This window comes from Diabrotica undecimpunctata, chromosome 5 (genome assembly GCF_040954645.1).
Source record: "Diabrotica undecimpunctata isolate CICGRU chromosome 5, icDiaUnde3, whole genome shotgun sequence".
In the NCBI taxonomy this organism is placed as follows: Eukaryota; Metazoa; Arthropoda; class Insecta; order Coleoptera; family Chrysomelidae; genus Diabrotica; species Diabrotica undecimpunctata.
In genome coordinates this window covers 88,989,520-89,133,698 of record NC_092807.1, presented here as the reverse complement: position 1 = coordinate 89,133,698, position 144,179 = coordinate 88,989,520, and the positions used below count along the sequence as shown (strand labels likewise).

The 144,179-nt window shown below is 34.6% G+C and overlaps 3 protein-coding genes across 5 annotated transcripts; 1 reads left to right on the top strand and 2 right to left on the bottom strand.

Moving 5' to 3' along the window:
- Window positions 1-45,975: 45,975 nt before the first annotated feature.
- LOC140441451 (synaptic vesicle 2-related protein) lies at window positions 45,976-107,227 on the bottom strand. 2 transcript variants are annotated; one of them, XM_072532186.1, is made up of 11 exons: window positions 107,001-107,227; window positions 106,163-106,322; window positions 104,903-104,999; window positions 92,264-92,388; window positions 91,320-91,383; window positions 91,139-91,264; window positions 71,776-71,990; window positions 68,981-69,168; window positions 64,254-64,365; window positions 54,344-54,518; window positions 45,976-54,273 (listed from the first exon to the last, which is right to left on the bottom strand). In XM_072532186.1, exons 1-11 carry the CDS (start codon window positions 107,134-107,136, stop codon window positions 54,115-54,117), a joined length of 1,557 nt encoding a protein of 518 aa, XP_072388287.1. In that variant the 5' UTR covers window positions 107,137-107,227; the 3' UTR covers window positions 45,976-54,114. The 2 variants fall into 2 exon arrangements, with proteins under 2 accessions (XP_072388287.1, XP_072388288.1); XM_072532187.1 differs by lacking the exons at window positions 92,264-92,388; window positions 104,903-104,999.
- On the bottom strand, window positions 48,407-48,877 carry LOC140442354 (uncharacterized). Its single transcript, XM_072533429.1, has one exon. The coding sequence runs from the start codon at window positions 48,875-48,877 to the stop codon at window positions 48,407-48,409; it is 471 nt and encodes a 156-aa protein (XP_072389530.1).
- A 64-nt stretch (window positions 107,228-107,291) lies between the features above and the next one.
- Window positions 107,292-130,670, top strand: LOC140441446 (uncharacterized). Of its 2 annotated transcripts, none has more exons than XM_072532177.1 (11): window positions 107,292-107,787; window positions 107,848-107,941; window positions 113,365-113,562; window positions 115,726-115,874; window positions 118,361-118,639; window positions 121,533-121,725; window positions 123,263-123,404; window positions 123,523-123,850; window positions 123,905-124,095; window positions 124,439-124,620; window positions 130,189-130,670. In XM_072532177.1, the coding sequence occupies exons 1-11, from the start codon at window positions 107,704-107,706 to the stop codon at window positions 130,425-130,427; spliced, it is 2,079 nt and encodes a 692-aa protein (XP_072388278.1). In that variant the 5' UTR covers window positions 107,292-107,703; the 3' UTR covers window positions 130,428-130,670. The 2 variants fall into 2 exon arrangements, with proteins under 2 accessions (XP_072388278.1, XP_072388279.1); XM_072532178.1 differs by lacking the exon at window positions 130,189-130,670 and adding an exon at window positions 126,579-126,664.
- Window positions 130,671-144,179: the final 13,509 nt, after the last annotated feature.

Below are 144,179 nucleotides of genomic sequence, written 5' to 3'. Positions count from 1 at the left end.
TAGACGCATGTTGAGAATTTTTTGGATAGACAAAGTTCCCAACGAAAAAGTTTAAGGCAGAATGGGTAAACAGGATAAAACGTCGCAAGCTGGAATACCTTGAACAACGGTAAGACCTACTTCGGAATATACTTAAAGGCAAGAAACATGGAAAAAAGATCCAGGAAGAAGAATATCTTGGCTTCATAACCTACAAAAATTATTTAACTTGACCACTACTGGACTTTTTAGAACGTCAAAATAGTAATGTTAGTGTCCAACATCTGTAACAGATAGGCACCATGAGAAGAAGTAATATATATATAGGTACATTTCGCAAACATTGAACCCCTTTTTGATGTTCTGTATTCTGTTCTTTTATCTTTTAAAAATGGTACCAAACCTTATTTAGGCTACATTCGAGATGGGAGATTCGGTCTGCTTGTGTCAGAATCACCTTCTTTATCTACAACTTCATTCTTTTAATAAATTTTTTCAATTCTTGAATGAAATTATCACTCTTCCCCACTACCAACAATTTTTTTTATTTAAAAGTTGATTGCGAATAGAAATTAAGGAACCGCTGCACCTCAGCCTTTGTTTCCCGGGGCTCCCATTCTTCATTTTCCCAAATTTTCCCCCTTTCGAACTCTTCAGCCTCACCCCCTTTCATTTTCCATAACAATTTGGCGCCGAGCGCAAAATATACGTCGGGTATTATCGTGGATTTTCGTATTTTCATTTTATTTTCCATACAGGCGATGCTGTTTTTGAAAGGGTGTACAACAACTGCACGTAAGAGTTGGAAAATGTCGCAAGCATTTCCGTTTTGTTCAAAAATTACCATCAAAAAGGTATTAATATACAAAATTTATTTTGATTAATACAAAAGCGAACAAAGAAAGTACAAAATATAATAATAAAAAAAGAAATAAAATAAAACAACAACAATTTTGGTATAACACACAATATAAGAAATGATAGGGACGTTGTGAAAATAACGTATATAATAGTTTGGGCACAATAAATAAAAAGAAAAGCTCAATGAAGTAAAAGAACTATGGGACATCATTAGAAGTATGCCTAAAATAGTAAATGAGTACAAACTATATATACACACATATATATATATATATATATATATATATATATATATATATATATATATATATATATATATATATTATATATATTATATATTATATATTATATATTATATATTATATATTATATATTATATATTATATATTATATATTATATATATTATATTATATACATATATATATATATATATATATATATATATATATATATATATATATATATATATATATATATATATATATATATACGAACATGCATTCTACGTAGCCCATATAACCGTTGCAGGCCGGGACGAGAATGATCTGTCCTTCTAGAAGCGACAAGAACTGTCGACCGCTGGAGAGTTCGACCCGACAAGCAACGAATTAGAGGTGGACTACGCCAGAATATTCTAATACATAATAACTTTTATATATAAGCATACCTTCTATGAGTTAAGTTTAGTTGATAAGATATTTTCGTGCTGTAAACTTATAAATAAATATATTTATATAAATTCGAACCGCTCGTTTTATTTAAAAACAGTACAGTTGGTGTCCGGTGTGGGGATAATTGATTTATTTAAAAAATAAATTCAGCAGTGACTTTTGAAAAAGATATTTGAACTTTTGAAAAGTATTGTTCGTCGGGAACATCCGCGTAGTTTGGTAGTGATCTTTGTACGAAAGAACATTTAAAAAGTACGTGTGTGCCTGACCAAAGATGCTGCTAGTAGAATTTCAGTAAAACAGTTTCAGCAGAAGAAGCAGTTTTAACGAAAATAAATTTGAAAACGTCTAACAAATGATTGAAGAATCTTCTAGAAAAAATGATGATAAATTCGGGAACGTTTCCAAAAGATTGGATGAAACGTCTCAAATTATTAAAGAAGTAGGTAGACAAAACGGCGAGAAACTTGAAAATGTTTCTCAAATGATGGAAGAAACTTGTAGAAAGAACAATGAGAAATTTGAAGAAGTTTCTAAAACATCCGATAAAGTAGAAGAGAAGATCAAACAGTTAGAGAGCATGATAACTAATACAAAATTGCTACCACCAGTTAATACAGTAGCCTTAGATCCGGTAGTGAAAGAAGAATCACCGAGAGACGAAACGACACATCATATGAGATTAAAATTGCCACCATTTGATGAAAAGTCCTCTTGGTCCATATACCTTAGACAATTTGAAGCTATTGCGACAGCCAATCATTGGACAGAACAAGAAAAGGATGTTTCCTTGAGACTGCTGCTTTACGAGGTGATGCTGCGGATATACTAAGATCGATTTCTAAGGGTGAAGAAAAATATTACCAGACCTTGTTCACTCGACTAGACAAACGTTACGGAGATGCCCATCAACAACAAGGTGCAAGGCGCAACTAAGAAATAGAATTCAACGAGCAAGTGAAAATTTGCAAGATGTTGCTCGTATAGTGCGGTTGGCTTATCCGGAGGTACCAGACAACATTTTAGAAGAAATTGCTGTAGATACCTTCGTCAATGGGTTAAAAGAAAGTGAATTACAGAAAGCTTTACGACTAGCAAGACCGAAAGTTCTGGATGAAGAGCTCGCTATTGCCTTGGAACATAAAACAGCTAGTCAAAATTCACGGAGCCATCGAGTAAGAACCATTGAAGAAGGCGACGAACCAAACAATGAACGTCTGGAAGAAATGGTACGAAAAGTAGTTCGTAACACGATGCCGAAGAGACGCGATTCCAGATGTTGGAATTGTGGTAACGTAGGTCACAATCGCCGTAATTGCAAGAAAATGATACAAAAGTAGGAAAACTAGAACGAGTCGACACCAAGGGGCAACTGCCGACCTCGAGAAACAAAGCCCACATAGCAACTGTGAACATTACGTCCTCCGTTGGAATTCATAGCTTGTACATCGAGGGTCGTATCAATAATAAATGTAGATCGTTTTTGGTAGATACAGGTGCCACAAGAACTATTGCACGTCCAGAATTAGTACAAGGCCATCTTAAATTATCGCCTGCAACAGTAAAGCTTAGAACAGCAACTGGTGAGATAATTAATACATATGGCGAGGCTAATATGTCAGTATCCATTGGCCAGACCACAGTGAAACATAGAGTATTAATTGCAGAGATTTCCGACGAGTTCATATTGGGGATGGATTTACTAAGGAAAGTTGGGGCTATGTTGAATATCAAAGATGGGGTTCTCGAGATCAGTGGTGAAGAGTTGTCGTTTCATGAAGACCAAGAAGATGTTATCAGCTTAATAACTACTTGTGACGTTACAATACCCGGTAATAGTGAGAAAATTTTGATGACTAGACCTGATGGTTACTGTCGAGAGGGAAGTTTAAGGATGGTCGAAGAAGTAAACAATGCCGGGTTCCTAACGGTAAAAGCTTTGGTAAGAATTCGAGATGTCATTCCTGTAAGAGTTATGAATTTGAAGGAAACTGCTATTAAGTTAGGTAAAAGAACTTTGATTGGACAGTGTGTTCCCGTGGCTTCGATTTGTTCTATGAATACTAATGAGAAACCATCGAAATCTAAGTATCCAAAGGAGCTTGTTGAGATGGTGATTAAAACGTGCCAAGATCTTGATGATGAACGAACTAAAAAAATGAAGTCTATGCTAATAGAATTTCCAGATGTTTTTGCCATTGATAAGAAGGATAAGGGCAAAACAAGCATAGTAAAGCATAAAATTAATACCGGAGACGCTCAGCCAATCAGACAACAATCTAGACGACTTCCATTTGCGAAAAGAGATAAAGCCGAAGACATCATCAAATATATGAACAAACAAGGGGTAATTGAACCATCAAACAGTACATGGACATCACCAGTAGTGCTAATAAAGAAGAAAGATGGTTCAACGCGTTTTTGTATTGACTACCGACAGCTCAATGCGGTAACTAAAAAAGATAGTTATCCTTTGCCCAGAATAGACGATACTTTGGATACTCTTTCTGGTTTACGTTGGTTCTCCACACTCGATCTAAAAAGTGAATATTGGCAAGTAGACATGGAGCCAGCTGATCGGAAAAAAACTGCATTCTCGATAGGATCAGGGCTTTAGCAGTTCACAGTTATGCCCTTTAGTTTATGTAATGCAACTGCTACATTTGAAAGATTAATGGAGACAGTTTTAAGAGGTCTAACATGGAAAACATGCCTGGTTTATTTTGATGACGTAATTGTGGTTGGAAGATCCTTCGATGAACATGCCAATAATCTGACAGAAGTCTTTCAACGATTGCGGGCAGCGAATTTGAAGTTAAGTCCGAAGAAATGTCACTTGTTTCGACGAGAAGTGAAGTACTTGGGACATATTGTAGCAAGTAATGGTGTAACAGCTGATCCTAAAAAACTTGCAGCAATTAAGGATTGGCCAGTACCAAAGTACCAAGAGATAAACACGAAATTAGAAGTTTCCTTGGTCTATGTACATATTACCGATGTTTTGTCAAAGGATTTGCCAACATCTCCAAGCCATTAACAAAGTTGACAGAAGAAGGCAAAGAATATACATGGAGCGAAGAGTGTCAAAGAGCTTTCGGACACTTACAAATGGCTCTGGTCAGTGCATCGATTTTAAGCTACGCTAGACAGGTAGGAAAATTTGTGTTGGACACCGATGCCACCAACAGTGCAATAGGAGCTGTTCTCTCCCAAACCCAAGATGGACAGGAGAAAGTCATCGCTTACTTTAGCAAAGTCTTGTCGAAACCAGAAAGAAACTATTGCGTTACCAGGAGAGAATTGCTAGGCGTAGTGAAGGCTTGCGAGCATTTCCATAAATACTTGTATGGCACAAAGTTTCTTCTTTGTACGGATCACACCGCTCTAAAATGGCTTTTACACTTTCCTAATCCAGAGGGCCAGATGGTAAGATGGTTAGAACGATTACAAGAATATGATTACGAGATCGAACACAGGGCTGGAAGAGTTCATTTAAATGCTGATGCCCTCTCGAGACGGCCGTGCAGTGCAAATTGTATTTACTGTCTTAAATTAGAAGAACGACTTTACCCCGTAAGACGAACCACCGTCATTAATAATCAATAGCAGCCTCAACAGCTACAAGACGCTCAAGCAGATGATAAAAAGAGTATTGGATATGTATAAAAAGAGTATTGGATTGGATGCGTCGAAGTGAAAGAGCTTCTTGGCAAGACATTAGTGCATGTAGTCCAGAAGTCAAGGGTTACTGGAGCCAATGGAATTGCTTAGTGCTAAAAGATGATCTTCTGTATAGAACCTTTGAGAACGATGATGGTACAGAATCTAAGATTCAGTTGATTGTACCTAAAAGTAAAGTGTCAGAAGTATTGCGTCAGTTGCATGACGGTGCATCAGGTCGACACTTTGGTATCACGAATACTCTGCAATAGGTTCGAGAACGGTTCTATTGGGTGAACTGTAAAGATGATGTAAGAAGATTGTGCCGGAAGTGTGAACTGTGTGCTACCAGTAATGGTCCAGTTGGTAAAAAAAGTGCATCCGTGACACAGTACAATGTTGGTAGTCCTATGGAACGAGTAGCAATCGACATTGCAGGTCCACTTCCAGAGACAAATGATGGAAATAAATATATCCTGGTAGCCATGGATTATTGTACGAAATGGACTGAGGCCTATGCGATACCAAATCAAGAAGCTGCTACCGTTGCAGAGGTACTTGTTAAAGAATTCTTTAGCCGATTTGGTGTTCCCTTGGAGATCCACTCCGACCGAGGGCGAAACTTCAAGTCAACCCTTTTCCAAAACGTTTGTAAATTGATTGGTGTGAATAAAACCAGAACGACACCCTTGCATCCTCAATCAGATGGAATGGTCCAAAGTTGTATCAGAACATCAAAAAGATTGGGACCAGCACATTCATTTATTCGTAATGGCCTACCGCTCGGCCGTGAATGAAACTACAGGCCAGACTCAAACCTGCCTGATGTTAGGTCGTAAAGTTCGTTTGCCCTGCGACCTAGAGTTTAGCTGCAGACCTTCCGAAGAACATGTTGCAAGCGAAGATTATGTCGACCGCCTGAAGTTAAGAATGAATAACATTCATGAACTTGCCCAACGTTAGCTAGTGACAGAATGAAAGATCAATATGATTCTCGATGCAAGAATGAAAGCTATGAAGTAGGTGATCTTGTTTGGCTTTATAGTCCACAACGTGTCGAGGCTTGTCTCGTAAACTGCAAAGACAATGGGAAGATCCGTATGAAATTAAAAAGAGAATAAATGACGTAATATACCGAATTAAGAAGTTGCCGAAAGGTAAACCAAAAGTAGTTCACATAAATCGTCTTGCACCATATGCTGGCTCAAATGAAACAGAAAAAGCACGAACCCTTCAACATGAGATCAAAGATGACCGGCGACCAAGCTTTAATGAATTTATGTCGAATTACGCAGAGAGAAAGAGTGCTAGATTCGGCGTGACGACAGAAGTTCAGCAGGATCTTTTTAGTGTTCCGCATAACGTCTCTCTAGCCCACTATGTTGCCCAAGATCTTGGGATAACTAAAGAAATCTCATCTGTATTCTATAAGAAGTTCGGTCGTTTGGACGAGTTAAAAAAACCAGCAACCTAAAGTTGGAAGAGTACTGATGTTAGAAGATGGTCCTCGATCTTTGCTGTATATGGTGACCAGGAAGTCGTATACAGACAGGGCAAGCTACGAGAATATATGGCGTGCTCTAACTAATTTGAAAAAATTTGTGTGAAATTATGTCATCAAGAATTTGTGCTTACCCAAGATAGGCCATGCACTAGAAAATCTGGATTGGAAGATTATCAGAAGCATGCTTGAAGTGATCTTCCGAGAAACCGGCGTTGAGCCAGAATTGCGAACAGAAATATGATGTGTTCATAAATCCTATTTTGGATTCTGTATTTCCTTCGTCTGTTATAGCTTCTGCTACAGATCTGTCTATTGCAATTTTCGCTAATCTAATCAGTTTTATTGGTATATTCATGTTTTTTATTTCGAATTAGAGTTGGTGTCTATTTACAGAGTCAAAGACTTGCCTGAAGTCTATAAATTGTAGGTTTTAATTTATATCATGTTCGTAGCACATCACTGTAAGTAGGTGAATGGCGTGTATGATTCATTTTCCTTTTCTGAAGCCTTGTTGGTACTGCCCTAGTCCCTAGTGTAATTTTGGTAAATTTATCTATTTTGTTTTTCAAGATACTTGTTAATATTTTGTATGTGGTGTTCAGTAGCATGATTCTTCTATAGTTACTGTTACCACTTGTTTTCCACTCCATAGGCCAATTTTCCGAGTTCCATATATTTTTTCTTAGTATATGAGTCTGGTGCAATAGTTCTTCTCCCAATTTTTTTATTAATTCATTGTTGATTTCATCCGGTTCTGTCGATTTTTCCTGATTTTAACCTTTTCACTGTTTCAATAAGTATGTGGAAGATTAGCGAATATATATATATATATATATATATATATATATATATATATATATATATATATATTACATATTACAGGGTGATTGATTAGTATGAGGAAGCTCAGTAGATCTGTTATAGTAAAATTTACAAAAAAAAGTTATTGACAAAAATTGTAGGCATCTTTAAACTCCACATTTTAAAATTAGTTACAATCTCACAGGGTGTTCCATAAGATAGTGGCAGACCAAACTTGTTTTTTTAAATAGAACACCTTGTATTTTATTTTAAATTTGAAATCTGCTTCACTTCCACATCACAACAATGTAAAGTTTTATTATGTTATACCGGGTATTTAAAAAGTTATAACCAATATTACCTGAAAATCGTATCAAGTTTAACTCCCCGTATAATTAAAAAGGAGTATAGGAACATTGATCTATTGCAACCATAGTTTTTTAATAATTGTTAAAAATTATAAAACATATTCGTTTTCATAATAATCGTTAAATCAAATACAGGGTAATTCAAAATGCAAGTACATTATTTTCTTGGTAATTTTAAATAGAACACCCTATATTTTATATCACTATCGAAAATTACTAATATCGTACTTCAAATTTTATAAAGTACTCCCTATACCTAAAGTTATCAGTTTTCTAGATATTTTTATTTTTCCATCAAAGTATTTATTTGGTAGATATTTTAACGTTTACCAATAATTATTGTGAGTTCGCCATGATTGATTTGTCAGAAACTTATAGTTTGAAATTATTGTTTATTAATTCAGTATTGGGGTACATCGTAAATTAGCAACAATTATTATTTAGTAATTCAGTAATTAATTCAATTTAAATTAGCAATAATGAATTTTACTACTGATGAAATCGTAGATATGATCTAGATATTGGGGGAATGCAATAAAAATCCATTACTAACAGCTAACATTTATCAAGAACGGCTTCCAGATAGGCGGCAACCTAGACAAGATACATTGGAAAAATTGAAAGATCGATTTAACCGCACTGGTTCAGTGAATTATGAAAAACATGAACGAACAAAAACTAGTGTACCAGAGGTAAACGAAATGAGTGTGTTGATGGCAGTTACAGAAAACCCACACACAAGTATAAGGAGCATTTCCAATGAACAAGACCTTAGTTATACTACTCTGTTCAAAACATTCTATCTAAAAACAAGATGCATCCTTATCATATTCAAAAGCACCAAGAATTAAATAATGATGATTTTCAGAAATGAATAATATGAATATGAATGGGCCTTAGAAAAAATTAATGAGCAGAGAGATTTTTTTGATTGTGTCCTATTTGGTGATAAAGCTACATTCTATCTAAACGGTTCTGTTAATAGGCATAACTTTCACTACTATTCAACAAGTAATCCATACCACATAGTAACACATAGTCAAACAAGATGGTCTCTAAATGTGTGGAGAGGTATCGTCGGTAACCATGTAGTAGAACCATATTTTTTTGAAGATAACTTAAATGATGAGATTTATTTAGATTTTATCGTAAATCAGTTACCGATATTATTAGAAGATATTCCACTTAATATACGTGAACAAATGTGGTTTCTACATGACGGTGCTCTTGCGCACCCCAACGAATTAGTACATGGTGAACTTAATGATCAATTTGGTGAAAGATGGATCGGAAGGGACGGACCGGTAAGGTGGCCCCCACAGTCACCAGAATTCAATAAAATGAACTCATTTTTTTTGGGGTTACGTTAAGAACGAAGTATATAAAATACCTCCAACAACAAGGGATGATATGAAAAATAGAATCCGAATTGCATTTCAAAATATTTCTTTACAAATGCTTAGTAATGTAAGCAATACTTTTAATGACCGCTATCAAGTATCTTATATACTAAAACGCCCTTTTCTTGTCCACCACTTTACTCAAAAACCATATTAGATAATTAAAATATTTTTTCGGAATATTATTAGTATTACGTATGAGATTGTCAAGACCGGAAGTTAAAATTTACTTTAAGTTTTAGACCCCACAATGTATATATGGATCGAAATGTCTCGTCGAGACGAATCTAAATATGTACTTCCGGTTGCGATCCGACACCGGAAGTGACCCGAAACGCGCATAAAACGTCAAGATAGAGCAAATCTGACACCGGATTCGTGATCAGCATGCAAAATTAACTGCTAAATGATATCCATGTCGACATTTGATGAACTAAAAATTGCATTCCGGTTTTGAGATCGACTTCCATAATCACTTTTTTTTTACTTGCATTATTATTGATGAATGTTATATTGATGAATGTTGCTTATATTGTTTGTATTGATCTCTTAATTTTTCTCGCAAAATAAAAATTTCATTTAAAAAACTCGATGTCGAGTTGGTCCGCTAGTGTATAGATGTTTTGGGAGGTAATTTTGAACACTTTACTTAAGTAAGATAAGTTAAAATTTCTGTTGCTTTTTATTTTTCTATGTGTTGTTATTATTTTTTTAATTTTTCGTTGGTTATTTTTTATAAATTTTATTTGAAATAAATTGTTTTTTTTCTGTGTCACTATTTCGTTACTGAATTAATAAACAATAATGTCAAACTGTCAGTTTCTGACAAATCAATCATGGCCAACTCACAATAATTATTGGTAAACATTAAAATATCTATCAAATTAATACTTTGATGGAAAAATAAAAATGTCTAGAAATCTGATAACTTTAGGTATAGAGAGTACTTTATAAAATTTGAAGTACGATATTAGTAATTTTCGATAGTGATTATTCTATTTAAAATTACCAAGAAAATAATGTACTTGCATTTTGACTTACCCTGTATTTGATTTAACGAAGATGCATGCGTGCATTTCTTAATAATTTTATTGATAAATATTATAAATAGTATTGTGCAAGTGCTCCTCCCTTTCTTAAGCCTACATTTATTGTAAACTTATCTGATGTATTATTACAAATTACGGCATTGTTGTTCTCATTGTATATTTTTTGTACCATTCTTAGTAACTCGTTGTCCATTTTCTCTTAATATTTTAAATAGTTTCTTCCTTGGTACTTTATCGAAGGCTTTTTCTGTGTCAAGAAATGCTACGTATATTTTCTTTTTCTCTTGCAGAGCTTTTTGTGTTATCTATTTTAAAGTAAATATATGATCCTTTATACTCTTACCACATCTAAATCCACTTTGTGCTCCGTTTAATGTGTGTTCTGTCATTAGTCTTAATCGTTTGTTTCTTATTTTTTCTAAAAGTTTCATACATTTACATAGCACGTCAATCATCTGTAGCTATTACATTCTCTCCTATCTCCTTTTTTGTACATGGGTAATATTAGTGATAGTTTCCAATTTTCCGGTATATCTTCATTTTCCATATTTTATTCATTATTTTTAGTAATATTTGTTCTACATTTTTCAAATGTTCTTTTATAACTTCTATTGTTTTTCTATCCACTCCAGGAGCTTTTCCATATTTCAACGTTTTCATTGTTTCTTCTAGTTCTTCCTCGTGTATTGAGTTTTCTGTGTTATCTTCCAATATATTATTTTGTTCTTCATTAATATCGTTTACGTTTATACTCGTTAGCAGTTCTTCAAAGTGTTGTTTTATGTTTTTTTGTGTGATTATCGTCTTCAGCATTCTGTAAAATAGCTTTTGGTTACTTTTGCCAAATCTGTTTCCATTTTATCTTCGATTTTTTCCCAATCATCTCTCTTTGCTGCTGTTAGTAATATTTTTATCTTTTTTCTTTCATTTTTATTGTAATTCTCGTTTGTTTTATTTTTCGGGTATTCTTTTCATGCATTTTTCTTCACTTTTACTTGTTTTTTACTTCTTCGGACCACCCGTTGTCTGTCTTTTTTACTTGCTCCACATACTCACGTAGATACATTCAGTAGTAGATCCTTGTAGTTGTTCCATAGGTTGTTTATATCATTATTGTCTTGTTTCTTTTATTGTTATTCAAGTTAGTATTATACTGTAGGTTTTTCGTTTACTTTTTTCTCAAAATTTTTGTGCCATTTCTTTGTTTCTTAGCTTATATGTTTTTATTGTCTCTTTTTTAATTGATTTTTCCTTTTCTGTACTTCTCGTATCTTGGGTATTACCATGTATTGGTCGCTGCCTATTTCGGTCCTCTGTGTAGGTACTTTTGTATCCATTATGTTTCTTCTATCATTGCTTTCAAGTTTGTAGTATATATAGTCAATTATGGATTTTTTAATTCGATTTTTGACTTCTCTGGTATAGATGTGGATTTATTTGTGCTTAAAAATGTATTAATGATAATTAAATTAATATTTGAAATGTCATCATAGATTCTTATTTTTTTTCCTAATTTGTTTTAATTTTTACAGTCTACTTACGAAAAAATATTTTTTTTTTCGTATCAGAATGTATTTCTTTTTGATAACCCTTAATTGTAATAAAAAATAAATCCCACTCGGGAATTAGGGGAACGTATAAAAGTTCCCCAGCATTCCTAATGTTTCTACTCCGTCGTACTATTAAAACAAAATTCTCGAGTGCAGTTATCCAACTCCGGTTTTTTTGTTAGAGCTTCTTTTAGAATTCGATATACCTCCGAAAAAACTCCGTCAGTAAATACCATTGATCCAAATATAGCTTTTAAAACACTCTTTCTAAGGCTTATATTCGCTTACAGCGATATTCACTCTCTGTCACGTAGATGGATAGGATTTCCCACACGCCAATGGAACAGTTGCGAGACAAGAACGGCAGCGTAGCAGCACAAAGAGACCACGCTATTTGAAGGGTAATATTTGAGCGAGAGAGAAACAGGTACCCGTATGCGGGGCGAAGCGGAGTACTGGTTGGAAATCGTGTGCGAGGTAGATTTTGGGTCGAGGCGGAGGATTCTACTCTGGTGGGAAAACAGTGGCGTACTATAAGCTTCTGTTAACGAGAAGAGTAAACAAAAGAGAGAATATAATAGAAAAATACATTTGACATTTGAGAGGGTATGGTTACCCGGGTAAGGCTAATACGGGTTGATAAGATAAACTAAATAATACTTTTACCAAAACAATAACGTATTCATAGAAAATATACAGATAATTAAGTGTTTTAGCAAGAAATAGACGGTATGTATATACGAATAGTGGCATCAAGGCTAGAATAGAAGTTGGATTTTTACCCGCAAAAAAGTCAAATGCGATTAGGTACAAATTTTTAGATAGATAGATGATCATTCTCGATGACCATGACAATGAACACTACTCGAAATGTTAATAAAATATAACATGCCCTCACCCTATTTTTAGTGGATAACGTCTTTGACAATAGATAACTAGACAGTATATTGGAAACCCTAAATATGAAACCCTAAACCGGACATAGAATATTGATGGACTAAACTCATATATTTTCTTCCGTTTTTAATTCCACGGTTTAGTAATTGATTGCCTGTTTGACTGCATTTTAATTTTATAGTATTTGTATATAATATATTGCTTTTGATTGCTCTGATCGGGTATATTGGGTATTATCTTTTTTCCATAATTTCAAATAGTTTGTAGCTGTCCATTCTGTCGAACGCTTTTTCAAAATCTACAAATGCAGTATACAATATGCATTGAATATGTCTCTGCAATATTGTTTATTTTAAGGCCTAGCAGCCTTTAAAGATGGAGCTTTCGATCGCCAGGCCTGTGACAGGTTTTTAAATGCAAAATAGATTTCACCTATTCATCGTCAGCTAATGAAGGAAAGTGCATACTTGTTCAAAATGTTCGTAAATGGTGTAGAGAATTCAGTGCAGGCAGAATGGAAATTTACGATAAAGATCGGAGCCGAAGGCTTTCAGTTAGACGAAATTGTCCAAAAAGTTGAACGAATATTTCTTGAAGATCAGTAGTATACCATTAACGATCCTGCTTTACGTATTCCTGAGACTTCCTACGCTACTATTTATGTTCAGTGGAATGAGGCTTCTCCATGAAAACGCTCATATCTCACATCAAACTGAACAACTGCTAAGAGATTTTTGCTAGACTGTTGTGCCCCACCCCCTCCCCTAGAGTCCGGACCTAGCACCAAGTGATTATCCCTCATTATCAAAACTAAAGGAACATGCTTCAATACCGATGATGAAGTCAATGAAGAGGTTACTCGATTCCTCAATGGATTGGCGGTAGAATTCTATAAAATGGGGATAGAAAATTTATAGCATCGTCTGCAAAATTGTTTGGAGAGAAAGGAGGTTTTTTAAGTTTTAAAATGATGTCTAACAATAAGGACAAAAATAAAGCTGTCTATTTTTAAAATTCATGGGAACGTTATTTTACGAATGACCCTCGCAGCAGTAGATTTCAATGTGCCAAAAAGCATCTTAACTGGAATTTTGATGATGAAGGCCTTGACTGAAGATGAAGAGAACACTATGCACAGAGCAACATTCGACTCATGACTTTATTCAATGGAGGATCTGTAATGATTTGGGGAGGAATATCTCTTACAGTGCAAACAGACCTTGTTGCTTTACGAAGAGGTTTCTTAATAAGTAAGAGGTACAGGGTGTCCACAAACTCTCCTCACAAACGAAGATCAAAAATTCCTCAGATAATTTTAAGGCAATTCAACCTAATTCACCAGGTGCGAAAATGTTTCCAAAGGGAGCTAGAGCTCTTTGAAGATGGCGCTTTGCTATTATTTTTTTTAAATACCTTTAGAACTATTTAGAAAAACGAAAACTGGTACGATTTTTATCCTCCGGTGTTGAATCGATTCCATGAATTGCGAATTTCTAGTAGCGGTCATGGACGTCCATTATGGGTAGGTCAACGGTTATTTTAACGCATAACTATTTTTCTTTAACTTTTAAGCATTCGTGATACTAGATTATTACATTTTCATGAATTATAGTACTAGAAGTTACTCTAACTTTAAGTCGGTAGGTAGGATACACCTTTTTTTAGAAAAATCGATTTGAAAATTTTTCGTTTTTTCGTCATGAAAGTTACATTAACAAGTATCTTAACACAAACGAACAAGTATCAAAGATAGATAGGTACAAAATATGTGCTCGATGTGATGTCTATTAGTAGTTATGCATAAATTTACCCTTTTGCTTAGAGAACACCGAATTCCTGCAAAAATTCTAGTTATTTCTAAATTTGTTGCAAGCATCTTGTATTCTTAGCCAGAGTTGTGCACAATTTTGTATCGGAACGGAATAAAAAATGCTTTTATGTATTAAACACAATAATCGAAGGATTCAAATCCGGCAACCTTGCTGGCTAAGCAACTAGACCCTCTCTTCCAATCCAGCGGTCTTCGCAGTTATTATCAAGAAAGTCTTGTATATTCCTTTCTAAAGTGGGCCGGACAGCCGTCATGTAGAAACCATAAGTTTTGCCGAATATTTAAAGGCACATCATCTAACAAATCAGGTAAAACATTTTGCAGGAAATTTAAACGCAGGCAATTCCACAGGTCCAAGTAGATAATTGTCAACTACTCCTATCCGGAGGTTTATACTAAACCTATGCTGATGCTTAAATTCTTGAACAATATGGGGATTATCACCAACGTACGAATAATAATGTGCATTATGTACATTAAAAATTCAATTTTTTGTGAATGTAGCTTCGTCACAAACACAATGTACTGAAAAAATTTTCATTTTAATTTTTTTAGTTTTGTAACCGTCTAGAAAATTCTTCACCAGCAGGAAAATCTCCTTATAGCAGTGCTTGTACCTTTGTAAAATAAAAAGGATATAAATTTTTGTTGTGCAGGATTTGAAATTGTGGGATCGTTTTTGAACGCTAATTTCTGGATTTTCCTCATCTTCCATTAAAATAACATCTTCATGTGCTGCTATTACATCATTATGTCATCCTGTTTCGTTATTTTTTGGGACTACTGAACCTGTTTCTCTTAATCGTTGATGAAGAGCTGTAAATGTTGACTAAGTGGGATGCTCACGATTTTGAAAGTTTTCAGCGTATCTACTTTGTACTGCTCAAGGGTACACCTCGTATTGCCATAAACTAAATGCATATCAGCGTATTCCTCAATACTAAAACCATTTTTGTTGAATTAAAATTATTAAGTTTGAATGCCACACAGTAAAAAACTAAAAGATAAACTTCGCGGAATGACAACAATTTCACAATGAAAAACGTAGGTTATAATTCTGCTGACAGTTCAAAGCCAACTAGTGCCAAAAATATTAATTTAATTTTCATGACGAAAAAACTAAAAATTTTCAAATCGATTGTATTAGAAAAGTAGTACATTTTAGTACTAAAATCTTTGGTACTAAAACGTTTTAGTACTAGAATACCTGAAATTTTAATAATTTAGTATCACGGGTGCTTAAAAAATAAAGACAAAAAAGGTTTGTGCTAAAATAACCGTTCACCTACCCAAAACGAACGTCTTTAGTCGGTACTAGAAATTCGCAATTGATGGAATCGATTCAACTCTGAAGTTTTCCTAAGCATGTAGTTCCTTTTGCTCCTTGCATAGTAAAACATTTTCTTCCAATGCATGATAATGCACGACCGCATGTTGCACGTGTGGTCCGTGATTATTTGGACGAGGTTGGTACAGAAACTATGCACTGACCATCCAGCAGACCTGATCTAAATCTCATAGAGAATTTGTGGGATATTATTGATTGTCAACTTAGGAGCAGAAAACCACTACCTGTCCCTTTTGACGACGAGTAGTTTAAGGTGAGAGAAGTTTGGGACGCATTTAATCAAGACCATATGTATATGACGCTTGATTTAAAGTATGCTTAGATGCTGTGAAGAAGTAATTAGAATTTTTTTGAGAGAGAGAACCTGTTAAACATTATTTAGGATATTTTTATTAGACTTTAGTTGTTTTAAGATCACGGCAAGATCTAAACAACCGGCCAGTATAGAAGACAAATGGAATTGTATTAAAAAAGTTATAGTAACTACCACCAAGTCTCTGATCGCTTCACAAAAGTACAAAAAGAAGAATTGGATGACTGACAAAATATTATCAATAATGGACGACCACAGATCATTTAAAAACAAAGACCGAACCAAAGAACAGTGGCTGCTAGACAAGTGTGCAGAAATGGAGGAATTGGAAGAAAAACATGACCACTTTAACATACATAAACTCGTTAAAGAAGTGACAGGTCATACAAAACCTTGCAGTTTTAACAGTATTGTGAAGGACAATAAATTAATTACTGATCCCAAGGATCTACTTCAACATTGGAGAAACTACACACAGCAACTATACTCAGACAACACTATAAATCCCAAAAAAGCCAAACGCTAATAGTTGCGACCAATTCCGAATGATCAGCTTATTGGACCAGGTCCTAAAACTCTTCTTAAAGATAATTCACACAAGAATATACAACAGATGTGAAAGAGACATTAGCCCCACACAGTTCGGTTTCAGACAAGGATTTGGCACAAGAGAAGCACTTTATAGCTTAACTGTCCTACTTCAGAAATGCAGAGATCAGCAAAAAGATGTCTTCCTATGCTTTATAGATTACCAGCAAGCGTTCGATTGTGTTAATCATTCAGAATTAGTAAGATTGTTCTAGGAACGTTCGATAGATGAGAATGACCTTAAAATCATAAAGAACCTTTATATGAATCAAGTGGCATCTGTGAGAGTAGGACTGGAATCTACATCATATTTCTCAATCGAAAAAGGTGTACGACAGGGTTGTGTTCTGTCACCCCTCCTTTTTAATCTTTACTCTGAAACGATTTTCGATAGAGCCTTAAGTGACACTGAAGATGGAATCAAAATCAACGGACAGACTATTAGTAATCTTCGCTATGCTGATGATACAGTCATAATAACTGATAGCCAAGAAGCGCTACAACGACTAGAAGGAGAACGACTGGGCTTGAAGATTAATATAGACAAGACGAAGGTAATGGTGGTTAGCAAAACACGATATATGCAATTAAATATAATAGTAAACAATAAGAACTTTCAAAAGGTCTCCAAGTTCAGATATCTCGGTAGATGGAAAACTGAAGAACTAGATCCAGACATAGAGATAAGTAGCAGGATTGAGCAAGCCAAAACAGAATTTACTAACATGAGAACCTTGCTAAGCAACAGCAGCCTTAACTTAACGCTTCGATATCGCTTTGTAAAATGTTACATTTACTCCATACTGCTATATGGTGTAGAAACCTGGACCATAAAGGCCAATGTGATGAACCGATTGGGGGCCTTTGAAATTTGGGTATTTAGAAGACTACTTAAAATTCCCTGGACAGATCACACAACAAATGTCGAAGTATTAAATCGAATGGGCGGAGAACGAGCATTGCTGCCAATAAAAAAAAAAGAAGAAAAACTACTTATCTGGGATATATTTTGAAATTCCAAGTACCAGTTCTTAAAGCTTATTATGGAAGGGAAGACATTACTTCTCCTATCCATTCCAATTTATCCTTTCCTTTGATTGTTATCTTCTATGTATTCTTCACTTGTAGATAGGTACTCTGTTTTCGAGAGGTTAATATCTAGGCCAGCCTTGGTATATTCTTCTTGTAGTTTCTTCATCATGTAGCTGAGGTCGTCTTGACATAATGACGAAATAAAGCAAAGAACATCAATAGAAACAGACGTACTAACATATATAGAACAAAAAAGATTAAAGTGGTATGGACATGTAAGAAGAACTAACGACAGCTGGATAAAGAGAATAACCGAATGGAGCCCCATAGGAAGGAGGAAAAGAGGACGACCCCGAAAATCCTGGAGGAACGAAGTAGACGACGCCATGAGTAAGAGAGGCCTAAACAATGGAGAAGGGGACAACAGAGAGAGATGGAAACGGTTGAGCGAGGGAAGGCAGTGAATACTGTAGAATCCCTGAATATATATATATATATATATATATATATATATATATATATATATATATATATATATATATATATATATATATATATATGGAAGGGAAGATAGAAGGGAAAACGGGGCATCGGAGGAAAGAAATACTCATGGCCTAAAAACATAAGGGATTGGATAAACCTCGATGTCCATGCACTCTTTAGAGCCACACAAGACCGAGAGGAGCCAGACCAGAATTGTCGCCAATATCCACTAATTGGATAGGGCACCATAACAAGAAGTTGTTTTAAATGTCTAAAGGTTATGTAAGTCGTGTTTTCTTTGGTTTAATTTGAGTTAAATATCCATAAAAACTTGTTATGGGGAGCGCAGCAGTTGCATCGCAACCCTAACCGTATGATGTCGGTTGTGGTGTGGATGACTGGAGATTTTACGTTTTTGCATGAGTGTGCACGTTAATGACATATCTGAAATCTGTATGTTCCCGGATTGGTAAGTATGTTATTTCTAGTATAGCGATATACAAAGAATGAATAACAAAATATGTTACAGTAGACGGTACAGCAGACTAGCGCGAAGCTTTATACTATGTTTTCTGTATTTTTAAAATTTAAATAATATTTTTAAAATTCAATGAAGTAATTTTATTTATATTGTAAACAACTTATATTATATTAAAATAAATTAATAAATTATTATGTTTGCTCCTAACGCCACCTGGTAACGTATTAACAAAGCATACGTTGTTTACTTCTGACAGACCTGTTAAATTCAGACGAAATATTAAATTAATAATAAAATAGAATTAAATATCATTTGATAGTAAATTTAAATATTGTATAAACTAATCGTTGCGAATTGAATCTTTTAATTGACAGATATACTTTTAATTTTTTACTTCTCATTTAATCTCTATATTTTGTTGTATTTTTCATGTAGTTTTTAATTTAAAGGTGCTTTGAATAAATTTATGATGACTACAAACGAATTGATCGAGAGTAGTGAATCGATGTAAAAAACCATTATTTTGTGACGTTACCCGTGACGAGGCTATCTTGGGGCGCTATTTCCGTGACGTTCGTCTCAGTATTTTACTATAGAGAAAAAAGTAATAGGTACAACGCCAGTATAGAATCTTCGCTTCAAAAATATATTGGTGCGAGTAGTAAATACTTATAACTACTTACTAATAAAGACAAATCCACTGGCCGTCGGCTATTACGAAGACTTCTTAAAAAGGAGGAGAAGAAATCTACATCGCAAGAAATTCATGTTCCGACGAATTAACAGAGCATAAGTCTAAATATTTACGCAGGAAAGCATGATCCGAAGAATTAACAGATCGTAAGTCTAAATAAAAAAGTCTTCTATGACAAGAAGTTGAAGTGTATGTGTTGAATGGTGATGTTTAGGAGGAGAAAGAGATTGGAACTGATAGACATAGAATTGTATATCATGATCATAGACAGAAATATTTAAATTTCACACTTTTATCCATTTTAAATAAGTAAATTGTTTCGTTAATTCTGTTTTTTTTTTGTTTGTCTGCAACTAAGGAAATCTATTTTTCTGAGATCTTCTATAACACTCATCAAGTGATTCTAGTCTTAATCGTAAGTTTCTTCTTATAAAAATGTGGACCATCTCCAAGAAAGATGAAAACCTCAGATTGCTCATATTTGAAAAAGAATCCTGTTGGTGGCATCTATGAAAACGGTATTTGGACCAGGAAGTACAACTATGAGAAATACCACAAATATAAACAGATATCTGGTGGTAAAGACACGATATCTCCCATCAAAATAGAAAGACTACGATGAGAAGGACATTTTGCAAGATGAACAATTCCTCTAGACGAATCCTTATATCACAACCGGTGGGAAGTAGACGATCAGAACTTAGATGGAAATATGGTGTAGATGAAGATGTTCGAAAAATATATGCGAACTTACAACAGTAGTCAATGGATAGTGCTGACTAACGAAATTAGGAAGGACGATGCTTTACTATAGGGCTATATTATTATTGATTATGTTGATGAGCTATAGTTATTTTCAGCCACTTCCAGTTCAAGTCCAAATTTGACCAACACAGCAGAGAATTAATTACTAAGTTTACTAGACAAGTAGGACTAAGTTTTTTAGTTAGTTGGAACAGTTAGAATAAAAAAAAGAAGCAATGCATTTTATGACAAGTAAAAGTTTTAAACGAATAGGCGAATAAATTTTTAATTTATTTCATATTATTGTTCGGTACTCCACTGATCAAAAAAGGGGGACAGAAAGATAAAAGTTTGCGTGGAAGAATACAAAAAGCGTAGACGAAGAAGGCTGCACTGTTGTGCGGTGACGAGAGAGATAGAGTGACAGCTGGTTGTAAGCTACAGTGGAAAAAGGTCGACGAGGTAGCGTGGGAGAAGAGAAACTCGGTTCTCTATTCTGTTAGTTGTTCCTTCGAATATAATACTTGAGAGATTTTGTTATATTGCAACGTTACTTGCTTGTGTAAGCGATTGGAGAGGCGCCCATATATCGTTGTCACTGGTGGCTAATTTAGAACAGTATTCCTCATGAATTATTGAAAAATGGTTAATATTTTTTTGCATTATGATTGTTTAATCGTGCAAAAATAATTTGTAATTGCACATTCATATTCATATTCATGGATACAATAAAAGGGGAAGCTTGAATAATTTTTGATTACCTGTAATTAGTACAGACGTAATGGTAGATTTTTTTAGGATGTATTCAACATATTACATTCAACTACATTTCAGCTTGTGTCCCTTTCTTGAGTTATAATAAGATAAATTCCCTTTACCGATATCTGTTGCCGTCTAGATAGTCACGATTAAATTAAGTATTTTATTTTTAGTGGCATTGCGAAGCATTTCATAACTGTGGATTTCTGTCCATTGGCGAATGGACAGAATGGCAATTACGCAGCCATGACATCTTTTTACGTCCAAGACCTCTCTTATCCTCTATCTTTCCTTCTACTACTATTTGCTGAAAAGTGTATCGTTCTCGTAATATGTGTCCCAAATATGCAGTCCTCTTACTTTTTACATAATCAAAACGTTCCCTATCGTGGAAGCCCGCTCTTTTTAATACTTCCTCATTTCTGACTCTTTCCTGACCTTCCATGATATTCTAAGCACAGGCTTTACATTTCAAAAACTTCAAGTTTGTTAATGGGTCTGGCCTTTAACGGTCATGCTTCCATTCCGTACAAGAGAATAGCCCAAACGTAACATTTTAGCATCTTGTATCTCAGGTTGAAATCCAACTGACAATCAGTCAGAAATTTACGAAGTCTCAAAAAAACATTTTTGGTTTGTTCTACTCTGCTCTTTATTTTAATCCCAGAGTCCTAACTCCTTACTACCGTTTAGCAGACAACCAAAGTATTTAAACTGCCTGACTTGGTCGATTTCTTCTCCAGCCACATATATCTTTGCATTTGGGAAATTATTTCTACCTATAATCATTGTTTTTGTCTTCTTGATATTTATTTTGAGTCTCGATCCAACCTTTATTGGAGGCGGTCGCATAAATAAATTTTTAAACAAAAATATTTAGTAACCAGTTTTTGTTCGAAAGTATATCGTTAATTAGTAATTAGTAATATTAATTATCAGTGTTCTATAAAAACGAAAATAAAATAATAATAATAAATAATAACACAAGTAATCTTTCCTTAACGCCGGCAAATAAATTCATAGGCGTCCTATAAACAATTTTCATGATGTATAAAACATTTAATTGTGATACAGGATGAACGACAATGTGCAAACCGTGAAGGACATAGACAATCCGTTCCTGAAGTCAAATAAAGTGGGCAGATCTCCGATGAGAAAATCAACTTCAGAAGAAAATACCACTACCTTGTAAATAAGTACCATGCAACAACCATCGAGAAATACAACGTCGTCTTGCGAATCAACACAAAAAACCAGGTAACTCTTTTGTTTCTAATCATGTTTCTTCTTGTTTTTATCAACCGTCACAACTATATAACATTAATCCACAAGATAGCCATGAAAATCAAGAGCAAGAATGGGAAACTTATGGTTAGGTACCCCAATATACTAAGTGTCAACGCTACGGCCAAACAAAAAAATTCTGCCATCTGCCTGCAAGATGTCAATCACCATACTTTAAATTGTCCATAGGAAACCATCCGTCCAACTGTAAGGGCTGCAGCGCATGCAAACAAATACAAAAAGAAAAATTACCCCAACTTAGGAAGAAATCAGAAGCCCATAGAGCTAGCACCAAGGAAACTAGCAATAAAACAGTAATCCCTGGTATTTCTTACGCTCAAAAATCTTCAGGAAATAGTCAATTGACTGAAATCACAAATCTACAAAGTAATGTCGGCTCAAACCATTTGCCAACCGTGAAAACTTGATGGCAAAAATAATGGAGAGAATGGACACTATGCTTAATCTCCTTACCACTATGATTTCCAAAATGCACTAACGCAACACAGAGAATAGCCGTCTGGAGCTCAAATGACCTAACCCAGCATATCCAAGAAAATCAAGAAATCAAATTTTTTTGATATCAGAAGCTCATCTAATAAACAAAAATTATATTAAAATTCTAAAATACATTGTTCACTATACAAAACATCCGAATGGCAAAGCACACGATGGCATAGCTATCATTATCAAATCAAATATAAAACATCATGAGTTAAATAAGTTCAGTGAAAAGTGCCTACAATCAACTAGCATTGTCATTGAAGACTGGCTAGGCAACCTTACCTTATCTACTGTCTACTGTCCTCCTGGCCAATCCATTAACGAAAACACCTTTAATACCTACTTTATTTCTCTTGGATACAAATTAATAGCAGGAGGAGACTTTAACTGCAAACATCATCACTGGGGCTCTAGGGTAATTACAACAAGGGGTAGACAACTCCTGAAATAAATAATGGGAAACAACCTACAATGTATATTTACAGGAGAACCAACGTATTGGCCTACAGATCCAAATAAAACACCAGATCTCTTAGATTTCTGTGTGATTCAAGGTAAATTTTTTAGCTACTGCGCAATAGAATCATGTTGGGACCTTTCGTCAGACTATTCTCCCATTCTAATTGACCTGGACTACTAAGTCATACTTAGAAGTAAGCCTCCAGTCCTAATCAATAACCAAACAAACTGAAACATTTTCGAAGTGCACTTACAGAACAAATATCAATGAACTTACCACTCAAAACAGAAATACAAATTGCAACGCTGTACGATATCTTACTACTTCCATACAAAAGTCTGGATGGAGTGCTACTCCTGAACAGACAATATAGAAGGAAAGCATAAATTGTTCTCAGTGCAAAAAACTTGATTAAAGAGAAAATAAAATTAAGGAGAAAGTGGCAAAAAACACACGCACCTGAACTGTATAAATTTACTTTATTGACTTTATTTAATATAAAAAATGTTCTACACTTTATGAGTTTATTTACATACATTTATTTATTTAATCTACATAGAAACACTTAAATATTAATTTATTTACACTTATATAATTTATTTAAAACATTCACACCGGTTACAATTTAAATAGCCGCGCGAACAATTTATTAATTGACACTTGTTTTCGACTGTCCTTTTAAATCTCAAATCGTCCGTTTTATACCTGATTGTTTATCTAGAAATTTCCACCGGCTTCTTTAACCTTCGGTCGGGGCAGAACGATATTATTGGATCTTCATCTCGAAAATTCCAATACAGGTATAAGCGACGACCCAGTATGACTCACATTTATTACTCCCCTGTTAAAAGATGGTTCATCCTGGAACCTTGTCGGGAATGGAACTGGAACGGTATGCTGGTACCGGCAACTGGACCCTCTTTTACAACTTCTAGTGGTTCCAGGGACGGTTTTCTCTCCGCACCAATGACTATGAGGATTGCAACAGACTAACACCTGGACTTCGGTGTTTTTAAAGATCTCCTCCACCATACTTCGGATAAACCTCCAATCTAATTGGCGGCACTCCAACTTTGGCATGGCTAACTTTTGCACGTCGGACTCTAGTACGTGCTCTCTCAACTGAAGTAAGGCTTCCCATACATCTCGGTAGGTAGGTTGGTCACGGGCAGTGTCTTTTGTTACCAGGTAAAAGGTAACGTGATGCATCTTGGAGTTTCAAGGCTTTCCCGGGAGCTGGCACTTGGCATTGAAATTGTGCTTCCTTCCGAATTTCCTTCGTAAGACGGATGCCAACCCTGGTGCGTCTGTGATACTGGACGGGATGGTAAGGGCCACTGAGTAGTCATCGGAAAGCGCGAGTAGATCTTGCTTTTCTTCAGTGGTAACACCATGTCTTGCTTTATCGGTACCTCCATAGGTCCCCATGAATTCCTCAAACGGAGTTGTAACGGCTCACATCCAATTCAATCAAATACTACCCCGTAAAAATAATATTGTAACATATGCTACTACCGACTTTTCTGAAGTTGACACTGAACTCTCTCAAATCGACTGGCATTTATTTTTTGCAGACTTTAACGACCCCTCATTAATGTGGACTGTATTTCTCGATAAAGTCCACAATATAACTTCTACAAACACCACCTTCCGTAAGATTTATACAAATAACCTTAAACGAATAACTTAAAAACATCTCTAAAAACTATAAGGCAAAATTTTAAGGCAAATGTTATTGACAGTGATAACATTAAAAAGTCTACAAATACATACTGTAGCGAGATTAAATAAAACGAGCGGTTCAAATTTATATAAAATATATTTATTTATAAGTTTACAGTTCGATAGTATCTTAACAACTAAACTTCACTCCTAGAAGGTATGCTTAAATATTAAAGTCATTATGTACTAGAACATTCTGGAGTAGTCCACCTCTAATTCGTCTATTTGAGGGGTTGATCTCTCTCGCGCTTGATACATCGCCGGAAACTTCTAGTCGCTTTCGAGATGAAACCGTTACACGGGCCACGCCGAATGCAAGTTCGTAACAATACGTTCCTCCATGACGTCTAAAGTTTCTATTCCTCTACTTCAAAAACCCAACCAGACTTTATGCTCTTCTGAGAAAGAATCTTCCGAAACTCTCTCTTTAGCATTTTCACAGGTTTTTACTAAAGAATCGAATGATGGCTATCTACCTGCTATTAACTGTAATAGTGTCGGCGCAGCCTTACAACAAGTTGAATTCACAGTGAATCATGTCAAACAACACTTAATTAAACTTCGCACAGCCGCTTCACCTGGTTTAGATGGTTTAACACCTAAACTGTTAAAAAGGTGCGCAGACACGCTTGCAATACCTTTAACGTTAATTATCCAAACTTCTTTCATCCAGAACTCCTTACCCCCTAGTTGGAAATTAGCTTCCGTCACCCCTATTTTTAAAAAAGGCAACAAACTCGACTCCAACAATTATCGTCCGATTAGCTTGCTGCCAGTAGTTGCCAAAGTTATGGAAGCCATTATTTCCGAGGAGATGACCAAATTCCTTCTCCAGTAACATGTTATTCCAACACAACAACATGGATTTGTCTCTGGTCGCTCTACTCTAACCAATCTCCTTCTTCTTCTTCACGTGCCATCTCCGCGACGGAGGTTGGCAATCATCATGGCTATTCTGATCTTAGATGCTGCTGCTCTGAATAGTTCAATTGATGTGCATCCGTACCATTCCCTCAAGTTACGCAACCATGAGATTCTTCTTCTTCCTACACTTCTCTTGCCCTGGATTTTCCCTTGTATAATCAATTGAAGTAGGTTGTATCTCTCATTACGCATAACATGCCCCAGGTATTGCAGCTTTCGTGTCTTGATGGTTTCCAATACTTCCATTCTTTTGTTGATTCTTCTCATGACTTCGTTGTTTGTTACATGCTCGGTCCATGATATCTCCTATATTGTGTTAACGACTGGACCTCATCCCTTAACAGTTCGCAGCCGGTCGACGTTATCTAGATTTCTCTAAAGCCTTTGAACGTGTACCTAACCGCAGACTTCTACATAAGCTAGAACATTTCGGAGTTCGCGGTACTTTACTTCGTTGGATAGATGATTTCCTGACAGATCGATATTACAAAGTTAGAGTTGGCGAATCTTTCTCACAGGACAGGTTAGTGGAAAGTGGAGTGCCTCAGGGTTCTGTCCTTGGACCTCTGCTTTTTACGGTTTATACCAGCGATGTTCCTTATTACGTCTCAAGTAAAGAGTGATGGACTTGAGCGCGATTACGCTTAGCTTTTTCGGGAACCTTGGTATTTAGTATGTATGTATTTTAAATATTTTAAATCTGTATGCCGAATTTTGCAGAGAGTACCCAGAAATGCAAGTATCTGAACAACGAGTAGCAGATCAATACCGGGTAATTATCAGAAATAATCTCATCCCAGAGACTAGACGCAATACCATCAGAAGCGAAGTCGATCGGGAGATTCATAATCAAGAGGTAGTTGGAACTCAAGCCCTTAATGAAATACAAGAGCCAATTCATGAGGTTGTCATACAAGAACAAGAAACTCAACCTGATATTACACAGCATGACAACGAGTTGCGCTATAGCCTAGTTAACGAAATGGCACGCGCCGTACAAGAGTTTAATAGAACAAACCCACTTAGCAGACCACCGCTACCAAGAGTAAACTCATGTAAGAAACTAGGTGTGCTGTTACAAATTGTGAATACTGAAATCCTGCCCAATTATGTCGTAGAAGCCCATACATTGGAATATATGCACACGCTGATTTACTGTACAGCAACAGCAACTGCTAATGTTATGGGCATTAAGACCAGAACACGACGGGGTACTAATATCGGAGGGACAGATAACAGAGTTGCACCTTGGGAAAAACGGCTGCTAACGAAAATTGAATCATTACGTAGAGACATTGGTCAAATCACGGAATATGTTCGAGGAACAACAAGTAGAAAAGTTATCAGAAGAGCTGAAGAACTAATGCTAACCACCGCAAGACACTCACAATATAATCCAGAAAACAACACAGTACAACAGTGCCTGGTACATTAAAACAAAAGCTTTCCGTTTACTCAGGTCGACTAAGAAGGTATAAAATTAGTAACAAACGAAAATCTGACAATACGCTTTTTGAAAATGCCGAGAAAACGTTCTATCGGAAACTCAATTCTACTTCAGAAAGTGCCAATAAATCTTACCCAAGCCGAGAAGAAATCCATGAGTTTTGGGGAAATCAACTTTCCAATGCTGGATGGATCGAAGATACGGTGCAAAACTGCCAAAACTACGTTACTGCTCCCTACGAACCCTTCACTAGTGAAGAAGTTTCAAATATTATCAAAGAGCTTCATAACTGGAAATCTCCTGGACCAGATGGCGTTCAGAACTTCTGGCTTAAAAAGTTCTAGAGTATTCATGAGAGCTTATCAGCAATAATGAATCACACTATTTCTAATCCGCAGGAAATACCATCTTTCCTAACCCAGGGAACAACTTATTTAATTCCCAAAGATCAAAATAACACCCAAGATCCAACCAAGTATCGCCCAATTACTTGTCTTCCAACTCTGTATAAATTGGTTACATCCTGTGTAGCCCGGCGTATTAACCAACACTGTGCTCTAAACAATATCATAGAGCCTCAACAGAAAGGATGAGCTAAGGGTTCCATGGGCTGCAAAGAACAACTTATCATCGACTCTCATTTCTAACCAAGCATATAGCAAAAAACGGAATCTCTTTACTGCTTTCATCGACTACAAGAAAGCGTTTGATTCAGTGCCACATGTGTGGCTTATAGATATTGTTACGTAAAAATATGAGTCATAGTTTTAACCTGTAAACATGTTTTTATTCACATGTTTATGTTTTAGATTTTACGAGAGGCTTCTATTTACCTGAAGGGACCTTCCAGAAAACGGTCGAACCGATGTGAAAATACCCGTTTGCCTTTACCGTTATAATTTCGCCGCTAGTCGAGAAGGCTGTCGATGGTTCTAGCTTAACGGCACTGGCATATATTAACAGAACATTTTATTTGGAAGGGACAGTTAAATCTGAAGACTCGCGCCCGCGATTTTTATTGTAGCGTTCGTATAAAATAAATTATGTATTATTGAGTAGTTAAATAAATTAATATAAGTTATCGTGCTTTTTAATAAATTAAAATAAGATCCTTTTAATAAAGACATTATAAATTGAATAAAGACAACAGTTAAATAAATATCATTTCAATATATTAAAAATATATAAAGTCGATGATAACATAGTGACCTTTTTAAAACATATAATGTCAGATTGGAAGACAAAAATTCACCTCAAAATACCTGGTGAAAACAACATCGAAACTGAAAATATTGCAATCAACCGGGGCCTATTTCAAGGAGATTCGTTGAGCCCACTGTGGTTTTGTCTAGCGATGAACCCCCTATCCCAGATATTGAACTCAACTGATACAGGTTTTAGCATCAAAAATAACACTACTGTGGTTGCAAAGCTTAATCATCTATTGTATATGGATGATTTAAAACTATTAGCTTCCACTCGAAGCCACCTGGATCAGATGCTAAAAACAGTAGAAAATTTCTCTAATGATATTAGTATGCACTTCGGTCTTGACAAGTGCCGTGTCTTAAATATAATCAAAGAAAAGGTTCAGCCCGGCGGATTCGATATGCAAAACGGCCAGAACATCGAGGCAATGGGTGAAAATGATATATACAAATATCTCGGAGTACAGCAAGCGCGGAAGATCGACCATAAGCAAATGAAAACTGAGATAACTATTGAGTTTATACGAAGGGTAAAACAGCTGCTCTGTTCACACCTGAACAGTAAAAATTTGTTTAAGGCACTAAACACCTACGCATGTTCCGCGCTTAGCTACTCATTTGGTATTGTTAAGTGGACAAAAACGGATATAGAAAATCTTCAGCGAAAAGTACGAACACACCTTACAAAGGCACAAAAACACCATCCTCGAAGTGCAGTAGAAAGAACGACATTACCGCGGTATTTAGGAGGACGAGGACTTATGGATATAAGTGAGCAACTGGAAAAACAAATTACTAATTTAAGAACTTATTTTCAGGTGCAAGCTGAGACATCTACTTTACATCGCGCGATTTGTGCAGTAGATGATACAACACCGATCAAACTGAGGGAACCAGAAATGCCCATAAACCATCTTACTAAGGACGAAAAAATGCGCACCTGGATGGGTAAACCTCTGCACGGACGACATCCCAATGAGGTCAGTCAAGACCATGTCGACAATATAGCGTCGAACTATTGGCTGACATCAGGAAAGATGTTCCCTAAAACAGAAGGTTCACTACTGGCCGTTCAGAATCAGGTTATACCAACCAAAAATTACCTGAAATATATCGTCAAAGATCCTCAGGTCCAAAATGACAAATGCCGATATGGATGTCAAGCTCAGAAAACCATCCAACATCTTACCGGGGGCTGTCATTCATTTGCTGCAACTGAATATAAGGAACGGCACGACTCAGTAGGAAAGATCATTCATCAAGAGATAGCTATCAAACTGGGACTTCTTCAAACAAACCATCTTCTATATTATCAATACGTTCCTGAGAGTATACTTGAGAATGACAACTACAAGCTATACTGGGACCGCACTGTACTCACAGACCAAACAGTGGCACATAATAGACCAGACCTCATACTAGTTAATAAACTAAAGAGACAAACAACATTAATTGATGTGGCGATACCCAACAACAATAATCTTCATGTTAAACAGAACGAAAAAATTGCCAAGTACAGGGATCTGGAAATTCAAATACGAAGACAGTGGAGAATGGAAAGTACCCAGACATTACCTATTATTCTCTCTACTACTGGAGTCATTCCAAAGAACCTCATAGAAAACATAAAAAAGCTAGGTCTGAATGAACATCTCTACAAGACCATGCAGAAAGCTGTACTACTCTCAACGTCCAGATGTGTACGAAAATTTTTGGGAGATACTCCAGCATACCAAGTCACCTAGGGCTCGATAACACGGAAAGAGTCCCACCAGAGCTCAATCGTTTTGATACCGTAGGTATCTGGGATGAGCGAATGTTCCACTTACAGGGAGTGTGAGCCGTATGGTTAAATCTGGATAATAATAATAATTAGCAGACCACCGCTACCAAAAATAAACTCTTGTAAGAAACTAGGTGCGCTGTTACAAATTATGAACACTGAAGTCCTACCCAATTGTATCGTGGAAGCCCATACATTAGAATATTTGCATATGCTGATTTACTGTGCAGCAACAGCAATTGCTAATATTATGGGCATTAAGATCAGAACACGACGGGGAACTAATATCGGAAGGACTGAAAACAGAATTGCACCCTGGGAAAAAAGACTGTTGAGGAAAATTGAATTATTGCGCGGGGATATTGGACAAATTACAAAATACATCCAAGGAGTAAGAAGTCGAAAAATAATTAAAAGAACTGAAGAAATAATTCTGAACACTCCAAGACACTCACAACATGATCCAGAAAACAACACAGCTCAACACTGCCTAAACACATTAAAACAAAAACTCTCCGTTTATTCAGGTCGCCTAAGAAGATACAAAGTTAGTAACAACCGTAAATGCGACAATATACTTTTTGAGAATGCAGAGAATCTATATAAAACTGAATTCCACTGTAGAAAATGTAAGTGAATCCTACCCAAGCCAAGAAGAAATTCATGAGTTTTGGGGAAACCAACTTTCGACGCCAGCTACTCATAACAACAATGCTGGATGGATTGAAGACACGACGAACAACTGTCAACACTACAGGAATATTCCTTACGAGCCTTTCACCACTGAAGAAGTTTCGAACATTATCAAAGAGCTTCATAATTGGAAATCTCCTGGACCAGACGGAGTTCAAAACTTCTGGCTAAAGAATTTTGGGAGCGTTCATGAGCTTTTAACAGTATTGATTAATAATATTATTTCTAATTCACAGGAAATACCATCATTTCTTACTCAGGGAACCACTTATCTAATACCGAAGGATCAAAATAACACCCAAGATCCAGCAAAGTACCGCCCAATTACTTGTCTTCCAACTTTGTACAAATTGGTCACATCCTGTGTGGCCCAGCGTATCTACCAACACTATGCTCTGAACAATATCATAGAGCCTCAACAGAAAGGATGCGCTAAGGGCTCCATGGGCTGCAAAGAACAACTTATCATCGACTCAGTCATTTCTAACCAGGCATACACCAAAAACAGAAACCTTTTTACTGCCTTCATTGACTACAAGAAGGCTTTTGATTCAGTACCGCATGAATGAACGGCATGAACCGCATGAACTCAAGACTATATAATTCTCTAATAGAATACAACACTCCTCTCCCTCTCAGCATTGGTTCCCTGTTATCAAGCCATAATAAGCGCGTTTTAGATGCAATAATAAATTACGTTAAAGAAGCTAAAATCGATATTTAACCTTATAAGCACCTAATATGTACCTATATGTGTATGAATAAAAATGAATCCTATGGCTAATAGACTATGTCTAAGGCCATCTCTTTCCTCTACACACACACACACAAACGTGAGGTCAGACACATCTTGGACTTGGTTTACTTCCACTTCTTCTTCTACGTCGTGGTCACCTTCGAAAGACGCTAGCCGGTTATGGTGTACTATCATCGGCATTCCCCTCGGAATCTTGCTTATTCGGTAGATGACACCGTTGATCTTCTCCATAGTGAGGTATGGACCTTCCCAAAACTGCTGCAACTTGGAAGAACAACCTTTTCGCTTCTTGGGATTATAGAACCAGATTTTGTCATTCTTCTAAAGCACGCCTTTTCGGCTTGCGTATCATACCGATTCTTCATTCGGTCGCTAGCGGTCTGAAGATGGGAACGGACCAACTCGTGTACATCGTCCATTCTTCTTCGTAATTCGATCACATCATCTTCACCTGCTACATCTTCTCCAGGTCGACACCCAAACTCCAGATCAAAAAGTAGTCGCATCTCGCGTCCGAATAGGACTCTGGCTGGTGTCTGGCCTATTGATTCGTTAACAGCAGATCTGTAGGCCATTATGAAGACGGAAGATATTGGTCCCAGTCTCGCTGAAGATCGGACACCATCTTTGTCAAATACTTGTCAACTGTCTCATTCATCCGTTCTACTATACCATCCGATTGCGGATGATATGCGGTAGTTCTTGTTTTCTTCATGCCTAGTCTATCACATATTCCTTGGAATAGATCGCTTTCGAAATTCCTTCCTTGGTCACTATGGATCTCCAAAGGTACTCCAAATCGGCTGATATATTCTTTAATCAACTTATCTGCAATGTTGGCGACCTTCTGGTCTGGAAGTGCGTAAATCTCGACCCACTTAGTGAAGTAATCCATTACTACCAACATGTACTTGCCTCCATTTTCACTTTCTGGAAATGGCCCAGCAATGTCAAAAGCTATTCTTTCAAACGGGATTCCAACATTATATTGTCTCATAGGAACTCTCCTTTTTCGGTAAGGCACCAGTCTTTTACGTCGTCGGAACTGTTCATCCAATAAAACCGTTCCCGAATTCGCTAAAGGGTTTTCTTTACACCGAAATGCCCTCCTGATGGACTGTCGTGTAACTGACGAAGTACTTCGGCTATTCTGCTCTTTGGGATCACCAACTGTCTTTTCTTTTCTGAACCGTCATCATTTTCCAGTACTCGTTTGAGCAAGCCATCTTCCATGATAAATGAGTCCCACTGGGCCCAATACGTCTTAACTACTGAGCATAGGCTTGATATTTCTTGCCAAGGTGGTCGACGGTTTTCCTCTTTCCATTTTCGAATTTTCTGTACAATGGATCTCTCTCTTGTTCTTCCCTTATCTTAGTAGGCGTCCAGTCGTCGTTGACCATCGTTGTTCTTAGCACTGCTGCTTCCTTGGATTCCGTTTTATTGCAGTGGGAACACTGTGCTGGGCATGGCTTTCTGGAAAGAGAATCAGCGTTTCTGTGGCTAATTCCGGCCCGGTGCTCAATCTTGAAACCGTATTCTTTGAGTCGTTCGATCCATCTGGCTATCTGACCCTCTGGATTCTTAAACTGCATTAACCACTTAAGGGCGGCATGGTCGGTTCGGATTAAAACTTCCTTCCATGGAGGTATTGATAGAAGTGCTCTACTGATTTCACTACTGCTAGAAGTTCTCTTCTCGTGACGCAATAATTCCTCTCAGGTTTTGAAAGAACTTTACTAAAATATCCAAGGACTCTTTCCTGTCCTCCTTGAATCTGAGATAGTACTCTTCCAATTCCCACATTACTTGCATCTGTATCTAAGATGAACTCTCCTTCTGGCAGTGGGTACCCTAAAATTGGTGCTGTGATTAAATACTTTTTCATGGTCTCAAAGGCATTTTGGCAGTTTGTATCCCAAAGGTAATCTCTTACTTCCTCTTTAAGTCGCGTTAATGGCTTAGCGATATCTGCAAACTTCGTAATAAACCTCCGGTATAAGTACATAGTCCAAGAAAACTTCTCACTTGATGTTTGTCAGTTGGTTCTGGCCATTTCTTAATGGAATCGATTTTTCCCTTATCCACGGCGACTCCTTCTTTAGTGACTATATTACTCAAATAATTGACTTTACCTTGAAATAGCTGGCACTTCTTGGGGTTCAACATCAATTGGGCAGCTTTAAGTCGATTAAAAACGTTTTCTAAATTCTTCAGATGATCTTCAAATGTCTCCCAGAAGACGGTTACGTCATCTAGATAAACGAGGCATGTTTGAACGTTGTTCAGCAAACGGTAATCCACATAGAACCTAGTCGTTCCGTCTTTCTTCTTAACCAGGACCACCGGAGAGACCTATAGGCTCGTAGAAGGTTCTATCGCCCCGTCTTTCTTCATTTCCTGAACAATCGTTTCAGCTTTCTCTCTTTTCGCTTGTGGTAATCGTCGAGCTGTTTGACGAATTGGCTTAGCTTTACCAGAATCAATTTTATGCTTAACAACGGTAGTTCTTCCCGTCTTTCCTCCTTTCGGTACGAAAAGATCACGATACCGCCGAAGAAATTCTCTTAATTACCTTTTTTCCATCTGATTTAGAGACTGTCCAGCAACTGCAACCATTTGGTCGAATTGGTCGTTTTAATTATCGGATGTTGTCGTCTGACGGATTATGGATGTCACAGATACACAAGTTCCTACTTTTGTCTCTTTCTTGATGGTCACAGGGTAGTCATTGATATTGATAAGTCTCACAGGTATTTCTTTAGCCGAACTCACCAATTCCTTTCCAATTATGATTTCTCGGCCAACCTCGTCGTCATGGTTCCAAGGCTCCATCATAACAGGTGTCCCTTCGTCCACAATTCCCTATAACCGCGCTATTATGAACGTTTCGCTTCCTGCAGGCACGACTGTATCTTCTTTAACGGCTGCTTGCACAGTGTTGTCATCATGTGGATGAAGAAATACCTCCTCGTTACCAACTTTGGTTTCCTTATTCTTAAAATCCAATTGGAATCCATGCATATTCATTACGTCCATTCCTAATATAACATCCTCTTCGATGTCAGCAACTATAACAGTATGGACGAACTTTTCTGCTCCAATTCCTAATTGTACCTGGCTTTCTCCATGAATGTTGGCATTTTCACCTGTAGCAGTCCGAAGTCGCAACCTCGTTGGTAATAGTTTCTTATGGCTGTTTATAACTGTCGGGCGTATAATGGTTCTGGTCGCTCCGGTATCCACCAACAACGTATGCCTTTTACCATTTATTTCTCCATCTACATATACACTATCTTCACGACATTTCAAAGAAGCTATTAGTATGAGAGGGTCTTTGGAAAAGTTCCGGGTCGAAGCTGCTCCCCTAAGGCCGATCCGTTCTAGTTTTCCTGATGGTGAGTTTCTTGATTTGGGTCGTACCTAGGGTGCTTACATGAACTTTGTACGTGTCCTATTTCGCCACAATTCCAGCATATAATGGTCTTCGTTTACTTGTATGTAATACTTTTTATCATATTAACGAGCTGGTCAAGTTTATCTCCATCTCCTTCGTCTTTTACAGTCCTAACTTTACTGTACCCGCCAGAGGCCTGCGTAGCTGACTCGTATTCGAGGGCGGCGGATAAGACATCAACCAGCGTCTTGTGACGACCTAATCCCAGTGTTCTCTGTATTTCATGATCACGAAGACCATCAATAAATGTTTGAACGGCCAACTTTTCCATCATGTCTTCGGGAGCTGATGGATAAGCATATCGTACTAATCTGGCAATATCTACCTCATATTCTTGAAGAGCCTCATCTCTCTTTTGTCTTCGATTTTTAAGCTGCGACTAATATACATGCTCCAAATGTTCGTGGCCATATCGCATATTTAACCTCTTCTTAAGTTGTTCGAAATCATCCGTCTCCTCTACGGCTATGGTCTGAAGCACATCTAAGGCATCTCCTCGAAGAGCGATAGTCAGGTTTACAGCCTTTTCTTTTTCAGACGATCCATTGGCTCTTGCAGCTGATTCGAACTGTTTCATGTAGTTGTTCCATGACGATTTTCCGTCGAAAGTTGGAACTTTAACATGAACAGAACCTCCACTTCTTTCAAATTTCGGCCGTGTTTCCAACTTACATTTCGTCTTCTTTTGTCTCTACTGTAATTGGATTGTTTCCTCTCTCTGCTGTCCCTGTTTCCTCCATCTCCCTTTCCATCTCTTTCATATTTTCTTCGAAGGCCAACTTATCGGCAGCAACTTGGTTTTTTAACGAAGATATTCTATCGTCGAGGGCAGACATCTCAGAAGTGACTTTAGAGATGTAAGCAGAAACTTTGCTTTCCAGAGAAGAAATCTCGTTAGAAACTTTGTTTTCCAAACAAGCGATGTCGCCAGAAACTTTCGAAATATCGCCAGAAACTTTGTTCTCTAAAGAAGCGATGTCGCCGGAAACTTTCGAAATATCGCCAGAAACTTAGTTCTCTAATGATGCAATGTCACCAAAAATTTTGACCACATCAGAAGAAACTTTCGAAACCTAGAAAGTAGAAGTATCAACGTCTGTTTTGCCTTGCAATTCTTAGAAGGCACAGATTAAAGCGGAATTCTTGAATTTGGTTTCGAAAATTAGTCTACGATTTTATTATCAGATGTCGCTACATTGCGTCTATACGAAGCCATGTTAGAGTTGCTTCCTAAGACAGAAAAGATTTATTTCACGTTCACGTAAGCCGTTCTGATGAGGCCTATTGGGCCGAAATACGTATAAGCGGATGCGCAAGCGCCCTGTACGTGAAATCAAATCTTACCTGTCTTTTCCTTTTTATTTCGATATACTCTGTACGAGTACTAGAAACCAATTCGCTAAGAATTTTGCTTAGTTGAGGAGATATGTTGTGGAATTCAATTTTTAGATTCCCCATGTCCCTCTTAACAACTTTATCAACGTCTGTTTTGCCTTGCAATTCTTAGAAGGCACAGATTAAAGCGGAATCCTTGAATTAGGTTTCGAAAATTAGTCTACGATTTTATACAAACTATTCTTTATGGAAAGTGACGGGAAAATTAAAAGGGCCACAAGACGCCATACCTCCTTTAAAAAATGCCAAAGGTAAATGGACAAGATACAAGAAACAGATACAGAGAAATCCGAGACATTCGCAGAATATCTTTCGAAAGTATTTAGTCCATTCACCAGAGTAGTGCCTGTAGAACAAGAAGAAACACTTCATTCTTTTTCTTGGCGCTCCCCATCAAATCGAACTACCAATATTCCAATTTAATATTAAAGAAGTAAAACATATAATAAAAAATGAGATAAAACCCAATAAAGCGCCGGGATACGATCTCATTACAGGTAAGGTCCTTCAAGAACTAACCCATGATTGCTACAGAATAATCACTATGATCTTCAATGCTATGTTAAGTCTGCACTACTTTCCTTTGCAATGGAAAGTGGCACAGATTATACTCATTCAAAAACCTGATAAAGATCCCAAAGATGTCAACTCATACCGACCAATTAGTCTACTCCCAGTCACTTCTAACGTTTTTGCAAAACTTCTTTTGAGAAAAATCAAACCAATATTGGACAAAAAGGGTTTTATACCTGACCATCAATTCGGATTTCGTAACCAACACGTTACAATAGAATAAGTTCACAGATTACACACATAATAAGCACTAGTCTCAAAAACAAGCTATATTGTACTCCAGCCCTCTCAATGCCTCTCAAGATTTTGACAAGATGTGGCACACAGGACTTCTATACAAGTTAAAGAAAAACCTACCTTACACTTTAAACTTCCTAAATCATACCTTACAGAAAGAAGATATCTAGTAAGGTATAGTGAAGCCTATACAAAACTCTACCCCATCATATCTGGTGTACCTCAGGGTAGTGCGCTCGGACTGATCTTATACCTGATATATACGGCTGACTTACCAACAATCAATAAACTTACGCTTGCAACATTTGCAGATGATACTGCTTTCCTAACATCTCATAGTAATCCAGCAATAGCATCAGAGATATTGCAACTACATCTAAACAAAACTAATGAATAGTTTAAACTCTGGAGAATTAAAGTAAATCACTCAAAATCTACAAATATTACATTTACTCTAAGAAGAGGTATATATCCACGAGTTAACCTCGATGGATATCATTTACTCCAAAAGGATGACGTAAAATATCTAGGCATTCATCTGGACAAACGATTATCATGGACCAAACATATATATGGACTAAAAGACTACAACTAGGAATTTTATACAGAAAACTTTACTGAGTGCTGGGAAAAAACTCACACCTATCAATCGATAACAAGCTGCTGATATACAAAGTAATAATAAAACTTGTTTGGTTATATGGTTTGCAGGTCTGGGGATCAGCTAGCAAATCTAATGTTTTGAAAATACAAAGATTTGAATCTAAAACTCTTAAGAACAATCGCTAATGCCCCTTGGTATATCCAGAGTGACGCCTTCCATAGAGATCTACAGGTACTAACAATCTCTGAAGGGTGCAAAAGAATTTCTGAACAATATCAAAATAGGTTGCGCGTGCATCCTAACACCCTGGCACACAATCCGCTCCACAACCAACAAGTGAAGAGATTGAAGCGATATAATCTCTTGGACATACCAAACCGTTCCTGACAGTGCCTACAGTAGTGGAAGCTACCCTTTCAACATCGCTCAGCCATTGTGATCTGTGCCGCTTTTAATATTCATGTTCGCGTATCTGTATATGTGCGCATCCCACCGGTAAACAAGCTAATATTTGTGTTATGATGCTTTGGTCACTGGACCTTACATCTCTCTGATATTGTAAAGACAAACAATTTTACTTATTGTTTTTATTGTGAAACAGATTGTAAAAAAATTATGTTAAAAAAATTATTAACAAAGCCTCACTTGCAAGAGTAAGATCATTTAAAAGACATTGAAATATCTTCGATATCATCTGCCACTATCGCTGTGTCATCGACATGCCTATGTTGTTAATAAATATGCCGTTTACTTTAATACCCTTATTAGTCTGCCACCGCTTCTACGAATGCTTTTTCTAAGTATAAGTTAAATAACATTGAATAAAGTATAAAACCTTGTTTTACTCCCTTTTTTTTTATTGAGAAATCTTCCGTTTCGTTTGAATTTTGAAGACGTACTATTGTCTTCTGGTTCCATTACAGATTCGCGATAACTCTAGTATCCTTGGGATCTAATTCTAATTCTTAAAGATATTTTATCATTAGTTCGTGTTTTGCGTTCTCGAGTGCGTTCTCATAATCGATGAAACAGAAAAAAATCCTTTCTTTGATCTAAAAAATGTTGTATTAATGTTTGTATACTACAGATCGCCTCTCTCGTGCCGAGTCCATTTTTGAAACCAAATTGATTTCAGCCACTGACCTCTTTACATTTCTTAAATTATCTTGGGTATAGTATTCTCAAGAATACAATCTCAATTTTAAATAGCGCGCGGTTACGTACATATCGCCGGAGGAGCACGAAGTTTGTAGTTTAGTATTTGCAAAGTTTCAGACACGTGGCTGATATAACAGTAAATTTTTGAAATAAAATAAAATTTGGAGTTGCTGATCTAATGCAATTTTTTGGCACGTACTATTTTACTGGTAAATACTGGTATACGTTAAGCTAAGTGTTGCTTTTGTTTTGTATAAAATGACTAAGTATACTTTCTTTGTCAAATACTATACTTTGTTTTAGGTTAAAATGGTTAAAACAAAAGTAACAGAATTAAATTTACTGCCTCTTTATATTTGCGAGAGGAATGGAGATGGGAAAAGAAGCATTTTTAAAAATACTGGAATGCAGAAAAAAACGGCGAATAGCGGAGAAGAAACACAAATCAGAAAACGGGGACAATTAGTGGAAAAAACAAGGAATATGAAAAAGACAAAACTGAGAAAACCCTGGCAATGACAACGGACACGAATAAATTAAATTAGAGAACGAAAAACATAAAACGCATAGGATCATCAAGATAGAAAAAAAATGAGCACAACATTTGGAAAATTGGAGCTTGGAACATAAAGAGCATAAATAGTAAAGAAACAGAACTATGTAGTTTGAGAAGTTTGAGGCTGCGGAGAATATTACTAATAGAAATGAGTGATAAGGAGTGTAGCGCCGTAATAAAACTATTATAGTAGTATATGGACCAAACGAAGATAATAACGCACAAAGCAAAGATACATTTTAGAAAGAATTAACGTTTGCAACAGAATCCGCAAGAGGAGAAATATACATTGCAGGGGATTTCAAAAGTAGGGTAGGAATAAAAGACGAAATATACACAGACGACATATAGGGTCATATGGAGAAATGACTAGAAATAACAATGGAAGAAGCTAGAATTTTGCACTTTAAACAATATATAACCAACACATTTTTTAAACGCAAGGAAATCCACATGTATACTAGAGAAATAAAGAGTCGGAATGAAAAATCCATAATTGACTATATACTACTTGAAAACAATGATAGAAGAATAGTAATGGATACAAAAGTACACCGAGGACCTAAAATAGGCGGTGACCAGTATATGGTAGTAACAAAGATCCCAGAAGAAAAAGACTAGTACAGAAAAGGAAAAACCAATTATAAAAGAGAAATCGCAAAAATATTAAAGAAAAAAGTAAACGAAAAACTTAGAACAATAAAAAAACGGACGACAATAATAATATAAACAACCTATGGAACTACAAGGACCTACAAAAGCAAGTAAAAGTGAAGAAAAATGCACGGAAACAATATCTAAAAGACAAAACAAATGAAAACAATAAATATAAAAATGAAAGAAAAAGGGTAAAAATATTGGCAACATCAGCAAACAGAGACAATTGGGAAAAGTTCGAAGAGAAAATGGGGGAAAACAGCAATAGTAACCAAAGTTATTCTACAGAACTCTGAAGACGATAAGAACACAAAAAACATGAAATATACAGCATTAAAAGTAAAAATGGAGAATTAATAGCAGAAACAAAAGAAACAGTTAAGCCGACAAGTTAAACCAAGACGACATCAACGAAGAGCAAAATATATTGGAAGGTAATACAGATAATACTTGCATGCCAAGTATCATCATCCCCCTTCACAAATTAATTCAGTTATTAATACGCTTGTCTCTAGATCAATACGCCTTTGCGATGATGCAACTAGGTCCGCTGAGCTATTATCATAGACATCAATCTCCCACTCAATCTCAACCCAAAGACTCAGACCCTCATCATACGATACCCTTCCTTACATCAAAGGTATCACTGACAAAATCGACAAAATTCCAAAATCAAGATTAATAAAGACAATATTTAACCCCCAACAAAAACTTTCATCTCTTGTCCGATCAATCAAAGACAAAATTCCAAATGAACAACACGGAGTTTATGAAATTCCTTGTGCAGACTGCCCCTGATTCTAAATAGGCCAAATAAATAATAGAATCCAAGACAGGATTTATGAACATTCCATTTCTGTTCGGAATTCCGACTCAATTTCAGCTCTAGGTCAACACCATCTTCATACAGGTCACAAAATTGATTTTGAAAACTCCAGATCACAAACATAGCCTTCATCCGCTTCTATAAACCAAGAATTATCCGATAAGCCATAGAAATTGAAAAAAGGCCAAATTGTCTCAATAAAAGAGATGATGACATACGGTTACCTTGGACTTGCAGACCTCTCAAAGAAAATACCGCCCGCTCCACCCGTCAATCAAAATCCCACTGTCAGAAATGTTCGCGCCAATCCCCATGCTGGCCCCCACGCCAAGTCACCATCGACGGTATAAATGACCCGTCCTCTATTCCCAGCACCAGTAATGCTTTGATTTGTGATCAGTGTAGTAGTGTCTAGGGGCTCGGGAGACTGATACTTCGGAAGCACTGAAGAAGACATCCAAGAGGATGTCGAAAGCTAGGCGCAATGATAATCGACGCGGTTTAACCCAGAAGACTGGTGAGTTTAATATTAATTCCTGTAATAGTATTAATCTTACCTTTAGGTTTAATTGTACTAACACTGCGGAAATCTTTCGGAACAATATATATATATCATCACTTCTGCAAAATTTGAAACATTTGCATATTATACACATAATAAGATATTATGCGTTCATATTTAAAGCCTGCTAAGTAAATATATAAAATTATTATGAAGCTATTTCCCCTATAGCCATACAATAAAAGAAGTAAGATTAAGAGGATACAAAACATCACACTATCCACAGGATTAATGCAGCAAGGAGAAACAGTGCGGGGAATAATAAAGGAATCGATTAGTCCTTATAAAAAAATATAATTTCAGTCAGTAGAATTCTAAGGTACAGCTATCAATGTAGCAATTAAAAACTAAAAAACTTCTTGTAGCACTATACTGTCCTCATCGACGTATTTTAAAAGAAGAAAACTATATTAAGGCAATTAGGTGATTTCGCAGTGGACAGCAGTTGCTTTTATATCTTTAATTGGAACCTACCTTAGCCAGAGCGGAGTACTTAAACGCATCTTCAATATTATTTGTTTGCTTGATAATATTTTTAATCGTACCTCTGCATATACTAACTAATTTTGCAACCTTTTTCCAAATTTTTTCTAGTGTAAACAAGAACAATAAAATCTCTAAGGACGGATAGAAAGGAAAACGTTCATACCAGTCTAAAACCGCTAAAAGATTGGAACGATTATTATCAACATATATTCACAGAAGATCATCCACAATTTCTTTCTGAAGATAATAACCAGTAGTTTCTGACAATGAAAAATGGATGAGCTTCTGGACCTACAAGTATCCCCGTTGAACTTTTAAAGTATGGACCGGACTCGCCACTGCAGCTACTAGCTTTTGTGTTTAATTGCTTTATGAGGGGCGAAGAACTGCCACCCTGGAAAACAGCCTCGTATCAAATATTCATAAAAAAAGGTGACAGAAGAAAGTACTGCAACTTTAGAGGTTTAAGTCTGCAATGGTTAAATTATATCTAGAAGGAACTTGGACATTGTCAATTGGTCAACGAAAACTTTTGGACACGATTGGAAATCGAAACGTCAAAGTAAATATAATTCTCATTATAATCAATTGTGGTTTAATCCCATATAACATGATATTAAAAACAATGAATTTTTAATATTGTACTTTCATCATCCAAAGTTAACATTGTAATTGTAGCATACTTACCCGTAACCACTTTCTTATTCAAAATTATCGAATACCCTCTCAAGGTACTCAGATTTATTAATTATTTCAAATCAATGAATACCATGGGCACCTTTGGTTACTTATTATTCCATCAGATATTTTTGATCGTCTGAAATGATACCCAAGTTTTTGACTCTCAAGCATCTCCCACCTATCATTCTCTATTACCGATTTCAATGACATCAGTATGTTTATAACACACCCCATCTCATTCCTTCTTGAGCCATCACCGCTTTTAGAACCCCACACCTGACACCATTATAACAAGAGGCTTGGAGATCATGTTGAGTCTTCCGCCTGTACACAAGATAGTCGAAAATAGGCAGACCCTATCATTTGATTTTTCTTCTTCAAGATCAGATCAGATTTGCTTCTGTCAAGATCAAGGCACTCTGATGAGCATCGCCCCATCTCGAAATCCTTCCTAATGGCCGATTGACCTGGAAATCCCTAAAATTGCTACACGCGTGTATATAAATAGGCGATTTTCAGGTCAAGCAGGCCAGTTCTTCACGGGCTCTCCTAGAGTCACCTACACTCTGGTCATCCTCCTGCTGGGGCTTTGCTCCCTTCTTCAACCTCAAGACTCTGTACTGTTTTACTTCAACTACATATTAGTGTTTTATTTGTTATGTAAGAGCTCTTTATCAAGCTTATCTACACCAAACAACTTCAACAGTCCATAGCCAAAATGGACGGCCGAAGTCCTCTGCAGAGCGTACGAGGAAAAAAAGGCGGTCTGTGTGCGGTTTTGCATCCTTCTCCGTAGAGTATGTAAATTAAGTTCTATCCAATAACGGATGTTCTTCAACCAAATGGTCCGTCACTCTATGATTAGTTTTGGGAATTCATATCTCTTGTGTCTATAGATGTGATCTTTCTCAACTTAATTAGTATTAGTCTTTCATATTCCTCTCAAAACTTCGTCATTTATGACGTGATCCACCTAGAATATTCTAACCAAACGTCGGGGTATCCACATATCGAAAGCCGCAAAGCGATTCATTATACCGACTCTCATGGTTCTTATTGCTATGTCTGGGTCGTCTGTTATTCTGCAGAATGATCAATTGCAGTGATTGCTAGTTATCTATGTATGAACAATGTTTCAGAACCATCCGATCTCCTTCTATATCTCTAATATTTCAGTAGGAGCTATTGGTCTTTCTTCATACGATTACTATAGTTGGTATTGGCATATTATTAAGTCAAGCGTGCCGAGTGAAGTCCCTCGCAACTGATATTTTGACTCTACAGCATCTTCCATAGATTATGATACCGTCAGGTATGTCGATAATACACCCCGCCTAAGCGACCAGTAGGAAGAATATAATAGAATACTGACCGGAGTTTGCCATTGTACAGGAGAGTATAGTCCCTTCACTTTACATAGCAGAACGAAATCTAGTCCCATTTGAGCTCTAGATGAACGAGCGTGGTACTATGTTTGAGTCAAGACAGACACTTTGTTCTTACGTATAGATTTTTCAGCTCAAGTTTGTGCTCAAAAGATCATGGTGACAGGGTTCCTTGGATGATAATCACTATAGTCTCAGAAGACTACGATAAAAGCCATGGAAGCACCAAAAATTGACCCTAATTAGTTTTGAGCTTCAAAACTATCGTTGCAGGTCAATTTAATATAGATTTCAGCACATTCGGGGGTGGAGAAGATTGAATATGCTAATACCCTTTATAGATGGTGTTTTTCCACTCTGAGGCCCGAGACATTCATTAGAGTGCCATTGATGCTACAACGTCCTCACGTGGACTAGTTTTGGCCTTTCAGAGGTGATATGTCCTGATATCGTCGCTTATCCAGCTGAATAATGGCAAGGTGATCCCGTTAACACTATTTGTACACCTCTATGTATAGAGATGGCCGCCTAAATTACTCTGCTAGACAGTGGTTGAGAGCTAACAGCAGCTGCGCTCTAGATGGACGAGCGTAATTCTAGGTTTGAGCAAAGGCATACACCAGAGTTTTATATATGTTTTTCAGTCCTCATATCTTAGTTGGTGCTCAAAAGATCATAGAGATAGTCGGTTGAGTTTACCGAAAGTACAAGCTGATTATAGCCGCAAATGTCAAACATGGAACAAAAAATTTCGGTATAGCAGTGTTGGCATGTTTTTATAATGTAGATGCTGTATGCTTTCTTTGTAGATTAATTGCAGTTAATTAGTTTACAATTAATCTCGAAAGAGACAAATATTTACTCGTTATCGCTTCATATAAATTAAAAATTGCAGAATTCATAAAATAGTATAATCAAAGTGTATTTTTTAAAAGCTTTATCTCTTTATATTTGAAGCATACAACATATGCATTATAAAAACATGCCAACACTACCAATCCGAAATATTTTTGACATTTGCGGCTATATTCCGCTTGTACTTTCGGTAAACTCAACCAGATAGTCTTATTTGGCATGATAATTTGCTATTTGCTCAGTCAGACCACGTTAAAATCCCTGGAAGCACCAATAATTGACCCTAATAATTAGTTCTGATCTTTAAGAGGATCCTGTAGTTCCATTTAATGTAGGTGTCAGCACATTCGGGTGTAGAGAAAATTGAATAGGCTGATACCCTTGCTAGATAGTGTTTGTTCACTGTGCCTCCGAAGCCTGAGACACTCGGTGGAGTGCCGGGCTTCGGATCACTCTTCCATACTGGTATATGATAAGGAGGACAGAACGTCTTCATATATTCTAGCTCTGGCCTTTCAGAGGTGATGTTTTAATATCGTTATCTACCTGAATAAATTCAAGGCGACCCCGCTGAGGAAGTTTGTGTTTTTAATTATTAGATTCTAGAATGACAGGGGCTCAGTCCTCCGATGCGCCGTAGACTACTTCTAGTTCGGACGTTAAGGAATGATAATAGACCGGTATATGTGGTCTAAGTATCATCGCGAGTACCGGGTTTATGGATGAATTAAAAACATTTATTATATATTATTATTTATTTTCATACAAAGTCAAAAAAGAGTAAAAAAGCCTTTCTATATATAATAAAAACAATCGTCATCTAAAAATATTATAAAAAATTTTGTGTTCTTTTTTTGTTACGTTAGTATCAAATCTTTATTTTTTATACAAATATAATAAATAATACCATCACCGATTAATCACAAGTGGAACACCAATATGTCAGACTAAGTCTTACAAAATGGTATTGTATTTTCAAAAATACACTCTCATATTGCACTAAAACGTATCTAGTCCAGGTAGAAAGTAATTGTGAATAGAAAAAGGGGTATAATGTCCAGAAATAGGATATGCTCCTTCCGAAACCCTTGGATTTAACAGCATGAGATGTTACTCCTAATGGCATCGCTTTTAATTGAGGTTAAAATGGATTAAAAACACAATAATTACCTCAGACACCTAATATATCGATAAAAAAAACGATAGAACGGTCTTAGTTTAGCCTTTTCAATTCAAATCAGACATGCACAACATATCACATGCCATATGACGGATGCTTTAAGTTTTAACCACCAACAAAAGTCACGAATAGTTTGTGGGAATGGAATGTAAAGACGCAATATGTAGAATATAAGACGCAATATGCAGAAAACTGTAAAAAACAAGTATCATAAGATAGATACATCGCTATGCGACCTGTGAGAAATAGAAAACGCCAAAGAAAAAGCTTAATTGTATTGATTGTGTAATGGTGGTTGCATTGGTAAGAGGTGATTGGTGATTGATCTATATTCTTTAACTATAGAACAAAAAAGTGGAAACCTAAGACAGATGTCATCACGTATACGTCTACATTATTATCTACGAACTGAAGATACTTGTATACGCATAAGATATTATACCGTAATGAGGTTTGCTTTGGGTGACATTTTTCTAGATTTTGTTCCAGTCTATTTTTGATCAAAAATATAACGAACTCTAGGTCAATATTTTCCATGATTAAATTCAAGGAAAAAACCCAGCTACACGGCAATCATATTCCAGAAAACGTACTATACGTCCCATAGCTTCTAGATACCGAAAGTGCCTGTCGTGGCGGGGGAAATGGATGTTCATTAGCCAATTTTTTTTTATCAGACAGTTATCTTGATATTATACGATAAGCAACACTGAGAGTCCGCTAAAAAATCGGCTCGGACGACTTCCAGCAGTCTTACATGAATTAATGGTGTAATGCTGGTTGCATATCTATATGTGTACAGAATAGATAAACCAAAGCGGTGTTACTATCAAGATGAAGACATATTCAATAAAAATCTCTCTGAACTAGATACATTTCTATAGAAAATTTAGGCCGACAATAAATTATATATATAAATAATTATTAATAAATTACAAATATTACAATCATTAAATAAATTAAGTACCTTTGGTTTAAGCATTAATATCGCATAAGTAACAGTTCAACAATTACACGAGAATCGTGTTGAAGGGTACAATATATGTACACAGCTAGTCGGCAGATTTTTTGCACAAACATCGTTCATATTTATACGAATAAGATCAAAATAGTTACGTCAAACGTATGTCAATGTTACAATTACGAAATGCCAACCAATGAAATGTGCATTTAGAGGTTAGAAAATATTTTGGTTACAAAAACATACTTATCTGACGACAGAAACTTAAATATAAATTGAAATAAACAGAAATATAAATTGAATGTACTAAAATTGATTAAAATGAATCTAATACGAAAAAACCTAACACACTGATAGAGGAGAAGGTACAAATATGGGCTACCATTTTGTTTATTGCTGATATCTTGACTATTTTTTGATCGAAAAAGTTCAAATTACATAATTGGCATGTAGAATTGTTTTGCTCTTTTGCGCTGGTCCGTTTTTCTGCCTAGTAAGATATTTTTTTCTGTAATGTCATAAAAACACTCACGGTGTCATTTAAGTAAGAAACGGAAAGGTGATATAAATATGGGCTACTATAAAAAATATTTTTATTTTATAATTTTTTATGTACAATATTCACACACATATTCGTCTCTTTCTGTACCAGAACAATCTATATGTGCCCACAAGTTGCACATAAGGCACTGAATCCATTTTTCACCTCGATAATCTTCACAAAATTTTCCGTCACAGAAAATACATTTTACATCCTTATTTTCCTGATCCGTTATGCCGCTATAAAAATATAATTAATATTATATTTTTATGCCGCCTCTCTGACTTGTTTTTAATTTTTTTCTTAGTCACCTCCCTTGTGGGCTCAGCCGTAATGTGTCGTTTTACTGCTTGTACATTTAATTTCTTTTTGCTGTTTTGCTAGTCTAATTCTTCCTTGTAAGGTGAAGAAGTTATTACCGTTGATTTCGATGATTTTCTACCACGATTTGTAGATTTTTTCCTGATCAACGACACTGGCGATATTTCAAATGGACTTACAAACTTCTGCAAACAGTCTTATTCAATGGATAAATTCCAGTGGCGCGGAATCCATTTACAGCAATATCTCCAGTTTGGCTTTCAAGGTATGCTTTGCCAAAAAGTTCTCCAATATCGTACTGAGAGAGGGAGAGGTTATTATGACGTAACCATTGCCTGATTTCTTCGCTATAGTATGCCTTGAGCGTTCCCATGAAAGTTTTGTCTAGCGGTCGCAGTTTGTGTGTTGAATGTGGAGGTAATGAAATTATAACTATGTTATTCTCCCTTGCCAGATTGATCACATCTAAATTGCGAGTATGGCTATAGTGCCTATCCAATATAAGAAGTACAGAAAACTCTTTAGTTGGTTTAACGGTATCTATGAAGTGTTTAAACCACTGTGTAAATAAATTAGACTGCACCCAACCACTAGGATGAACGGCTAATATCGATCCAGGAGTACCTTTCATTAGTTGCACATTCATATTCTTTCTTGGGAAGATTAACATGGGTGGGATAAAATTCCCTCCAGCACTCATACATGCAATTAAAGTGATCAATGATCCTCTCTCAGCCGAAGTCAGAGATGCGATTTGTCTCTTTCTTTTGCTCCCCACTATTACTGCAATTTTATTTTGCACAATGGTTAGGCCTGTTTCATCTACGTTGTAAACCTGATTACTGAAAAAATTGTATTTATCATATGCTTTTTCCAGATGATCAAAAAATATTTGAAAATCCTCTTTGTTAAAGCTAGCTGCCCGTCCAAAAGACGTTCCAGTTGGTCTCCTTAAAGCCAATGTATTTTTATGACGCGCCAAGAACAAATCTAGCCAACCTCTACCAGCTTTTTTAACTGCATAAAGGGATAAAGTTTCTTAAGTACTGCTTCATCTGGACTCAGTTCAGTCATTTTTGCTAACTGTTGTACTGTCGATCTCGGGACATTATAAGTTTTAGCTGCTTTTAATGTACCCATCATTTTATCTCTCACAGCTTGAATAGCAGATATCATGCTATCTGGATCCCAGAACTTTCGTTGTTTTGGACATACAATACTTTTTCTAGGCATTCTGAAAAGAAAAAACCCTGTAGACTAAACTGATACAAATATGGGCTAGCTCATATTTGTAGCACCACGCTAGCCCATATTGCAACATAACCAAACATATATTCAAATATTAATAATTAAAATGCAACACAAATTAAAAGAAAAAGTCGAAAATATTATGAAAATATCAGCCTTTCGCTTACGATGTGTGATAAAATATTAAATTTATTCTTAGTTTTCACCGAAAAAAAATTGAAATAAAAACATACCTGAAAAATTTCTGAACAGCGTCAACACTAACATGTGATTGTTTCAACGGTCACTGGACCTAGGTCACTGTAAGCTTTATTAGTTATTATTTTAGACTAAAGAGTGTCTAGTCAAGATATTGACATATAGATGGTGGTGTGTATTTCATATTAATTGCGATAGTCCATATTAGTAGGATAGCCCATATTTGTACCTTCTCCTCTATTACCAATTATAACTAAGAAACTAAAACTTTCCAGCAGGTGAATCAATCACAATCTTTCGCATATCGCTGTCTTTATTTGATATTTTCGATTTTATTGGAATAAACGGCGTAATTTCATGATTTTAGGTGCAAATTTTTTTAGGTGAATAATGTCTTAATTGAGCAAAAATCCAACAAAGAGACTGTTTCAAATGTTCGTATAATCGTTGAACGATTTTTTTTAAGTTGAGGCAGTAGTGTTAAGTCTTTTTATTTTATTCACTTTCAAATAATAGTCATATATTCACATATATCGATTTATTTATGATAGTACTGAAAAAATTATGGATATATGTCACATATTGTAGTGAATATAGGCCAAATGATTGGAAATAAATCAAAAATGAGACATAAATGTCGATATTAAAACAGAAAAATAAAGAATATAAAAAAGTAACATGGAAGACAAAAGTAATACTTATAGAAGAATAAAATTAGTATTTTAAGGCAAGCATGTTCAACAAAATATTATAAAAGTTTAATTATTTATATATTTATATTACTTCACACAGCTAAATTGTGAATACCTACTACACATTTTCATCTTGTATACCAATTAGAAGGCTAGACAAATGTGTTCATCTCGATTTCTAGTTACTAAAATTTTTCATCGATGTCTATAAAAATAAAATTAATTTTTTTCGGGTTCTGTATTTTTCTGTGGTATCTTATCTTCCGGCATTCTGCCAAGGTTTAAAATCAAAGAGTTTTGTCACTGTTTTTATTATTTAATAAAAGATGTTATTCTTTCCTATCTAATAAAATTTTTTTAACTTGTCATTGAATGTTTTTTGTACAATACATTTATTTATTTAGTCATGAAAATTTAGCTTAAATTTGACCTATTATCCATTGTTTTTTATTATTCTGCATCTACAAATAAAATTCTCCAAAATTCACGCAATATTCAAAATTTGGCCCCAAAAAACTGTTACAATGTTGACAGCTTGAAAAATAATAATGGTGACAGCTGACATGTCTAGGTATTAAAAAATGTAGTGCTAAAATAACGAACAAACCATCTTCATTGCTAAGCAAAACCACAGAATAATAAACAATCATAATGCCCAATCTGCTTGAAAAAATAAGTACGCGCATCTCGTTTGCGCAGACGGAATCAGCCATGTTTTAGTCAGAACCAGTGCTGTTCAGTGACATTTTATCTTGTGTGCATTGAAAAATTAACCAGGTTTAATTTATTTACGGCAACTATAGACATAATATGCACTATTTTATTCGTATTTTTAGTTGAAGAATAGATTAAATTATTTAAAATGTACTAAATTATTAATCTCTAAAAATTTAAATTACAGTTCTGTCGTAGCTTGTCACAAATTTCTCAATTCGAGTCTATGTTTCCGTTTAAAATATGGCGATCGCGTGCTGACAAACTTCAAAGACGGCATCTGAGAGTGGACATTCTGATTGTTATTTATTCTGTGGCAAAACTATGAAAATGATAAACCTCTGGCAACTGAGTGTGACATTTGACAGTTTCAGGTGTGATAAAACTTAGTGCCACCATAATAAACAAAGCGTTTTCATTGTTGAACAAACCTTTCAAAAAATTGATAAACCTCTGGCAATTGACAGCGTGACATCTGATAGTTTCAGGCATTATAAAATTGAATGCCTTCATAATGAACAAAGTGTTTTCATTATTAAACAAAACTTTGAATTTGATAAACCTCTGCAAACTGACAGCGTAACGTCTGACATCTTGATGCCATCATAATGAACAAAGCGTTTTCATTGTTGAACGACATTTTGAAAATGATATAAACCGCAGGTAGCTAAATTTCGCAATTGGTGAATTAATAATCAATTTCGAAGAGATAAATAAACAAATTTAGGGAGATTAGATCAGTTAGTGATCTCAGATGCTCTCATTTGTTCTTAATATGTTGTTGAATACAAAGCATCATGGTGGTGATGCTGTGAGTCCAGAAATATTAATTTAAAATTTTACACTTTACACGAAAATCGTAAATTGAAAAACGTAAAAAGCGTAAATCGAAAATCACAAAAATCTTAAATCGAAAATCACAAGAATCGTAAATTGAAAACAACAAAATCAAAAAGTTTAAAAAAATCGTAAATCGATTGTAAATCAAACATCACAAAATTTCTAAATGGAAAATCACAAGAATCGTAAATCGAAATTTACGAAAAATTGTAGGAGCCCTAACAAATATAAAATGGGAAAAATGAAAATATATAACAAATTCAGACGTTAAACTATTAATTAAGATATGATCATAATGCTAAATAAGCAATTTTTTTAGTGATATATAATTACAAAACGTAATTAATATTGTTGTATACAACCCACATAACCTATTAATGTCATAAGGATCATCAAAATATGTAAAAGTGAGTGAAAACTAAATAATGGGACAGTATGAAGTAACTGCTAAAAACCACACAAGATAAGACAATTAGGATGCGAAAACAGTGCAGCCGAACACTCCAACATATGTCAAAAAATATTCTACAATGATTGTCTTATGAAATTGAGTGAATCGCTGTATTATTTTAATAAAATTGTGATTAAAAATTATTGCACGCAATAAAAAAATCCCAAAAAAGTGGCAGATGAAATTAATATTCCTAAAACTACCGTTTCGAATATAATTAAGCATCATGAGGAAACGTGAAGTATCTTAGATAAAAAAGGTAAAAGTCCAGATCGTGCGAAACCAGTTTCTGATAGGAACATGAGATTAGTAAACAACATCGTAAATCGAAAAATTCAGTTGAACTAAAAATTGGTATTAACTGATTACAAGCACAGAGAAAATAGTTTAGAATCAATAAAGTCAGTGAATTTTCTACTGGTAGATACACCGCCAACCACTTGAGCTACTAGAGAAGATGAAATGATTATCAATCTCCTTTTTAAATAGTGGTACCTACTGAAATATATTTACTTGAATATGCTTGCCCTAAAGATTTATTTACTATAGCAAGTGTAGAACAAGATATTTGCTGAATATTATTTAAAAGTATGCTCTTCATTTCAACTTATACGGTAAAAATCAAACTAGCAGGTTTTTCATAAAATACAGTCTCTAAAAAGCGAAGAAAACTTTCAGGAGCGATTTAGTAACTCCGCCATATGGTATGTAACTCTGTATGGTAACTCTTTAAATCCCCATCAATTCGAGCCGGCTACAACTCTGAGTCTTGACTTGCTAACGGTTTGCAACGTAGATCCCCCTCATAGTTTTAGTAAGATCTTAATTGAGTTCAGTAATATTGGAGCTTTGTATTTAAGCGAAATAAGGAATATATAAACATTGCAATATCACAAGCTGTGTGTAAGAATGGTTGACAAAGAACTCCTTGAAAGAGTTAGCAAAATTTTCCAGCAGTAGAAAGAGAAATGAGAAGAATTTTGGGATTATATTATCACTGGCGACAAAATGAGGATACACTAAACCACACTCAAGCCAAACCAGTAATCTAGTCAGTGGTGTGCGTCGTTCATATTCATCGAAATTGGTTTCTTGTGGCATTTCTATGTCACCGTTTATATTTAATTGAAATCCAAATGTTAAATATAAATTATATTCAATTAAAATTATGTGAGCCCTTTATTTTAAGTTCTCGTTATCTTCACCATGACTTTCCTAAGCGTGAGACGCGGGCGTAATCAGAACCAGCGCAGCTTAGGTTAATCTGGTTTACAGATGGATCCGGAATTAACGAATGGGCGGGCTCTGATTTAGCCATCTAGTTCAATTAGACGCTATTCGAGGAAAAATAACAATCTAATTTGGAAAAATGACGGCGTATGTGTTTTAAGGTAAATAACGGCTGTGTTGTAAGAGTGTACGCCTATCAGGGTCAACAATAAATTCAGTCGTACCCCCAGAATACAATAAAGGCATTATGTCAAAGGAAATGGAAGAAAGCCAACAACGCTTTTCGCTACATCGACCGAAACCCCAAATTTGGACAGGACACCGTTGAACTAGTTCTCTACAAGCGAGACCTACTACCTAAAACCTTTTTTTCTCATTTTAAGCCATACCTGAGTGGAATTCGTTTTCATTTGTGCCATTATTTTATGAAGAATCCTGGTAATTTATACCAACAAAAAACTTTTTGATAGATAATCTTTTGTACACTTGCTATTTAGTCTTTTTTTAATATCACTGATTATTTGACACGGAACTCGCTTGTTGTTGCACGTTTTCCGTCAATTCCTTGCCTCTAGTTTCGATCGGTAGTAAAAGACAAGCTATAGCTGCCAATATGGCTGCCGTGGAGTATATCGTTGTTGAAAATGAAATTGATGATTTTAACAACACCTGAATATAACACAAAAGGTTTTATATAGTTAATAATTAATAAAGTGAATATTACCAACAATTTCCTTACCTGAGCTACGTACGGTGTAACCATAGCTCCTAATCTAGCCATTGCGCTGCAAGATCCCACACCAACGGCACGTAAAGACGTGGGGTAAACTTCTGGTGTATAGACATATGCCGCTTGAAAAACGCCAGCTATGATGCCTCTTGCGAAAAATAACATTGTCGTGAGAAAAGCTCGCCTAAAATGAATATATTTCATTGAAACAGCTAAGACTGTACGTTTTGTGAATTATAATGTGAATTAACCTACTTTTGACAGTAGGCCAAAGTGAACATTCTATGTGACTGTGTAAATAACAGAAAAATATAATTAGGAGCAGTATTATATATCATGGCTATACACCCCAGGGTGGGGTTAAACCGCGAATGCTTTTTAGATCCTATTTCTTAGTGGATCAGTCTCTTTTGTTTATCTTATCTTCTTGACAATATCTCTCCATTTTTTCCTGTCTCTAGTTCTTCCTCTCCATTCTCTGACTCCTGCCCTTTGGAGGTCTTCTTCAACTTCTTGCAGCCACTTTGATCTCGGTCTTCCCTTTCTCTTTCTTCCTCCTGGATTCCATTCTATCATTGCGTATGTCACTGCCTCATCGCGTGCTCACCAAATGAGACCTAATCATCAAACTCTGCATTGCTTTATTTTAGTTACGATGTCTTCCTAAATCTCTGCATTTGTTCTGCTTCTATATTCATTTTGATCTGTTCTGATTGGTCCTAGTATGGTTCTCATAATCTTTCTTTCTGCAATTCTTAAGTCTTCTTCATCTTTTTTAAACATCGTCATTGTTTCTCCTGCATATAATATTATTGGCCTAATTGTGGTGTTATAAATGCTCATCTTAGTTTTCTTAGTCAGTGTTTTGCTTTTAAGTAATCTTTTGTTTGCAAAATAAGCTTTATTCGCTGCTAATATTTTTTCTTTTATTTCGGATTTCCTTTCTCCGGATTTGCTTATTGTAACTCCTAGGTATTTGAAGTATTCTACTTCTTCAAACTCAGAACTTCCTATTTTGATTATTTTTAAAATTGGTTTTCCCCTAATCTTAATATTTTTGTCTTTTCTTGATTTAATCTTAGCCCCATTACCTCCCCTTTCTCTCTTATTTCTTTTAGCATTTCTTTTATTATTTTTCTGTTCTTTGCAATAATAGCAATATCGTCTGCATATGCAATTATTTGACCACCTTTTGTTCTGAGATTTCCTTTATTTATATTTCGTAGTACATATTCTAATGCTAGATTAAATAGCGTTGTTGATAAGGCATCTCCTTGTTTCATCCCTTTATTTATACTGAATTCCTCTGTCTCTCCTCTTTGTGTCTTTATGCTTATTTTTGTAGTTCTCATTGTCATTTCTATTAATTTTCTGAGTTTATGTGGAATTTTTAATTTTTTAAGTGTTATCATTAATCCGTTCCTTTTAATTGAATCAAATGCCTGTTTGAAGTCTATGAATAACATTTCCAATTCTAATTTATACTCGTTTGCTTTTTCCATTATTTGTTTTATTGTGTGTATTGCATCTAGTGTAGATCTTCCTTCTGTAAATCCACATTGGTACTGTCCTACTGTCTTCTTTGAGATCTTTGATAACCTCTTTTTTATTATTGATGTCAGTATTTTATATGTTTTGGTAACGTTATTTCTCTATAATTTTCACAGATTTGTTGGTCTCCCTTTTTATGTACTGTTATGATCTGCCCTACCTCCCAATCCCCTGGCATTTTCTCTTCTTTCCATATATTTTTCAATAGTGCCAGTATTTTTCCTCTTAGTTCCCTTCCTCCGTGTTTTATTAGTTCCATATTAATTCCATCTTTACCAGGGGCTTTTCCATTTTTGCTTCTCTGTATTACATCCTCCAATTCCTCTAATGTTGGTTCTTTTGAAATTTCGATGTCTACTTCATCTGCTTGTTCTTCGTGCACCGTTTCCTCCTCGTTATGCATTTCTTCTTCTGTTGTTTCCTCCGTCAAGAGCTCTCTGTAGTAATCTCTCCATACTTGCTTGTATTCTTGGTCCTCTATTATCACTGTTCCCTCTCTATTTTTTATTCCGTTTGTTTTGCCCTTGTATTTTTTGTTTTGTTCTTTAATCTTTTTGTAAAAACTTTTCGTATTTATGTTTGTTCTTTCCTGCTCTATTTCCTGCATTTTTTTGTATACCCATCTTCTTTTAATTTGCCTTATCACTTTCTTAGCATTCCTTCTTAGTTTTTCATATTCTTCTCTGTCTTCCTCTTTATATGTTCTTAGCCATTTATTTCTGGCTTGCACTTTTTTTCCTGTTATTTCTCTACATTCTTGGTTATACCATCCGTTTTTTGTTTTAGCCTGACTTTTACCTATCTGCATATTTGCACCTTCTTCTATTGATTTTTTGATCGTCTCCCATTCTGTGTTTATATCTTCTGCTTTATATTTCTCTTTTATTTGAACTGTTACTACCTCTTCATATTTTTTTCTTACTTCTTTATTACTCATTTTATTGACATTCCACTTTTTATGTTGGTTTTTTTGTTTTGTTTCAATTTTAACTTTTTGTCTTATAGTGGCTGTGACCATGTAGTGGTCTGAATCTGCACACGCACCTCTGAACGTTCTTACATCTTTTATTGACGATTGTTTTCGTTTATTAATCATTATGTGATCAATTTGACTATATGTTTTCTGATCTGGTGACCTCCATGTTACCTTATGTATTTTAGGGTGTTCAAATTTTGTTGATCTTATTAACAAATTTGTTCTTGTTGCTAGGTTACATAGTCTTTGCCCATTGTCATTCGTGTTTTCGTGTATTGTATGCTTTCCTGCAATTTGTTGTAACAAGTCCTCTTTTCCAATCTTGGCATTGAGGTCTCCTAGTACAAATATGACATCTTCTTTGGGTATTTTTTCTATCTCCCTATCATAAAAGATTTCCTTCTCGTCTGCATTGCTTGTTTCTGTGGGGGCGTATAAATTCAAGACTGATATATTAAATGGTTTGTTGTTGACTCTAACATAGGCCATCCTTTCGCATATGGGCTTGAAATTTATAATTTTCTCTCTTAGGTGCCTTAGTATCATGAATCCTTTACGCCTTTTTGCCCTTGCTTCTTTCCTCCTGAATACAACATTGTAAAGTCTTGTTTATCAATCTGTCCCTGTCCCTCCCAGCGTAATTCTTGCAGTGCTGCAATATCTATTTTATACTTTTTGAGTTCTTTTCCTATTTCTAACATTTTTCCTGGAGCTAGCATAGTTCTTATGTTCCATGTGCTTATTTTCAACTCTTTATTTTTTTTGTTCTGTTGTCTTCGTCTTTTATTTTTATTTTCTTGTCTATCTTTCTTTATTTCACTTTTGTTGTACCCGAGTTTATCTGCAATCATTTCCTGTTTCTTTGCCTCGTCCGTCAACGAATAAGGGAGCAGTATTAAGTACTTTAAAATTAACCATATTATGGCTACGTTGGGTTGTAACTGTAATACCTATTTGATTTTATCTAAATTGTACAATTTAAAATTTAAATAACGTATTTAGAACAAATTTAGATATTTAGAATTGTAGAATAGATTTAAGTTAACATTGCGATATATAATAAAATATCTTCCTGGCATATTATTGTAATTCAATGCCTGGTCTAATACCATTTGAGACCAAACCGAGATCCACTTCTACAGGGTGTTTAAAAAAAAGTAACACCGTCCCTAGGATACGTAAAAAACTGAAAAATAATTGGGGTTTGCTTAGTAAAACATTTTTGTAACGCCATCTGTTTTCAAGATAAAGGGAATTGGAAGAAAAAAACATGTAATACATTTTTTACGATTTTGTCCAAATACGCATTTTTGCCGAAACAACTGGCAACATTGTATTGTTGCCAGTCATTTCGGCAACATTGTAAAATTTTATACGAATATGTTTTGGAAGCAGATACATCCCATGAATTTGTTTTTATATCTGACTCTCATAGAGGGGGCTACTTACAAGGTTCTTACCAAGTATTATTCAACATAATTTTCTTAAGGGTAGAATTATTAATCAAAATTCAATTAAAGTCAATTAAAGTGACGTTTAATTCTGTCTTGCAATTCTTAAAGTGAATTTACCTCTGTAGCAAATACTTTTTTCTTGACATACGACCAAACTGTGTAGTCCAAATGATTAAAATCACATGAACGAGGAGTTGGGGGAATTGTTTAAAAATAAAGGTACATATCGCCATTTAAATTTCCAGTTAGAATATGATAAGCTATTAATTTGTTGCCTAAAGTTGCTGCCCAACCATTAACTTTGAATGAGTGTTGGTAATGTGATACCCTTTTGACTCGTATATTCTCATCACACCAGTAGTGTGCATTATGGGAGTTAAACATACCTTGTCGCGTAAAGATGGCCTCGTCCATAAAAATAATACATTTTAATAAATTTGGATTGAGGGCTGAGCTTTCTTGCAATGTTTCACAAAAATCCATTCTAACCGGTAGATCGTCTGGCAAGAGCTCTTGGACTAGTCTAAGAATAACAAGGATGTAGCTGTTGCTCTTTAAGTATCCGCCAAGTACTTGAAGAAGATGCAATTGTTTGTCTTGCCATATTCCTTATGCTAACTGTTGGATCTTGATAAGTCAATTTAAAATAATATTTGCTTTATTAATTGTTCTAGGTCTAGCAGAATTTATTTTATTTGGTCTCATATTCCCAGTTTCTTGACAACGCCGTTCAAAGGCTCTAAATGTTTCTTTTACTTGGCAAGTTTTTTTCTAGGAAACTTTTCTGCATAACGCGTAAAAGCTGCACTAGAGTTTCCTAAACATTCGCCTAAGGTTAATAACATGTCGGTGTATTCAACATTTTAGTACATTTTCATTAACAATATCTAATTTTACAAATAACAAGTTTTCAAAAATCTAATTATTGTTGACTTGTCATAACAATCAATAAATGTCAGTTTCCTATGGAAAACTTAGAGAAAATCGAGATATACATAGATAGATAGCATCGGTACACAGTACATAGTACAAACGGTACACAGTATCGAGTTTTACCAAGAGTACCTTTTTCGGTAAAATTGTATAGTATTTGAGTTCACTTGGAATTTTGATTAATAATTCTACCATTAAAAAAGTTATGTTGAAAATCTAGACCGAGCCTCATGGCAACTTCAAAATGCCATAATACAGGCCTATGAATCAAGTTGTCCTCTAAAACACAAGAAAACCACTAGGGATGTTCCCTGGTGGAATAAAGAGTTAACTAAACTTAGAAAAAAGGCCAGACAATTCTTCAATAGGGCAAAATCTACAGGTAGTTGGGACTCCTACAGAAATGCCCTTACTGAGTACAACATAGAACTAAGAAAATCAAAGAGAAACTAGTGGAGAAAAATGTGCTAAGGGATAACAGAATTACCCCCTGCACAACGACTCCAAAAGGTTCTCCCAAAAGATCACACAAATGAAATCGGACTGATCAAAAAGCCGAATGGTGACTATACTGAGAGTCTAACGGAAACTATTAGAGAGCTGTTGAAGGCCCATTTTCTCGACAAATACAACAAGATGAACCACAAAGTATGCAGCTGGCAGAGGCTCCAAGGGGCCTCAACAGATCCAGCAGGCAACTAGCGGAAAAAATCTTTACACAAAATAAAATCGAATGGGCCGTTAAAAGCTTTAAACCTTTTAAATCCCCTAGTAAGGACGGAATATTTCCTGCTTTACTCCAAAAAGGCTTCATGCAAATACAGTCGCAACTACAGCGGCTTTTCATAGCAAGCCTTGTGTTAGGTCACATTCCAAAAACTTGGAGGGACGCAAAGGTGGTATTTATACCAAAGGCGGGGAAACGTCCTACGGACGAAGCGAAGTCTTATCGTCCTATATGCCTGACCTCCTTTCTCCTAAAAACAATGGAGAAACTAGTAGATTACTACATAAGAAGCGAAACATTAGCGAGGAAACCACTTCACAAACATCAGTTTGCCTACCAGACTGGCAAATCCACTATAAATGCTCTGAATTCGCTAGTCGAAAGAATTGAAAAGACAATACTGGCAAAAGAAATAGCCCTTTGCGCTTTTATTGACATAGAGGGAGCATTCGATAATACCTCATTTGAATCCATAAAAAGAGCACTAGTAAAGAGGAGCATTGAAGTCTCACTAATACAATGGATTCAGTCAATGCTAAAAACGAGAATCATCACTGCTGGTATTGGAGGAGAATCTGTGACTGTGACAGCGGTAAAGGAGTGCCCTCAAGGGGGAGTATTATCGCCTCTGCTGTGGTCTTTGGTTGTGGATGACCTTCTCACTAAGTTGCATGACTCTGGTTTTATAACCCAAGGTTACGCAGGTGACCTAGTTGTTACAATTAGGGGCAAGCATGACCAGACTATATCTAGTCTCATGCAAACTGCTCTTAACGAAATTAAAAGTTGGAGCTCGAAAGAGGGCTTAAGTGTCAACCCCAGTAAAACGACTTTGATACCTTTCACAAGGAGACGTAAATACAATTTACAGGCTTCAACTATGAATGGCATCACATTAGACTATTCCAAGGAAGTAAAATATCTGGTGGTAACCCTAGATCAAAAACTCACCTGGAATAGTCATATTGAAAAAATTTTATCCAGAGCTTTGGTGGCAAGTTGGACCTGCCGCAAGACGTTTGGAAAGACTTACAGCCGAAAATGACTCTCTGGTCATATAAAACAATAATTAGGCCCATGGTCACATACGCATCATTCGTATGGTGGCCAAAAACACAACAAACAACAGCTAACGCCAAGCTGCAAAAAGTGCAGCGGCTAGCTTGTCTGGGAATCACAGGGGCAATGTCAACATGTCCCACTGCAGCTCTAGAGGCGATGCTGAACCTTCCTCCCTTGCAGTTCTGCATAAGGAGGGAGGCAGTAACTACCGCCTTAAAACTGCGACAGACACAAATAATGAAACCTGGAGATCTAGTTGGCCACCTGAAAATCTTAGAAGAAATTCCATTGGATTCTAAGGACATGCCGACAAATGCTATGCCAGTCAAATTCGACTTTGAAACACCCTTTGAAGTGGTCATAAAAAACCACCAAATGGGTGAAGAAATTGAACCAAAAGTGGAAGAAGGTTCACTCGTATGGTATACGGATGGATCTAAGATAGATGAAAGGGCAGGAGTGGGAGTTACTGGGCCCAATTTCAGGCTATCTAAATCTCTTGGAAACGCCCTAATTATCTTTCAGGCAGAAATACATGCTATAGACATAAGTGCCCAAGAATGTCTCAACCGAGACACCCGTAGGGCAAAAGTCTTTATTTTATCAGACAGCCAAGCCGCCTTAAAGGCTCTAAAGTCATTTACATGTGAGTCAAAGTTGGTTTGGGACTGTAAACAATCTCTCAAGAAGCTGGCGGAACGCAACAATGTAACTGTGATGTGGGTGCCAGGTCACAAGGGAATTGCAGGAAATGAGGAAGCTGACAGCCTAACAAAAGAAGGAGCTAATACCCCATTCCAGGGTCCGGACCCCTTCTGTGGACTATCGAAAAGCCACATCAGAGAGGAACTCCGTACCTGGGAACTCAATCAACTAAGATCATATTGGTCTAACACACCAGGACAAAGGCAAGCAAAAAGGCTCATAAAAGTGTCGCCTACTGCAACAAACCGCCTTCTCGAAATGAGTAAAAAAGATATCAAAATGGTCACTGGCCTTCTCACTGGTCACTGCCCTCCGAGATATCATTTTAAGAAGATGGGCAAATCAGATAGTGAGAACTGTCGTTTCTGTCACAATGAAAAAGAAACGGCAGAACATATACTATGCAATTGCGTTATGCAAACTGTGCAAATACTGTTCTGCAAACGACTAAAATTCCTAGGAGAGGTCAGTCTGGCGTCCTATGACATAGGAAACAAGTCACCTAGGAAGCTAATCAACTTCATCAGAAGTATTGGCATTCTAGAGTTTAACTAGATTAAGGTATGCACAAAAGATCTCTATAGGTCGAAGTGCGGTGAGGCTGCATGGCCTTAACGACCTCACATAATCTAATCTAATCTATCAAAGAGATCTTCACTCGTTTAGCGTTAAATCTTTTAATATCTAGAATAAGTAATTGTTTAAAAATCAAGGTACATATCGCCATTTAAATTTCCAGTTAGAATATGATGAGCTATTAATTTGTTGGCTAAAGTTGCTGCCCAAACATTAACTTTGAATGAGTATTGGTAATGTGATACCCTTTTGACTCGTATATTCTCATCACACCAGTAGTGTGCATTATGGGAGTTAAACATACCTTGTCGCGTAAAGATGGCCTCGTCCATAAAAAGAATACATTTTAATAAATTTGGATTGAGGGCTGAGCTTTCTTGCAATATTTCACAAAAATCCATTCTAACCGGTAGATCGTCTGGCAAGAGCTCTTGGACTTGTCTGAGAATAATAAGGATGTAGCTGTTGCTCTTTAAGTATCCGCCAAGTACTTGAAGAAGATGTATTTGTTTGTCTTGCCATATTCCTTATGCTAACTGTTGGATCTTGATCAAGTAAATTTAAAATAATATTTGCTTTATTAATTGTTCTAGGTCTAGCAGAATTTATTTTATTTGGTCTCACATTCCCAGTTTCTTGACAACGCCGTTCAAAGGCTATAAATATTTTTTTTTACTTGGCAAGTTTTGTTCTAGGAAACTTTTCTGCATAACGCTTAAAAGCTGCACTAGATTTCCCTAACACTCGCCTAAGGTTAATAACATGTCGGTGTATTCAACATTTTAGTACAATTTGATTAACAATATCTAATTTTACAAATAACAAGGTTTCAACAATCTAATTATTGTTGACTTGTCATAACAATCAATAAATGTCAGTTTCCCATGGAAAACTTTTACCAAGAGTACCTTTTTCATGTAAAATTGTATGGTATTTGAGTTCACTTGGAATTTTGATTAATAATTCTACCATTAAAAAAGTTATGTTGAATAATACTTGATAGGAACCTTGTAACTAAAGCCCTCTATGAGAGACGGATATGAAAACAAGTTCATGGGATGTATCAGCTTCCAAAATATATTCGTAAAAAATATTCAACGCCCTTTATCTTGAAAACGGGTGGCATTACAAAAAATTTTTACTAAGCAAACCCCAATTATTTTTGAGTTTTTTAACTATCTTAGAGACGGTGTCACCTTTTTTTTGTTAACAATCTCTATAACCGTAAGTTTTAAAACATTTAAGTCCGACTTTAAATTACTAGCAATGTTTATTAGACATTTTTAACTCCCCTGAATTGGTCCAATTTATCGTAATATTTTATGCAAATAATTTAATAAAAATACTCTAAATTCATTTCTAAAATTCTTTTTAGGTGTCAGATTTTTTAGAAACGACATTAAAATCAATAGGTTTCAGGTTATGTTGATTGTTTGTTTATGATTTTCCTATGTTCCTTGTCTTGTTTCCTATCCATACAATTGAAGTCAACTATCTGATTACATTATTTCTTGTTTTTGTGCAGTTTTAAAATCGTAACCTGTATGTCATGCACATGTGATAGATGCAATAAATCATACATTTTTAAGAAACCACAGTCTTCCACCGATGTCTTTGGTTTTCCTTGCGATTATTACAAGTTGAAATTGTGTACACATCGGGAAATGAACAGGTACACATCGAATATTTTGGTATCGGTATATATAATCTGACTTTTGGTTCTTACTGTAAATATATTTTAAAAAGCAATTGTACAAGTAAATAAAAACTGTATATAAATAGTGTAAATAAAACGAACCTTGCATTATAAATTACCCTAACATATTATAGTAAGCTGAAAGATAAACTGACCATTTTTGAACATTTCTTTGTGGGAACACTATAAACATATAAACTTCAAATAAGTAAAAATAACAATATTTAAATATTACTCACGTTTCAGTACAGAGCACAAGGAAACAGCAACACACTGCATAGGCCACAAATTGTACAGCCATAGTTTTCTTCCTCCCAAACCGCTCTATAATCGCTATTGTGATGAATATCCCTGAAAATATTAGTACAGTAGTCATAATCGTTTTTATCATGTATAACCCTTTTTTCTAACCGTTGCTCAGATGGTGTTATAAGGCGATATAGAGAATAAATAAAAAATATAAAGACAGTAAAAATGTGCCGCTGTTTTTTTATATTTTATTAAAAAAAAATATGAGAAATACAAAACAACAATAAAATAAAAAAGAGAATGGGAAAAACGAGTACAATAAACTTGATATTTTCTCCTGTGTTTAAGACAAAAAACGGTGCGTGACAATTGGAAAGGACCGGCAGAAGTGACTACTTCTTATAACGCGTTATTACTATATGGGTGTTAATGAAATTTTATGTCTGCTTATTACTGAATTGTTAATATTTTTTTTAATGACACCACTGATTTCTTTAAAGTTAAATTTTTTTTATTTTTTTTTCTGTAAAAATTTTGTTTAACGATTTTAGTAATTTTCAAAATTTGTTAAATATAATATAGAATTTATTCATCATTTACATGTTCATTATTATACTAGTATTTATATTTAATTACTTCATTTCATTACAATGGAAATTAAAAAAAAACAACAACAAAATATTTCCCCCAGGCAGGGAATCGAACTCCAGTCATTCGAGTAAAAAAAAGAAAAAAGTATATAGATGCGAAGATAGCCAGGGTTGTAGTGACATCATCCAAAGGAGTATAGAAGGGTTCAGAATAGAAGTGAACAAGTCCATTTTTTGTCATTAACGAGTTAATAACGCTATAACATGCACCAATTAGTTAACTTTTCTGTGTAATAATAAACCAAATCCTAGTTTTGATTATATCAACTAAACAGTAGCAAATTCTGGTGTTTACTGACAGATTCGTATTTTCTGTCAGAATACTACTGAACCAAGTCCAGGTAGTATTTGTTTACTGTGTACAGGTCTGTGTTGATGTGCTTTAAACCTTTAGTTATAGCTTTTGACAGTTTTTTGTTTGTTGGCTAGTTGTATAATGCGATGAATATTTCATCTGGATCGGGTGAAGTGTGGTCGCTAGGCGAATTTGATACAGGTAAATACAATGTTGTTATAGTTTATTTTAGGATTGCTGCTCAAAGTGTTTGATATTGGTTAAAACGTGTATCACAGCCTGACCTAGTGCAGTAAACATATAATTTCATATATTTTTTAGAGGGTGATACTTCATCTGACTATAACAAGACTGTTCTGTCGGCCAACTTGAAATGGAGGCGTCCGCCTACGAGTTTTCTAACCGAAAACATTTCTCATGATTTGACTCAACCCAGTACATCAAGAGAGAAAGGTATTTAAATCCCTAAACTATTGTTTCAATAAGTTTTTAACTAGGATTAAAACCTAAAAAAGAATATTTTAGTGCTTGATAACAGCGCATGAATAAATTGGTTCTAGTGCAAGATATTTACGAACAAAAAGTTTTGTCTATTTGTTTCTCTTGACTGTCTTATAGAGAGAGTTTGTATGGGAAAATACGTTTTACAATTTAATTTGTTTTAAGGTGGTGGAGCTCCAGATGGCATCGTACCTGTCTCGGATGCTGCTAACAGCAACGTCATTCCTCCCCCTGTCCAGATTGGGAAAATACAGAGATTTTCCGAGGAAGAAAGTACCTGAGGAACTTTTAAAACTGGAAAGTTAACAAAAGAAAGTTGAATCGTAACAGCGGTAAAGAGTACTCATCTCGCAGTAATAAGGTAAGGCCAGCAAAGATATTTCCCTCTGAGTATGACTGTAAATGCCCCAAAAACTGCCTCGAAAAGTTCTCTTCTGAAGATACATTGAAATCATTTTTTAATTCATTTTGGAAACTGGCAAATTACTCAAAACACAACTGTTTTTGCAGGGCTTACTAAGACCTACTTTCTTACCATCTTACAAATAAGTTGGGAAAGATTATACAGATGTTTAAATAAAACAGAAGTTACTGCCGTAATTGACGCAAGAGAAAAAGTAGCGTTGCATAAAATTGACTACCCAGATGTTGTTGAACATATAAAGTCATTTTCCTGCTACCAAAGCTACCATACAAGAAAGGACAATGAGAGCAAAAGATACTAAGTCCAGATTTGAATATTAAAAAATGTATGATTTATACAAAGAGAAATGTTAATGTGAGAACAGAAATCCTGTGACAGAAAAATATTAATACCAAATCTTCAGCCAAAAATTAACTTGCACTTTAAACCTCCTTCAACTTGTTGCGGCAACTATGACAAGTTATTTAAAAAAATCCGTGCTGAAATTGATGAGAAAAAGACAGCCGACTTAAAGATAGAAAGAGAACTGCACTTAAGGCGAGCAGGCAGAACAAGCGCGGGCAGAACTGCCCGTGCAGTTGAGGATGCCGAGGAAGCCTCGCAGGATAATTATGTTTGCACATTTGACCTTCAAAAGACATTGCCTTTTCCCAAACTCAATAGCCTACTATAAAAGAAATCTTTATATCTACAACTTTGGCATTCATTGTTTTAATAACAACACTGCCTATATGCACGTCTGGGATGAGAGTCTGAGAGAAGGGATTCTGAATATCTAGTTTTATGCCTTAGGAAATATTTGTATGAATATGCCAGGACATTCAAATACGTTGTTATGATTTCTGATTCACGAACTGGGTAAAATAGGAATATAAAAACTAGCCTTACTCTACTGAAAATTATTCAAGACCCTCTATTGGACGTGGAAACAATTTATTTAAAATTTATAATAGCAGGCTACTCATTCCTTCCCAATGATACTGAGTTGTTGAATGTTCCTCAGTTCGAAGTTGTAAAACTACAACGAGTTTTTGAGCACAAAATTCCTCGAAGATTCAATCACAACCAGGAAAAAGGACACTAAAGGTAGACAAATCAATTGGCAAGATACGGTGGTTTAGGTTTAAAAAAGGAGCACCTTTCCAAATAAAAATAATTGAATCTTTCAGTGAAATTTCTAGTTTCCGAACCTTGGACATCTCGAAAAAGACAAGTAAAACATAACCTGGAAGACCCGTGGAAGTGCAAACATTGTCGACTGTACAGCAGGATCAGTTTTACCTAACAAAACGACAAATGAATTAAAAAAAGGAGGACATATTGTCTCTGCTACCTTACATACTCCCTATTCATCATGGATACTTCAGAAACCTTCCAGGGAATCAGCCAACTCGTCAAATCCAGGACAACTAAGCGACTGAAGGAAATGATACCGACGGCGATGATTCGTTTTTATGTCAATTAACTTTTTTCTTTCACTTACGAAGTGATATTTTGTTTTAATATTTCTAATATGATCTCTAAGTAGATGTAAAAATACAGTGTATTAACAACACTTGGAGTTGGTTCATTATCTTCCTAAAATTCTTCAGAATACATTTGAAGTCATTTGCATTTTTTGGGGTTATCACTTCAAATTTGACCAATAAAAGCAATGTAAATGTCTAAGGTACTCCACGACCTTCTTAAATTGAATATATACTTTAAAAAATGTTAATGGGTAATTTTGTTATGAAGCTTAAATCTTTTTAGCTCAAATGTAGATAAAATGGACTTGGTTCATTTTTATTCTGAACCCTCTATATAACTGTTTGTATGTGACAATAAAATTGTTGTTTTTACTATTCTCTGTACGATTTCATCATATTGTTTCGCCTTTTAAACCTTCCTTAGATTTCAACAAATATTTCAAAATCAAAATTAGCCAAATCGATCAAGTCGTAAATATAAAAAAGTTATAAAATGACGTTTGTTAAACGTCAAGTGTATTCGCTCCGTGCGTGACTGATGCGACACCTACCGCCTTCATCTGACAGTTTTGGACCTCCCAATTTTAGGTTAAACATATGTTAAATACACACGAAATTGACAATTATTAATAATTAGATTTTTCACTTTATGCACAAAATAAATGTAGTATTTAAAACTTAATTTCTAAAGATTCATCATAATTTATCTTTTCAACTCCAAGCGGAAAAGAAAGGGAAAATTCTAGTACTGGCAAATCAAGTTTTTCATGTGGAAGAGCATATTATTAAAAACAATAATAGTAAAAGTTATGATATAAAAGCTAAAGTCATCAGGCAGGCTGCAGTTAGCTTGAAGCCTTATGAAATATCACTTAAGGTAAATTATTTAAATGTTTCCTATTTCAATTGCATAAAAATGAAATTATATGATATTTACTTTTTCATAATCATATTAATAGCACGAATCCATCGTTTACTTTTGCTATTATTAACACAATTAAATACGCAACATGTATTTGCACCCATTTTTGATAAAAATTATGCGTAAAAAGATAGGTACAATTTTGTCATATTTCGCCGCTACGCACGCTGGCATCGTTTCAAGGTACCCCTACCATGGTTACGCACGGAGCGAAACATATATTGTGTATATTAATGCATACCGAAAAGTTACTGCACGTTTCTCCATATTTCGCGTCACGCTAAATATTATTTCGGGCCCGTGCAAAAACATCATACAGAGCGATAAGAAGTATTCACCAAAAAAAAAAAAGAAAAGTAAAGCCATTTGCCTGTTTGTATTTTATATCGTGGAACCATTTTAATTGTACTAATATGCACTTGTTTACTAGTCAAGATCAATATCTATTTTTCTTACCTGGAAATTCTGCCAAAGTGGTCCACAATAGATCCATATAATCAGTGGTTTGCAGTTCTCTGCATTCTGCAGCGCAAGTATCTACTGACTGAGCCGGCCTTGTTCGAGCAGAACACAAGCTTGCCGACGTTTCGAATAACTCCGTCGTCATCAGAACAAGACCGTAATAACAAAAAGCACAGGCCATCCTAAAAAATTTGTCACATCTTAGTCACAGTTTTCTTTAAGACATTTTCTTAGAGGAAACTGACGAACGAAGTTTAGTCTGCTTGGACAGAGAAACACAGTTTTAAATTAAAATTTTGTCTACCTTTATTACCCATTAAAGGGTTTCTCTAATGAACCATAATCTATAATAAAAATGAATCGCCGAAATGTTTTCGGACATCATTTTAGAACGACTAAACCAAATTAGATAATTATTTTTTTGTTGTGTTTGTTATTAACAGGAAAAGGTTCGTGTAAAAAATAATTTTCAAAAAATTGCATGGAAAGACCCTAAAAACAGTTTTTCTGCCATTTTAAATCGCAATATAACTAATAGATGTCGCCATACTATGACTAACAAAGAAAGATAGGATTAACAAAATAAATATCATTAAAATAAAATAAAATAGAATTAAATAGAGTAAAATGAAACAAAATAAAATAAATACAATTTAAAAATAAAATAAAATAAATAAGAATAAAATAGAATAAAGTAGAATTAAATAGAGTATAATAAAACAAAATAAAATAAATAAATTTTTAAAAATAAAATAAAATAGAATAAAAGTAGATTAAAATAGAATAGTATAGAATAAAATGGAATAAAGTAGAATAAAATAGAGTCAAGTAAAATAAAATAAAATAGAGCAATTAGAACAAAATAGAATAAACTACAATTAAAATAAAAAAAAATAAATTAGTTTAAAATAGAGCAAAAGAAAATAAAACAAAATAAAATGAAATTACATGAAACGAAATGAAACGAAACGAAATGAACTAGAATAAAATAAATTAAAACAAAATGGAATAAATAAGAATAAAGTAGTATAAAATAAAAAAAAAATAGAATAAATGATACATTCTTTGATTTTAAGGTGGTACGAAGTTCGGCAGGCCAGCTAGTTTAAAATAAAAAAAACATCGAACTAAACGATGAACAACACAAATCTAAAATTGATGTGAAAGTCAATTACTATATGAAACGGTAAGAGGTCCATTCGCGGAAGCCCGACCATACAGCTACTTTCAGACCAGCCGTAATAAGCTCCGGAGCGCTCCATTCCACTTACCAACAACTTTAACACCAGGGCAACTAAAAAGAAGATAATTTTCTTTTTCTATATATTCAATGTACACTGCTACATCAACCTTGGTGTTTTTCCTTTACAAAGATATTGGATACCGGCGCTAGCCAAGAAACAGCGTGTCATATAAAGCATGTTACGTTATAGAAAATTAGAAAAAATTTAGATAAAACGTTATAATGGAATAATTTCCTTGACAGACCCATTGGTCAGAGAAGAAGAGGAAGATCCAGTACAAGGTTCCTTGGTAACATTGATGAAGACATGAGAAATATAGTAATACGTGCTTGGCGGAGAAAGGCGATGGATAGGACGACTGGAGAAAAATTCTTGAGGAGGCTAGGACCCACTCAGGGTTGAAAAAGCCAGAATGATAATAGTGAAATATATATAAAAATATATGTTCGAGATTTTGTCCTACACACTTTCAAAGGTACGGTGATAGGGAGGTATATGGACTTTCTTTGACTTACAAGGTCCCCAGACCTTACCCCTAAGGACATATTTTTGTCTTCTTCTTCTGCATGTGCCATCTCCTCTAAGAGAGCAACCATCATGGCAATTTTCACTTTCGATACCGCTGCTCTAAAGAGGTCAGCAGAAGTGCAGTTAAACCTAGCTCTCAAATTGTTTAACCAGGAGATGCGTCTTCTTCCGCGACTCCTTCTACCCTGTATTCTTCCTTGTATTATTAATTGCAGCAAGTTATAACGCTCCCCCTCATGACATGTCCAAGATATTGCAGTTTTCTGACTTTAATTGTATTTAAATCTCTTTATCTTGTCCCATTCTTCTCAACACCTCGACATTCGTGACTCTATCCACCCAACTTATTCTTAATATCCTTCTGTAGGCCCATAACTCGAAGGCTTCTAATCTGTCCGAAACATCTTTCTTTAATGTCCAAGCCTCCAACCAATATAATAATACGGAGAACACGTAGCATCTCAGAAGTCTTATCTTTAAAGAAATTGAAATGTCCCTGCTGCAGAGTACTTTTTTCAGTTTGTTGAAAGAATTTCTTGCCTGTCCTATTCTTGCCTTAATCTCTTCTGTGTACTCATTATTTTCGTTAATTATTGTATCTTTTTGTGGGACTATTTAAAAGTTCTTAAGAGCTTATTTCGAAATGTTGAACATCGAGAGAGAGAGAGAGAGAGAGAGAGAGAGAGAGAAAGAGAGAAATAACGGAAGAATGTAAAGCTATTACATCCTATGTAATTAGAAATTTCATTAATAAACTCAATCGAAGACAATCGCCCGTTTAGAAAAGGACGGTGGATACATACAAGTTGTGTTGTAAATGATATTAGTTTATTAGGTATTATGTATGTATGTTGTAATTGATCTAACATGTCTCTATTCATCTGATGTCGAAATTAAAGTACAAGGGCTTACTTGGGAATCCACATAATATCCATCAGAAACGAATATCAGCTATAAATAATAACGCAATAACGCTAAAATTACTATATCTATAAATATAAAAATGTAGTCACTTACCAAATAAACCACAATAAGAGCGATGTCTTCCTCAAAGAAGGTACCAGTAAATCTTTAAACCTTCCCCTATGCAAAGAAGAGGTGAAGGAATCATCAACGACTAATCTACCCAGCAGCATGGGTTTGCCGTTATCTTTTGCTATCTTTTCCAACGTTTCTAAGGCTTTGTCAGTTTGGCCACTGGCGACGTGATACCTTGCAGATTCTGGTAACCACTAAATATACAAGTCAATATTAAAATGACTGAGAGATATAATGAGATTTATATAAATATAAATTAAATAAATTGTAATATTGATTTTGGTTATGGAATATGGTTCGTCTCAGACCCTTCTTTCAGTCGTGTTGTGTTAGGCATGTCAAGCAAAACAAAGATTTGTTTTAAATTCTTAAAAATATCACAGGCTGAAAAAAGGGAGAATATATGAATATCTAGACATACAATTTTTTTGTATATATATCTGGTACACGTATTATAAAGAAATGTGACATTGAATAAAAGCAGCGAAAAAAACCATACTATATTAGCTATTTATTTTTTCAAAATACGTGAAATATTATCTCCGGTTTCCCTTCTAGATGAAATATTGATTAGATAATGTTTTCTTAACGTTTGATAGCACGCTAAAAGGGTTAAAATGCTAATCAGGTTAAATCATGTGCATAAAACTTCCAATTATTACATTGATGTAACTATATGTTGTACAACATTATGGGACTCTACAAACTATTTGTTAAAAACTACAACGGTATTACCATAACCGATTTTTATATAGGTAAGTATGTAATAATAAATTCGAGACACTTCTGGGCATTTATGCGAGTCCGGTTTCATAGTTAGAGAATATTCAAGACATATCGACCGTCTTCGATAATATCTGGGTGATACCGAAGTTGTAGGTCACTGGTTTCGTGACAATAAATTATAATAAAAACTTAACATAACCCGGAGAGTTTAAAAATTTAATTACTTCTGAAGTAATTCTGTAATTGTACCGACTGAAGATTTCTGTCACATAAATGTGAGATATGAGGAGCAGAAGAGGACACGAGGACAGAGTCGCAAATTTGCTTGTACGATTAGGGAAATCAACAATCAAACAACATTAAACTGATATTAAGGTTGATCTGCACCCTATATTAATTTGTTTCTGATCCTAGAGATGGCTCTACTGCAGCATGCTGCCGTGGTAAATTTTTTAACTTGATTGCAGATTTCTACATGATGATTCTGTAATATTTTCAAACCCTAACATAAATTACAGTTTTCTATCGATATATCCATTGGCTGAGTTGCCAAGTTGTGTAGATAGTAATTTTATCAAATACGCTTTACCATTTAATGCTGATAACTTTATTACTATAGTAGACCAAATAAACGAAGATATCTATTACATCTTTATGTATAATATTTTACTGCTCTGCTGTATTCATACAGTGAATTTATTAACAAACATTTTAATGGTTTTTGTTAAATTTTTTGTGACGTATAATGTAGTTTTACCAAAATAATCAAAGTTACTCCTTTGCAGGAACATACTGTTATTAGAAAAATAAGGTTCCATACACATATATCATTGAAAAATGATTCATGGTATCTAAACACTGTCATCAACAAAGAAATTATGTAGATACTTAGGCGGCGATATCTGTGAATATCGCATTACCATAAATTCATACTTTTCATCATATATTACTTTTTTGTTGATAGTTAAAAATTAAATGATTTGGTATTATTTAATATCTTAGTGGGAATTACATTTAGGTAAATGGTCAATCGTCAAAAATGTTGTTTAAAACATGCGAACATGTCTTCCTTTTGGTCAGTTTATTATTAGTTTCAGGTTTGTTATCTTCCTAATTAGTGCGTCTTGTTCTCTTCTTTGTATGTGTCCAAACCATCTCAGTCTTTGTGCATTAATAAATTTTACTATGTCTTCCCATTCGGTTATATTTCTATTTCTTACTTCATGCTGCATTAGTCTTCTATATTCTCCTTGTTTTGTCTTTATTGGGCCGTGTTTTCTCATAATTTTTCTTAGTTTTTCTTCATCTTTTTTCGTAAGACACATTACTTCCGCTCCGTATGATATCACCGGTCTAATTGCTGCTCTATATATTTTTGTATTTGTTTTTTTTTGTCTGTAGTGGGTGATATTTCCAAAACACCCCGTTCTTCCCCTTCCTTGTATGCGTGGTAGTATGTGTTGGATGTATGATTTGGGGTGGCTCATGCGGTATTTAGTTAGCATTGTTCTATTTGGTCTATTCAGTTCTTCAGTTTTCGTATTCGACCATTTTATAACGCCAAACCAGCAGCTTGACATCTCTTATTGAAACTATTTCTACGATTGTAAAATGTCTGTTTGGCGTTATTAAACTTTGCGACTTGTCCCATAAATTGTTCTGCTCTATTGCTAGTTTTACGCAATATTCTTGTTTACGACATTCATAACATCCATAGACATGATTGATCACATTCAAAAGATAAGCCTTAAGATTTTCAACAGAAGGATTTTCTTTTTTGCATATATGGAGATTAGTTTTCCACAGAACTCTTCAATAAAATTTATACGAGCGCTTGATAATAATTTTTTATTACTAGCAGATTCTTTAGCCATTTTATGAAAATGTTTGGTAATATTTTTTGTTAAATGATTGGCTCATTCAATTTTTCTTATTTTACGGCAATAAGGAACCTTTTCAAAAAATTTTGAGTGGACGCTGGAATCACCATTACCAATGAAGGTTGTATATTGAAGATTGTGGATGCTTTCACTTTTTAAAAAACCTTAAATAAGTATATCAGTATCCATTGCAGGTTATGATCCAGTCCAATTTTTGTAACATATATGAGTAGGTTTTATAGTTTGTTTTCGTTTATTAATATTACATATACCACAATACTTAATGCGAGTTCCTATAGAAATTGGTTTTTTGTATGACCTCCAATAGTGCATGCTATGCCGGATTTTGACGTGTATTTACGTCTATACGAACGGTGACTCCATCCACCATCAACAACCACTGCACATTGACCAATTCCTCCTGGTGTCACGTTTTGTGTTTCTAAAGCTTTCCGGTATTCTTCCTCCCCTGCTGCTTGAATCGTATCAGTTAAACATTGCTGCCACGTGTCTCCCAGTTCTTGCTGGTATTTATTAAATGTGTGAAAACCCATTGGCGGAACATTCAACACTGATAACATTCCTCTACTGAATGATGTCCTTTTCCAATAGCCAAAGTACCCCACGTCGCTAGAAGATTCACATTGTGTGTGTACCCTATTGGTATGAATCGATTTTTCATTCCACATTCAGCACACTTGCAAACGAATTGAAAATTTAAACCCATCGCTACTTCCTTGTCAAATGCCAAGTATCCAGTTTTTTACATGGCATTCATGACTCTCTAAGGATCTCACTTCGGCTATAAAGTGGCTGATATCGACTATTCTTCTTCCAGAAAGATTATTTAGTTTATTATCGTACGCACCCGGTACTCGTACTACTTCAATTTGCAAAACTTCTGCATTGAAATATAATGTTGGGGTTGTCTGACCACTGAATGATGCAACGGGTTCTCTAAAAAATGTGAAGAATATAAAACTAAAACAGTCTCAAAAAGCTTGCTTAACACTGCCGAAATGTTAAATTATTGCAACATCTCAAACAATAGAGCTCACAAGTAAGAATTATTGTTTTATAATAACGGATATCATATTCGACGGATTCGACGAACTATTGCCGCACCTTTTAATATACAATATATACACATATGCACTTTAATATATATATATATATATATATATATATATATATATATATATATTGTTATGATTGTTTATTTTAAGTTCAAACTTAGTTTATTGAGCCAATAAAAAAGAATTATAACTTATTTGTTATCAAAAGTAAAATAATCCTTATATTACCTGTGTTCGATGGATTCAAAAGATTTTCTAGTTGTCTTTTATCGGGATAGAGAAAAAAAGGATAAGAATACAAATATATTATATTACAAAGATTTACGTTTCTTTATTTTATATGAACGAATAAAACAATTATTAAATTCTGTCGTTATCTTATCAATCAGCATACAAGAAAATAAATCAAATTATTATGATAATAAGATTATAAAGCTACATACATTTATATTACGTGAAAAACCAATTTTACTTAAAATTTTCTTTACTTGAAAAAAAGAAACCACAAAACTTTAAACTTTTGATTAGCCTAACAAAAACTCAGTTCTTAAATTTGAATGCTAATGACCATGATGTTGAAACGATCCTTCACAGATATAAAATTCAATTGTACAAACACTTACAGCTTATTTTCTTCTTGAGTTGTATGTTGGAAAATACCCAGAAAAGTCCAGTCTCCTCAACGATGTGATCTCTCCTCTTTGGCACCTCGGCTCTTTCTTAACGTCTCTGCAAACCTCCTGCAGACTACACAAAAAACACCTGATTCACTTCTCCAAACTCAGCTATTTATTTATGACACCAGGACCTCCTTTTGTCAACTTGATGCCGTAAGAATACTTTCACATATACTTTATAAAATGCCCACGGTAGATACAAGGACCTCCTTTAATCTACTTGTTATCTCCTTCTTCAAACTATTCACTTCTTTTCGTTACGCCGGTATCCAAACTCACGAACCACACCCTATCTTGAGACAAACGACTGTTTCCTTTCGATGACCAAAATATGACTAACTTCTCCTCTCTCATGATCGACTCACAAATTCCCATTTAAAAAAGACCGTCCAATCAAAAGCTCAAATTGTGTTTACCATGATTTTGGAAAAGCCTAATTTCGGTTTCAGAGAAAAACTAAATAGCTTACTTTAAAATTGGTTTTTTCAATACATCATTTATACATATTTCAAAAGATTAGAATATGGTCATTTAATACTCGACTATACAAACAATGAAAAGATTAACTTACAGGTAAAATGTCTTCTAATTCTAAACAAAGGTTTTTTGATAATTTTGTTTGAAACGGAAAAAGGTCGTTTGCCAAACAAATTTCTATTCTTATCTACACTAAATCTTATCTTAAATTACTATATACAATTTGTTTCTATTGATATCTTAAAATTTTATTCCGATGGATATTTTTATTTATTTTTCTTTGGTTGGGAAAGAAAAAGTATGACAAATCCCCGCCTTTGCATATGATAAAAATTAATGAATTATTTAGGGATTTTTCTCTATGCAAAAACAATAAAGAATAGTCTTCCAACATTTTTTTAATTTCTTCTTTCACCTGTTGTCGATATTTATATGGGATCGGGTACGTCTTCGATTGAAAGTTTCCCAAGTTTTTAACCTCAAAAAAATGTTGGTGCTGTTTTGCCACTCTGTTTCCTCATTTATTAAAGTTTCGTGTTCTTTTAACATCAGACTCACCTCATTTTCTTTTTCTTCTCCACATATCAATTTTCTTTCTTTTTCCTCAGATTCTTGACACATATTTATCGCACATTTTTCCTCCTCTTTTTCATCAATCTCTTCCTTAAATACCACTGTTTCAATCATATCCTTTTCATTTTCCTTTGTTGACACTATTTCTTTTTCTTCTTCGGGGCTTATCCCTTCTTTTGAGGAATCTCCGGTAGTGACTTCCTTTATCCTTTTCTTAAATTTTCTTCCTTTTCTTCTTTGTTCTCGCTTCGTTGCCAAATTCATTTCCACTGTTTGTTCTTGTTCCGAATTATCAATTTTCTTTTTCTCATGTTCATTTTCCTGACTGTCCTGTTCTTCTTCTTTTTCCTCTGTGATTTTCATCGTGTTATTTTTGAAATCTATCACCACATGTTTTTCTGCCAATTCATCCACTCCTACGATCATATCATGCGACATATTTGGCATCACAACACATTGTAGTGCAAAAAATTTCTTATCCAATCGTACTTTCACTCGTATTCCCTCATTTATCGTTGCCAATGTTCGTTTATTTGCACCCACCAAATTTACCCGTGGTATTTTGTAGATCAAATTCGTTAAATTAACTTCCTCTATTAGTTTTCTGTTGATCAGTGTCATTTCCGATCCAGTATCAATCATAATTTTAATCAGTGTCTCGGTAATCGGTAATCGGTGTCAGGTCGCTGGTTAAATGATAATCGATAAATAATAATAACGAAAAAAATGAAATAATTTGTTTGTAAGTAAATTAGCGAAAAATAGCAAATGTTCGTAAATAGATATGTAAAATAAAATGCAATTCAAATAACAATTGGCAGATTTAATATCTTATTGTCAATTCTATATGAGATTCACTTACCTTTTGTCTGTGGTTGGGCCTCGCTCGGAATCTAAGGTCTGAGGGTAAAAATGGGATGCACACCCGATGCTGGCTTGCTTGCGTCTCTTCACGATGAGAGGTTCTTGTAGAGTGGCCGATCATACGAAACAAAATATGTATGTACGCGAATCCATTGGGGTGGTTCTTCTGTTCTTAGGACCTCCGTGAATAGCCGTAAATTAAGCTTAAAGTGGCATTTTAAATTTTCTACACAAAGAATGGGTACGTTTCCTTAAGGACTCTGACGTGTTTGGGTTGATAAATGTTTCCCAAAAACATGTTGTTTTCAGACAAGTGAATTCTCAGAACTTGACAATAATTAATCAGCCAATTTGAGTTCGAGAATTTAAAGGATGAACTAAAGCCATATTATACTTAGCTAATATACTATGATTGAATAAAAGATTTAAAACTAAATAAGGTCATATTCTGAATATTAAAAATAAAATATTTAAATCAGTCTTGATACTTTTCCAAACATTCTCCGCCCCAAAACGAATGTTTTTAAAAACAACTACGATGATAAGGACAAAAAACAAACACTTAACTATTACTATAATAACAATATAAATGAAGAGAAATATAGTTGTTAACAAATAGGTAGTGGACAGATCTTGACCACCGGACGTTGTAGGATGCCATCTGAAGCTGTCCTCAGACTAACAACGCGTACAATACCGTCGGTGCCGTAATGCAACTCAATGATTCTGGCCAATTGCCAGCGAAGAGGAGGCTGTTGTTCATTTTTTATGAGGACTAGAGAACCTTTAATGAGAGATGGGGTTGGACTATGCCATTTAGATCGCTCTTGAAGAGAATGAATATACTCTTTAGACCATCTTTTCCAAAAGTCCCCTCTTATCCTTTGGATTAACTGCCAACGATTCAGACGGTTAATCTTTAAAGCGCTTAGATCTGGATCGGGAATTGAATCCACTAAGGGTTCAAAAACTAAAAAATGACCAGGAGTCAGTGCCTGCAAGTCATTAGGGTCAGAGCTTGCTGCACACAAAGGACGGGAGTTAAGAACTGCCTCGATTTGAGTCATAAGAGTATAGAACTCTTCATAAGTCAAAATTTGTGTACCCAAAACACGATACATATGGTTCTTGAATGATTTGACCCCAGCCTCGGCTAACCCATTAAAATGAGGGGCACCGGGTGGATTAAAATCCCAGGTAATAGAAAGAGTCTCAGCAGCAGATTGAGCTAGTTTAATGATTTCGTTGCTGGCTCCCTTAAAATTGGTACCTTGATCACTCCTAATGGTTAGGCACTTACCGCGTCGAGATACAAATCTACGAAAGGCAGCCAAAAAGGACTCAGAACTAAGATTTGAAGTTACTTCCAGATGAATGGCCTTTGTACTCGTACACACGAATACACAAACATATCCTTTATATGTTTTTGCACCTCTATGTTTGGACATTAATAACGAGAATGGTCCTGCAAAATCCACACAAACAGACAGGAAAGCACGTAACGGAGTAACTCGGACAGTTGGCAAGTTTGCCATAAAGGGGTTGTAAGATTTAGGTCGGCATCTAAAACAACGAATGCACTTCGACAAACAGCGATGAATGGCACTTTTCGGAGACAGAATCCAAAAACGTTGAAGCAATAAATAATGCATAGCCTTTAAACCAGGGTGCAGATGCGTTTGATGAGTCCATTCGATGATTAAATCGGTGAGACGATGAGTTTTGGGTAATAGCAATGGATGTTTTACATCAAAAGACAACCGAGACTTTTGTAATCGACCTCCTACTCTCAAAAGACCATATTCATCAATAAAGGGTGCGAGTTTACGAAAAGGTTTGGGTAACAGCGAATTTTGTTGAATTTTGAGGAAAATATCCGAAAAAACGTCAGCTTGTACGTGCTTAACAATGTATCGTAACGCAGATTCCATCTCTAAATGACTGTTCAGGGAATCGAAAGATGCATCATTGTTTTTTCTTTGAAGTTTAGCCACGAATTTTAAGACGTAAACCATGACTTTCTGAATTTTTATCAGGGATGAAAATTTTGAAAGTAAAGTAGAGATGATATTATCCGAAATGACCGGTATCAATGATAATACAGTGGGCAATTTTTCTTCTAACATTTCCGTGGAGTGGGAGGAGTGAAAATTAACTTGAGAGGGCCAACACTCCCTTGACTTCGAAAGAAAATCAGGACCACGCCACCAGAGTGAAAATTGTAATAGTTGTGCCGGTGTCAAACCACGACTAGCACAATCAGCAGGGTTTTGGTTAGATGGCACATAATGCCAAGAAGAAGATGGTATAAGTTCTTGTATGTGTCTTACTCGATTGGCAATAAAGGTTTTCCATTTATGCGGAGAAGAATTAACCCAAGTAAGAGCAATCGTGAAATCCGACCAAACATGAATATCGGAAAAAGAAAAGATATGCTTAAACGACTCTTTAATGAAGGCGACTAGATCCGCCAGCAATACAGCTGCCAACAGTTCCAATCTTGCAATAGATTGTGTCTTCAGAGGAGAAACTCGACATTTAGCACACACAAGTACAGTTTCAAATTTATCAGAAGTACTAAATCGGAAATATACAACGCTGGCGTATCCTAACTCTGAAGCATCGCAGAATCCATGAATCTCAACTTTAGAAGATTTATTAAAGCCGAAGTGTCTAGGGATTTGAATGTTTGCAAGGTCAGGTAACTCGGTTTTAAACTGATGCCATACCTGTTGTATTTGTTCAGGTGGTTCATCATCCCAAGATACATTGGATTGCCACAACTGTTGTAGCAGACGTTTGGCCCTTAAAAGACACGGGGAGATGAAACCAAGAGGATCAAAAATACGACTAATTTCCGAAAGAATAGCCCGCTTTGTACTAGTTTTGTCAAGGGGACAGTAAGAATAAGAAAAGACGTCAGTCGACGGGTCCCATTTCAGGCCTAGCACCTTAATAACGGAAGGTTCCTCTTTATCAAACGAACAAGATGTCAGAATATCGGAGCCAAAATCTTGGAGTAGGCTGGGATGGTTGCTGGCCCATTTGCCTAGCTCAAAACCCCCGAGCTTTAAAAGTTGAATGAGCTCTAACTGTAGAGAGCGGGTAGATGACAGAGAATCACTTCCTAATAGACCGTCGTCAATATAAAAATGTCGCGTTAAAGCTTGTGAAGCATTAGGGAAACGAGACTCTGCCGACTCAGCTAACTCTTGTAAGGTTTTTAATGCGAGATAAGGTGAAGAAGAAACACCGTACGTAACAGTACGTAAAAAGTATTCTTGGAGAGGTTTAGAAGAATCCGACCTCCAGAGAATTCTTTGATAATTCCAAAATTCTCTGTTTACGTTAATTTGTCGATACATTTGCTTTATATCGCACGAGAAGCAGTAACGAAAATATCGAAAATTAAGTAAAAGCGAAGAGATGTCCTTTTGAAGCTTAGGACCTGTATATAAAGTATCATTGAGAGACACACCTCGAACGTCACGTAGACTGGCGTCGAAGACAACACGAATTTTGGAAACAAGAGACGAATTAACAAGTTGTTTTTTGAAAACTGCGTGATGAGCAAAATAATACGAGGTAGGCGATTTAAAATCGGATTCAGGAACCGGGACCATATGTTGGGAAGTAATATATTCATTCATAAACTCAACATATTTTTCTTTGAGATCCGGAATTTTCTTAAAACGATTCTCTAACATGCAAAAACGACGATATGCTTGAGAATAAGTATCGCAAAAGACAGGATTGGGTTGTCGAAACGGTAGAGGAACAGAAAATCTGCCTGTTGACTCTCGGAAAGTAAATGCCTTATAAATATTTTCACAAACTTGATCGTCATGGGACAAAATGACAGGTTTAGATATATTTTCGACTTCCCAAAACCTTTGTAAAAGACTATCTATGTTTGTATCCATAGACGTACGTAAAGCGGTAAAATTACAATTTGAAAGATCCGTAGAGACTCGCCCTTGTAGAACATAACCGAAAATGGTTTCTAAAGCGACAGGTTGGTTGGTTCGCCAAGAATTCGACCAGACTTTAAAAAGAGAGGAACTAATTCAGCACCTATCAGCATGTCTATCGGACCGGGTTGATAGAATGTGTGATCTGCTAATTTCAGATCACGTATATGAATAAGATCGTGAGGATTGATAAATACCTTAGGTTGATTTGAACACACCTTTTTCACAATGATTGCGTCCAACGAGAAGATCGGGCCGTCACGATCACACGGTTTAATATGACAGAACGTGGTACCCTGAGTGGTACACGTCGACATTCCGTTTAGACCTTCCACTGGGATTGATAAATTATTACGGGAAAGACCTAAGCGCCGAAAACAACTATCTGAAATAAAATTAGCCATCGAGCCTGTATCCAGTAGGATACGAACTTTCTGAAAATTACCGTAGACATCTTTAATGTGTATTAAACATGTTGATAATAATACAGACGAGAATGTTAAACGTGATTGTGTGGAAAGGTTAGCGTTTATTAGAGACGTCGGCGCAAAACTAGACGTTGAGGTTTGAGGCGTCTCTAATGTAGGGTTGTGATTCTCATTAGAAGTTGGAATTTGAGGAGGCGGTTGACTGAATAAACAAGATTCGTTGGAACTTGGGTAGAAATGAAGAACAGTGTGATGTCGTGATTGGCAAACCCTACATGTTCCCGAAGAATTACAGTTCACGACGGGATGAGATGTACCCAAACAGTTGAAGCATAAATTATGGCGTTTAACTAACGAGATACGTTCTTGCGTCGTTTTAGCGAGAAAGGATGAACATCTATATAAAGGGTGAACATCAGAACACAAGACACATTTACCCCCTTGATAAGTTACCTTCGTTCGATTGGTGGCACTGACGAAACTAGATGTAAACGGTTTTTTATTAGAATGATGAGCAAATGATCGCGAGTGAGACTGGGTAGAAAGGGTTAATGAATTAAACTGAACAGATTCCAAAGCTATACATTGTCTTTCTAGAAATGAAATCAATTGCCTGTAAGTGGGAATGTCACAGCTTCGACTGTTTTCTAATTCAAAATCTGTACGAGTTTTATTGTCCAATTTGTTCGACAACATATTGAATAATAGGAAATCCCATTGCTCAACCGGGAAATCAAGAACACGTAAAGCAGCAACATTTTCCGTGAAAGTATTTAAGAGATTTCTTAAATTAGAAGAAGTGGAATTTTCAATAACCGAAGCGTTGAAAATATCGTTATAATATTGGGTAGCAAGAATTCGTTTATTCTGATACCTTTTCCCTAGAATCTCATAAGCAATCTGATAATTTGCATCGGTCAGGGGAATGCCTTTAATAAGAGCCAAAGGTTCTTGACTAATAGACGTAATAAGAAACCGGAATTTTTCCACATCGGACAAATCGTGATTGTGATGAATTAAACTGTTAAATAGGTCAAAGAAACTAGGCCAATCTCGAAAATTGCCTGAAAATGTGGGTATATTAAGCTTTGGAAGTCTAACTGAAGGCCTTGAAGATTGTGCATTGGAATGTGAGGAGATATTCGAAGAAGAAGACGAATCCCTAATTAAAAAATCACTCTTGATGGATTTTACTCCGTAGTATGCCTGATCGGCGGCCACCCTAAACTTATCTTGCTCTGAAAATTCCTCATCGGTTATTGATCCGATGATTAGATTGTGAACTGTATGGAATTCTTGGTAAATAGCATCGATTTCCTCTGCCCTGGCTAAGAATAACGATTTGACAGTATCATCCCTTGAGGCTTGAATACCTGCCTCATGGGCTTCCCTCAATCTAGAATACGCTGTTTGACGCGCCAAGTTGGCTTTGTTTATTTTGCTGGACATTGTAAGATAAAAGAAACGAAAAAGAGGACAATGCAAACAAAATTAAGCAAATCGAACACTAAAGAAATGCCTTAGATTGAAAGAAGAGAAATGCTCTTCTTGGTTTCAGACAAAATTCTGAACAAACAAGTGAAGTATCGATAAAAAGCTAACTAACGAAAGGTATAGCGACAAAAGAAATCAAAAGAACTGTGTTTAAATTATTATGCAAGACGTAGAGAATAAGTTGGAAAGAGTGATAAAAGTAGAATAAAAATAATTCATAAAATCAACACAAAAAAAAAATGTAAAAATGTAATACAACGTTAATAAATCATAAAAGTGATATATATGAATAATTAATATATGTAATATAAGTCAAAATGTGTAATATAAAAGTACCTATTGATATTATAAATTATAAAAGTCGAAATAAATTTAAAAATTGTTACGTAAATATGACCAAATTTAATTATGTAAATTAAATTTAAAAAGATGCCGAAGGACCGAATTAAAGTTAAATTGAAAAGAAAAAAAAAACAATTTATTAAAATGAATTAATTGAAACACAATGAAATTAATTGAATCAAAGTCAAAAAAATTATTATTTATCATCCGGCTCGAAGGACCAAATGTTTTGTATAAAACTTAATGAGGTCGCTGGTTAAATGATAATCGATAAATAATAATAACGAAAAAAAATGAAATAATTTGTTTGTAAGTAAATTAGCGAAAAATAGCAAATGTTCGTAAATAGATATGTAAAATAAAATGCAATTCAAATAACAATTGGCAGATTTAATATCTTATTGTCAATTCTATATGAGATTCACTTACCTTTTGTCTGTGGTTGGGCCTCGCTCGGAATCTAAGGTCTGAGGGTAAAAATGGGATGCACACCCGATGCTGGCTTGCTTGCGTCTCTTCACGATGAGAGGTTCTTGTAGAGTGGCCGATCATACGAAACAAAATATGTATGTACGCGAATCCATTGGAGTGGTTCTTCTGTTCTTAGGACCTCCGTGAATAGCCGTAAATTAAGCTTAAAGTGGCATTTTAAATTTTCTACACAAAGAATGGGTACGTTTCCTTAAGGACTCTGACGTGTTTGGGTTGATAAATGTTTCCCAAAAACATGTTGTTTTCAGACAAGTGAATTCTCAGAACTTGACAATAATTAATCAGCCAATTTGAGTTCGAGAATTTAAAGGATGAACTAAAGCCATATTATACTTAGCTAATATACTATGATTGAATAAAAGATTTAAAACTAAATAAGGTCATATTCTGAATATTAAAAATAAAATATTTAAATCAGTCTTGATACTTTTCCAAACATTCGTTCTATTATTATTTCGGTTTTCCTGATATGTGCAAGTGTTGTTTCTATTCTGGTTCTCTCGATATCTGTTTTCGTTCCATTGCCGATTTCTTTGTACATAATTTACTCTTCCGTTGTCTCTACTTTCGTTTTCCCTCCTCGGGACAAATTCTCTTCTTGTGTACTCTCTCCTAAAGTTTTGTCCTCTATCTCTATAGTCTTGATTTTCTCGTTGTCTATAATTTTCTTGCGTTCTCCTCATTTTTCTTTCTCTTAATTTTGCTTCTCGTATTTGTAAGAATTTTGACATAAACTGTCAATATCTTTGTAGTTTTGTAGAGTTATGTGATCTTCTAAGGTATCTTCAAAATGTCTGGCTATTAGTTCCACTAGCTGTTCGGACGAATAGTTGTAATGTAAGTGTCTTGCATTGTTGTATAGTTGTAGGGCATATGTTTTTTCTGATATACCTATACTATCCTGGTATCTCCCATTTTGTAATTCCTTGTTTATCTCTATCTGTTGTATTTTCCCCCAGAAATAATTCAGAAATTTTTGTTCAAATGTTTGCCAATTTTGCAATTCTTCTTCTTTGCTATCAAACCATAAACTTGCCTCATCTTTAAGATGGTTCCTTATCGTTTCCTTTGCTGTTTCGAAATTACCGATAGGTCGTACTTTCTTTTTTAAATTGTTAATGAAAATTACTGGGTGTAATTTTTTTACGTCCCCGCCAAACTGTATTTTTATGTCACCCGGACTTTGGATGAGGACTTCTCTCCTGTCTCCCATCTCTCGTTGTTTTCTGATATCCTCAATTTGTTTTTCTATTTCTTTCTTGTCTTCTTGTAAAGCCATTTCAAATTTTGTTTCTAACTGTTCTAATTCCTTTTTCTGTACAGTCTTAATATCTTTCATTTTAGTTTCTATTTCTTCTCTCTGCATCTCTAGTTTCCTCTCTGTTTCTTCTCTGACTTTTTCTAAACAGACTTTTACCTCATTTTCATATTTGTCCAAACGCTTTTCCATTTTTCTATCATTTTCTTCTAATTTTTGTTCATAGTTTTCCAAACGCTGCTCTATATTTCTGTTATTTAGTTCTATTGCTAGCCTTGTTTCCCGTTGGTTTTCTTCCATTGTTTGTTTTGTTTCATCCATTTTTTGTGATGTTTCTTGTTGATTTCTATCCATTTTATCCATTTTCTTTGATGTTTCATTCTGGGTCTGTATTTGCATCATTGCTAATAATTTTTCCAGCATCCCTGTTTCTTTTCTTTCGTCCATTATTGTCGCATTTCCTTCATTATCCGATCCTTCATCAATAATTGTTTCCTCTTCTATCTTATCCTCTTTCCTTTCTTGCGTTTTGCTTTGACTCCTTGTGGTCGACATGTTCGTTAGATTATTTATCCCCGCCAAATGTGAAGCTTTGAAATTTGTGCAATAATATCCCCGCCAAATATGAAATTCGAGTAATGTTGCAAAGACGAGAACTTTTCCTCTTATCCCAAATGCAATAAATTCAAATAAATGCAATAAAATTTTAAAACTTTTGTCAGTTGTAAAAATCAATCAAATATCATAAATTATATCATGTAAAAATTTGTACCTAGAGAAATTTGAAATGTAATGTCATAAAAGCAAATATTATAAACTTTAACCATCGGCAAATAAATTTTCAATCAATCTGCTTTCTTTCTCTATCCGTTTAAATTTTAACTAGAAATACTTTCTACGCCTTACACGTTGGGGGCCATTTGTTATGATTGTTTATTTTTAGTTCAAACTTAGTTTATTGAGCCAATAAAAAAGAATTATAACTTATTTGTTATCAAAAGTAAAATAATCCTTATATTACCTGTGTTCGATGGATTCAAAAGATTTTCTAGTTGTCTTTTATCGGGATAGAGAAAAAAATGATAAGAATACAAATATATTATATTACAAAGATTTACGTTTCTTTATTTTATATGAACGAATAAAACAATTATTAAATTCTGCCGTTATCTTATCAATCAGCATACAAGAAAATAAATCAAATTATTATGATAATAAGATTATAAAGCTACATACATTTATATTACGTGAAAAACCAATTTTACTTAAAATTTTCTTTACTTGAAAAAAGAAACCACAAAACTTTAAACTTTTAATTAGCCTAACAAAACCTCAGTTCTTAAATTTGAATGCTAATGACCATGATGTCGAAACGATCATTCACAGATATAAAATTCAATTGTACAAACACTTACAGCTTATTTTCTTCTTGAGTTGTATGTTGGAAAATACCCAGAAAAGTCCAGTCTCCTCAACGATGTGTTCTCCTCTTTGGCACCTCGGCTCTTTCTTAACGTCTCTGCAAACCTCCTGCAGACTACACAAAAAACACCTGATTCACTTCTCCAAACTCAGCTATTTATTTATGACACCAGGACCTCCTTTTGTCAACTTGATGCCGTAAGAATACTTTCACGTATACTTTATAAAATGCCCACGGTAGATACAAGGACCTCCTTTAATCTACTTGTTATCTCCTTCTTCAAACTATTCACTTCTTTTCGTTACGCCGGTATCCAAACTCACGAACCACACCCTATCTTGAGACAAACGACTGTTAGCTTTCTATGACCAAAATATGACTAACTTCTCCTCTCTCATGATCGACTCACAAATTCCCATTTAAAAAAGATCGTCCAATCAAAAGCTCAAATTGTGTTTACCATGATTTTGGAAAAGCCTAATTTCGGTTTCAGAGAAAAACTAAATAGCTTACTTTAAAATTGGTTTTTTCAATACATCATTTATACATATTTCAAAAGATTAGAATATGGTCATTTAATACTCGACTATACAAACAATGAAAAGATTAACTTACAGGTAAAATGTCTTCTAATTCTAAACAAAGGTTTTTTGATAATTTTGTTTGAAACGGAAAAAGGTCGTTTGCCAAACAAATTTCTATTCTTATCTACACTAAATCTTATCTTAAATTACTATATACAATTTGTTTCTATTGATATCTTAAAATTTTATTCCGATGGATATTTTTATTTATTTTTCTTTGGTTGGGAAAGAAAAAGTATGACAATATATATATATATATATATATATATATATATATATATATATATATATATATATATATATATATACAGGGTGTCCCGGAAAATAGTGCGTTCCTTAAAGGTATAGGCTGAGTGTAGCATTTAAAACAAAAAAGTCTTATAACATTTTTTTATAAAGTCAACCGTTTTCAAAAAAAATATATATTAAATTTAATCCATTTGAGTAGTATCCACAGAAAAGCAAATACATCCGGCAACGTTGCGCTCCAAAAGGTATGGGCAGAATGCGATAGTTTAATTTATTTTGATACAGAAAAGGTACATTATTTGTAAACAGTTGTAATTACCCGTAGCTCAAGGATAAATAGTATTGTCATGTTTGCGATTCGCGAGTATCACGATATGTTAATTACGTACGGTGAAGCCCACTGTGACAGTAATAGGGCTGTTAGACTTTATGTTGAACGCTATCCCGAACGACGACATCCTAATGCCCGAAGTTTTGTGAACGTGTCCCAAAGGTTATTAGAGACGGGTTGTGTGATACCTAAAAAAACTAGCGGTAGAACACGAAGTAACCGTAGACTAAATGCAGAAGATGTGATTTTGGATATAGTCAGTAATAATCCAAGAGTAAGTACTCGATCTGTGGCTAGAACGGTTGGCATTTCAAAAAACATTGTTCACAAGACATTTACGGAACAACTGTTACATCCTTACCATTACCAACGAGTGTAAGATTTACACCAAGGCGATTTACCTCGAAGATTAAGATTTTGTAGACGGTTTCAAAACAAAATCGCCAGAGAACCCGAATTTCCGTGCAAAGTGTTGTGTGCAGATGAAGCTTGTTTTACGAGAAATGGTGTGTTTAATTTTCACAATTGTCACGTGTGGAGTGATGAAAACCCGTATGCTATACGTAGGACAAATTTTCAAAAACAATTTAGTGCAAATTTATGGGCTGGGATTATTGGTAATCGTCTGATTGGACCGTACGAACTTCCCAGACGATTGAATGGAGAATCCTATTTAAATTTTTTACAGCATGTTCTTCCGATACTTCTTGAAGACGTTCCGTTACAAATACGATCTGAAATGTGGATTCTTCATGACGGGGCTCCAGCACATTTTACGAGACATATTAAAGATTTCCACATCACTTTTCCTCGTCGTTGGATCGGTAGAAATGGACACGTTCTGTGGCCACCCAGAACACCAGAATGCAATGTTATGGACTTTTATTTTTGGGGACATCTAAAATCATTAGTATACCACAACCAGGATGAAATTAAAACAGAAGCTCAATTGCAACAACGAATTTTTAAGCTGCTGAAATAAGTGTATCTGTGCAAATGGTGGCCATTTCGAACATTTATTGTAATAATAATTTTCCATGTAAGTAAAAACAGTATTCAAACTTTAATTATTAAATATTTAATAAAAACAAATACATGCTTTTTCTCTATCACTGTTATCAGTATCAATACATATTATGCCTAACGATCGATGAATCATTATAGCTGATTTACAGTAATTAACGAAGAATAACAAGGAACGCAACGTTGCCGGCTGTATTTCCTTTTCCGCAAACAATAATCAAATGGATTAAAATTAATAATTTTTTTTTGAAAACGGTTAACTTCATAAAAAAATGTTATAAGACTTTTTTGTTTTAAATGCTGCAATCTGCACATATCGTTAAGGAACGTACTATTTTCCGGGACACCCTGTATAGGTTACGTGGTAGATCAACTAATAGACGGAGTGTGAGGAATAAACCTTACCGTTTAAAAAAAAATGTAATCCTCTCCTATTATTCTTTTTAAAAGGCATATTATCCTAACACTAAAACTAATGCTAATACTAATATAAAATTACCACTAATACGTTATACAAGGAACACTATTGTTTATAAATACTAAAATAATTAACTAAAAACGCCTAAATATGTAGGTTTTTAAAAACTAAATAGGTTTTTTATAGATAGTATATTACTTGTAGATTGTAAATTTTATGACATCTTGCTTTCAAAACAAAAGTTATAGTATCTACTATTCTGTAAGTTTCAGCATGACCAGTTCAACGTTCAAACCGATAACATTCCTATTAAATTTTGTTGTAATCTGCCAAAGTGTTGTACAAAGTAATTGATAAGGCAACCCTGTTAGCATGACGTTTCGAAGCCGAAAGTAATGTTATCTATCGATAATAAATATTACCGATGTTTCAGATGGAGCCATCTCTCTACAACACAATTTGATGGCTGCAGTTTAGGATATAATTCTTGTTTATCGAGATTTTTCATATAAAAAATATATCGAGTTTTATTGCAAATATTTTCCACTTTTACAGTTTTATATATGTTGTTATTAAAATTTTGTCCGGTTTGTTACCGGTAGCCTTATTATAAGCCGGAACATATTATTTTTTTATATTGTTGCAAAACTCTACATTCAAAAAGTTCAAAAGTATTTCTTAGGATTATATCTTTATGCTGTAAGAAAATTAACAAAATTGTATGTTTGGTTTTCCCGCTTTATATTTGGAAAAAAAGTAGTTTTTTTGAGTTTTTTCGAAAACGAAAACATGAAGTTTTCTCAAAATTTGTCAAAATACTTCTAGTTATCACATATACCTTCTCAAATTTTTTCAATGTGTAGTTTGTATTTTGGGGATGCAGATCAACCATAATGTTTCAAATTACTAAACATTGTTTAAAACATTTTTTTTAATTAGTAAGAATCGTATTTTTGAATATATTACAAGACTAACGTGCTATCAAACACCTAGAAACGCTGTATTTAACATTTCTAGCTTATTAAACATACAAAAAATTAACAAAACCATACTTACTGGACATATCAACGCGAAGGCGAGTAATGGCCCCGTGGACAAAGCTAGAAGCCAATGCCAGCCTAACGTGGGCATTATAATTAACGCTAGAGCCACTTCAAAGCATGCACCTAACGCCCAAAAACACTACAACAAAACAAATGAAACTAAACAGCCCTAAACCGCGTAATTTGTCACTTACATCAAGCAACACGACACATTTGGCTCTCTGCTTTGTCGGTAAAAATTCAGCATACAAAGTAACACTACAAAACAAAACGAACACAAATAGTAGATATACGAGAGATATATAACTTAAGAAAACAAGAAGCAATGAGTTCGCACTGCACAGTGGATAAAATGCATAAAAAACGTGTCAAATAGTATTTATTACGATTTATACATATTGGCCTTGTTGTAGGCCATCTAAAAATCCATAAGTACTACGACAATTTAAATTTTATCATTAAAACATCCCTTTTTAAAGTATATAGTCTTTATAAAGTGCACGCCTAAAGCCTTATACCCCTCTGAATCCACTTTTTTCTGAATCATCTTTAAATTTAGATTATAATCGATTTGGAAATGCATGACAGTACAGTTGTTATAGCAGTAGATAATAATAGTTTTATATAGGACTGCTTAAATAAGAAAAATTGATATCTTCTTGTCTCTGTTTTGAACTATTTTATATTACGACTGTGCTCTCAATGATTTTCAAACGGAATATAATAAATTTTATATTTAAAATATTTTAGTGACCTAATAGTTGAAAATAGCGGGTTAGTCTAAAACGAATTTTAATTTTGATTAGCATTTTAAAACGAATCGCTCAAAAAATCTATTAACACATTGAGTAACCCAGAGCTTTAAAATACAACATTACTTGCCATATGATCGCATTTTTAATTATTTCGCAAAATGGTACTCGTCAAGCATTTTGAGTGACAACATTATAAAAAAAATGTACGGATATCGTCGTTATCCAAAATCGTATAGGTTAAAGTTTTATGTATGGTTCAGAAAATAATTGGAGTTGAGTGGAGAGAGAGGGAAAAAGAGACAATGCATCTTTAAATTATGTGTTATTGATAGGCATCAAGATAAATAAACATAGACAACAATTAATTTCCAAAATTTACTTACGATTGGGGCGTGCAGCCAATGGCAAAACCAACAAGTCCTCGTAACAGTAAAATCCACATAAAACTGGGTGCTGCCGCACTTAGCAACCCGTAATAAAAAAGGAGTATAGCACATAAGGTCAAAGCCTAAAAATAAAAATATGTAGTAACAAAAACAAGCGAAATAAAACTAAAAGAAGAAGGAAAAGAAAGAGGTAGAAGGTAAAGCCGTAGAAGAATAAAAGACCAATTAGTCTAGTGCAGCAGGATCAGTAATCTAAGAGACTTATTACTATTCATTGCTGATAACATAACTAGTTATTTGGCAAATCGCGAATGTTTTTGATCAATCACATCTGCTTGTTAAAATTGCATTAAAATCAGAAAGTTTGTCTTATTTTAATAGTTTTCAGTAACCCATGAACGTTATTTACTCTATTTAACACAGCTTCATTGTTGTGCATTTTCATAAAGAACTAAAAAGTTGAAGTAGCCTGCTTTTAGCTCATGCCATTAGCTCCATTTATTCCGCCTTAGGAAGTCACCATCATATTCCATTTAATACAGTATTGTCACAAGTAATTGATTTATTTATCCTCAAAGTACATAAAGTGTTCAAATGTATATGTGTATGTGACAGTGTGCTACACTACCTTCAGTGGTCTACATGTTAAGGCTAACTAAACTGCATTCAATTCAATTTTAAAAATCTATGTTGTTAACCTTGTTATCTCATTTATATAAGCTCTTTATGAGAATAATTACTAACAGATTGGGACCTAAGGTAGATTTTCACCAACGACTAGAACAAGCCGCATTTAGAAGTGACTTTTGATTGAATGACCACCTACAAGTAATACAATCCTTGATAGAGAAGGTATTGTCACAAGTAATTGATTTATTTGTCCTCAAAGTACATAAAGTGTTCAAATGTGTATGTGACAGTGTACTACACTACCTTCAGTGGTCTACATGTTAAGGCTTACTAAACTTCATTCAATTCATTTTTAAAAATCTATGTTGTTAACGTTGTTATCTCATTTATATAAGCTTTTTATGAGAATAATTACTAACAGACTGGGACCTAACCTAGATTTTCACCAACCACTAGAGCAAACCGGATTTAGAAGTGGCTTTGGAATGAATGACCACCTACAAGTAATAAAATCCTTGATAGAGAAAGTTATAGAATACAACAAGCCATTGATATTAATATTAGATTGTATCACTGCGTATTACAATAATATATACAAGCCAGAATCGCTCACTGTCGAAGAGAATTTGGGGCGGGGTTTTCTTAAACATATAGAAACTATATCGTATCTTAAATTCACGCACAATTAGATAATATGAAATTATAATTTATTATTGGACGCCACCCCTGGTTTATTCTCGAAGGGGAAGAGCAAAAAAAAAATTAAGATTTATTGAAAGTTTACAAGAAAACTATTCTTTATTATTTCTTAGTATTGAACAAAAAGAAAACATTAAAAGTTACGTCATCCCAAAGGGATACCAAAATATTATTTTATGTTAACATTATAAACAAAAAAAATCTTTGTATCGTATTAAATTAAGAATTAGTTATAAAGAAAATGAATGTATATATATATATATATATATATATATATATATATATATATATATATATGTATATTAACCCCAAATTTCGAAATTTGTTTACATTGAAAATAATATAGTTATTTATCAACTCGGAATATTGAAGAACATAAACCTTTAAATAAATTTAGAACACTTCACTATATTTTCATTTCTTTTTGAGTTCATAATCATTTCCGTTGTCTTGAAAATAGGTATAATAAAAATTGGTACAACCTTAATCTGCTCTGTTTCTTTTCTTATTTAATCAGTCACCAAATAAACTATTGATTCGGCTACACCCGATATTAATCCACCACCATCCTAGATAAGAGGGGTTAGGTATTCCATAAAAAGATACCGCTACGGGGCCATGATCTGGAATAACTCCATACCAATACTATCTTGCGACAAGTCTTAGAAATAAGTCAGCATTGTAGCCTCTCCAATAAGGGTCTAAAAAAATAAATATCTATCTGAAATATGGACAAGAAAAGGATTTCTCAGCTTACCTCTAAATGAGACCCGCTTTGGAAACACGTCTTAACGGTTGGACGGTCTTAACAGAAAAAGCGAAGCGCTATCATGGCGCCTGATTCTGGGCGTGAGTGACAAGTTGATGAATAGGCTCATCTACCGGATATATTTGGGAATTACAGAAGAATCCTTGAGTCGGCTACAGGTAGGTACTTGACAAATAGATGGGGTTAGTAGTTTTATTTAAAAAAACATAATCGAAATTTATAATGATTTTCTTTTAAATCTTTTGAAACGGTTACACAGCCCTCCCCACGATTTCAACTGGGTACCAGCGTGGAATCGGACTAGGCATGGTGGCACACCATACTAACCTTTTCAAAAGTGGAAATAGATATACGGAGAGGTAAGACAAACAGAATGGACAAATGTAGCTACAATCTGGACTCACAGAATCCTTCTTTCACAACTCACGTGGGAACAACTCAAAGATTTCAGAACAAAGCGAAACAGAACGCATAGAATATTTATGACTCAACTATAAAAATGTAAACAAAAAAAAAATAATTGCATTCTCACTCTCAAAATGCATAGGGTATTTCACCTATAACCAATATCATGAACAAAGCGGAATAAAACAAAACATATCTACAAATCATTATTTGAGACCAAATGCTCGCATTCAATCGAAATAATATAATTAAGATATTACCATTTGAAATTTCATAAGTAATATATAGCAAAACATACTAGTGTTGTCACCAAGATACAAAACAGATAATTTACTGCGTAGTCGTTATGAGACCTAACACAATAAAACACAAAAAAAAAATAATGTTATCGTTTGTTCGGAAGCGTAGAGTCTTTCATCTATGACTTAATCCACGAATAACATAAGAATAATAATACAATCGTATCATTAACGCCATAAGATACAAAATACAAATGTGTCATCGTTTGTTCGGAAGCATAGAGTCTTTCATCTATGACTTAATCCACGAATAACATAAGGTAATAACGCAGCGCGTCATTATAGACACTTTTAGAAATACGCAGAGAAAGGGAAAGAGTTACTAATAGTTCAAAATTGGGTACATTAAAGTTCTACGAAGACATGCCTTAATAAGTTTACTGGAAGAGGTAGACATTAGAATTCTGTAAGACACATCTATATTTAGAAACAAAAAAAAAGCTGATGTTTAGTTATTAGTATGACAACTAGAATTTGTGATAACTAACGTGTATCATCCGCTTATAATAGGGACAACATCGGTAGGTCAACTTCGGGTAGGGTTAACTTCGGGTAGGGTCTAAATAATTCTAGATTACATAACTAAACAAGTATTGGAGAACTAAAAAAAGTTTCTTACTGAATTTATTACTGAAATACAATTATGAATGGCTTATTGGATGGAGAGTCTGCACACTAAGAGTAAAACTTAGGCAAAATGAACAGATACTATAATGAACTATCATTGGTAACTAGACAGAGGAATCTTGATATCTTTGGTATAGATACCAAAAAAATTACTTGGATTTATAAGTCCGTAAAATAAGATAAATTGAATTTTGTATCCACTTGAAGACAACTAAAGGTATGTACAATTCATTGTAATATAAACTAACATAAGCATAAAAATATCACATTCTACCAAGGCATTCTAAAAATAAAATGAGATTAAATTTTGCAAACACCCTTAAAATCAATATAGGTTCTTGGTCGGGGTAGCACAAACTCAAGATCTCGATCAATACAAACTAGAGAGAGAATAATACCGAAGTAGAATAAGATAAGATAAAAATAAAATTTATGTCGAAAAGAAATACGACATATATACATATATATATATATATATATATATATATATATATATATATATATATATATATATATAGACATATTGAACACAATAAATGATCAATATTATAATAATAAAAAGTAAAACAGTTCAACGAACTGGGGTGCGAGCCAAACTGAGTTGCTCTGGAGATCGACGTGCGGAGTCTCCTACACTACTTCCAGAGGCTCGTCTCTTTGCGACAACATCTGAGATACACAAAATTATTAATTGGAATAGGGATAGGTCCACTAATCCACTTGACTATAGCAGGATGCTCCCTGACTAATAGTCAACACCACCGACATAAAACAAGGGTTGTCGAGACAGCTCAAAAAAAAATTGAAACATGTCAACTTCCTGAAGGGACAGATTTGCCGAAGCAAAGTGGTATTCAATGTACTAAGTACTAGGATATGAGTGCTGTACTGACCCCACGCCAAAAAAATTTGGAAAGGAAACGAATCCTCTCCAGGATAAAGTTCGCGTTAGCGCAACTCTTCCTGTACACGGGCCACGGAGGGATTGAATAGTCGCTGAAGAAGGTAGCAAAGATTAAGTACGCAAAGGCGTAAAGGGAATCAACTAAAAAATTAAAAATTAAGAATGGACTGAACATTTTAGAAGAAAGGTATTAAAAATTTAAGAAAACCGATTTATTCGGTTTCAGACAAATCTGAATTATCCGACGAAACACTGACTGGTTGAAAATTGAACTAACGCAAAAGAAGAAAGACAGGATGGCCAATAGTTCCATAAGAATATCCTCTGGGATTGATCACAGCAGAAAATTTCCAAGCAAGGAAACTTCCAAAAGGACACAAGAAGAAAATAAATCCAAACCGTTAATACACAATCTTGGAGAAGAGAAAAGAAAATGGGTATATGGCATACAAGCCACAATCGCTAAACAGTTCAGTTTCAAACTGTTGTTTCCAAAAGAAACAAAAAAAAATCGTAAGGGTCTTCCACAAAACAAAAACTTACGATAAGACTTAAAAGGAACGGAAGAATCATTACAATCTTCCAAAGAAATAGAAAAATATTACAGTCCATCGTCAATAATAAAAAATCATGATGTTGGATGTAACACACCACAACGATAAAAAAATTTGAACAGTAAAACACACACCTAACAGTGACACCTAATTGAATCCAATATGGTCGTCATACAAATCACAAAGAAATGTTTACCATTCTTTAGCAGAACTCAAAATAATATAAACTTTTAATTCTCAGTGGGTCATTTAACGGTAGTACCAGAACTATTTCAATTGTTAAACAAACGTGGTCTTAACGTCGACATAAAGATAAAAGATAAATTCACAATAGTCGGCAGCGGGTTGTTTCACCTCTGTTTATACAAATAGTCACAATAGACAACAGCAAACTACTTCAACCTTCACTTGTACCATATCATGAACACAAGATAATAAATGAAAGCTTTTGAGCCTTAGCCAAAAGTCTCAAAGCAAAAAGATATAATATGTGGTCTAGTAAACTGTACTAGAAGACCACAAGAATGTCAACGACAAAAAGAAGAAAGCTGCTGGATATACCAGTAGTCTGACATCAACACAAATAACTCAAGATACAATAATACAGGTCACATGCCTGTACGTCCTACAGGACATCTCGAGAAAAGAAAAAGGTAAATCCACAAAATAAAAATAAGTTCCAGTACCAAAAACATACTTCTACTACATCTGACCACACAAAGACATAAAATTAACATAACAGAAGGAAAATAACAATATTTCCGCTCTATATTCTCAACAAAGACGCCTTAGGCAGAGAGAAACGAAGTCATATCATTACTTCCTTATACTTGCAAAACAAAAGAACCATGCACTGTAAAATATAGAAAGCATTTTCCTTTTCAGGAAATAAAGTTTTCTTTTCAAAGTACGAAAAAGTCAAAAACAATGAAAAAATAAATTTTTAAAATAAACGAAAGACAAATTAAAAAGAAAATTTAACAGATGACAGACTAAACATATTAAAAACATCCTAAGTTAAAGAGCTCAACTTCATATCCTCGCAAAAAAATATTTCGCGTAAGTAGTCTGCAAAAATCCAGATAACACATTTTAAAATTAGGTAGGTCGGGACAGCCTGTATATAGATATAATTCCCAGCTGTTTGCTGCAAATTAAACCATAAATAGAATTCGCTTAATTGATTTTTCAAATAACAAACGCTAAGAGCCATTTCGTTTATTTAAAATAAACACATTGAGGAATATAATTATTATGGTTCTATCAACAAATAAGACTGAACAGCAAAGAGAAAGAATTGAGGACTATACAAATTGTTGAGACATATTAGCCCGAATAAATTCAAGGTTTCAATCAATCTAAACACTAAAAAAAGAAAAACGAAATATATTACTTACTTCATGAACGTAAACAAAATTTATTTCTCCTTATGAAATGTTTACTTTAGATGAGTCCGGGAAAAAACAGACGATTATTCATTCAAAATAGGACCATAAAAATGCCTTAGATTATCTAAGAAAAATACGCACTTTAAACATTCCAAATACGTATTATTTGGATCTCGAAAAATAGACGAAAATATTTCAACGGAATTCTTCAAAGACAATATTAAAGTGAAAATGAAAATTGTAGCAGTTTAACTTTGGGATAGGAACTTGATGTAACGAAAAATTGCATAAAACAAATACACAATATAACTTAAAAAATGGTTTAAAACATACAGACTTAATTAACTACATATACAGGGGGGTACAAAACAACTAATAATATTGAAAAAGATATCTGGCTTCGGGAAAAGGGATAAAAGTCTAAAAAATTCTGAAGATGCAGGAATATTCAAAAGTCTCAAAAGGGCCCCACTGGCGAGCGCCATTTTTGTAACGAAGGTACAAATAGAGCAAATCTAAAACATGCACCACGTTGGGCGCCAGTTTGTATCACTGCGTATTACAATAATATATACAAGCCAGAATCGCTCACTGTCGAAGAGAATTGGGCGGGGTTTTCTTAAACATATAGAAACTATATCGTATCTTAAATTCAAGCACAATTAGATAATACGAAATTATAATTTATTATTGGACGCCACCCCTGGTTTATCCTCGAAGGGGAAGAGCAAAAAAAAAATTAAGATTTATTGAAAGTTTACAAGAAAACTATTCTTAATTATTTCTTAGTATTGAACAAAAAGAAAACATTAAAAGTTACGTCATCCCAAAGGGATACCAAAATATTATTTTATGTTAACATTATAAACAAAAAAAATCTTTGTATCGTATTAAATTAAGAATTAGTTATAAAGAAAATGAATGTATATATATATTAACCCCAAATTTCGAAATTTGTTTACATTGAAAATAATATAGTTATTTATCAACTCGGAATATTGAAGAAAATAAACCTTTAAATAAATTTAGAACACTTCACTATATTTTCATTTCTTTTTGAGTTCATAATCATTTCCGTTGTCTTGAAAATAGGTATAATAAAAATTGGTACAACCTTAATCTGCTCTGTTTCTTTTCTTATTTAATCAGTCACCAAATAAACCATTGATTCGGCTACACCCGATATTAATCCACCACCATCCTAGATAAGAGGGGTTAGGTATTCCATAAAAAGATACCGCTACGGGGCCATGATCTGGAATAACTCCATACCAATACTATCTTGCGATAAGTCTTAGAAATAAGTCAGCATTATAGCCTCTCCAATAAGGGTCTAAAAAAATAAATATCTATCTGAAATATGGACAAGAAAAGGATTTCTCAGCTTACCTCTAAATGAGACCCACTTTGGAAACACGTCTTAGTTGGACGGTCTTAACAGAAAAAGCGAAGCGCTATCATGGCGCCTGATTCTGGGCGTGAGTGACAAGTTGATGAATAGGCTCATCTACCGGATATATTTGGGAATTACAGAAGAATCCTTGAGTCGGCTACAGGTAGGTACTTGACAAATAGATGGGGTTAGTAGTTTTATTTAAAAAAAAAATAATCGAAATTTATAATGATTTTCTTTTAAATCTTTTGAAACGGTTACAAGATAGCTCCATGCAGTATTGATTATAGGTACACAACTCTTATAATATATATATAATAGTGATAGCCATAGTGAGAATGTATTATGGAGACAGAAACACATTTCCCTTGGATAATGAGAAACAATAATTGGGAAAATATTGGAGTCAACATAAAGGGGGAGTGTCTGAACAACTTAAGGTTTACAGACGACAAAGTCCTTATTACAGACCGGGTAGCTCATGCCTGTCAACTTCTTTAAGACCTTCAGAGATATTGTACACGAGTTGGCCTTAAAATTAATTTAATTCACAAAGACACAAAACATGACCAACATTGTACTGGCCAAAAACATTTTAACTAATAACACGCAAATTTATACCTATAAGTATCTGGGTCACGAGATTAAATTAGGAAGAGACAATCAAACAACAGAGTTAAACAGGAGACTAGGACTAATATGGGCAGCTTACGGAAAACTGAATGAACTCTGCAGATCAGATATTCCCATGTGCTTGAAAAGAAAGGTCTTTGATCAATGTGTACTTCCAGGTCTAACGTATAGAGTAGAAACATTGACCCTTACCAGAAAATAATCAATAAGATACAAGTGGCACAGAGAACAATGGAGAAGTCAATGTTGAATATATCCCTCAGAGACAGTTTCAAATCAAATAGTTCGGAGAAAAACTGGTGTTACGGACGCAAGAATTACAACGCTGAAATGGAACTGGGCAGAACATGTTGCCAGAGTCAGAGATAGAAGATGGACCAAGAAAATTTTAGAATGGAGACCTAGACACGATGCTTATCGTAAATCGAGGACGTCCTTTAACAAGGTGGTCATACGACATCAAGCGCATCCAGCACAACTGGATTCAGGGTGCTTAAGATCGGATGGAATAAAATTATTTACGAGAAACCTATGTTCGGCTGTGGACTCAAAACAGCTAATGATGATGTTCAAGAATGATGGTATAATAAATGTCCAATCCATTTTTTTACATCATCGGAGTATACGGCCCAGAAAATAGCAAGCCTCAAATAATAAGGAAAAAGTTTTATGACGAATTACAACAAGTAGTAGTTCAAGTCAGGGGGAAGATGATTATATTGGAGGATTTTAACCCAGAATTAAGCTAAAACATAATAAGAATTTTAAAAACGAAAATGGAGGACTGATGATAAACTTCTACACGCATAACGAACTTAGAATAAACAACACATTTTTTTGTCACAAAGATCAACACAAATATACATTCAATAACAACCGTGGACAAAGATCTATGATAGATTATGTTATAACCAACAGAGGTATACATCCAACAAAAATAATTGATAAGATGACTCAACTCAGCAGATGTAGGTAGCGACCATAGCCTAGTATTATGTAAAATAAGAAACATCATGAAATACTTCATAACCAAGAGAGCGGCGCCAACAGAAATAAAAATCAGAGTCTAAGGATTAAATACGGAATAGGGAATGAAACATTAGAAAACGATAACATCGAGGACAGCTGGGAAAACTCAAAAATAACATAATTAACTCAGCAACACAACCACTTGGAGAAAGAAAGTAACGAACACTAGCATATCAAAAGAGAAAACCACATGGTTTAGAGAGGAAATGAAGACAAAATGTAAAGAAAAGAAGAAATCCTTTTTACAATATAGAACACAACAAACACAACAGGCATACAACCACTATAAACGAATCAGAAATGAAACGAATACTTTAGATAGAACGCAACTTCTACGGAACACAAAAAGAAATATGGAGAATCATCAGAGGACAAAGAAAAGAGATGAACGAACTAATAAAAACGAAACAAATTCAGAAGGAAACATGGGCAGACTACTTTCGATCCCTATTTGAAAGTTGACGATAATGAACCACCAACACCAGAGGTGACGACAAACGAAAAACTAAATATTGAGGAGAAAGAGACAAAGACAGCATTAAGGAATTAAAAAATAAAAAATCACCAGGAGAGGACAGAGTACCGAACGAACTCCTAAATTACGGAGGACCAGATCTGACCAAACCACTATTAAAACTAATCCAAAAAATAATAGAACAAAACAGAATTTCTCAAGAATGGAAATCAAGCATCCTAATACTTCTCTTCAAAAAGGGAGACGAATCGGATCCAGAAAATAACAGAGGAATCAATTTGTTAAACACAACATTAAAATTAACAACCAAAGTAATAACAAATAAATTGAATGAAATTATAACACTAGGTTAAGAACAACTAGGTCGGGAAGATCATGCACCAAAGCTACATTTATAATGAGACAAGTGCAAGAGAATATACAACAATAAACCGGCATATCAATGTTTTGTGGACCTTTGATTGGGTCAAATTAAAGGACGTTATCCACTTATTGTACGCAAGAGAGATACGTCTAGGAATAATCAAAACGATCGAATTACCACAACAACACATTAAAAGTAAAAGAAGAAGAAGAACTAACTGACCCTATTGAAGCTGGCAATGGGATAAGACAGGGGGATTCCCTGAGTCCTCTGTTGCTCAATCTGATTATGGAAGAAATAATAAAAAAAGTAAGAACTAAAAAAGGATGCCTAATGGGAGAAAAACAACTTAAAATAATCTGCTACGGAGACCACGCAATACTACTCTCTCAGAGTGAAGATGATTTACAACCTATGCTACACCAATTTAATATAACCGCCAGAAAATTTAACATGTTAATTTCTCCAAAAAACCAGGGTTTTTGGGGAAATTATTATTAATAAATTTCTACACAACAACTAATATATTTAAAGCATCAGTTAATAAAATAATTCTAGCCAGGTAAAGAAAACAATTTGTTTATCCTTCAAAATGTATTGAAAGTAATGAAAATTGACAATTTTCCTTTGATTTACTAAATTTTGAAAAGGGACAATTTTAATTTGATTTACTTTTTGTAGAAATAAAAGAAATTGTAAGAACTTCAGTAGCGAATATTCCCTCCCCTATCAGTGATACCAGCTTGCAAGCGACGAGGCATGCTTTGAATCAGATTTTGGATCACATTCCGCAGAAGATTGTTCCATTCCTGCACCAATAGGTCGCGAAGCTCTCTTGAATTTCTGGGGGCCGGCAAATGACTTTGTAAATGTCTCTTCATATCATCCCAAACATGTTCTATGGGATTGATATCTGGATTGCGAGCAGGTCAAATAAATCGTATGATTTAAACCTGGTCAAGAACCTCAGTAACTATCAGAGCAGTGTGGGGCGAGGATTATCATGCATAAATTTTGCGTCGTGTCAAAGAATGTCCATAAACGGTAAAACATGGTCTTCTATAACCTGTGTGAGGGAGACCTACGTGTAGTCAATGTCCCATTCTCGATAAAGACTAACTCTGTGCGAGCGTCAAATGATATTCCTCCCCATGCCATAATTGACCTTCCACCAAATGGAAGTTGCTCGGCAACACATGCGTTTGTCTGAGCCTGTAAGACAGAATTTCGATTCATTGGAAAACAATACATGACTCCAATTGTGTATTTTCCAAGCCAAGTGTTCTCGTGCAAATTCAAGCTGGGAATTCGGTGTTCAGAAGAGGAGAGAAGATAAACCAGCGGGGAATGAAGTCACCTAACTATCCATTGACTTAGGATTACATTTCTCACTTCTTGCAGATTTTTTTCGAAGGGAAACTGCCGTGACCGTTCAGTTTCTCAAACACTAGAAACGACAAAACGGTCATATCTAGCAGTTGTAATTCTACCTTGACGTGAACCAGGTCTTCGAGTAAGCAGATCGGTCTCTTCGTACCGTCGCCATACTCGTTGCACACTCGAGAGACTTAAACCAACGTTTCTCGCAGTGTCGTGCTGATCAAGGCGATCTTCTAACGCCGTTACAACAGATCTTATGATCATTGCAATACAGTGACAGAAACAACACTACACAAATAATTTACAATTGACGTTAAAACCACGGAAACAAAAATTATGCTGATAACGGTTTATAGGAAATAGGGTAAGGGGCCCGCCCTTTTGATCTCAAACGCTTATTGAAACAGCAACAATTTTTTTCAAGCAATCCATTGGTAAACTATGAAACTGAAAATAGTTAAAACAGAATAATAATTTCTAAAATAAATAAAATTAGGGGGTGACCCTAATTTTATGCTCGGCAGGCAGTGTACAACGTAGATGCAAGGTGGACAACATCAAGGAGTTGGTAAGAAATAGAAGAGTAAAGAGCCGGTTCCCCAAAAGGGGTCTTCTTACTGATCATGTAAACGATGGAATGACAACTTACTGGAGGCACATTGAAAAACAGACAGTCATGTCTACATAAAAAGAAGGAAGAATATTTTTTTTTGTACCAAGTATAATTTTGGTGTAAATATCACCTATAACTGCATGAGATGTACTAGGTTCTTTCCACCCACACGAATGACAAAAGAAAAATAGTTTTATAAACAAATACAAACTGTTAATTAAACTACTTTTACTTTGGTTAAAATCATACTTTTGTGGATATCTTTACAATTATTCCTACCTGGAATAACAGGTAGGAATCCACAAAAGGTTAATGCCTGTGGTTAATTTTTATTATTGTTTACATATTGTCAGCAAATTAGCCAGTCTCTTATATCACTCTTCCTACTACATATTAGGCATAGAAATTAATAATTCTATTATTGTGACAAATGAAGAAAGCAGACACCAAAAATTCAACTAGCAATGTACTCACATGTTTTCTGCCATATCTATCACTTAAGTTTCCCCAAAATGTTGATGATAACATCATTCCCAAAAATACCACAGTAGTAGTTAAAGCTTGCTGATACCTGAAATTTTGTTTTACATTTCCACACAAATTATATACATAACTTAAAAAGACAACAATTTTGACTTACTAGAATTTAAAAAAAGTTTACATACTTTTGGATATTTTTGCAGAGTTATTTGTCAGGAGTGAAATAACCAAAAATAAAAGTTATTCAATGGTAAACAGCATTTATCTTATGTGCAGTAAATTTTTAGTATTTCTTAAAATACTTGGCATTATGTGTGAATAAAAGTGGTAAAAGTAGAAAATTTTCAGAAAACTTTTCAGTACAGCTTCCAGTGTGTAAATATATTGTATGGCTCATACTTAGCTCCCTAGTTAGAACCAAATAAGGGCATTTTTATATACTTTTTAGATTATCTTATTGATATAGTTACTGTATCAAACACAGTAGGAATAAAACAATAAAGATGATGGGGTTTGTGATCATTACAGGATTTTTGGGATAATTGCGTTAACCCCTTCCATACAGTGATGCACCTGTGTGCATCATGCTTGGCTGTTCACTATGTACAGTGATGCACACAGGTGCATCATGAGTTTGCATTTATTATAAACTTCATTATACTTAAGGTGTTTTTGTTCGATCTGAATGTTCTTATTCAAATCTAGAGGTGGGGAAACCACCTTATTTTATTGTTACCAAATTCGTATAATTTTTGAATAATTTTCATTTAAAATGTATTTTATAGATAAAATTTAATTTAGCTCACATACTATGTACAATAATATATTATTTAATACAAATAGTTTTATTTCTAAAATTAATGTTATTGTTACATTACCTTTAATTAGAAGTAGTGTAATACTGTATTTTAAGCAATAATGGTCAACACACCAATCCACTTGGTAAGTGCATGAATACATATATAAGTGTGACTTGCCATATGACGGTCTGGCACAAAGGGGTTAAAGCATTATACTATAGTTTAGTAAGGTGATTGGGGAGATGGGACCTTGCAAATTGTGTTACTAATTTCATTGATCCCTGCTGGATGTGGCCATAATCTATAGGACTCCCACACATAAATACATATTAATATAACACAAGATTATGGAAAATTTGAACATAGCTAATATATTTTAATGTAAAGTAGCACTATTTTCTTATACTACCTTAGCCTACTGAAAACTAACAGGGATTGTGGTCATATATATTACCTGGATATCTGCCAATCACAATGTAGAGCAGGTGAAAGAATTGAAAGTATAGTCATCTCCATACTATCAGCCATCCAGCATAGCCCAGTCCATAAAGACAGTTTCACTTGAAACCAACCAAATCCTAAGGCATTCACAGCTTGTGTCACAGTAAAAGTATCTAAAATACATAGTTATTATTATGTATTATACAAAAGTAACTGATAAATCTTAACCTTAAAGTTTACATTTATATTTTATTAGAAAGTTGTTGTATATAAAAGTAAGTTACAACTGACAAAAATTCTTGAAACTATCTGTGTTAAACCTTTGATGATTTCTATGTCTTGCTCTTTTGTTTGCTTATTTTTACATATATATCATTTGGAATATTCATGACACTGATTGTTACATTTTTTTTGTTAGCTGCATTTTCTTGGATTATTCACTATTTGTATTAGTATGTTACAGCAAGTACAAGTGATTATACAGTTATAAAACAGTTCAAGTTAAATCATTATTTGCCTATTTGTCCCAAATTCCTCACAACATGTTTCTTGTTGCTTTAGCTAATACCAAAGAATATAGACGCTTATAGCGTCTATATTCTTTGCTAATACTATTTTAAAGCTAGCAATAACGAAATGGTCGACTATTTGATCAAATTATCAACTTAGTCAATAATTTTATTTTACAATTTAGTGGTATCTTGCCAAAATATACTTGCAAAAAGCCCCATAAAACCTATTTTCTACACTATATTTGAACGATGATATACTTTTGATAAATTGTATGTAAAACTTTATTATAGATAAATACGTAAATGACCCAAATTGTAAGTTATTTAATAAAAATTTACCATCAGGTACAACAGAAACAGAGCCCATTTCAATTTCTTGTGGTATATGGGTCGTATCTGTGTTTGCACTGGTAGCTGGAAGAGATCCATTATTTTCGTCTATGTCTTGGTAACCTTTCGTTCGCTTTAAAACCATTTTAAATTAAAAACAATAAATAAACAGGCTAAAATATAAAATTGTTTACGTAGATAACATTTTTACAACCATAACATAACCGTGTTTTGATGTCACTGTCAAGTGTCAAACTGGTAAGTCTTCTGGTTCTGGCACAGAACACTAATCACTTCTGGGCTCTGGCTGGTCTTTTGGCAATTCGTTACCAAATCGTTACCATTCGTTACGTTAAGTAAAGGTGATTTGACTTGATGTACAGTGGAATCGATAAGAAGAATGGATCATACGAAATTGTAAGTGATTGTAATGGGCGATTAAAGGGTGCAGGGTGTTCCTTGAAAAGACGGAATAAAATTCGATGCCGAAAAAAGCAAAAAATGCCTAATCATTGTAATGAAGACATAGATACCTAACATCATAGACTATAGAGGACATTACCATTACTATCATCAATTCATGTCATTTGTCATTTCGTGCAGAGCCGCAGCGCAGATTATGGTTTACTTGCTGTTCGCTTTAGTTGATGTTTTAATTTATTCAAGTTATAATTTATTTTGATAATATAGACGTTTTGCCCCTTAATCTAAAATGTCTTCTCTGCAAGAAATATTTATAGAAGAAAATAAAAAGTTAACTAGTAAAATTGATTCAGCATGGGTTGAAATTAATGAAGTAAGTTGTTTTTTTACAATGTTTAAAAAAGTCTTATGGGTCTATTTTTATGCTTTTTAGGAAATAACGACGCGACTACATAACTTTGTAAAATATGCTGAAACGGGAGATATTTCCTATTTAAAAAAAGAAATGGAAAGATTAAAAGGAGAAGGTATGTGACCAAACATTTATTTCTGTATCTGAATGTTGATGGTGAGAGACAGTATTTATCACTGTTTAAGCCGGATTTATAAACGGACATAAACATAATTTTAGTCTTTAACCATAAACTTATTATATAAGCATAATGTTGAAAGTTAATAAATAAATGTACCCATTTAAAAGCATCCATAATACGGTGATAATACATAAAACATAAATGAGGCGTTCAGCGCCAAAGTAGCTTAACTACCAAACGACAAAATGTTGGAAAATGGTGATCAAAGATAAGCCTACATTACGTTCATGTTAGAATTTTAGAAATTACCTATGAAAATTATTCTGTTAAATATCATATTGATAAAAAACTATTAACTTTTATGGTTAACTGGATCAAAACACTTTATATATATTTATTTATTGAAATAAATGGCGCTTAGCCTCCTTTGGCCCATCTTGATATTCATGAATGTGGCACTTAAAGCATAAACTGCTGGTGGATAGGTCACTTTGGCATTACAATCAATGTTTCCACTATTTAAAAAAATTAAAATATTTTAAGCAAGAAGTGTCTGTTTAATTATATATTATGAGTTGAAAAAAATTATCAAAATAAAATAACACAGATTAGACACACCAATAAATAATTTTCAAGCGAAAACAGTTGACTTGGTGCATAGGTCAGTTTGGCACACTTTAAATTGTTCAATATTGATATTTTATGTACTTAAGTTAGTATGATTGTTAATAACACCATGTAAAAACAACAACAAAAAATATAAAAAATAAAAATATTGCTAAAGTATTTAAAAAATGTATTTTATACAAATAAAAGTACAAAATTATAATTGTTCCTACTGTCAGTCTATACTTTCTTCATCAGAGCTTGACCAAATATACTCATCTGCTTCATTAACACCAGTCATATTACGATAAAATTCTTGTGATATAGGTGGAATGTAAGGCATCAGATCACTGATATCCTTAAGTTTTTTCTCGTCAATTTTCCTTCCACAGGGATATAACAAAGGTAAAGTATCTGGTCTAGTCGGAGCTTTTCTTTTCTTTAAATTTACTTTCTGAAAGTTAATATTATCGTTCAAATGATTTTTATATAGCATTAACAGATCAGTTCCTTCGCTAACTTGGAGATGCATTATTTTTCTCCAGTTTACCGCTTCCTTCTTGATATTCGTTTTTCTGTTTGTAATCCTTCCAGCGAGCTCAGCTTGAAAAATGAAATCGTTAGAACTCATTTCCACAACAACAAATGGGTTCTTTTTTCTTGCAGAAGTGACCACCTTGGACCAATTTTGTGGCAAAAATATATTTTTATAGTTTTTTTTTGGATTTCTCAATAACTCTGAAATCCTGATCACAGGGCAAGTATGAGTGACCAGGTACTAAAAATTTGTGTTCAATTTTCTTTGGTTTAAAGTTTTTATTATTTACTACTTAGTCCATCAAAGTGACCATTTTTATGTTTTTATTTTGACCTGCACATTGGTCACCATACATAATTACATTATCTTTTTCACCCATATTATGTTTGAAAAAGTGTAATAGACATGAAGCTATTTCTTCAGGTCCTCTAGAAGCTAAACCTTCATGCCATAAATACATAAAGACCTCTTCGGTAGTTAAATTATGTATTCCAAGTAAATAGGTCCACAGTTGCCTCTTATAGTATACAATGTTAACATCTAAGTCTGGTGTAGGGAGTGTTTTCATTAAATCGAAACAAATTACAACAGTATTAAAGTCATCTGATTTGCTGTAATACTGATCTGTGTTTAGAGCTAGTCGTGCTCTTTCTGCCAAAACATGATGGTCATTTAAATCATTTTTTAGTTTATTTTTTTCAGTCTCATTTACATAGTATTCAATTTTATTTTTTAGGGTGTTACATGTTTTACAAGTATCTTTTTGTGGAGGATGGAAATAAAGATTAAAATCTTCATTAAATACTTTCCTGAATATGTATGACTCTTCAGGTTTTATTTCTGGCTCCTGCACTTTACAATGCTCTAAATAGATATTATACATTATTGTTTTATTTAATGTTGGTGATAAATAAAGTCTGTTCGGATTTTTCTTTCTGGAATAATGAGATTGGTAGGCTGGAAACTTTTGAATAAAATTTTGAATTAGTTTTAAAGATTCTGGCTTGGTTTTGTTATGGGGTATATGCCTTCCTCTATTATCGTCTGGTGATATTTTTGCTATTGCATAGGCTATTCGTTGGTCACTTAAATGCAATGTGCGTTTAAAAACATTTTTGCATACTTCTTTTTCCTTATTTTCCGAGTTTTTTAAGAAATATTTGTGGGTATATGCTCTTCTACTTATTTCTTTTTCTGTGCGTTTTCTTCCTACTGCGCAAACTTTTACTGCTGACTGAATATACATGGTTTGTAACTCCCAGTTTTTCAAATTATAAAAATTGCTGTGGATATGTTTTCTTGTTTCATCTGAAAAATTGTTTTCACAATTGAATTTACATTTACACATAAAAAATCTATACGATCTCGCATTAATAGTTTTTCCTTTTACTGATGTGTACTCTTCCCCTCTATTTCTTAAACGCTTACGTATATTTTTTTCCATTCATTTTCATTCCTTTTCCGTTTTTTTGATATTTGTTTTTCCATGTCTAAAACTTGTTCGTTAGAAACACTTAAAACATTAAGCTTCTCATCGAATACTGCTGGTATACCTTGTTGACTATTAGTTTGATCTTGTAAAATTGCTCTAATATTTTCGTTAGTGATGTTTTCCTCCAATGTTGAAGCAGGCTTGTATTTCGTGGCCATTGTACTATTCTCTTTAGGTATGAAGCTTATATCTTTATTTGCATCATTATTTTCATCAATGAGCCTTCGATCTAAATCTTGCTTATCTATATTAAGTTCAATGCATATATCAGAAATATTACTTGGTAACTCTACAGGAGACAATAATACATCACTGAAACTATTATCTTGAATATTTAAGTCAATACCATTATACTGAAAATATTCATTGTTTAAAATACCGATATTGGAACTAAGTTGAAAACTGCCATCTAAACTTTTATTTGACTGGTCTATTAATAAAATATCGTGAGATACTGCTTCTTCAATTACACTACTTCCAGATAAACTATTTAATTCCGTATATCGACAAATATCGCTACCATCGATACAAACATCTGTTTTTATGGTTTCAAACTCATCAATTTTGTTTAAATTTTTTATATTTTCTTTTTGGTTATCAACTTTAGGGCTTCCATGATCAGAACTACCTAAAAATAAATCTTATTAAACTTGTTTCTACAAATTAAACTGAGCATAGAAGACATTGCCACAGTAGCTTAACTACCAAAGTGTGTGTTATGCACCACTACAAAATAAATTTTAAAATGCGAAAGTAGCTTAAGTGCCAATTTGGCGGTTTATTCTATTTTTATCCAAAAATTCACAACGGATATTTTGTTAGAGCTTTACGAATGATTAATAATACAAATTACTATAAGCTTGTATATTTTTTGGACGTTTTCGATTTAAACAAGTGTATCTATGAGTAAAAATAAGTGGTATATTTGACTGTAGTGGCTCGTTTTAAATATTATTAATAAATTGGATGGGATTATACAACATGTACCTCAAAGATATTTTGATAAAGTATATCAAAGATATCAAAGATATCTTTTTATCTGTTAAACCTTAACAAAATAAATCTTTGATAAAAATATCTTTATGAAAACGAATCCATACACATAACCAAGATCTTCAATGTCAAAAATAACATTATAATGCTTAATAAATAAACTTACCAGAAGTGATCACTGAACTACACATTGAAGAACATATATTTAAGATTTTATCAGTCCTACTCTTAAAACTTGACATTTCACTAATAAAACACAACAAACGAATTAATAAATCACTACAGACAGTGGTACTGTTGTAAAGCAATAGTCACATAGAGTTTGGCGCTTAAGTCACTCTGGCATCAAATGATCACGTTTTGGCAATGTTGCGAGAATAAACTTTCAATTAAACTTATCATATTCCCGCTTTAAATTGTCGTTTATACCACTTTGGCATCATAATTTAACTCTCACAGAAGCCGATAGAATAGAAAAGACAATTTAATATTTTTTGTCTCTTAAGTCACTTTGGCGCTGAACGCCTCAAATTTAGTACTTAAAACGTGACCTTCAAAGTTGGTAACTTTCAACATTTTATGAATTAAGTATTAAACATTATGGAATTGTTGGAATATGCGCATGCGTTAGTAGAAATGCGCATGCGTTGCTGGCCAAAACAACTTTTCTATTAATCTTCATATTTATTTAACAATTAATGGAGAGCTTGATGTTCTCTCTAATTTTCGTGGTAGCTTACTTCATTTATGTTTAAAAACCCAAAAAATATAATAATTTTCATGACACCATTTCTTTTCTAAAATTTAGTAAAATATACAATAATTGTGGGATAGAGTGTGTTTATTTCTGAATACTATGAAGGAAAAGGTGTTCATGAAGAAACCATGTATGTAATAAAATCTAAAATACATATGAACTAACATGGAAATATAAACATTGTAAACATAGAAACAAAATGAATACCTACTAAAATTGTTACAAAAAACAAAAATAATTTTTATCCAAACCATGTTGCAGAAAATGATTAAAGACAAATCTAGATATTGGTGTCATGTTAAAAGGAAGTTCACATTAAAGTTGATAAAACAAAGCCTCCCAATATTCAGGTATTAAAAGATAGAATTACCATAATGAAGAACTGAGCAGTCAGGCAAAATGTATTACAAAGTTTTAAAATGAAGTTAGGGGACATCTGCAATATCTGCAAACTTTTCACATCTATCAAAAATGTCATCTAACCATAGACATATAATACAAGATAGACTAATTGTTGCAATACAAGCCCATTCACCCAGTGCACCAGAGAAAACTGACACAAAGCAGTCCCTACATCTTTTTCTAATTTGCCAGGTTTATCAACCACATGACCTTAATGACCAATGAGGAGGTCACATCGTTGATGAACAAGGTCCATTAGATAGAGATGTAGGGACTGCTTTGCGTCAGTTTTCTCTGTTGCACTGGAGGAATACAACTGTATTGCAGCAGCTAGTCTATCTTGTATTATATGTCTATCGTTTTGAAACCCATACCATAACCAAATTTTTTAATGTATTTTTGTGGAGTCAAGTGTACAGTCTTTTTTGTGTTTTTCAATGATATATTTTAACATAGAACCAGCTAAAGGAAAATTTCTGTATTTTTCTACCAAATGAGTGTAGTGATACTTTTAAAAAATTGACCATATCTAGGAAAATTGAAATAGTGCCCTCTCTACCCCACATACCAATTTTCACAGTAAACTATGTAATATATTATCTTATTATACATGATATAATTTTCTGTAGGTAAAGAGCCAATCAAAGAGTCTAAAGAAAATGTGGAGCCAAATACTCTATCCATATCTGCTTTGCCCAAGAGAACAACAAGACAAAAAACTGCTACACCAGCTGATGCAACATTTACAAGCTTACCACAAATTAGGATAAAACAAGAAAAGGTTTCAATGATTCCTGTAGATCCGAAACTTCCTAGTTCAGTAACAAGTAAGTTAGAGCTTATTGGGCAATCAGTTATGTGTTTTGGGTACTAAGGGATCTTTGTGCTAATCTTATATACTAAAACGCTAAGCCCTTTTCTTGTCCACCACTTTACTCAAAAACCATATTAGATAATTAAAATATTTTTTCGGAATATTATTAGTATTACGTATGAGATTGTCAAGATATACTTTTGGTACAAAAATTCACTTCCGGTTTTGAGATGACCGGAAGTTAAAATTTACTTTAAGTTTTAGACCCCACAATGTATATATGGATCGAAAGGTCTCGTCGAGACGAATCTAAATATGTACTTCCGGTTGCGATCCGACACCGGAAGTGACCCGAAACGCGCATAAAACGTCAAGATAGAGAAAATCTGACACCGGATTCGTGATCAGCATGCAAAATTAACTGCTAAATGATATCCATGTTGACATTTGATGAACTAAAAATTGCATTCCGGTTTTGAGGTCGACTTCCGGTTTGGTTTGAAAATAAAAATTTCATTTAAAAAACTCGATGTCGAGTTAGTTGGTCCGCTAGTGCATAACTATTTAGCTAAAGAAAGTATAGACAGCATTTATATTGTAAATTATTTGACTTATATCTTTTTTCAGTTGTATAGTAATGTTTTATTAATATCAATGTACTCTCCAGGGTTCCCTAGGGCTTTTAATTAACCAGTGTTAACCATATTTCAATTTGAATTTAATTTTAATCTTATGAATATTATTTATCTTATATAGAAAGGAAAAATGGCGTCATCTAGTAAACAGGCAACTGGCAACGCTCCTGAAATATCGACTGTTAAATGTTGTAGAAAAATTTAAGTGTTATTATATGTGTAAAGTGCGGTGCTCTCTTCCATAACTCTTGTTCTAAAAGAGACTGGAGTGAGAACATACATTTCATTGATAAGAGCAGAATTGTTTGTTGTGGTGATGATACAAACGAGATTGAGGTTAGCAGAGTAAATCTGAACAGGCTGTCAGAGGAGAGTGTTGTTAATATTGGTGTTCCTCATAGCTCCGTCCTTGGACTCATACTATTTCTAATATATTATTATATTAATGACTTACAAGCATTGAATCAAACGATACATACACACTCTTTGCTGATGACACCACAGTATCCTTCTCAGCTGACACAGTTGAGGACTCCCTTAGGGGATCCAGGTCTGCACTGTTTTATACTAAAGAATGGTTCTGTGTTAAGAGGCTGTTGCTTAATGAAGCAAAGACCAACAGGGCTGTTTTTGCTCTTAGGGATACCCAGGCTGAAAACGCAAATGTGACAAGTGTGAAGTTCCTTGGAGTACATCTAGACCCAAGCATCAATGGGGTCAACGTATTGACTCTCTGAGCAAAAATCTATCAAAGAACTTATATGTGCTCAGAAATCTGCATCAGAATTCAATTTTCCATGTTCTTCATCACAGAACTAATTATGATTCAAATAGAGATATAATCTGAATTCCCATGCATGCTAATTAGATACCTCACAAGATAGATGTTTTACTCATGTATAAATAGCTTTACAGTTTTGTATGGATAAGTGTGTACTTATTAATTGTATTCATCTATATTTTATTTAGAGGTTTCAAAGAACTCAATGAATTGCCTAATGAATTAAAAGATTGTAGGACAGTTAAAAGTTTTAAAGATACATTAAAGTTTTTTCTTAAAAATATAAAGTAATATTTTAATTGGCAGAGAACATGCACAATATTTTTATTTAATTTTGTTGACTTTTTTGGTTGTTGAACTTGTTATTGAATTGATTGCAATTTGTTATTGATTTTGAGAATAAATTAAAGGTTTTCCTTACGAATATAAAGTGATATTGGACTGACAGTGAATGTACATAAAATATTCTTGAATAATTTTATTGATTTCAATTTGTTATTGATTGATTTTCTTTTGTTTATATGTAAAAAATTTATTTAAGTTAGGTTATTTAGTTATTTTTTGTATATTAGGTTTTATTGTATATTTCTTTAATGTTGCATTCTTGTATAATTTTGACAGTGGGTTTGTCTCGTTTCTTATCAATAAATAAATATTATTAAATTGATCATAGGAACATTCTTTATCATCATCTGTTAAAGGTTTATTTTTCTGACTTATACTAATCACCACATGTTCTCATAAGTGTTTATCTTTATAGATGATACTACCGAACAACCTGAACAGCCTGGAGAAATGTTAGCACCTACAGCGCTGCCACCTAAGAAAAAGAAAATTAAGGAAGAACCAGTGGAACCTGTCAAAAGATCTACTCGTACCAAGACCAAGAAAGTTCTTGAATATTCAGAGGTAAACTTTTTTGATACTCTGTTTCTGTCTTGTCAGTTAAATATTAGTATAAAGTCATTCAGGTATAGTAAACAAAGAGTGTGTAAGATATCTTAAGTTTTATTCATATTTCAAATTTTTAAAATTTTTTCTTGTCTTGAATGTTGCAGTAATTTTAATAAATCAATAATGAGTACCTACATTAGATTAGATTGTATAGGTCGTTAAGGCCATGCAGCCTCACCATGCTTCAACCTTTAGAGATCTTTTGTGCATACCTAGTTGAATTCTAGGATGCCAATACATCTGATGAAGTTGATTGGCTTCCTAGGTGATTTGTTTCCTATGTCAGAGGGCGCTGGGCTGACCTCTCCTAGTAATTTTAGTCATTTGCAGAACATTGCTATGCAGTTGCATAATATATATTCTGCTGTTTCTTTTTCGGTGTCACACAAACAACAGTTCTCACTATCTGATTTGCACATTTTTTTGAGATGATATATCTCAAAGGGCAGTGACCAGTGAGAAGGCCAGTGACCATTTTTATACCTTTTTTACTCATTTCGAGAAGGCGGTTTGTTGCAGTAGGCGACACTTTTATGGGACCTTTTGCTAGCCTTTGTACTGGTGTGTTAAACCAGTGTAATCTCAGTTGATTGAGTTCCCAGGTCCGGAGTTCCTCTCTGATGTGGCTTTTCGATAGTCAATAGAAGGGTTCTGGACCCTGGTATGGGGTATTAGACCCTTTTTTTTTGTAACGCTGTCAGCTTCCTCATTTCATGCAATTCCCTTGTAACCTGGCACCCACATAAAAGTTAGTTTGTTGCGTTTCGCCAGCTTCTTGAGGGATTGAGAGTCTCAAACCTAATTTAACTCACAAGTAAATGACTTTAGAGCCTTTAAGGCAGCTTGGCTGTCTGATAAAATAAAGAATTTTGCCTTACGAGTGTCTCGGTTGAGACATTCTTGGGCACTAATGTGTGTAGTATATATTTCCGCCTAAAAGATAGTTGGGTCATTTCCAAGAAATTTAGATAGGCTGAAATTGGACCCAGTAACTCGCACTCCTACCCTTTCATCTATCTTAGATCCATCCGTATACCAGACGAGTGAACCTTTTTTCAGTTTCTGTTCAACTTCACCCAATTTTTGGTTTGTTATGACCACTTCAAACAGTGTTTCGATGTCGAATTTGACTGGCATTGCATCTGTCAGCCTGTCCTTAGAATCCAATAGAATTTCTTCCAAGATTTTTAGGTGGCCAACTAGATCTCTAGGTTTCATTATTTGTGTCTGTCGTAGTTTTAAGGCGGTAGTTACTGCCTCCTTCCTTATGAAGAACTGTAAGGGAGCAAGGTTCAGCATCGCCTCTAGAGCTGCAGCAGGGCATGTTGACATTATCCCTGTGATTCTGATAATCTTTTATATGACCAGAGGTGCATTTTCGGTTTTAGGTCCCCAAGTTTTTCCAAATGTCTTGCGGCAGGTCCAACTTGCCACCAAAGCTCTGGATAAGATTTTTTTACTATGACTATTCCAGGTGTTTTTGATCTAGCGATACCCCCAGATATTTTACTTCTTTGGAATAGTCTAATGTGATGCCATTCATAATTGGAGCCTGCAAATTGTATTTACATCTCCCACTATATCAATGAAAGTGCAGAGCCATTTCTTTTGCCACTATTATCTTTTCAATACTTTTGACTAGTGAGTTCAGAGAATTTATACTGGATTTGGTTGTCTGGCAGGCAAATTAATGTTTGTGAAGTGGTTTCGCTTCTTATGCAATCCATTGGTTTTAGGAGAAAGGAGGAGAGACATATGGGGCGATAAGACTTTGGTTCGTTTGTAGAACGTTTTCCCGTCTTTCGTATAAACACCACCTTTTGGAATGTGACATAACACAAGGCTTGCTATAAAAATCCACTGTAGTTGCGGCTGTATTTGCATGAAGCCTTTTTGGAGTGAAGCGGAAAATATTTCGTCCTTACTGGAGAATTTAAAAGATTTGAAGCTTTTAATGGCCAATTCGATTTTGTTTTTTGTAAAGATTTTTTCCGCTAGTTGCCGGCTGGATCTGTTGAGGCAACTGGAAGCCTCTACTAGCTGGATACTTTGCGGTTCATCTAGTATTTGTTGAGAACCAGGAAAATGAGTCTTTAACAGCTCTCTAATAGTTTCAGTTAGGCTCTCTGTATGGTTATTATTAAGGTTTTTCAATGTAATCAGTCCGATTTCATTTGTTTGATCTTTTGAAAGAACCTTTTGAAGTCGTTGTGCAGGGGAATGTACATACATATGTAATAACATAATTTATAAAATATTTTCTACTTCTTTATAATAAATTCCTTAAAATAAGTTCCTTAGAAAGGATTAAAATTTCCATTCAATATAAATTTCCCATTGCCAATTATTTCAGTTTCTTTAGAAGAAGAGATTTTAAGACTCCAAAAATCATTTTAATTGATACTGTTTCCATCTCTAGTATCCTTTCTTTATATTTTAAGATCTGCAATGGTAAACCTTCGGACGTAATGATTCAAAATACAACAGTAACAATGATTGACATAACAGAAGATAAGGAACCTGACAATGAAAGGAAACAGACTAAAAAAGAAACTGCTGCTTTAGCTGCAGAAGCTGCCACCGAAACAAGAAGTACAAGGACGAAAACGAGACAAAAGAAACAAGTACAAGAGGAAAAGAAAATCGAGGAAGTTGCAGTTGAAGCTCCTCGTCCCAAGACAAGAAAGAACAAGAGGAACAATGAGGAAACAGAGAAGAAGGTTAGTGATTTTTATATTTTTAGTTTTATTTTTAGAGAATTAAAGTGAGAACATTTTTACTTGGTATTGTTATTTGCATATTTTGTTTTTTCTTCGTTTACTATACACTATCTGGTTGAGTTTACCGAAAGTACGAGCTGATTATAGCCGCAAATGTCAAACATGGAACAAAAAATTTCGGTTTATCAGTGTTGGCATGATTTTATAATGTATATGCTGTATGCTTCAAATATAAAGAGATAAATATTTAGAAAAGTATATTTTGAATATTGTTTTATGAATTCTGCAATTTTTGATTTATATAAAAGAAGAATGAGTAAATATTTGTTTCTTTGGAGATACTTGCAGTTAATTATTAGAAATTTTTTATGGCAATAGAAAGGGACAAATATTTACTCGTTATTGTTTCATATAAATTAAAAATTGTAGAATTCGTAAAATAGTATAATCAAAATATACTTTTTAAAAGCTGTGTCTCTTTATATTTGAAGCATACAACATATGCATTATAAAAACATCCCAACACTGCCAAACCGAAATATTTTATTTCATGGTTGACATTTGCGGCTATATTCAGCTTGTACTTTCGGTAAACTCAACCCACTATCTCTTTAGTAACCTTTCGCTGACTCCCGTACCTTCTGGTTTATATCGGTAAACCTGTTTTGTTCCCCTTGTTTCGGACCTACTCTTTACCCAGCTATTATATTGGGTTCCCATTGGGTTGCAATCATACTTATTATTGGATGTCAAGTGCAGAAGGTGCTTGGACTCGCTTGTGTAGGCATCACGGGTGCAATGTGATATACATCAATGAATATATGAATAATGAGTTGCATAGCTATAAGGCCTGTATTAAATTTCACTAACTGGAGAATCTATTTTGAGTCTGTCAAGGTCAAGGTTTCGAATACAAGTAATTAATTTTGGTCGGGCTGTCTTTTGTCCTCGGTTGAAGCGATCAGTTGGATCAAATTTTGGTCAATCAGTCAGATATAATTGGGAATTATATTTTTGATTCTTTGTTATCTAAATTTTATGTAATTTCTGTTAATTTATTTAAATATGGAAATGGATCTAGTAATCTACAAATCTACTGAGAATATATCATTTTAGACCAGACTATGATGATTCCTCCCTTTGTCTGATTTCTTCTTTTTTGTTTTGTGAGTAAATGTCACAATATATAGGCTTTACTGCAGTCTTGGAGGTAACGCTGGACCTTCCTAATCTGCATATCTATACATGTAATAAGGGTCGATTTAGAACGTTCCGTTAGGGTAACACGGACTTGGCATCTAAAGCAAAGTAACCTTAATGGAGATCTGGGCATTTTGAGGGTAGGCAGATTCTATAAACATATCAAGTAAGCATACACGAACTATTCGCGCTATCCCTGCGGTATGTGCCGTCTTTGCTTATTGTCAGCTAAAAGTGGACACATGCGACGTAGGTTGTAGGCTCTTATGTCAATTAAAATGCAATTTGAATAATTTTTCACCGAAATATGATTGTTGATGAAACATAGGATGCGAAAGAATGGGATGCGAAAAGAAATATTGACATTCGTTACTTGATGTTAGAAAAAATGCCCTGATTTGCGTCGAAAAACAATTCTCTTCCACCAAAAACGACGCTAACCGCCAGAATTCGTGACATTTTTCTATTTTTTAACTTAAAAATAGCTCCGATAAAATTTTGACATAAAATAGCTGAAAAACCTGCTTATAAAACGCATATATTTTTCGCATATAATAATTATTTGTACAAACTGCGGCATGCTCAAAAAATTTTTCGTCAAAATAGTCTTCAAAATAGCCAAAAAGACCTAACCGCTGGTGGCGGTCGCTCTGGATAACAGTGTTCCTTCTGGTTGTATGGCATTTACTTCCAGATTCTTTAGCGACTGTCTAGGCTTTTTGTAGACTTTTCAGTAGCAGTTGCAGACGATGGGTCTAAACTTGGAGGTATCTCAGGCTCATCAACATGCATCAACGACAGAAACGAGTCTTCTTGATCACCCTCGTCATCTTCTTGATCACCCTCGTCATCTTCTACTTCTTCAATTTCAGAATCGTTGCCATCCCCAATCAGCTGAAGCACCAACTCACTCGATAGTTCCGTTCCTAAAAGCAAAAAAATATTAATATTTTAATTTAAAGCGAAAAAATATTATTTCATGACATTAAACAGTAAGACACCGAAAGATGAGTGAGTCGGAACGTCACGTTCGTGCGAACACATTTTTGAGAGGTTATGTTCCCTATATAAAGTCAATAATGCCAAAAATATTGTTCATCCAATTACTTTATTAATTAAACAAAACATTAAAAGCAAAATTCAAGTGAAATGTCGAATATATAATAAAATACTTAATACTTACGTTTACCAGTCTCTTCAACAAAATACACCGACATCTTATCAGAAAGGCCAACCAACACTAAATACCGTCTTAGTCACACGTCCGTGTTTAAATCATAAACAGACTTGTGCAGTATCGTTCGCTACCGTTCTGGGCCCGCAAAGTTGATTAGACAAGAGGCAGGAATTTATTGAAATATAGTGCACGATCGTGTGCGCTCGTCTTGAAAGGGATATACATATCCTAATTGGGATTATATTTCATATTTTTCTTTGGATCGCGGATCCCTCGCCAACCACGGTTTTACCAACCGCGCCTTTCTCTTCGGAACGCAACCCACGCGGTTGAAGAGGGATTACTGTATAAAATATTCTTCTCAAATGGTTTAATATTGCAACGCCACTGCATAGATGTGTCTATTATCTACGCGATAATATATTTCGTGGAACTGCTCGCCACAACACTTGAAACTAGCTGTACACATTTTACATTTTGTCTTAAAATTTTTATAATAAAGAGTTATGCTTTTAGGTCGGAGGAAAAAGATCAAAATCTTCATCGTCGTCAGACAAAGATGAAAATAAGAGTGCTTTGACCGATTATGAAGATGCCGTTTCTAATTTCGATCCGTCTGAAGTTCCTGAAGGAGCCGTTAAAGAAGAAGCTCCTGTCATGAATGCAACTATGGTAGTTGAAAAGCCTAAAGTTGTTAAGCAGACCGCAGGTTAGTTTGTTGTTACTTTGTTTTCTTTTGTTTATTACTTATACGTTAGATGAAAAAAGTGCTTTAAGGATCAAAGTTTATGCATAAATGATTAATTATATGAACTTTATTTTTTAGTTGGTTGTTCAAAGAGTAAATTAACTCTGTTCTGATATCAGTTTTGACACCTGCTGGCCTAAAAGCATTTATTTATTTGATTGATATAAGGTTGAATGCTCGAATAAATGAACTTTGAAAAATTAAAGGCAAATATCGAGCACAATTTTAATAATTAAATCTTGTACATAACACAATGTGTTCACCCTATTTTCAGAACAATATTGATACCATAGAAAGAGTCCAGCATAAATTTTTGAGATATTGTGCTTACCATGTCCACACTACTATTGAAAATCATGATTATTTCCGTATCGAACAACAATTATCTTTACCCTCACTCAAGAACCGTCGTGATATGTCAGGAGCTATATTTATATATAAGATCATACATGTATTTATTGATTGTCCAAACTAGTTAAGCCAGATTAACGTTAATGTTCCCCATCAAGCTCTACGTTACCACAATGTTTTCAATATTCCTTTCCACAGAACAACCTATGGTATTCACAATCCATTGGATAGATACATGTGGCTATTAAATGATATAATTTCAAGTTTTGAATCGTGTGATATTGTATATTGTAATTTAAACTGTTAATGGGGTTATCCCGTGTATTAAGTAAATAAAAAATAAATAAATAAATTTTCCTTTAGGAAAAATAAAAGAATCTGTATTTTCAATTTTAAAGGAGTTGACTGGCCTCGAAGATCTTTCGACACTGCGACCATTAAGACCTTTTGTATATCCAGTCCAACAAATCTAGGCTTCTAAGAAAGGACTGATTTGTTACCTGATCTAAAAAGACTTGTTCAACGTATGTGGGGAACAATTGCCCTGGACAAACTTTACGAACTGTTGCAGCTCCTCATGTAGTGAGTTATAAATGAGGGTTGAACTCTTTTGTGTACATAGTCGATCAGAATATTTCCTTAGTCAATACGTTTAATCATTTTGAAGTTGCGTTAAGGGTACTTATTTTTCATCATCATCACCATCATCATCATCATCATCATCCAGCCTTCATTTATCACGTCCATGACGTAGGCCTCCCTTAAACTCCTCCATTCTTTGCAACAAAGAGCACAAAATCGCAAAGAATGGAGGTACTTATTTTTAGTTAGCATTAAATCATTTACTCCGCAACCTTAAACTGCGTATTATTTCACATTGGCGGAGAAATTCGGACATAGGGCATTCGAATTATACATTGGTCCTTCGAGTCGGTCTCCTTCGATTCCTGTAGATGTTTGGAAATTGAGATTGTCCACTGTTTTCGCCCTCTTTTGACTTCTAGGCCGCATTTTGACTTCAAGCTGTGAAGCTATGTGAAGTAATTCACCTGCTTAAGGACTCTAATTGAAGTGTTCAAATATTTTATAACTTGGTATTGCACAACGTTGTTTCGTTATCTTATTTAAATATCTTCTAATGTTTTAGATAAACATGAATTAGAAAATTATAGAACTCCGCCACCATCTAAGAAAGGACAAATAAAGGAAATTTTTAGCCCGTACGATAAAACTTCTATTAAAAAGAAAGTGGAAGCATTTGAAAAGCTTGGAAGCTCATCAAACATTTTGTAAGTATATCTTAAAAATACCTATTGTAATTCCATATGGGAATGATACCACAAAATTGATAGAAAAAAGTCGTTACTTATGGATAATTAACTGCACACTAATTATAAATCTTTTTAGGGAAAGTGTGTCGAAAATTCCAATAATGCAAGATTCGAACAGCGATCCAGTAAAAAGTAAACAGTATACACCATTCACGAATAAATTTATGCCAAAAACTACTAGTACGTCCCTGAAGATAAATAGACTCGTTTCTTCTAATTCTGTGACTAAGGACACCAGTGTATCGATGAAATCTTTGAGCGCGCTAAAAGCTTCACAGGCGGAGTACCGTGAGTTAGAGAAAAGAAGACAAGAAAAAGAGAAAGAAGCACAGTTAAAGAAGGAAGCTCTGCTTCTGGCTCAAGCTGAAGAGAAAAGACGAAAAAGGGAGGAAAAACAGTTAAAGGTAAACATTTTTGACTACTTCTGACTATATTTCACCTATTTAATATATTTTTAGGCACAGCAACAACGCGAGATAATTCAAAAGGAACGGGAAAAGCAATTGGAGATTCAAAAAGCAAAAGAAGAGAAATATAAACAGGCAGTGGCGGAAAAGGAAGAAAAGTTGCAGAAAATTAAAGAAGAAGCTGAGAAAAAACGCCTGTTGGCTAAGCATAAAGCTAAAGTAGCCAAGGAATCACAGTCAGCGTATGTATAACAAAAAACTATTAAAAATATTTATTTAAATGTGCGAGCTGCACAATTCTCATTTTCAGTTTAAGACCGTAAAATTGAGTATTTTGAAACACAATAAATGGACTACCTAAGCTCTGACGTTACAATAGGAAGGGGTTGTAAAAACCTTTCCAAACATTTTTAATTCGTGTGTATTTGACCCATAAGAAGTTTTTTTAATTGTTTGAAAAATAAATAAGGAATTTTGGTTATGAACATTCGTTGTTACGTGTAAATTGTCCGTTTTGTAGCTGTCGTCATCTAAGAAAGACATTTTACTATATTTGATGACCTATATATTAAATCTTTTTCGTAGGGAGGAAAAAGCTATGGAAAACGAAAGAAATCTTGATAAAGGAAAAACGAAAAGGGACCAAAACGATTACAAACCTATTTACATGACGACGAGAGCCCCACTTCTTCCGACAGATGACTGTTATGATTCAGATGACGAAGAATATCAGAATAAAAAGTATATTAAACCAAAATGGTGCAGAGGTAAGTGTTACAGCCTTGTAACATATCGCCAAAATATATTTCTTTATTAATAATTAACATTACGTCTCTGTATAGTAGACTCGGAATTCGGCTAGATAATTTAAACCGAAAATAACAAAATTCATTTTTTCAAAATTTTGTGAAGAACAAGTATTCTCGGATATCAACAGGACCGTATTATGCTTTAAAATTTTAAATTACGTAAATTATTTTCTTAAAATGTGTTACCAATGTTGCTCCAATTAAAACAAAAAAAGTATGATTTTAAATAGAAAAGCATGTATATGTAAATTTTTCCTGTTACGCCAAAATTAATAAATCTGGAAAGTCACATAAGTATCAAACCTAAAAATATTTTAAATCAAGTATAAATAATACAATTCTTTTATCTCCAGATTTAGCCATACGGCTCACACTCCCTCTAAGGGGAAAATTCACTCATCCCAGACACCTACGGTATCAAAAGGATTGAGCTCTGGTGGGACTCTTTCCATGTTATCGAGTCCTAGGTGACTTGGTATGTCGGTGTATCTCCCAAAAATTTTCGTACGCATCTGGACGTCGAAAGTAACACAGCTTTCTGCATAATCTTATATAGATGTTCATTTAGACCCAGCTTTTTATGTTTTCTAGGAGGCTCTTCGGGATGACTCCAGTGGTAGAAAGAATAATAGGTATCGTCTGGGTACTTTCCATTCTCCATTGTCTCCTGATTTGTATTTCTAGATCTCTGCACTTGGCGATCTTTTCGTTGTATTTAACACGTAAATTATTGGTGTTGGGTATCGCCACATCAATAAGTGTTGTTTGCCTAGTAATTTTATTAACTAGTATGAGATCGGGTCTATTATGGGCCACTGGTTGGTCTGTAAGCACAGTGCGGTCCCAGTATAGCTTGTAGGTGTCATTTTCAAGCATTCTATCAGGGACGCATTGATAATAAGAAAGATGGTCGGTTAGGAGAAGTCCCAGTTTGTCAGCTAGTTCTTGGTGAATAATCTTTCCTACTGAGTCATGACGTTCTTTATAATCAGTACCGACAAATGCCTGGCAGCCACCGGTAAGATGTTGGATGGTTTCTTGGGCTTGGCATCCATATCGGCATTTGTCATTTTGGACTTGAGGATCTTTAACAATATATTTCAGGTAATTTTTAGTTGGAATAACCTGATCCTGAATGGCAAGTAGGAAACCCTCAGTCTCGGGAAACACCTTTCCTGATAGTTCGACCAATAACCAATAGTTCGACGCTGTATTGTCGACATATTCTTGGCTGATCTCATTAAGATGTCGCCCATGCAGAGGTTTACTCATCCAGGTGCGCATTTTGTCTTGCTTAGTCAAATGGTTTATGCGCATTTCTTGTTCCCTCAGTTTAAGCGGCGTCGTATCATCTACTGCGCAAATTGCTCGATGTAAAGTAGATGTCTCAGCCTGTACCTGAAAATAAGTTCTTAAATTAGCAATTTGTTTATCCAATTGCTCACCTATATCCATAAGTCCTCTTCCCCCTTGATAACGCGGTAATGTTGTTCTCTCTACTGCACTGCGTGGATGATGTTTTTGCGCCTTTGTGAGAAGTGTTCTTACTTTCCGCTGAAGACCCTCTATATCCGTTTTTGACCACTTTATAATACCAAATGAGTAGCTCAGCGCGGAACAGGCGTACGTATTTAATGCCTTAAACAAATTTTTACTATTAAGATATGACCGATTTAGTTGTCTTACTCTTCGCACGAACTCCGAAGTTAGTTCAGTTTTCATTTGTTTATGGTCAATTTTCCGCGCTTGTTTTACTCCGAGATATTTGTACATATCATTTTCACCCATTGCCTTGATGTTTTGGCCATCTTGCATATCGAAACCTCCGGGCTGAACCTTTCCTCTGACTATATTTAGTATACGGCACTTGTCTAGTCCAAAATTCATACTGATATCATTTGAGAAATTTTCTACAGTTTTTAGCATCTCATCTAGGCGGTTTCGAGTGGAAGCCATTAATTTTAAATCATCCATATACAACAGATGATTAAGCTTCGCTATAACAGTGTTGTTATTTTTGATGCTAAAACCTGAGTCAGTAGAGTTCAGCAGCTGAGATAGTGGGTTCATTGCTAGGCAAAACCAAAGTGGACTCAACGAGTCCCCCTGGAAAAGCCCCCGGTTAATAGGGATATCTTCAGTTTCGATATTAATTGCACCCGGTATTTGAAGGTGAATTCTTTTTATTATTATTATTATTATGACACAATCTTTAGCAATCAAAACACAAATCAAGTTCTATAAGCTAATTTGCTGGCTGCGGAGCAAGGGGCTCCTATTGGCGTGGTGAGGTTTTTCCAGTAACAAGACCACTTTAACCGTTTTTCAGGTCAGCTGGCCAGTTCTTTTTGAGTCTCCTATTGGCTTGGTGTTCTAGCAGAGGTTGGAGTAAGGGGTTACCATGTGATTCCAGTGCTTCATGGTGCTTCGTGCTGTATTTAGTGATTACATCCTGTACGAACGGGATTCTTAGGTCTTCATTAAGTGTTAGGTTTGACACATACCAAGGTGCATCAGCTATCGTTCGGAGTAATTTTCCCAGAGTTGGATTCCATACGTCCAGATAGGTTTTATGACGGTTTTGTATACAAGGATTTTGTTTTCAAGGCTTAGTTTCGATTTCCTGCCTACTAATCAGTTTAGATCTTTCATTCTTGGGTCAATTTGTTTCCGCTTCTTAAGAATATGTTCTTTCCAGGTGAGTTTTGAGTCAAGATGTATTCCTAGGTATTTGGTGTTACAGGATTGGGGAAGTTGGATATTGTTTAGTGAAACTGGGGGACACGGGTCTATTCTCAAGGTCAAAGTCACTTGGCCTGATTTTGTTTCATTCATTTTAATTCTCCACTTGTAAGACCATGTCTCGATTTCATTCAGTTGTATCTGTAGAATGTTAGATGCTACAATTGGATTTTCGTCGGCTGCAAGGATGACAGCATCATCTGCAAACGTGCCAGTGATGGTTTCATTAGTGGAGGGTAGATCTGCTGTGTATAGCACATAATATTGATCCAAGAACGCTGCCCTGTGAAATACCAGATTTTATAGGAAAATTATTGGAATTACTTTCATTCGCTCTTGTTCGGAATTCTCTCCCACTCCGATAGAATTTTAACAGTTTCAGGTACGTGATGGGTAAATATTTCTTGATTTTGGAAATCCGGCCTGTGGGCCAAACCTTATCAAAGGCTTGACTAACATCTAGAAAAGCAGCCGTGCAGTAGTGTTTGCTTTCCTTTGCAGAATTTATGGTGTGTACTATTCTATGAACCTGCTGTATTGTCGAGTGTTTTTTTCTAAAGCCAAATTGGTGGTTGGGTATCCATTCCTCCGTATTAGGGCCTGAGTTAATTTTTTGTAACCGTAATCTTTCAAGTATTTTGGATACGACTGGTAGTAGGCTTATTGGCCTATATGATGAAACCTCGTTTGAATTTTTTCCTGCTTTTGGGATTAGTATTATTTCAGCGGTTTTAAAGAGCTTTGGCCGGTAGTTTAATCGTAGAATAGCATTGAAGATGAGAGTAATCAGTATGATTCCTTTATCTGGTAGTTTCTTCATCATCTTGGGTGTTATTTTGTCCAGCCCAGGAGCTTTTCTAATGTTTAAATATTGGATTTCTTGTTGAACTTCATTTTTGGTTAGTGGTCTGATTACTGGTATGTTCTCTAGAATGTTATTTATGACTCTTTCAATTTCAATATCTGGAGCGTCGTGGTTGGGAGTAAATACTTGAGCTAGGTGCTCGGCAAATAGCGTTGTTTTTTCTTCATCACTTCTGGCCCACTGTAGTGTTGGTCCCTGTTCGTTTCTAATTGGAGGTACCGGAGTCTTAGGTTTTTTTGGAGTTTTTGATCGGTTTCCATATTGAGTTATCGTACCGGTTTAGATTTGGTATGTAGTTTGTAAATGACAGTTCTTGTGCCTCTTTAAGTTTAAATTTTAGTTGATTGTTTAGCCTGTTTAATGTAGTCTTGTCTGCTGGGGCATGGGTTTGGTGCCATTTGGCCCTAGCTGTGACCAGAATAGCAGAGTATGGAAAAGAGTATGGTCTAACAATGAATGTCAAGAAGACGAAATTTATGAGAATATCGAAAACTCAAAGAAATAACGAGAGTCTTCTAATAAACGAAACCAACGTCGAACAAGTGGACAAATATGCATACCTGGGAACAATGATTAACTCCACAAATGATTACAATCAGGAGATAAAAATAAGAATAGAAAAGGCTAGAGCAAATTTCAACAAAATGAGAAGAGTTCTATGTACCAGGGATTTAAAACTGGAACTAAGAGTTAGGTTGGCGAGGTGCTATGTTTTTTCGACCTTATTTTATGGAATGGAATCTTGGACCTTGAATGCTACATCAACGAAAAAACTGGAATCATTTGAGCTGTGGGTGTACAGAAGAATTCTGAAAATATCATGGACAGAACACGTCACAAACAAAGAGGTTCTGAGAAGGATGAACAAAGAAATGGAAATTTTAAATTCAATAAAAACAAAAAAATTGGAATATCTCGGACATATTACACGTGGAGAGAAATACACCTTGCTCCAACTGATCATGCAGGGAAAGATCCAAGGAAAGAGAAGCATAGGGAGGCGTAGAATGTCATGGCTGCGCAACCTGAGAGAGTGGTACGGATGTACATCAAATGAACTTTTCAGAGCAGCCGTCTCAAAAGTTCGAATAGCTATGATGATTGCCGACCTCCGCCGCGGAGATGGCACTTGAAGAAGAAGAAGGCCCTAGCTGTCCTTTTTTGAGCTACCAGCTTTTTAATTTCAGCTGGGATGGCTGGCTTTGCTACCTGTATTGTTCGCAGGTGTAGCATTTTGTACGGCCTCTATGAGTGTTGTTTAAAGCCGTTAATGTTTCTTCTATCTCTCTTGTTGTTTTGAGGCTTACTTGTAGACTAAATTTCCTCTTATTTGCTGCGGTATTTTTGGTTGCTATAATTGGGGAGTGGTCAGATGAGAGATCATAGTTCGGCATAATCTCCATGTAACCAGGAGAGATGCCCTAAGGAATAAATAGATCCAGCAGATCAGGTGGTTTGTTTGGATCCGTTGGCCAGTATGTAGGAGACCCTGTTGACAAAGAGTGGTAGTTGTTTTCATGTATTAGGCTTACTAGTTCTCTGCCCTTAGTTGTTGTAAGACGAGATCCAAATAATATATGTTTGCTGTCGAAGTCTCCCCCTGCAATAAATGTATGTCCTAGTTTCGAAGAAATTTTTGAAGTCTTCTTTCTTTAAGTTTTATCGAGGTGGACAGTAGACTGCTGTGACTGTTAGTTCGTAAGACCTCATACTGACTTTGATAACCGTAGCTTGCAAGCAAATTTCAGCATACTTTGGTAGTATCGTTTCAAGAACAAAATATGATTCAAATATGGTAATTCATATTTCTTTCCTAGATGATATTTATAGGTATATGTATAGTTTATATTTTTAAGTATAAGAATTTTACTTAAAACTTATTGGAATGTTTTTTCAATACAACAAATTATTTTTTTCAGACGACGTATTGAAGAGACAGTTATACGTTCAATTAAAAGCAGGAGAGAAAATTAAAAACACACTGTTCTGCTGTCAAACACACAGTCCTGATCTGATTGACATTTTTGAAAAAATAGACCCCAAGAAATTGAAGAGAACTTCCAGCGCCGTCTGGAAGAAACCTCCCCGCTACACCTTATTCTCAATGACTAGCGATATCCACTTCAGTGAAGATTCAGAGGGCAACGTAGATGTTTAAATTAATAAAAAATCATTCATATGTTTAATAAAATGGTTTCAAAGAGGAGGTTATAAATGTTTCAAAGAAAAACACGTCTGTTAACGTGTTAATAGGCCATATTTTATTTTTACTTTCCTTTTTCTTGAATAGCAGCGCTAAAATTGTGTATCGCTGAACATATTGTAACATTTGTGCGAACTGTATATTGCTACTTAAATAATTTCTGGCTAACGTAAGCCGATAATAATAGTTTAGGTTATCTTTTTGTTTTATTATGAAATTTTAGATCAGTTTATTACATTTTTTTACAATTTAGAGAGTAATAAAAGTTACAAAACCAGTTTAAATCTTTCGAGTATCATTTAATGACCTCATAATAATACCATTTTCATTTCATAAGTTTCATTTTGTTTCTGAGATGCGCAAAGGACGAGATCACAGATTTTTTTAAGAATTCCTTAACAGATTTTTATTGATCGTTTGATACAAAGTTAAGTTAGCTACGATAGGGTACAGCTGATGTCTGGATGTGATTTTTAATGTAAACTAAATCTACGTGTCAAGTGTGTGTTGCTATAACCCATACTGGCGAGGTACACTCGGCAGCAGAAGCAATTTTGACATTTTTAACAAATACAAAAGTTCAAACAAACAAAATAACAAAGTTCAACACAAACCTCATTAAATTTTCCATTCAAGCCAAAGTGTCACAATTATTCCTTCACCCTGTATAATTATTATTTATACCATTGGATAGCATTTTTTGTAATCCTTTCAATGATGTATCACAAGTAGGGGGTTAGTTCTCTTTCATGTTATTTTAGTTCCCCCTTATTATCCCAGAAACGGTTTCAAGCATTTTTCGATATCAGCTTTTGTTCGTGAGATATAGCCCATTGTAAGTTTTAAAATTGACACACTGTATATCTGTAGCCTGGTTTCAAAGATGGCCAACTCCATTTAGCAAAATTTTCAGTATAGGTAAAAAACTGTTTAAACTACTTCCACACAATGGGTACAGTTGAATTTTTTTTTTGTTGATTAATAATGATTTCCAGAGCATCTTGGAATAATAATATTTATGCTTTTTACTGTAGTTAAAAGGATATTTAACGTTGAAATATGGAGTTGGCCGTGTTTGTAACCAACATGTGGAGATAGACGTTTTTGTCATCAAAAATATTGCTGATGGTGTCGCTGATATCTTAAGTCAGCAGTAATATACTGAAGATTTTTTTGGAAAAAATAAAAAAAGTTGAAATATGTGTTACAAATATTAATTTATTGGGCTAATACAATATTTGTCAATAAAATTTAAAAACCCGATCAATACACTAACTACAAAAGTTCTTTAGATACCTGCTTGATCGGTAGACAATATCTGAATCTTACAATAATTCTGAATCAAAAGTCCACTACAACTTGGTTGACTTCCATGACTTCATCACAGTCTGCATTATTTAAGCACTCACATTCAGGAAGTGGATTTGCAGGCATCATTTCATTATTGTTTATCACTTCGTGATACCATTTCACATTTTCCATTTCACTCCATTTTTCACCATAATGTTTTTGTAATAAAACCTGCACGTCTTTAATTTTTAACGCATTCACTTTGACTCCAAGCGTAAGTTCAGTTGGGTTTATATTCCACACTTTTTTCCCTGGTCTCATGACACTCAAACTTGAAATAATTGGGAAACTATAGTTTTGTTCGCCACTGACAGTTACTGACATTTGTTTCTTGGTCAGAATTAACTTTTTGACTTGTGAAATTTTGAAATGAAGATTTTTTGGGTCTTTAACACAGTTTTTAGCTTCTGACTTCCAATCTTGGTTGGTCCAGTCTTTTCCTAAAAGTTTGACTGTCCCATGCTTACTAAATTCTGAATGATACTCTTCAAGCTGCACAATTGTATCTCTTTTCTTTAAACTTCGTTCTATGCCACCAAAAATTCTATCACTAGGCATATATGAGTGACCGGTAACAGGAAACACAAGCTCCACTGTAGTGATTGAAGTTCTAGTCCTGTGCAGCCAAGAAATGCACATCCTTAATACAATAGTATTCTTGTTTTGGCCTGGACACCCATCAGCTACCATCATTAAGGTGTCTTTTCCTTCAAAGTAACCAGATTTAGATCTGCACTCAAGTTCTTCAAATACTGCAGAGACTATTTCATTCGAAGACTTTTTCATTTCGTATTCGACCCAAGAGTAAATTGATACATTTTCTTTGCGTAAAGCTTCGGTTCCAGTAGAACATCCAGAAACTATCGTCAGATTATAGCAGTATAACTGTCTTGAATAGTACACACTCTGATCTGGGAGCTTTGGCAGAGGCATATTTTTTTGCATGTCGTACGACATTATAGCAACATTAGGTTCATCTTTTTTCAAAAGGTTAAAAAACCCTTTAGCACGGGTAGTGTGAACAGTGTATTCTGCTTTAAGCGTTTGCAATATTGCTTCATTTTTTTTTTACCTTTAATTTTTTCTTTGTACTGAAGTCAGGTTGAACACACATCTGTCGAAGGCCTTTTAAAGCTAATGTTGAACCTAGTTACGAATATGTGTCGGAAAAACGACTCTTTAACTTTAAATTCATCAACAACGGATTCTTCGTACATCTTCCACATTTTAGAAATAGACAGGGTGGAATCAAGATAAATACGAGTACTCCTCACTCTACTGTAATGTGATTCTGTGCCTTTAAACTGCTTTACAAAATGTATTACAGAATAATTTTTTTTTTGATATATGTTAGCCTTCCTATAACCACCTCGAGTTTCCACGGGGATGAGACATCCGTCTTTTTTAAATCTTGTGAAAACACCTTCAACTCTGTGTTTTGTGATTCCCAATACATTAATAAACGTGTACCTACATATCTCTAATCTGTTTCCTGCTGTTGTTTCAATTCAATATTGGTAGGTTACGCCTTTAGTATGTATATATGTATCTGTCTCCTGGTCTGGTTCTTTTTGGTTGTTCTGCTGTGCAATACTTAAGAATGAAAGCATCTTGGCTGGCTTTTGTCTTTTCAGAATAAAATGCACTATGAAACCTATTTATATCTTGCACCTTCAATAAACTGCAATTTTTCTTCCCTCTGTGGCCACATGAAGGAGCATCAGGTAATTCCTTTGAACTGTACCTAAAACAAACATTGGATTCAAAACCAAAATACAAACTGTTTTATGTCAGGGAAACTTATTTTATTCTAACATAAGTTAAAGAAAAATAAAAATAATGTGAAGTGTGAATAGGTTAGGCCTACTAGAAATTGTTCCATTTTCACTCTAATAACTAGGCCTAGGCCTAAGTAATAGTAATTTTAAATGAATGTTATTTAAGTTTGTCTATTAGTTTATGTTAGTTAATGTTAGGTTATGGTTTAATACTAACCTCAAAATCTTCTGTTTGGGTCTTTTCCAATTTGAAGGATTTGGTAGTTTCTTTCTTCCTTTCAACAAAGGAGATTCTTTAACATTAGTTCCTTCCATGTTATTTCTGCAGGTTTATTACAGTAATTTCTTTTTAGTATATTAGTAAAACTTTAAAATACTAAACAATAAAACAACGCCAGTCACAACACACCAGAATAGCTCAGTTCACTACTGTCTTCTGTTTCACCTGAGGGGGTGAGGTCACGTGGCAGAATGAAGCCATCTGATTGGTGCTTTGTGGAGATGGCCGTTTTTGTCACCAACATATTTGAGAGCTGGCCGATTTTGTAACCAAGGGTACTATTCAAATGCAGTTTTAACATTGTTTTGGCCATTTTTGACACCAAAACTATTTAGATTTGGATTCCCCATGTTATTTTACACAAGAATCCGTCAATATCTGAATTTTCAAAAAAATGGAGGTGGCCATCTTTGAAACCAGGCTACAGATATATACAACGAAGACTTGTAAGTTGCCTACATTTGGTGCAACTCAGTAGTATAAGTATATCTCTGATCCTCTAGCTATATTTATTAATAAAAGCACAAAATGCTTCTTATTTGAAGAGAGAAACATTTATCTCTGTAACTTGGTCATAAGCCCTTTGTACCTAATGCTAGTTATATTATTTATATTGGATTTAAGAAAAAAATTAAACAAAAAATGTTTTATTAACTTTTATATGTAACATAAATTTGTTTGGAAAGTTTATAGGCTCTGCATTCCTTGTGTGGTGGAACCACTGTGTAGTGAATTAACAAATTGAGCCATTATCAATTTTGTCGTGTTGTTGTCTAGAAGAAAGTCATTTTTTTTTATTACTGTGATGTTTGTTAGTAAATATTCGGAACGCACTCAGGTTGGTAACATTGTAAGAGTGACGTGACGGACAGGTGCAAGGAAGAGGAAATAAAAGGACTTTCTCTCTTTTTAGTTTTACTTGTCTTCACACCTTTTCTCTTTTCTGCTTTTGGAAATCCTTTAATCTCGCAAGGGGAGATGAACGAACTTGAATTTGCAGATGATACTATTGACTTAGAGTTTTTAGATATTATCGGGTTTTCAGGTGTCCTTGGTGTGGATACTACTTGATTTTCAGGTGTCTTCGATGATGATGATATAACTTGATTTAAACCACAATAAGCATTTCTGTCGATTCTGGTTGTGAATTTGATTTTTCAGTTTCATTTGGTCTATCAGTCACAGAACTTCCAATGAAGTTAGCTTCAGAAAGAATATCTCTATTAAGATGAAAAATTTCCGTTTTAATAAAACCTGACAGAATATTAGTAGGTCTTAATGCTTTCATTATGTACCCCTTCTACACATTGTGCTATCTGGTATATTGAAATACCAGGATAACTTAGCAACCATGAGCCTATACCAACATTGTAATATGCTTTAAAGGAAGTGCAAATTGAAACATCAAGGGGTTGCAGTTTGTTACTACAATGAGGATGCAGAGTCAGTATGATTACATCATTATCCTTTGCCAGTTAAACAACGTTATATGTTAAGTGACTCTCGTGATTGTCGTAGATCAGTATGCAAGGGTTTTCAATATTGAACTGTTGCTAAACTTGATGACGTGTTTCATAACGTCGACAAACAGCTCGCTATTCATCCATCCACTTGGATTTGCAAACCCAGTGTGTCAGGTGGAGCTTCTTGTGCCATATGCTCCTTATAATGTTTCCTTGGAAAAACCATGACAGAGGGCAGAAACGTACCATTTGCACATACAACGACACATGTGGTAATAAGAATACCCCTTTCCACGCCACGACTTTCTTAGGTTTCTGCACTGTTGTTGTACTAGTCTCATCAAGGTTATATATCCTGATATTAGACACAGCTGATTCATATCTAGAATAAACCGCATATAAATTGTTGAAGAACTTGTTGACATTGTGTGGAGTAAATTATGTTAATCTTGATAGACTGCAACCCTCTGGTTGACGTATACTGTGGTTACCACGCCTATTTAAAAATGAACAGAACTTTGGTGTCCAGTTATTTTATACTTGATCCAATTTACTAGAACTGGAACATTGTTTTTAATCGCCATATTAAGGCGATTAAGGTAACTTTCAAGTTACAATTGTAACTTTCTTGCTTGAATGGTTGTTAATCCATAGCTCATTTTGCTACAAGTGTTGATGTAATCACACAAAGAAATTGTGTGTTCCTCTGAAAACACACGCCGTACAGCATAATTGGGTTTCATTCGATCATATTCAGATAAGTACGTTTTTTTTTGCGACATATCTTTGTAATGTCTGAAATTTGACTCCGTGTTCAACGGCAGCAATTGTCAGTGATTTTCCGTCCAAAACATCTTGTACGGCACTTGCCATATCATCGGAGCTGAATGTCGCTCGACTCCTTGGTTTTTCTTCGCGCACCATATCTCTAACAAACATAATAAACTTTTATTCTACTTATAAAACATATTATTATAGCATACACACTTGGTACAAACTTTAGCAGTACACGTCTCATTGTATACTATCACCCAGTGTCTCATTGCGTACCAAGTAGCATTGTTGTAAACAAATGTAAATAATCATACTTAAGTTTTAGTTTTCAGACACGACAATTTTAAGTTAGACTAACTTAACTGTGGTATTTTATGCATGTACTTGTAAATTGACACAAATCAACAATTAGTTTGGATAATAAGTTAACAAAACTACATAAAAAGTAAATTCTTATTTTGACTTTGACTGGAGCTGTAAAATGATATTTCGGTGATAATGTTGGTTGCAAAATTGAATCTTGGCGGTAAATTTGAAAAATTATTAGATTGTCTTATTGGGTACCTGTCTCATTGTTTACACTCTCACCCTACATCTAATGACATTTGGGTTGTGATTGGGATTGGTTGTTTGTGCAAAGCCAAACTCCCTAAACCTGGAGGGCTGGAGAAATCTTTACTCGGAATTACTTATATTAATTATAAATAATTATTAATTGTTTTAATAGACATACCAAAAAAACCACATTGATTTTGTTCTATTTTATTTTAGAATATAAAAAAAACTAATACATTTATTTCTTTGCGTAAATTTTTACGTAATAATCCAAACTATGTCCTCTACCAGACTCTACTTTAGCGGTCACATAAGAATGACCAACGCCTCCTTCCTGTACAGTAGCTGTAGCACCTTTTGATTCATCTTGATCACTGGTGATCTGTAGGCAGTAAATGGTTATGTCTCCATGCCATTCGACCTGAAATAGAAATATTTTACCAGAGTTAGACCTTATTTTCATAAAAACAGTTTAATTGTATGTATAGACCAAATACTATGACTTACAATCAATATTTAAACCTATATGAAAGATATAAAATGCAAATTTATTATACTTTTAAATATATTTACCGTCTCATCTCTTTTAATGAAAGGAATTGAAGTTTTTTTGATATGATCACGGTATACTAGGTCATCCTCAGATGGGTTGTCACATTTTCCATCTATAATCTCATGCTGTGAGCCAAAGGCAAAGTGTGCAGCGCACAAACACATCAAAACTACCAAAATACTGGAATTCATTATGTCGATGAATAGTCTACAACTATTTTGTTATTACTCTGATTTTCTTGATCAAAGTTATAGTACTTACTTCAATGTTTAATACTACTATTTATATGGATATTGCTTGTTTATGTATGAGATAAGAAACATCTCAAAGATAGTATAATAAGTTTTCTCAAAATATACGTACGACATACTTATATTGAAATGTTTTCAATGAATATTGATTATTGCTGTCACAACAGGGAAAATTTTTGTTTGAGAAATCAGCTGTTAGAGAATACACTTGAATTGATAAGTGTTTTGTATCGGAACTTAAGGATTCCATAAAGTAATTATTGATTCCTGATTTATATCTGTCATCATTATTGCTATTATTGATTTAGTCCCTGTATATGTAATATAACCATTTCATATTTATCCTTTTGTTGTTTAAAAGTATTGTCAGGGATTTGTTCCTAAGAAGGGTGAAATTGAAAAATGATTTCTCTCAGTAGAGTTCGATATTTGTCTATTTTGGGAATTATCTCAGGAATCGCTGTCTGTTTGTTTGAAGTTAAAAGTTGAAAAGTAAATAATTTTTGGCTAAAAATCTGGCAGATACAGGTGTTCCTCAAATAAAGGATTAACTCCCACTAGAAAAGCTTGCTTATTGGGCCGTACTAAATATATATATATATATATATATATATATATATATATATATATATATATATATATATATATATATATATATATATATATATATATATATATATATATATATATATATATATATATATACGAAAGCACAAGTTTATTAGGGCTGCAGTCAGAAGGTTGGCCGAGATGTTAGAGAAACACTCTTTTGACCTTTTGTCGAGCTTTCGGAATGGTTTTATTCCTTTTTCAAGACACTGTAATGTATATAAAAAAAATTGTAAATATTTACAAAATATCACAATTCGTCAGTGCAACTTACTAGTCGTTGAGATTATTTAAAATAAACTTTGACAGTCAACATTAAAAAAACAAATTTAAAATATAATATTGGACAATATATTCTAAAAATTTTGGTCAGGATAGTAAAACTTAGTTTATTTCATGACATATTTTTTTTCATAAGTTTTACTATCCTGACCAAAATTTTTAGAATGTATTGTCCAATATTATATTTTAAATTTGTGTTTTTAATGTTGAGTGTCAAAGTTTATTTTAAATAATCTCAACGACTAGTAAGTTGCACTGACGAATTGTGATTTTTTGTAAATATTTACACATTTTTTTATATACATTACAGTGCCTTGAAAAAGGAATAAAACCATTCTGAAGTTCGACAAAAAGTCAGAAGAGTGTTTCTCTAACATCTCGACCAACCGTCTGACTGCAGCCCTAATAAACTTGTGGTTTTGTTTATATCGACAGTCACTAATATCCTGTATTTCTTGTATATATATATATATATATATATATATATATATATATATTTATATATATATATATATATATATATATATATATATATATTTATATATATATATATATATATATATATATATATATATATATATATAATATATACATATTTTGAATTTATTTGACAAAATTTGATTTTTTGAGTAGATTTACCCTATCAGGTAGGTACTCTTTATATAGAAAGTCAAATTTCTTTTCCAGTTTTATCATCTTTAGTATCTTTGAATTCAACATCTTCCCTCTTACTTCCAATAGTTTTCCTGTTTTTCTTCTTTGTTTACCTAATACTATTTTATAGCCCTGATACAATGCATTCATAAAGTGTGGAAACGGTCTATTATCTCATGACTTAATTATTTTCAGAATTAAAGCTCTGAGAGGTCAATTTTTATTCTTATTTTTTAACCTTTTTGGAAAAATAATAACTTTAACTCCCACTACATTAGCAGATGTGACGTCATCGATAATTTTTTTAAATAGAAAGGGCATATTTTTATCTAAAAAATTAAAAGCCCATATTTTTCTGAATACAACCGTACTAAACTCATCACATTAAAAATTCAGTATACAGAGTGCAAAGGAAACCAGTGCTCGTATTTCTTAAAATTTAATTCAAAATTTATTTTATCAAAATTTATATTAAAGACAAACAAATAACATAATAATACTTACTTACTTTATCGTGTCCGGACATGTCATTCATAAAATTTCGGCCCAGTATCGGGCTACGTCGGTTCCATCTTTGTTGGCGAGCCACAAATCTTCGAGGGTATATCGATGAGGACAGTTTCTGCATGTAAGAAGATGTTCCATATTCTGTGTTTCTCCACAGTCACAGTTCACATCATCTTGGTCGATTTTTCCCCATTTTGCCATGTTTGATTTTACTGGAGCGACCCCCGTTCTTATCCGATTCAAAGTTTTCCACGTTTTAAAGTCTAGGGACTGGCCGGTCCATTGAACCTAGGGAAGAGGAAAATACTTAGGCGGTTCATCCTGCACTGTTCCAAGGAAGCTTTTCCTAGATTTTAGTCGCTTTCGTGGTGTTCGAGCTTTGTATAGGGCATGCCGCTTTTCAGCGATCTGTTTAATTTTCTCTATGTGCTCTGCAACGCCTCTGCGTGTTGAGGGTTCTGCAAAACCCGCTGCTTTATATAGATTTGAGAGTGGCGTCGGTTTCATGCACCCCGTTACTATCCTGCATGTCTCATTTAGCGCAGTATCAACTTGTTTGGTGTGGGCAGATCTTCCCCAAACGGGGCACGCATATTCAGCAGTTGAGAAACACAGTGCCTGTGCCGTTGTTCTTAAAACGCCAGGACGTGCGCCCCATTTACTTCCCGTTAGCTTTCTGAGTATGCTGTTCCTAGTTATTACTTTCCCTTTCGTTTTTATGCAATGTTGTCTGTAGGTGAGGGACCGGTCCAGAGTTACTCCAAGATGTATAGGTTGGCTTGTGTGTTCTAATGTATTACCATTCCACACAATTTGGAGTTTTCGCTTGGCTTCCTTTGCGCGAAGGTGGAAAGCGCAGACTTGGGTTTTAGAGGGATTGGGTCTCAGGGAATTCTGCAGGTAGTACGCTGTCATTGTTTTTAATGCAGTTTCGAGTTTCTTCTCCACTTCTTCAAAACTATTTCCTTGAGCACATATTGCAAGATCGTCAGCATAGAGGAAGTGCTTGGTTTCGGTCGGCGTAGGTTGGTCGTTTGTATATATATATTGAAGAGCATCGGTGCTAAAACACTTCCCTGTGGAAGGCCATTTTTTTGAACTCTCCACCTACTTACTTTACCCTCCAGCATAACGAAAAAACGTCTGTTTTACAGTAAGGAATATACGACCTTACCCAGATGGTGGTCATTTAGAGTGTCGTATAATTTGTGGAGCAATGTTTTGTGCCTTACTGTGTCATAGGCTGCTGTCAAATCTACGAAAGCAGCCCCTGTTATAAGTTTTTCTTCAAATCCCTCTTCAATGTGTTCTGTTAGTGCGAGGACTTGGCCGGTGCAAGATTTGCCGGGTCTGAATCCTCCTTATTGTGGGATGAGGTGCTTGTCGACATTTTTTTCTATTCTGGCGAGTATGAGTCTCTCGTATAGTTTAAAAAAGTGACACAACAGCGAGATAGGTCTGTAGCTACTGGGGTTTTCTGGGTCCTTTCCTGGTTTTAGCAAGGCTATTACTTTAGATTTCCTCCATGATTTTGGAATTTCGCAGGTTTTGCAGCACGTGTTATAAAATTGCAAGATCCAGTTTTTTGCTCCTTGGCCTAAATGTTTTATTTGTTCACTACATATATCATCCACACCTGCAGCTTTCCCGTTTTTTAACCTGTTCATACCGTCGTGGAGTTCTTTTAGTGTAAAAGGAGTACCTAGGTGGTTTGTCTCCGAGTCCAATCTTTTTCTAGTGTTTGGGCTCTTATATCGGTTCGTAGTTCTTCCATTCATAAGGAGTTGAGCAGCGACTTGGTTTGCTGTAACCTTGCAAGGTGGTTTATGTTCTTTTGGATCACCGCTAAGTTTTTTTACAAGGTTCCATGCTATTTTGCTACTATGTGTCATGTCCATTTTTTCCAGGGTCTCAATCCACTTTTCCTGTCTGGCTTGACTTAGCTGTTGGAGTAGTACTGCTCCGCAGTCAACCGTTTCTTGGCTAAAAGGGTCAGTGGAATAGAGGGTTTCGTATGTTCTCATTAGTTCTTTGGACTCGCTGGACATCCCGGGAACATATTGTTGTCTACATCCTCTGGGGATAGCTTTTCTAGACACATTTTTGAGTACCTCTACAAATTTTTCACAGTTCTTTACTTTTGGTTCAAGACTTAACAGCTCAGAATCTACCATGTCTGCATACTTTTGCCAGTTTGCCTTTTTGAAGTTAAATCTCCTTCTGAATGGAATAGTTTGTGGTCTGACAATTGGAAAGATATTTATACCAATAGGTCTATGCTGAGTTTTTGGTATGGGGCCATATACTACTTTGGTACATCGGTCTTCGAGGTTGTTACTTGAAAAACAGATATCCGGGTTATATCCTCTTTTCCAGACTTTACTCTGAAAAGATGGTGGAAGCTTAGGATCATGGATTAACGTGAGGCCACTCGTTTCGGCCCATGCTTCTACTGCGTCTCCATTTGCGTCCGAATTTGCATAGCCCCAGAGTAAACTGTGACTGTTAAAGTCTCCTAGTATAAGCTGATTGGGTTGTGATTGGAAGTTAGTTGGGGGTGAAAATATAAAAGGCTGGTTTGGTGGCTTGTATACCGACGTTATTGTGCATTTTCCTATCTCAGTGGTTATTATCTCTATACCGCGTACATTTGTTGTTCCCACAGATGAGACTATGGTTTGAGTTCTCACAAATACCGCGCTTCCATGCTTATTGTGTGGTATCTCCGCAATCAGTTTCATACCGGAGACTTTCGGTCTCGCTGCAGTTAGGTCTCTGTGTGTTTCCTGGATGCACAATACCTCACATTTCGTGTTCTTGCAGAATTCTGATAAGATGTCTTGTTTGGCTGTAGTGATGCCCTCGATATTTATGCTCGCTACTGTCAGTGTTGGTTCTGAGAAGAACCGTTGTGGCTTGATGTTTGCCATCTAATTTGGTATATAACATAATAATAACAAATGCTCGAATTGAGTTGTTTGGTTTAATTGACAGTATCCAAGACGTCCAATGAAATCTTGGGTTATGATTGACAACATCACTATTGTAATTTGTTGCATTTCAGTACGAATTCTCTGTTTGAGGTATACCAAATTGGTAGGTCGATTTACATATACCGTACTTTTCAAATAAACCCTAATAGAAAAGTCCATGGGATTCAAATCTGCCGACCTAGCAGGCCATTTAATGTGGTCGCGTCGTCTAATCCAGTGATTGGGAAAAGGAAAAAAAAATTATATTTCTAAACTAACTACCACTACAGCTACTACACTACACTATAACTACACTAATGTAGACTTGCTCCATCCTGAGAAAACTAAACGGTCGGATCTATTTGAACAAGATTATTGATATCCGGAAATGTTGCAGTTAAAAATGGAACTACGTAGATTTGCAACATTTCTAAATACCTTTCACCCGTCCAAGTACCGTCAAAAAAATACGTTCCTACAATGTTATTCCTAACAATCCCAGCCCATACATTTACTTTTTGGGGATTTTGGGTATAAACTTCCATTGTCCAATTGGGATTTTCTGTTGCCCAATAACGACAATTTTGCCTATTAACAGTACAATTTAAACAAAAAGTGGTCTCGTCGGAAAACAAGATATTATATTCAAATCAATTATTTCGATAACACAATTCTTGCATATTTTCGCAAAACTCAATGCGTCTATCAAAGTCGTCTTCATTCAGTTAATGTATAAGTTTAATTTTATATGGATGTAATTTGCCCTTTTTTAGAATTTTATGAGCAGTACCACGACAGATCTCATTATTAGTTGATAAAGTTGTAATTGAAGAATGAGGAATTTCTTCAATTTTAAGTAATATATTTAATTGATTGTCGTCGGAAATAGTGGGTCTGTCACTCTTGAGCTTATCTCTAACATCACCAATATCATTAAATTTATTTATTTACTCGATCAAGATATTTTTCATTAAAGATATCGCATACTTCCATACTTCTTTTACGATCGCCGTAACCTAAGATCATCAAAACTTCTATTCGCTGTTTTTCTGACAGCACCAACCATCGTAATTTCAAATAATTTCTGTTAGGGTAATATTTATGAAAAATATACTAGTGCAGACTTCTAAATTGATATGACACAACAAATCAATTTAATATTGACATATACAATGGTAACTACGAACTTACTGTGTGGTTGCTAAGTAATTTGACATGTCTTCACAGCCTACTTGATTTTTGGCAATATACTGAGTACAGTCGTTGCCACTTCTTTATTTTATTAAATTGTTGATCTACAGCCCATCACAAAGCCCATTATCATTTGAATGGAATTGGTTATCTTTAATAGATCAACAATCTACCTTCTGTATCGTACAATAATAGGCCACTCCTTTCGAGCATTTGTTGTAATTATATTATTTGTTTTTTTTTTAATATGAATTATTTAATAATTTTCTTTGTAAAATAAATTTTGAATTAAATTTTAAGAAATACGAGCACTGGTTTCCTTTGCACTCTGTATACTGAAGTTTTAATGTGATGAGTTTGGTACGGTTGTACTCAGAAAAATATGGGCTTTTAATTTTTTAGATAAAAATATGCCCTTTCTATTTAAAAAAAATTATCGGTGACGTCACAAAAAAAACAAAAATAAAAATCGACCTGTCAGAACTTTA

What these genes read in the sequence shown, in the direction of transcription:
- LOC140441451 (XM_072532186.1), bottom strand. Translation starts at nt 107,136, where the DNA reads ATGGTTTTAAAGCGAACGAAAGGTTACCAAGACATAGACGAAAATAAT. An exon ending in CCTTCGCGTTGATATGTCCA is followed by an intron (nt 71,991 to 91,138) that starts GTAAGTATGGTT and finishes TTGTATATTTAG; the next exon opens with TGGTTACCAGAATCTGCAAG. An exon ending in CACTTTGGCAGAATTTCCAG is followed by an intron (nt 64,366 to 68,980) that starts GTAAGAAAAATA and finishes TAATATTTTCAG; the next exon opens with GGATATTCATCACAATAGCG.
- LOC140442354 (XM_072533429.1), bottom strand. Translation starts at nt 48,877, where the DNA reads ATGAATGTGCAACTAATGAAAGGTACTCCTGGATCGATATTAGCCGTT.
- LOC140441446 (XM_072532177.1), top strand. Translation starts at nt 107,704, where the DNA reads ATGTCTTCTCTGCAAGAAATATTTATAGAAGAAAATAAAAAGTTAACT. An exon ending in CATGGGTTGAAATTAATGAA is followed by an intron (nt 107,788 to 107,847) that starts GTAAGTTGTTTT and finishes TATGCTTTTTAG; the next exon opens with GAAATAACGACGCGACTACA. An exon ending in AGTTGTTAAGCAGACCGCAG is followed by an intron (nt 121,726 to 123,262) that starts GTTAGTTTGTTG and finishes CTAATGTTTTAG; the next exon opens with ATAAACATGAATTAGAAAAT.